Source organism: Mobula birostris, chromosome 7 (assembly GCF_030028105.1).
Source record: "Mobula birostris isolate sMobBir1 chromosome 7, sMobBir1.hap1, whole genome shotgun sequence".
Classification (NCBI taxonomy): domain Eukaryota; kingdom Metazoa; phylum Chordata; class Chondrichthyes; order Myliobatiformes; family Myliobatidae; genus Mobula; species Mobula birostris.
Genome location: NC_092376.1, coordinates 142545469 through 142670925, shown reverse-complemented (window position 1 = coordinate 142670925; position 125457 = coordinate 142545469). Strand labels below are relative to the sequence as shown.

The following is a 125457-nucleotide window of genomic DNA, read 5'->3' as shown; positions in this document are numbered from 1 at the left end:
TTGTCCAACATAAATTGAGATTGCCTGTGTTATTGCCTTAGGCATTTCCAGGCTCTCTCTACATAAAAACATTCCAGATTCTATCTAGCCCTTTCCCTGCCCCTACCTGCTTGCAAGGTAAGTACACAAAGACTCCATTTCCACTCTGGATTTAACTAGTTCATGCCATATTTCAACATCCCCCATCAACCTTTTATGAGAAATCCAAAAATTACATGCCTCAATTCAATTCAGAGTCAATGGAGATATATTGCTAAGCCTAAATAAAATGCTATCTTATGTCTTTGTTAATGAATTTGGCAGCAGCAACACAGATAAAAAATTTTAAAAAAAACCTTGTACAAATTTGTCCAAATATGCTTGTACAGTAAAACTTTCAGATGATTAAAAGGTAATAGTGAAAGAACATCTACCTGACATATTTTCCTCTCTCCAGAGATATTCTTTATTTGCTGAGCATCTTTAGTATTTTCTATTTTTATTTGTGTGTGTTTTCTTAGTGCTTCAGTTTGTTTACTATTTTGCTTTTGAATTACATAGAACATAGAACAGTACAGCGCAGTACAGGCCCTTCAGCCCACAATGTAGTGCTGATCCTTACACCCTGCCTCCCATATAACCGCCCCACCTTAAATTCCTCCATATACCTGTCTAGTAGTCTCTTAAATTTCACTAGTGCATCTGCCTCCACCACTGACTTGAGCAGTGCATTCCACGCACCAACCACTCTCTGAGTAAAAAACCTTCCTCTAATATCCCCCTTGAACTTCCCACCCCTTACCTTAAAGCCATATGCTCTTGTATTGAGCAGTGGTGCCCTGGAGAAGAGGCGCTGGCTGTCCACTCTATGGATTCCTCTTAATATCTTGTATACCTCTATCATGTCTCCTCTCGTTCTCCTTCTCTCCAGAGAGTAAAGCCCTAGCTCCCTTAATCTCTGATCATAATCCATACTCTCTAAACCAGGCAGCATCCTGGTAAATCTCCTCTGTACCCTTTCCAATGCTTCCACATCCCTCCTATTGTGAGGCCACCAGAACTGGACACAATACACCGTGTGGCCTAACCAGAGTTTTATAGAGCTGCAGACACAAGGAAATCTGCAGATGCTGGCAATTCAAGCAACACGCACAAAAAATGCTGGTGAACACAGCAGGTCAGGCAGCATCTATAGGAAGAGGTACAGTCAACGTTTCAGGCCAGGACTCTTCGTCAGGATTAACTGAAAGAAGAGATGCCCCCTCTGACATTCAAATCTCTTACTATCTCTTCTTTCAGTTAGTCTGACGAAGGGTCCCGGCCCGAAACGTCGACTGTATCTCTTCCTATAGATGCTGCCTGGTCTGCTGCGTTCACCAGCACTTTTTTATAGAGCTGCATCATTACCCCGTGACTCTTAAACTCTATCCCTTGACTTATGAAAGCTAACACCCCATAAGCTGTCTTAACTACCCTATCTACCTGTGAGGCAACTTTCAGGGATCTGTGTACATGTATCCCCAGATCCCTCTGCTCCTCCACACTACCAAGTATCCTGCCATTTACTTTGTACACTGTCTTGGAGTTTGTCCTTCCAAAGTGTACCACCTCACACTTCTCCAGGTTGAACTCCATCTGCCACTTCTCAGCCCACTTCTGCATCTTATCAATGTCACTCTGCAATCTGTGACAATCCTCTACACTATCCACAACACCATTAACCTTTGTGTCGTCTGAAAACTTGTCAACCCACCCTTCTACCCCCACATCCAGGTCGTTAATAAAAATCACGAAAAGTAGAGGTCCCATAACAGATCTTTGTGGAACACTACTAGTCACAACCCTCCAATCCGAATGTACTCCCTCCACCATGACCCTCTGCTTTCTGCAGGCAAGCCAATTCTTAATCCACCTGGCCAAACTTCCCTGGATCCCATGCCTTCTGACTTTCTGAATAAGCCTACCGTGTGGAACCTTGTCAAATACCTTACTAAAACCTATGTAGATCACATCCACTGCACTACCCTCATCTATATGGCTGGTCACCTCCTCAAAGAACGCTATCAGGCTTGTTAGACACGATCTGCCCTTCACAAAGCCATTCTGACTGTCCCTAATCAGACCATGATTCTCTAAATGTCCAAAGATCCTATCTCTAAGAATCTTTTCCAACAGCTTTCCCACCACAGACATAAGGCTCACTGGTCTATAATTATCCAGACTATCCCTACTACCTTTTTTGAACAAGGGGACAACATTCGCCTCTCTCCAATCCTCCGGTACCATTCCCGTGGACAACAAGGACATGAAGATCCTAGCCAGAGTCTCAGCAATCTCTTCTCTCGCCTCGTGGAGCAGCCTGGAGAATATTCCATCAAGCCCCGGGGACTTATCCATCCTAATGTATTTTAACAACTCCAACACCTCCTCTCTCTTAATATCAATGTGCTCCAGAACACCAACCTCACTCATATTGTCCTCACCGTCATCAAGCTCCCTCTCATTTGTGAATACCGAAGAGAAGTATTCATTGAGGACCTTGCTCACTTCCACCGCCTCCAGGCACAACTTCCCACCTTTATCTCTAATAGGTCCTATCTTCACTCCTGTCATCCTTTTGTTCTTCACATAATTGAAGAATGCCTTGGGGTTTTCCTTTACCCTACTCGCCAAGGCCTTCTCATATCCCCTTCTTGCTCTTCTCAGCCCCTTCTTAAGCTCCTTTCTTGCTTCCCTATATTCCTCAATAGACCCATCTGATCTTTGCTTCCTAAACCTCAGGTATGCTGCCTTCTTCCACCTGACTAGATTTTCCACCTCACTTGTCACCCATGGTTCCTTCACCCTACCATTCTTTATCTTCCTCACCGGGACAAATTTATCCCTTACATCCCGCAAGAGATCTCTAAACATCGACCACATGTCCATAGTACATTTCCCTGCAAAAACATTCACACCCGCAAGTTCTAGCCTTATAGCCTCATAATTTGCCCTTCCCCAATTAAAATTTTTTCTGTCCTCTCTGATTCTATCCTTTTCCATGATAATGTTAAAGGCCAGGGAGCAGAGGTCACTGTCCCCCAGATGCTCACCCACTGAGAGATCTGTGACCTGACCCGGTTCATTACCTAGTACTAGATCTAATATGGCATTCCCCCTCGTCGGCCTATCGACATACTGTGACAGGAATCTGTCCTGGACACACTTAACAAACTCTGCCCCGTCTAAACCCTTGGAACGAATCAGGTGCCAATCAATATTAGGGAAGTTAAAGTCAACCATCATAACAACCCTGTTATTTTTGCACCTTTCCAAAATCTGCCTCTCAATCTGCTCCTCGGTATCTCTGCTGCTACCAGGGGGCCTATAGAATACTCCCAATAGAGTAACTGTTCCCTTCCTGTTCCTGACTTCCACCCATACTGACTCAAAAGAGGATCCTGCTACATTACCCACCCTTTCTGTAGCTGTAATAGTATCCCTGACCAGTAATGCCACCCCTCCTCCCCTTTTTCCTCCCTCTCTATCCCTTTTAGAGCACTGAAATCCAGGAATATTGAGAATTTATTCCTGCCCTGGTGCCAGCCAAGTCTCTGTAATGGCACGACATCATAATTCCATGTATGTATCCAAGCTCGCAGTTCATCACCTTTGTTCCTGATGCTTCTTGCATTTAAGTACACGCACTTTAGCCCTTCTACCTTACTACCTTTACACCCCTTATTCTGCTTCTCTTTCCTCAAAGCCTCTTTATATTTTAGATCTGGCTTTACACCATGCACTATACTTGCAGTTCTCGCATGACCTTTATCCTCCTCCACCTCACTATCTGCTCTGACATTATGGTTCCCCTCCTCCTGCAAATCTAGTTTAAACCTCCCGGAGCAGCAGTAGCAAACCTTCCCGCAAGGATGTTAGTCCCCCTCCAGTTCAGGTGCAACCTGTCTCGTCGGACAGGTCCCACCTTCCCTGGAACAAGGCCCACTTGTCCAGAACTATTACAAATAAGCTATTACAAAGCTGTATAGCTTACATTATTGATGTTAAACTATTGGTTTATGTTTTCCTGGTTTAATTTTGTTTTTCTCAACAGATATTGTTGGATTACCAAATTTCAGATCTGTTGCCCAATTTATATATCCCAGAAAAATGACAAGATTATCTTCAAGAGATAAGAATCTTTACCTTTGTCATGATACTTTTTGTTTAGATTTTGGTGCGTGCTATCAGGACCTGATAAAATGTTTAAAAACACAAACACGAGGAAATCTGCAGATGCTGGAATTTCAAGCAACACACATAAAAGTTGCTGGTGAACGCAGCAGGCCAGGCAGCATCTCTAGGAAGAGGTACAGTCGACGTTTCAGGCCGAGACCCTTTGTCGGGACTAACTGAAGGAAGAGTGAGTAAGGGATTTGAAAGTGGGAGGGGGAGGGCGAGATCCAAAATGATAGGAGAAGACAGGAGGGGGAGGGATGGAGCCAAGAGCTAGACAGGTGATTGGCAAAAGGGATACGAGAGGATCATGGGACAGGAGGTCTGGGAAGAAAGACAAGGGGGAGGGGGGAAAAACCCAGAGGATGGGCAAGGAGTATAGTGAGAGTGACAGAGGGAGAAAAAGGAGAGAGAGAGAGAAAAAAAAATGTGTGTATATAAATAAATAACGGATGGGGTACGAGGGGGAGGGGGGCATTAATGGAAGTTAGAGAAGTCAATGTTCATGCCATCAGGTTGGAGGCTACCCAGACGGAATATAAGGTGTTGTTCCTCCAACTTGAGTGTGGCCCAGATGGAATTGGAATTCCATCCGTTATTTATTTATATACACACATTCTTTTTTTCTCCCTCTCTCCTTTTTCTCCCTCTGTCGCTCTCACTATACCCCTTGCCCATCCTCTGGGTTTTTCCTCCCTCCCCTTTTTCTTTCTCCCGGGGCCTCCTGTCCCATGATCCTCTCATATCCCTTTTGCCAATCACATGTCCAGCTCTTGGCTCCATCCCTCCCCCTCCTGTCTTCTCCTATCATTTTGGATCTCCCCCTCCCCCTCCCCCTCCCCCTCCCCCCTTTCAAATCTCTTACTAACTCTTCTTTCAGTTAGTCCTGACGAAGGATTTCGGCCCGAAACATCGACTGTACCTCTTCCTATAGATGCTGCCTGGCCCGCTGCGTTCACCAGCAACTTTTATGTGTGTTGCTGATAAAATGTTTATCTCCCAGATTACAACCAGTGTCTTATGATTGTGAATACAAAAATAGGAAATGAATGTAAATGGATGTGTAGTTGAAGAGATTGTATAAGTAGAAAGATTTAGTTTTAGTTTGGGACAAAGTCAGTGGGAAATGGGCTGCCACTAAAATCCAAGTAAGAAGGAGGTTGCTATTGGCATTAGTGATGTTGCCTGCAATTCGGATGCAAAAGGTATAGTTTTAATAAAAGATATTGGAAGGCAGAGGAAGCAAGGGCTGAGGAAAACAACATTAATCCCTTCATTTAATGGGAGAAGTAAATAAAGTGGTTAAGAAGGCAATTAGGTAATTGACTGTAATTGGCTGAAGCATTACTAAAATGTGCCAAAAGGGAATGTGCAATAAAGAGTCTGTGGGCTACTGTTAGATTGCTTTGCCCATTTTTTTAGCTCATCCTATGATTTATGAGGTGTCGATAAGCTAGATGTTGGGCAGAGGTGCTTGGTTGGAGAGCAAGAGGTAGTTTGGGAGGTGGAGAGATCATTCTTCCACTTAGGCCAGCTTTTTGTGTACTTCTGATGAAAGAACCAGCCGAAACGCTCCTTCTCCATTCTGAATAAGCCAGGGAATCAAGACTCAGTGGGAATATTATATTTTTCAAAGCGGCTTGGAGGACAAAATTGAACTGTTTCTTCTGTCCACTTGGTAATCATTTGCTGTGAGAAAGCTCTTAACAGGGTGCCTGTTTTGAGTTTGATGTCAGAGGACCAAACAAAGTGGCCCCGCGTTGGAGATGACTGAGAATAATTAGAACCTTTATTGAAGATGTTGGTCTGAGATTGGTTCACTTAGGCTGCCAATGGACCAGGAGGATTTTGTGGTGACAGCATCCTTCATGTGCTCTGAAAAGTCTGCTGTGGATAATCCATATCTCCACGTGGATTCAAGAGGGAAAATATCATTGCTGCATGGTAGACCTTGAACTTCAGGTCAGTTTTGAGGGGCTGATCTTTAAATATTTGTTTCCTCAGATGGCCGAACGCTGAGGTAGTGCATTGAAGTCTAAAAGATTCCTCCCAAGATAATGGAAGTGATTCATATATTTCAGTGTCTCCTCATGACCTTTATTGGTAATGGAGTTGGTAATAGCACGTGTTTAACTTTAGAGACAACTCTCTCATTGATTTCAGTGAGCAAATCAAATCAACATGCAAATGTCCTACAGAGATTGCAGTTTGATGACCATGGTTCTGGAGATGGTCAGAATATAGGGTGAACAGTTTCCCAATTGTCATGCAAGTTAGGCATGAACTTCTTGGAGGTCATGTGCAGTATTGTGGCAGAAAAGAATAGGATTGTGGTAGTGACATAGCTTTACTTGACACTATTCAAATTAGATTGGTCAAGATGGCTTCTATCCTAGGTAGTGTTAATCTAAGCATGTTTGAGTGTTTTCTAAAATTTGTCATCTCAGTTCCTATTTTTCTTTGTAAATTTTCCAGATCACTTTCAGACCAAGATATTATGCCAAAAGAATGTGTTAATATGGGTATAGTGAAAGTGTCTGTTACTTTTGTTATATTTTTACTGTTGAGCTCTGTTTGGCAGAATTTCTTAAGCTTATTGAAGTAAATTCTGTTGAAAGTCTTCCCATTATCACACTGTGATCTATTTCCTTTGCTTGTTGATATCCCAGTTACTTATATGTTCCATATTCATCCATCAGTTGTATTGTACCCTGCTGCTCTGTTTTGTTTTCTGTTAACTCTGTTGCACCTTTCTTTATGTTTAATGTTCTGTCCAAAGTTGTTGTTGTTGTTGTTCTTATTGTTTATTTTTTCTCAGCCCAAGCTGGTAAAACCTGAGGTATGGGCACAGCTAAACATGCTCATTTGCCAATTGCTAGGAACCTTCCAGCTATTCCATTTCTCTTTTTTTCTTTTGATTTGTATTTGCACAGTTTGTTGTCTTCTGCACATTGGCTGTCCAGCCTGTTGTTGTGGTCTTTCATTCATTCTATTATAGTTATTGGATTTATTGAGTAAGGAAATGAATCTCAGGGTGTTTATCATGATATATATGTACTTTGATAATAACTTTGCTTTGAACTTTGAGTCACGTGTTCCAAGATTTACATCTGAGAACAAAGAAGGACAGGCAATACAGGATGATGTGCAGGTATACATGGATGGGGACCTGTAGATGGCAGTATTGCCATACACCTACTCACTGACATTTATTGAGGTTTCAGATTTCGAAAGTCCCATTCAAGTCCCAGGTGTAATATCTGCATTTTGTAGATATGACACCCTGGAGCCACAGTGTATCAGAGGTAATGTACATTTAAGGGTAGACCAGTGGAGCTAATGTACACTTAAGGGGAGTGGATGGGGCTCAATTAATGTTGGCTACTTTGCCTTTGATAATGTTGAGTTGCTTGGGTGTGGTTAGAACTGCACTCATCTAGGGAAATGGAGGGATTGCAATGCCAGGACATAAGCCATTTACTGCACAATACCCAGTTTCTAACCTAGTCCAATGGCCACCCAATCTTTTGTCAATTGAATTTCTAGCCACTGATGACATCCAGAGGTATTGATTGTGGGAAAATTGGTGATGGTATTGCAGTTAGGTGTAATTGACAGGTAGTTCAACATAAGACCATAAGATATAGGAGCAGATTTAGGCCATTCCACCCATTGAGTTTGCTTTACCATTCCACCATGGCAAGTTTATTGTCCCTCTCAATCTCATTCTCATGCCTTCTCACTGTAACCTTTGATTCCCTGACTGTTCAAGAACCTATCAACTTCTGCTTTAAATGTACCCAATGACTCAGCCTCTACAACCATCTGTGGAAAGGAAATCCACAGATTCACTACCCTCTGGTGAAAGAAATTCTTCCTTATCTCAGTTCCAAATGTTCTAATTCATTCTTGTGAATTAAGTGAATACAGGCCCAAAGCCATCAAATGCTCCTCACATGTTCACCCTTTCATTCCCGGTTCATTCTCATGAAACTCCTCTGGACCCTCTCCAATGCCAACTCACCTTGGCTTGCATAAGGGGTCCAAAACTGCTCGCGATACTCAAGTGCAATCTGAACAATGCCCTATAAAGCCTCACCAATATATCCTTGCTCTTATATTCTAGTCCTCTCAAAATGAATGCTAACATTGCATTTGCCTTCCTTATCACTGACTCAACCTGCAAGTTAACGTTCAGGAAATTCTGCACAAGGACTCCTAAGTAATTTTGCACCTATGATTTTTGAATTTTCTCCCTGTTTAGAAAATAGTCTATGCTTTTATTCCTTCTACTGAAATGTGTGACCATGTATTTCCCGACACTGTGTTCCACCTGACACATCTTTGCCATTTTTTTTTCAATCTAAGTCCTCTGGTGACTCCCTGTTTCCTCAACACTTTTTGCCCCTCCACCTATCTTTGTATTGTCAACAAACTTGGCCATAAAACCATCAATTCCATCATCCAAATCATTGGCATATAACGTAAAAAGAAGTGGTTCCAACACAAACCCCTATGGAACACCACTGATCGCAGGCTGCCAACCAGCAGAGGCCCCCTTAATACCTACTCTTTGCCTCCTGCCAGTCAGCCAATCTTCTATCCAGAGCAACACACATAGAATGTTGGGGGAACTCAGACTGTGAGACAGCATCTGTGGAAATGGATAAACAGTCAATGTTTAGGGCTGAGACCTTTCTTCAGGACTGGAAAGGAAGGAGTACAAAGCTGAAATAAGAAGGAAGGGGAGGATAAGAAGGATGAGTTATAAGGTGATAGCTGAAGCCAGGTGAGTAAGGGGGAGGGGGGTGATGGTGTAAGAAGCTGGGAGGTGATAGGGTGAAAAGGTAACGGGCTGGGGAAAAAGGAATCTAATAGGAGAGAAACATCATCTGTTTATTCATTCCTGGCCCGCCGAGTTCCTTCAGCATTTTGTGTGTGTATTGCTCTGGATTTCCAGCATCTGCAGACTCTTTTGTGTTTATAATCTTCTGTCCATACTAGTATCCTGTTAAGCAGCCTCATGTGTGCTACCTTGTCAAAAGCCATCTGAAAATAAAAGTATTCAACAACCACGGACACTCCTTTGTCTATCCTGTCATTTTCTCAAAGAGTTCCAACAGATTTGTCAGGCAAGATTAAAGAAATTAAAGAATTTGGCCTACTTTGTCATGTGTTTCCAAGTACCCCAAAACTTCATCCTTAATTATAAACTCCAACATTTCCCTAACTACTGAAGTCAAGCTAACTGGCCTATAATTTCCTTTCTTCAGCCACCCTCCCTTCTTAAAGAGTGGAGTAATATTTAAAATTTCCAATCCTCTGGAATTGTTCCAGCACCTCGTGATTTTTTTTAATGATCATTGCTAGTGCTTCCACAGTCTCTTCAGCTACCACTTTCAGAACCCAGGGGTGTAGTCCATCTGGTCCTGGTGACTTAACTAACTTCAGACCTTTCAGCTTCCCAAGTACCTTCTTCTTAGTAATAGCAACTACATTCACTTCTGCCCCCTGACACTCTTAAATTTCTGGCATACTGCTATTGTCTTCCACAGTGAAGAATGGTGCAAAATACTTATTAAGTTTGTCTGCCGTTTCTTAGTACTCCATTATTACCTGTCCAGCCTCATTTTCCAGAGGTCAGATATCTACTCTTGCCTCTCTTTTATTCTTTATATATCTTAAAAAAAACTTTTGGCAACCTCTTTTAAATTATTGGCTACCTTACCTTCATATTTCATTTATTCTCTCTTTATGGCTTTGTAGTTGCCTTCTTTTGGTTTCTAAAAGCTTTCCAATTCTCTACCTTCCCACTAATTTTTGATCTATTTTATGCCCTCATTTTTGCTTTTATGCTGTCTTTGATAACCCTTGTCAGCCACAGTTGCCTCATCCTCCCCTTAGAATAGTTCTTCGTCTTAGTGATGTACTGTATCTATCCTGTGCCTTCTGAAATGCTCCCAGAAACTCCAGCCACTGCTCTTCCGTCATTATCCCTGCTAGTGTCTATTGTGCTTTGTAACTTCAAAACATGAAACTAATTCAAAGGGAGACGTGGGAATCCAAGAATGACGGTCTAACGCTGAGTTTGCTTTAAGCGAGACATGCACACTATCACATGATGGCATATACAATTCAATTATCTTTACATATAATCCATAATGACCTATTTAAATGAAGAAAAATGCTTAACCAAACTTTTATATATATACATACATACACAAGATTACTCAAATATTAAATACACAACATTCCTCCCTGATTAACTATAAACAACTCCTAGAGAATGCATCTCAACGATTTAGAATACAATACAACTTCTATGTACAGACATCCACAGCATAGTCAATTTTAAATTGTCCCATTCAAGCATAAAGGTTTAATCACTATTGTGGGATAAAGTGTTTTTCTAGCAAGGGGGATCACTCGGCTTAGCAGGTGGGACTTGTGGCTGTGAAACAATCTCAGGTTCTGGGGCCTCCTCTGTGGTAGTTGTAGGAGTTGACTCTGAGACTGCAGGAAGTGGTTTTGATAGCAGTGGCCAGCTTTCTTCTCTAACAATTGACTGTGCTCCTCAGTGATGTGTTTTCAGTAGATAATATCAGATGCAATCTACACTGTAGAAGACTCGTCCAATTCTGTCCTTACCGAGTTTTCGAGTACCCACTTTTGGTCATGTCTGTTGTCCCTCGCCAGGACTGCTTGTCCAGGAGTGAAACATTGAACTTCCTTGTTTGAGGAGCCCTCAATTTGTCTCAGCTGTTTGTCCTGCATACATAGATTGGGTTTGAGAACGCCCAAGCGTGAGCACAAGGGAGGACCAAGGAACAGTATAGCTGGGAGTTGTTGGTTGAGGAGCATGTTGCATTACAATAAGTAAGGAGGAAATTGGTGAGCTTCTGGTTCAGTGTTAGTGTAGTGTGCTCTGTGGACATTGCTTGCAGTGCATTCTTGAGACACTGGACAAACCTTTCTGTGAAGCCATGTGTATCTGGGTGAGATGGTGCAGATCTAATATGTCTTATTCCATTCATTTCCAGGAATGACTGAAACTGTTCCCCCACAACCTGTGGTCCATTGTCACTGACTAAGTCCTTGAAAAGAATCCTCTCAACATATCAACAGTGTGTGAGGCTGCAGTGGAGGCTATTGGGAACACTTCTGGCCACTTTGTAGCTGCATCCACTACAACCAAGAAATTTGTGCCCATGACTGGTCTGGCAAATTCCACGTGAATCCTCGGCCAGGGCAATGCAGGCCATTGCCAGGGATGGAGTAATGCTGCTTTGGCATCTTCTGGGCATGTTGGCATCCTGAACAGTGCATGGCAAGCTGCTCGATCTGCTGGTCCATTCCAGGCCACCAAAGCTTCAAGCCAATGCTTTCATTTTGAGCACACCTAGGTGACCAGCATGTAGCTCCTCCAACTCTTTAGCTTTCAGCTTGGATGGTACAACAATTTTTAATTCCCACATAAGGCAACCCCTGTCAAGGGCAAGTTCATCATGGCACTGCTATAAATGGGGAAACTGGAGTTTTTGCCGCAAACTTCAGCTATTTTGGGTGACAATGTAGACCTGAGACAGTGAGGGGTCTTGTCTGGTTTCCCTTTGGGTCATCTCTGCCATAGCAGGGAGATTTTCTATTTGCATTAGGGAGAATGCATCAAGAGGAGTGTCCTCTTCTGTAAATTTTTCAGGCAATACTTTTTCCATGGGTAAGCAGGACAATTCGTCACCATCTCCATGATTAGTCATCCTCTTGAATTTGATCTTGTAATTGTGTCCTCCATGAAACAGCCCATCTCTGCATTTGTGGTGTTGCTGTTAGTGGAACACTCTTCTATGGATTGAGAATAGACACTAGTGGTTGATGATCAGTAAGAGGGTAAGCTCTCTCCCACACAAGTCCTGGTTGAAACATTTTACATCCCAAACCAGACTCAAGGCCTTTCTGTCAATCTGTACATAATTTTTTTTCTCTGCAGCAGTAAAGGAATGTGGTGAAAAAGAACTATGGGGTGTTCAATTCCATCACTCATAGCATGTGATATAACTGCACCTATACCATAAGGTGGGCCGTCGCAGGCATGTTTCACTGGACGATGTGGATCATAATGTACGAATACAGTTTACCTTTTTGAAAGCCACCTCCTACTACTTTGTCCATTTCCATTTTCTCTTGATCTGCAGTAATGACTTCAAGGGGTGGAGCACAGTAACCAAGTTTGGCAGGATCCTGATATGGTAGTAAATGTGACAAGTCATTTAGCCTTGGGGTATCCACCACTGCTACCTCAGCAGGCTTATGTAATACTTATGTGTCAATCCTATGACTGCAGTAAAAAATGCTTGGTTTAAAGAATTCACTCCTGTCACATCGTCCACTGAACCCATAATCTTCTAACCTTTTTAACACTGTCTTGAGGGTTTGGAGATGTTCCTTGTCATCCTTACCAATAATGATATCATCCAGGTAACATTGAGTGCCTGGGAAGCCTTGCAGCACCTGGCCCATAACTTTCTGCCAGAATGCAGGTGCAGATGCTCCAAAAATAGGCCTATTATAATGATAAAGCATTTTGTGACTGAGAAACACTTTGGACTCTTCTTCTATCTGCATCAGTAAGTAGGCCTCAGCCAAGTCCACTATACTGAAGTGTTTTCCTCTAGAAAGGTTTGCAAAGATATCTTCTATCCTGGGCAGAGGGTACTGATCTACTTTCAGTATTGGGCTGATGGTAACTTTAGAACTACCACAAATCCTGACAGACCCATTCTTCTTGGCTACTGAGACCCATGGTGTTCCCCATGGGTTTCACTCAACCATGGAAAGAATTCCTTTAGCCTCTATGAGAGCTAGCTCACTGACTACTTTATCATGGATGGTATAAGGAACCGGACGGGCTTTGCAAAACTTGGTTGTGGCATTTTCATTTAATGCTATTTTACCCTTGATATGTTTGAGTTCCAATGACATTCTTGAACATTGCTGTAGCATCATCCAGGATCTTTCTTAATTCACTTTCATATGGCTTCATTGCAAGAGATGTATCATGCAAATAGTTGATGGATCTCTAATCAAGTTGTAGCTTCTCAGTCACTTGTGTCCCCACAATGCTGGTCCTCTTGTTTTTACCACATACAAGACCAATATGTCTAGTAGGTTGTTGTATTTCACTGGTATGGATATCATTCCCTCAGTAGTTATCTTTTCCCCAGTATAAGTCCTTAGTTGGATATCTGCAGGCTTTAGTTCAGTATCTCTGAAATGCTATTCAAATTCATTTTGTGGAATGACTGAAACAGCCGAACCAGTGTCCAATTCCATTTTAATTGATTTGCCATTCTCTTCTGGTGTAAGCCATATTGCTTGTCTCTGGTTAGTTCTCACACTATCAATTATAAGGTTATACAATCCAGTGTCACTCTCATCACTATCAGATTTTTCATCAGCAGCATGCAGAGTAGTTTAGTGCTCTTTCTGAAACTGCAACAACCTTTCCCTTTTTCCTCTTGCCTGTACAATCCATTTATTTTTGTCTACCTGACAGTTCTTTGTATGTGTCCTACTCCATTGCATTTTCTGCAAGTTTCACCTTTAAACCAGCATTTGTTTGATGTATGTGAGCCCCCGCCATAACATTAATACAATTTGTTCAGCCAGGCCAGCTTCTGCCAAATCATCCTATTCTTACCCACACTGGCACACGACACGGGCAGAAATTCTGAAATTACTACCCTGGAGGTCCTGCTTTTCAGCTTTCTACCTAATTCCCTATATTCTCTTTTCAGGACCTCCTCCCTTTTCCTACCTACAGTATATTGCTGGTACCAATATGTACTGCGACTTCCAACTGCTCCCTCTGTCCCTTTAGAATGCAGTGGACCTAATCTGAAACATCCCTGATCCCAGCACCTAGGAGGTAATATACCATCTGGGTGGCTCTTTCACATCCACAGAATCTCTTGTCTGCTTTTCTAACTATGGAATTCCTATTACTACTGCACGCCTCTTTCCCCCCTCCCTTCTGAGCCACCGAGCCAAACACAGTGACAGAGACCTGACCAGTGTGGCTTTCCTCTGCTAGGGCACCACTCCTCCTACTTCCTTTTCCATCCTCGCCACCCCCCCCCCCCCCCAACAGTCACTCAGTCGCCTGCGTCCTGTCCCCGTCAGAATAATTTCAAACAGAAACATGTTTGTGTTTGAAATTTTTGTGGCATGGATGTCAGTTGACAGTTATCACCCTTTGCCTGAATGTTGTCAAGGTCTTACTTGATGCAGGCAAGGAATGCTTCTTTGCTGAACAGTGGCAAATGGAAGTAAACAATGACATTTCTCACTTCTGAATTATGCTAATCCCAAGCAATTGAGGTGCTTGGATTCAGAATGCCGCTCTGAGGAAGCCCTGCAGTGAAGTCCATTGAAATAGTTATGTCTTGATAAAACATTTTGCTGAGGGAACTTGTGCAGCCTGGGACTAAATTGAAGGTAGAACCTCAAAATAAAATTCTCTGGATTGTTATCAAAGCATTGAGTAAATTCTCGCAGGATTTAGAGGAACAGGGAGTTGAATGTGTGGCTCAAAGAAGATGGCAAGTATAACTTGCTATTAAAAAAAAAGAATGGAGGGAGAAAACGGAGCTACAGATTGAATACACATTTTTCTGCATTGTTATTGTTTTTCCTCATTCTACCTCAATGCACTGTGTGGTGACTTGAGTATAAGCAATACTTGAGGCAAGCTTAAAACTGTATCTCAATAGAATTGTTTTATTATTGTACCATGTACGAATTCAAAATCCAGTAAGGCCTCTCATGGTAGGTTAATTCAAAAGATAAGGGTGCATGTGATCCAGGATGGATTGCAAGATTGGATTCAGAACTGGCTTGCCCATTGAAGACAGAGTCGGGGTAGAAAGCTGTTATTCTGTCAGGGGGTCTGTGCTAGTGGTCTTCCACAAAGATAGGTGCCAGGACATCTGTTGTTTTTGTTACATATCAATGATTTAGATGAAAAATGAGATGGATGGAGTATGTGAACAATACTAAAGTTGGTGAAGTGTAAAGGACTATCAGAGAATACAGCAGGATATAGAGTAGTTACAGATGTGGGCAGAGAATTGGCAGATAGAGATTAATCTGGGCTAAAGTGAGATCAAATGAAAGGCGAAAGTGTACAGTAGCACTGAGGCATCTAGCAGTCCAGTTCACTGAAAATGGCTATCCATCCGAGTGTATAAGATGGCAAAGAAGGCACGTGGCATGCATGCCTTTATTGGTAAGGGCAGTAAGTATGAGTAAGGAAGTCTTGCTGTTCATTCATATATAAAACTTAGTCAGATCTCATTTAGAGTTTTGCAAGCATTTCTAGTTGTCCCATAGTAGGAAGGATATGGAGGTCATGGGAGAGGGTGCAGAAGAAGTTTACGAGGACACTCCCTAGATTAGAGGGTATGAGCTCCAAGGAAGGTTGGATAAGCTATGATTGTTCTCCCTGGCGAATCAAAGGCTAAAGGAGACCTGATACAAGATTTTAAAGTTAAGAGAGGCATTGATAGGGTAGACAATGAAAACCTTTTCCTTAGGGTAGAAATGTCAAACACTGGACATCATGCTTTTAAGGTTTTGTGGGGTTGGGTGAATTTAACAACAACGTAAGGGCAAGTTTTGTATACAGAGAATGGTAAGCGCCTGCTATAGGTCACCAGAGTAGTAGTGGAACCAGCAGTCTGGAGGAGTTTAGGAAGCTTTTAGGGATATGGATGATACACAGGGAGGAGGACATTTAGTACAAATTGGCATTAAGATCGGCACAACATCATGGACCAAACAGCCCGTCTAGGGCTGGATTTTTCTGTTCTACACCCTAAGTCCACAGATGACTTTTTTTTTTGTCAGCAGGTCTGTGGTGGCAGAGTTCTTGGTGTGTGGATTGATTGTAGAAAGATTTTAGATAGAACTGGTTTAAAAAAAGATAGCTTAATGTTTGACAGAGCATGAAAAGTAGCCTCCTCATGGAAAAAATATTCACAAAAATAATGCAGTTTCTTGTGCAGTATGAATCTGAAATGTGGGTGTTGGCCACATGAAAGAAAATTGTAATAGCAATGTCAGTTTTGCCTACAGCCTAGTGTCATGAGTTCAGCAAGCAATTCTTGTACTACCAAGGAAGGATCTGGATAACTATCTTGGAAAACGTCTAAGGAGGTGTTTTCTACATACACCGCAAGCACAAGCATCTGAGGAAGAATCAAAAGTTTATAGTACCTTTTCAGTGGTAGATGAAAGTTTTCAGTATGGTAGTGTCGATACGACCGGTGTTAAATAAATTTCTGGAAAGATATTGGTTGATTGTGGATCATTTGTTGATTTGAGATCACAACAGATATGAGGAGTTGTTCAGTGTAATACTTCAGGGAAGCTTTATGGATGAGCTTTGGAGAGGATCTTCAGATTCTGATTGAAGTATCAGATATTGTAATATGTTTTGATTGATCAAGATATATTAATGATCTGGAGAAGTCCTTCTTAGTGCTTTCTGCTCAAGCACCAGTATGGAGATGGCTAGCTCTTCCATCTTATACTAAGAATTTTTCAAGAGAAATCAGACTATTTCCTCCAAAAGAGGTCAGAAGTGCTACCGTTTGGATCATATATCTGCATTCCACTGAAGTCCTGTTTGTCCAACCATGATCTCTCTGCAAAATTAGTTTCTGATTTTGAGCCGCATACTTTGTCAGATTTTTCTGCTCGAACAGAATTTGACCTACCACTCCCCAACTCATCTAACAGCCAAATCAGGAGACTAAAAAACTTATCCCCACATCATTATCACAGAATCAAGTATATCTAGGGTGGACATTTTGTAGGTATCAAAACATTCTTACGCTTGAGAAAATTGTAGACATTAAGAAAATAGGTGGATCAATATAATTTATGCTGTTGACCAGGTAGTCATAATTAAATGTTTAATTGATGATGTGAAGTATTATATAGGTAGACTTCAGTTTACAACAGGATTCTATTCCCGAGAAATGTTTGTGCTTGGCCTGTTTGTAATTAAGAAATGAATAAAAATGTGAAGGGGGGAGGATCACCGAAACAACTGTGACACAAGCATAATCAGGCAGAAAGAACAGCTGCCAGCCGGCCTTGCTGATTCAGTGAGTGAGGGAGTGAGACTGCTCAATGCTCCCTCTGCTGCTCGGCTCAACCCACTCTCTGATTGTTGTGGCTCGGAGGTGGGGTGGGTGTGGGACAAGAAGGCACATGGGAAACCCTGCTCACACCCAGCTCTTCAGCAGCCAGCAAATCCATCTGCACTCATTCTGCCCGTCTCCCAAAAGCTCGTATGTATGCACAGTGTGTCCACGTCAGACATTCGTTACCTTGTGACTACTAGTGTTTAGATTTGTTAACATCACGTTGTTATTTTTCTAGGGACAAAATATGTAAAGTATGTTGAATCTACTATCTATTGTGAAATCTTGATAGTTTGGCAGTAGACCCACCAGATAATGTTTACTGTGTTCCCTTTCAACCTACTAGCAAACCAGTTCCCACACTGTCTTCAAACCGATTAGCTCCTCAGGTTTTTAAATTTTGCAGACTTTTAGAAAATTGACTATATTACATCTTTTTGAAAAAAGTGAATTTAATACTAGTGAATAATGTGTTGCATTATTGATAGAATAACATTCTAATGTAGAAAATCTGTCAATCTAGCATCACCATATCCACAGTATATTGGATTATCAGTTTTATTCTATATTGAATGTTAAACTATGTGCACTATATACTTTGTCTTTTGATATACAGTGTATAGTTTAATTAGAGACTGCAATTAGTTGAATGCTGTCATTTAATGACATTTAGTTTGAATTAATGTTAACTTGTTAATAAATAATAATGTAGAAGAACCTATGGGCAATTCCTACTTTATGTGGTTGAATGGTAAGCATGCCTTATGAAGACATTGAGGTCATTATATGTTAATTGTTGTATCAGTTTGGAAGCTATAGAGTTGACAGCTAATAAAAACAGAAAATCTTGGCCAGTTCAGGCAGCATCTGTGGGGAGAGAAATGGAGTTAACATTTCAGATCAATGGCCTTTCATCAAGATGAACATATTCCATTAGTTTAATGATTCTAAGTCATCATTGTAAATCCATGCCCAGTTTACTCAGTGTTTGACATATAAAATCAGATCTGACAAACTGACAGACATTCAGTTTGTCAGGTCTTTGCTGTCAATTCCATTCAGAGCCTTACACTCACATCGTCAGATTTTCTGGATCAATGAATATGCCCATTAGTTTGACATTATATTTACTGAAAACATTTGAGTGAAATGTTACTATGACTGGTTAGATAGAAAAGGCTGCATTCCAGGTTCTTCAGAAAAATCAATGTTTGTCATATTTGCTTGTACGCATGAAAGTATCAGAATGGTACGAGACAATTGTTGCAGGGTAATCAAGTTGCATTATCTCATAATCTCACAACCTTGTTAGGAAAACCCAGCAGAGCAACATAGCAATCTGGCATAGTCTTATCTGTAAATACGTAATAAATACTGCAAAATAGGAACTGGATCAATTAGGATGTTGAACTGTATTTTTTAAAAAATGTTTATTTTGTCCAGGGTAGATTTTGGGTCATGTAATAACTGATACTGTGATTGTTATTGAAACCCCGCTGGTTTCTTTGGCTATATAAGTCCAAGGAAGACGCACTCTGATCCTGCCAAACCCGTGAGGTTGAGATGGCTCTCCCACCCAAACACTGGTTTGTCTGGATGCTGTGTAATTTGTTACCCTGTTACAACTCAGTGCCAAGAAACAACAGACAGCACACTACATACGATTAAAGGAATTATATTTTTGAATCTTAACTAAAGGGTTATTAAGGAAAGAACAGAAAAAAACAAAGGGCCCATTATAATTAAGCAATCAAATGTGCACGAGTTGGAGCTCAATTCACCGAACAATGATCTTGTCGCTTGGCTTCATCGAATCACGATCTCCCTACCTGGTCGCATCATGCGACCGGTTCTCTCCAGTGTCTTCTCTCTTCATCTCCTGCTGAACGAATGACCCCACTCACATTCCAAAACACTCGTTATCTCTAACCATAACCCAAACACTGCTTCTACAGAAAGACCATTACATTAGCAGTGAAACCTTTTCCAGGGTGTTACACTATAAAATTCCATATATTTAATTAATATTAATTGAATTCGCACCGCTGTCTGTAAGGATTTTCTACTCTCTCACTGTGACAGCGTGGGTTTTCTTCAGGTGCTCCAGTTTCCTCACACATTCTAAAGATGCACGGGCTAGGGTCAGTAAGTTCTGTGCATGCTTTTTCCCCCTAACATTTTTATTAAATTCCATATACACAAATACAAAATTCATAAGGATACTTATTATAAATCAAAATAAGGTAGCACAAAATGCACTATATATAAATCACACTGATACAATCACAGTATCCCATATTCATGATCAATCAAATAAAATAAATTGAATTATGAAATACAATAATATGGTTAAATATATATTTTTAAAAAATCTACACCAAGAAAAAGCTGGTCGGTAAAAGAAAACAAAAGGAAAAAAAAAGTACTTTACCATATAGTGTTTTATTATAATAGCCCAGATCTATATTTTAATAACAATAACAATTCAAAGATTTTCAAAAATAGCTCAGAAAGGGTCCCCATAACATTTGAAAATCTTGGTTAGAATCAGAAATCAAGCAACGAATCTTCTCTAAATTTAAACGTGACGTAACATTGCATAACCATTGAGCATGTGTGTGTGGTGGGAGGGGGGACCTCCTTCCATTTAAGCAAGATCGCCCTCCTAGCCATAAGAGAAATAAAAGCCAGTACCCGCAAATGAGAAGGCTCCAAAATTATAGCTCTTTCCTCAACAATACCAAATAAGGCAGTTAAAGGATTGGGCTTAAAATTAACTTTAAAAAGTACAGAAAAAGTTTGGAATACATCTTTCCAATACTTTTCAAGGCTTGAACATGACCAAAACATATGAATTAATGAAGTCTCTCCATTATTACATCTGTCACAATAAGGAGATATATCCGCAAAAAAAAATGAGAGAGCTTGTCTTCAGACGTATTAGCCCTATGTACCACTTTAAATTGTAGGAGGGAATGACAAGGACATAATGATGAAGAATTAACCGTTTTGAAAATAGCCCTCCAGGTCTCATCAGATAATGAAGTGTGTAAATCCTTTTCCCAATCTTTTTTAATTTTGTCTAAAGGAGCCATTCTCAGTCCCAACAACAGACCATAAATATAAGATATTGAGCCATTATCAAAAGGTTTCAAATTAAAAATTGCATCTATTATGTTCTCATCTGGGCTGGTAAGAAATATATGTAGTTTAGATCTTAAAAAATCTCTAATCTGTAGATATTGAAAAAAGTAGGTATTTCATAGGTTATATTTCACAGAGAGCTGCTCAGAAGAAGAAAGAGGCCCTCCAACAAACGGATCCTGAAATCGTTTAATGCCTAATCTATCCCATTCTCTAAAAAACAGAGCGGTCGTAGATGGTTTAAAAAAAAATTAGAAAAAATAGGACTACAAAGGGAAAATCTCAATAAACTGAAATGTTTTCTAACCTGTAGCCAGATCCTCAAAGTGTGTTTAACCATCAAACTGTCAGTTAATTTACTTAAAGATAAAGGAAGAGGTTCCAAGAAGAGAAATAATAGCAAATTTCGTAACAGAGTTGGCTTCCAAAAAGACCCATATTGAACAATCCTCACGATTAATATAATATAACCAGAATGTAAGATTTCGTATGTTAATTGCCCAATAATATAACCTAAAATTGCGTAGAGCAAGGCCTCCATTCTTTTTAATTTTGCGAAGGTGGGCTTTATTTATTTGGGGTTTTCTGTTCTTCCATATATAGGAAGAAAGAATCAAATCTAAAGAATCAAAAAAAGAACTAGAAATAAAAACAGGTACGGCTTGAAAAAGGTATATAAATTTAGGTAAAATATTCATTTTAATAGAATTAATTCAACCAATCAATGTTAAAGAGAGAGGCAACCAATTAGAAAGTGTCTTTTTCACATAATTCATTAAGGTCAGAAAATTTTCTTTGAATAGATCTTTATAATTCTTAGTGATTGCTACACCCAAATATGTAAATTGTTTTCTTACAATTTTAAAAGGAAGGGTATTATCCGTTGGTATCAAATTATTTAAAGGAAACAATTAACTCTTATGTAAATTCAATTTATATCCTGAAAACTGACTAAAATTAGTCAGTAAAAGAAACATAGAGGGTAAAGAAGTTGTAATGTTCGATATAAAAAGCAATAGATCATCAGCATAAAGCAAAACTTTATGAATAGTACCTTTCCTTAAGATACCGGTGATATCTTTAGACTCTCGAAAGGCAATTGCTGAAGGTTCTAATACCAAATCAAAAAGCAAAGGGCTCAACGGACATCCTTGTCTGGTTCCACGTTGGAGTTTAATTGGTTTAGAATTCTGACAGTTAGTAAGGACCCGAGTGGAGAGAGATAAGTAAAGTAATTTAATCCAAAAAATAAAATTGGGCCCACAGTTAAATTTTTCTAAGGTTTTAAATAGGCAATTCCATTCAACCCAGTCAAAAACCTTCTCTGCATCTAGAGAAATCACACATTCCGATATTTCCTTGGATGGAGAATGCATAACATTTAACAATCGCCGTATATTAAAATGGGAATATCGGTTTTTAATAAATCCTGTCTGATCATCAGATATTATAGAAGGTATAATATTCTCGAGTCTACGGGCCAAAACTTTAGATCGGATTTTAGCATCAACATTGAGTAAAGAAATTGGTCTATATGAAGAGCATTCAGTGGGATTCTTATTCTTTTGAAGAATAAGCGAAATGGAAGTTTCATGAAAAGACTGTGGCAACCTACCCACCTTGAAGGAATCAGTAAGGGTAGAACATAAATAAGGTATAAGCAATGAAGAAAAAGCCTTATAAAACTCTCCAGAGAATCCGTCAGGTCCTGGAGATTTCCCAGAATGCAATGAACGCATAGCCTCAGTGATTTCCTCCTGAGAAATAGGTTGATCCAACTGCTTTCGATTATCAACTGAAAGTCCAGGAATATTTAATTGGTCTAAAAAATTGTTCATTGCAATATTATCTTTAACAAAATCAGAACTATACAGTTTAGAATAAAATTCTCTAAAAGTGTCATTTATTTCAAAATGGTCAGTTGTCAAATCACCATTGGTTTTGCATATTTCTTTAATTTGCCATTTAGCTATAAAGGTCTTCCATTTTTTTCTCCATGTGTATAGAATTGGCTTCTATCTTTTAAAAGTTGGCTTTCAATTGGATTCGTTATAAGAAGATCATATTTAGTTTTAATTTCAATACCTCTTTTGTATAGTTCAGGGTCTGGTGCCGAAGCATATTTCTGGTCTAATTGATTAACTAAGTCAGTTCTCTTTTTATTAGCTTTTTCCTTAATATATGCAATATAGGAGGTAATTTGTCCTCTAATCTATGTCTTAAAAGCGTCCCAAATGACAAAACTAGAAGTCTCTTCCAATGCATTTTCTTCAAAAAAAAAGAGTAATTTGATTCTCCAGAAATTTTAGAAAGTTCTTATCAGATAACAAAGTTAAGTTAAAATGCCAGGATCTGTTCCTGGTTTCACTCATCTGTTCATATGAGTGAAACCAGGAAGATTTAAAGATAGAAATACAGGAGAATGGTCGGATACAGCTATTTCTTTATATTCAATGGATCAAACTAATGGAATCAATAAAAAAAATCAATCCTGGTATAGGAATGATGGACATGAGAGAAGAATGAATACTCCTTTTCTGCCAGGTGAAAAAAATGACGGACATCAAGAATATCACATTTTGTTAGAAAGGATTGAATAAATAAAACTGATTTATTAGGTGTGGCTGATTTAAGAGAAGAATGATCTAATACTGGGTCTAGACAACAATTAAAATCTACCATCACTAAAGAATAAAGACTCAAATCTGCGGGAATGAAAAGAAATACTCAAAAAATCCTGGGTCATCACATTGGGGGCGTACACATTAGCAAATACAATCAATTTATTATTTAGTTTCCCTGACACTATGACAAATCGCCCATTAGGGTCAGAGACAACTTTACGTTGAACAAAAGAAGTTGTATTGTCTATAAAAATCGAGACCCCTCGAGATTTTGCTCTGAATGAAGAATGAAACTGTAAACCCCTCCACCGATTAAAAAGGCATACGTTGTTACAACTATGTACATACGTTTCTTGTAGAAAAATAATGGGGATAATGGGGGCTTTTAATCTTTTAATATAAGCAAAAATCTTATTCTGTTTTACAAGATGATTTAACCCTTTCACATTAAAACTAAGTAAATTAATATTTTGATCCATTTTAAATACTAATTAACAGAATAGTTAAAAGATCTGACCATAAATTATTAGAACCAAAGAATGAACCATAAAATAAGGTACTCGACCCAAACTCTTATTTTTAACTGCGTCATTTCTTCTTCTTCCCTGGTGATTCTGGGTGGCCACTCCCACAGCATCATTTTTTGTACATACCTGGAGGCATTAAACTTAGTAATTTTTTTTTGCTACTGTATGAAGATATTTCATCTCTTTTCCTAACTATACCATTTGGTGAATGTTAATTTTTTTTAATATATATATAATTTTTTTGCATTATATCTTTTCCGTTTTAGTCGGTGTACTTCTTGATTTGTTCACTTTTCTACTGTTTTTCAACTTTAGTTATCTTTTTTATATATACACTTTTTATTGAGCGTTTATCAGAAGTCATGGGGGTAGATTTAGTGCTTGCTTCTATCTGGCTAGTCTATTTTAGATTTAGCTTTGGGGTAATGGGGCGGGATGGGGGGCTTCACTTTTTAGTTTTTTTTCTTCTTGGGCTACTCATATATTATTGAAGTATTTTTCACATCTTCTTTCTTGTTATCTCCTGTTTACTCTGTTCCCTTTCTGGGTTCGTGGGTTGAATCTATTGTCAATCCTCCCTTTATTTGAGGGTTGACTTTAGAGGTTATGGATTCTACTATTAATTTTGTCCCTTGGAATACTAACGGTCTTAATCATCCAATTAAGAGGAAAAAAACATTCAAAGTATTCCAGAGACATATATTTTATTTGTACAAGAGACCAATGTGCGGAGGGGGGACAGATTACGTTTTTTTTTAGTTCTGGAAGGATGAACAATTCCACTCAAATTCTAATGCCAAAGTTAGAGGGGTTTCTATTTTCATAGATCCCTCAATTATATTTGCGCAACAGGATATTATCTGTGATCGGAATGTTAGATTTTTACTGGTTAGTGGTTTACTTTTTAATAAAAAGGTAGTTCTGATTAACGTTTATGCTTCTAACTCGGACGGTCCGGAATTTTATAAATCGTTATTTAATACGTTTCCAAATTTGAATGAGTTTACATTAATTTGGGGCAGAGATCTTAATACTTGTTTATCCCCACTATTGGACCGTTCGGCCCCTATACAGACTGCACCCAATAAATCCACAACCTTGATTAATTCATTTCTCTTAGATTCGGGGTCGATGGACATTTGGTGGTTTTTACATCCCCAGGAAAAAGACTTCTCTCTTTTTTCACATGTTTGTCACTCTTACTCAAGAATTGATTATTTTCTTTATTGACTCTTGTTTTATTTCTTCAGTAGTTAAATGTGAATATGACTCTATAACCATTTCGGACCATGCTCCACTTAAGCTTTCTATTAAATTACATAACAATAACAATAGACAATGGTGTTTTAATTCACTGTTGCTTCAGGACTTGGACTTTGTTAACTTCATGAATGAACAAATTGATCGTTTCTTTTACAATTAACAGTACAAAGGATATATCTATGAACATCCTTTGGGATACCTTCAAAGTTTATATTCCTGGCCAGATTATTTCATACTCTGCTGCTTTGAGGAAAAGGTTGAAGAAGGAAGAGCTTGCTCTTGTGGACAAGATTAAGGAAATTGATAAGAAATATGCTACAGCTCCTTCTGAGAAGCTGTATAAACAAAGAACTGAACTTCAAATGGAACACAGTTTATTACTTTCATCCTCTATTGCAAATCAACTAATGAAGACAAAGTCAATTTTATATACATAGTGACAAAGTTGGTAAACTGTTGGCTAATCAGTTGAAGACTAACTCCATTAAACTTCAAATTAATCAGATTCATAATCAAAAAGATCAACTGACGTTTGATCAAGCTGAGATCAATCAATCCTTCTTTGATTTTTATTCCTCTTTATATCAATCAGAATCCTCACGAGATTCTAAACATAGGTGTGAATTTTTAGATAACCTAGACTTCCCTAAGATATCACATAATATATGCTCTATGTTAGAAACATCCTTTACTACTGATGAGATTAAGAATGTTATTTTTTCTATGAACTCGAGGAAAGCTCCTGGCCCCGATGGGTTTACCGTGGAATTTAAAAAATTTTTTGCATCCTCATTAGTCCCCTGGTTATCCAGGATTCTGGAGGCCTCACTAAAACTTGGTAAACTACCAGAATCCTTCTATAGAGCATCAATTTCTTTAATATTAAAGAAGGATAAAGACCCCGCTCAATGCGCATCTTATAGACCAATATCCTTGTTAAATGTTGACTCCAAGATTTTTACTAAATTATTAGCAAATACACCAGAAAAAGCTCTTCCTTATATTATTTCAGAAGATCAAATGGGTTTTATTAAGAATCGCTATTGCTTTTATAGTATTCGTACACTTTTAAGTATTGTCTATACCCCATCACAAACCGATCCTGAATGCGTCATTTCCCTAGATGCTGAAAAAGCCTTTGACAGGGTTGAATGGCCCTACTTATTTAAGGTGCTTGAAAAGCTTAACTTCAGCCAGAAATTTATATCCTGGATTAAATTGTTATACCATTCTCCTATGGTGTCAGTTCGTACTAATACTTAAAACTCACCTTTTTTTCCCTTTATTTCGAGGTACCAGACAAGGGTGTCCTCTTAGCCCTTTATTATTTGATATAGCATTGGAACCACTAGCAATTGCTGTTCGAGAATCTCCTAACATTATTGGCTCGTGGGTTAAAGTCTCATAAAGTATCACTTTACGCTGATGATGTACTCTTATATATTTCCAATCCTTAAAAATCTATCCCAGCAGCTCTAGGTTTATTAGCCCATTTTAGTCTTTTTATAGGATACAAATTAAATCTTCATAGGAGTGAACTTTTCCCTATTAATAAGCAAGTTCCCTTATATCAGAACCTGCCGTTTAGATTGGTTAATAATCACTTTTCATATCTTGGGATTAAAATTACCTGTAAACATAAGAATCTATTTAAGGCTAATTATTTACCCTTAATTGACCATATCACACAACTTTCCTTTAAGTGGTCTCCACTTTATTTAACTTTAACTGGTTGTATTAATGCTGTTAAGATGTTTATTCTGCCAAAATTTATATTTATGTTTCAAGCATTACCAATTTTTGTTCCAAAATCATTTTTTTAATAAAGTAGACTCTAAAATTTCTTCACTTATTTGGCAAAATAAAAACCTGAAGTTGGGTAAAATACATCTACAGAAAGCTAAGAGAGATGGAGGCTTGGCATTACCTAACTTCAGATTTTATTACTGGGCAATCAATATTCGACACATGAAATTTTCATTACTTGACCAAGATAATCTATCCATTCCTAAATGGGTAGTATTGGAATTACAATCTGTCCAAGGCTATGCACTTGGTTCTACATTAGGATCTTCTCTTCCTTCCGATTTGAAACGGTATAAGCAGGTTTGCAACCTGATAGTTAAACATACCTTACATATCTGGTTTCAATTCTGAAAATTTTTTGATCTTAATCAATTTGTGCTCGTGATTCCTATTATTGGCAATATATTTTTTCTCCCCTCCTCTATGGACCGTGCCTTTCAAATTTGGAAGATTAATGGTATATCACAGTTTTCTGACTTGTTTTCAGATGGCTCCCTTATGTCTTTTGAACAGTTATCTAATAAATACAATTTACCAAGAACACATTTTTTTAGATATTTGCAAGTTAGAAATTTCCTAAATACCATACTCTCTTCCTTTCTGGCGTTACCCCCCGTGAACATTTTAGACGCTATCATTGACCTTAACCCGTTTCAGAAAGGTGTAACAGCTATTATTTATAATATTATCATGAAATTTAGGAAAGCTCCATTCGACAAGATTAGGACTGACTGGGAAAGGGAATTGGGTCATACTATCCCGGCTAAGGACTGGGCCTATATTTTACAACTTGTTAATACTTCCTCTATCTGTTCCAAACACTCTTTAATTCAAATTAAAGTTGTCCATAGAGCACATATCTCTAAAGATAAATTAGCTCGCTATTACTCTCATATTAACCTGCTTTGTGATAGATGTCACGGGGAGATAGCTTCCTTGACCCACATGTTTTGGTCTTGTCCTACTCTGGAAACTTTTTGGAAAGACATTTTTAATATTATCTCAAAGGTTTTGAATAGTGATATTTCTCCCCATCCTATTACTGCTATCTTTGGATTACCTAAAACTTATGGTAATTTACCCCCCTCAGCTTGTAGAATGATTGCATTTCTTGCTTTAATGGTGAAAAGATGTATTTTACAACATTGGAAGGAGATTAACGCTCCAACTACGTTTTCTTGGTTCTCTCAAACGGTACAGTGTTTAAATTTGGAAAAAATCAGAAGTAAACTTTATGATACTTCAGTTAAATTTGAACAGACTTGGAGATCATTTATTCAATATTTTCATTTAATGTAACTGTTTTTTTCTCTCTGACCATATATATATTCCCTTCATGGACCTTATCTGTTATTAGTGGAGGTTGGGTTTGAGGATGCGATTGTTTAATTGTTTTAAGTCTACAATACACCTAGTTAGCCCATTTCTTTGCTTTGTTAGGTTAGTTGCACGGTAGGTGTTTTTTCTAGGTTTTTTTCATTCTATTAGGTATATATGAAATAGTAGCATACAATTATATTACCTTGTCATTCTACAATCAACATACGTTGTATTTTTTTTGTATTAATATTACTTTTATATTTGTATCCTAACAATGTATTGGTTGCTGTATGTTTTATGTTTTGTGTCCTAATTTAATAAGCAGATTTAAAAAGAAAGAAAATAAGGTACTCAGACAGAAAATTTGGATGGTAGCCGAACCCAGCTTCCCCTCCCAAAGCCAAAAAGCCGGCCAAAGGACACTCAGCATGCTAAACCCTAAAGACAACTCTCCCAAAGAAATCCTGCTGGCAAAACTCCAATCATTCAAGGTTATTATGTTCCTACCAAGAGAAAACAGACAAAAAAAATTTAGATCAGAAATCCAAAACATAAGAGGATTCATTTTAACAATTTCAAAAACCTCAAGAAAAAGAATAAAGTAATAAAAAATATCAAAAAGCAAGATATATAAACAGTCAAAATGTAAGTTTATTAAAACCTTATTCTATCCAACATTAAAAAGATAGTTGGTCTTGTAAGAGATATAATGCAATTAATCTGCTGCTTTCAAAAACTACTGTGCGTGTTCAACTGATCCCAGCCATTTCTGCACACCATTTTTCTGAACGATTATAAGAGATGTGGGGAAGCGAAGGGAGGGCTTAAACTCTTCATTATAAAGCAGCGACATAACCTCTTTATACATGGCATGTTCAGTCATAACCTCCGGTGTATAATCTTCCATGAACCTGATCATCTTTCCATTGTAATTGATCATTCCTACTCGACGGGTATGATGGATTAAAAGCTCCTTAGTATGAAATTCATGAAAACATAAAATAACCCACCTTGGTCGCTCCCCCAACTTTGGTTTCGGGCCAGTGACCAGTGGGCGTGGTCCAACATAGGCACAGACGGCAATAAATCAGGGAATAGCTGCTTCAGAAAGCTTGTAAAGAACTCTGTGGGGTGGGCACCTTCAATTGATTCTTCAAGACCCAGATATGTAGATTGTTCCTTCTGTTTCTGCTTTCCAGGTTGGTAATCTTCTTTGTTAATTTTTAATTAGATAATGATAATTTCTTGCAGAGCTTACTCATGTCTTCTAAGTCCGCTTCCAGTATCGACAAAGTTTCTTTATTCTCCTTAATTCACTTATCATGTTCGATTAGAGTTTGTTGAATAGTGTCCAACTTACCGTTAAGGTGTTGAAATTCCTCAGAAAGTTCTGTTCTTTGCTTTTTAAGGAAATCTCCAATTGATTCCGAAGTGGTTGGAGAATCATCGTCTTTTTCTTTTGCAGAGGCTTTAATCTTTCTCATAGACATAATAGAGCAATATTTTTGTTTAGATTTAGATTAGAGATTGAAATTTATAATAAGGTTTCAAAAAACTGGTAGGAAACAAAAAGATAGATAAGGTAGGAGCAAGTTCAAAAAGATGTTACCCCATCGGCTGCCAGCAAGGCTCTGCCAGTGCATGCTATGTTGGTGTCAGAACCATGGTGATGTTTGTGCGTTGTCCCCAGCACATTTTTGGACTGTGTTGGTTGTTAATGAAACATCATGCAAAATCCATGCCTCAGGTCTCTGCATAACCAGGCTCCAACCTGATGGTTATAAACATTGATTTCTCTAACATAATAATTTTTCCCTTCCCTCCTTTTCTTCTTCTCATCTGCCCATCACCTCCCTCTGGTTCCACTCCTCCTTCTTGTCCTCTCCTATCTAATTCCTTTTTTCTCAGCCCTTTCACTCATCCATTTCGTCCTCCAACCCACTTTCCCTCTCACCTGCTGTAGTCTCGCCCATCACCAGCCAGCTTGTATTCCATCACCTGCTCCCACCTTCTGACTCTCGTTTCTGCCTCCTCCCTTTCCATTCCTAATGAAGCCTCTCAGCCTGAGATGTTCACTATTCATTCCCCTCCGTTGATGCTGTCTGACTTGCTGAGTTCCTCCAGCACTTTGTGTGTGTTGCTCAATAATTTAGCCACCATGCTGTTAATTTGACTAAGTTTGATCCAGAATTCTGGTCCATTCTGAAAGTTACCAGGTCTTTCGGGGCTTCAGTGAAAACTCCTGGTTCCATATCCGTCATGCACATGTGTACTAGCCATTCAGTAATTGTGCACATGCTGTTGGCATTAGTGGTGAGGAGCTACACATCCGCATCTAATATCATCTGGCATTGGCTGATGAACTGTATAGGTGCACTCAAGGTCAGAGTTACCACTTCTTAGAAGGCTGCAAGGATCAAGGGGTCTTCAAGCTGAAATGTTAATGCTTGATTCTCTTTCCACAGTTGCAGATGTCAGAACATCTTCCAAGAGGGTGAACCCTTGTACGGTGTCAGGCCCTGATGGTGTACTTGGTAGGGTTCTGAAAATATGTGCCAACCAACTGGTGGGAGCGTGCAAGGACATCTTCAATCTCTCACTGCTGCAGTCGGAGGTTCCCACCTGTTTCAAAAGGGTAACAGTCACACCAAGAAGAGCAGGGTAAGCTGCCTCAATTACTATTGCACAGTGGTGCTCACATTTACTGCAATAAAGTGCTTTGAGAGGAAGGTCAGGGCTAGGATAAGCTCCTGCCTAAGCAGGGACTCGGATCTGTTACAATTTGCCTATCGCCACAATAGGTCTACAGGCAATGCCATCTCACTGGTTCTCCACTTGGCCTTCTAATCAACTAGCTCCAAACCTGGGCCTCTGTACCTCCCCCTGCAACTGGATTCTTGACTTCCTCACCGAAAAACCACAGTCTCTGAGGATCAGAAATGACATCTCCTCCTCGCTGACAGTCAACACAGGCACACCTCAAGGATGTGTGCTTAGCTCACTGCTCTACTCTCTCTACACCCTGACTTTTGGGCTCAGCACAACTTAAACACCATCTATAAATTTGCCGATGGCACAACAGAGTTTCGGATGGTGATGAGGAAGTGCAGAGGAGCAAAGTAGATCAACTAGTTGAGTGATGTCACAACAACAACCCTGCATGTAATGTCAGTAAGCTCAAAGAATTGATTGTGGTATTCAGGGAAGGGAAGTCGAAGGAACACACAACAATCCTCATTGAGGGATCAGGACTAGAAAGGGTGAGTAGTTTCAAGCTCCTGGTTGTCAAGATCTCTTGAAGATCTATCCTGGGCTCAACATATTGATGCAATTATAAAGGAGGTGTGACAGGGAACAGATTTCTGAATCGACAATGAACTCATGAACACTACCTCAGTATTTCTTTCCTCTCCTTTTGCACTTATTTAATATATATACGGTAGCATGCAAAAATTTGGGCACCCCGGTCAAAATTTCTGTTACTGTGAATAGCTAAGCAAGTGAAAGATGACCTGATTTCCAAAAGGCATAAAGTTAAAGATGACACTGTGGTCGCGTTGATATGCAATGAGTGAAAGCAACACACTGAGTTGAGCAGGGTCTGGTTGAACTGTTTACTGTTTCAATCCGCGTGCGCTTAAGTGCCCGCTCCCAGCATCCCCCGCTCTTTGCGGGGCAGAAGTGACGTCGGCTTCCGGGCCGACGTCTGCCCCACACTCAGAGCCCTCTCAGTTGCCGCTGGCTGCGGACTCGCCCGCGACTGCTGGAGCCGGTTCGCTTGCCGTGTGGGCGAGCTGCCACGTGGCTCTCCACCCCTCCCAGAACTGGCGATAGGGGGTGCAGAGTCCATAGCCTGCACACTGTCAGTTCCTTAGGTGGCCAACCTCAACGTTGTGGGGGTGGCACCGCAACCGGGCGTTCAAGGTCTAGATGTGCCGGTTTGAGACGGTCAATGGTAAAAGTCTCTTCACGACTGCCGACGTCGAGAACGCAGGTCGTCCCATTATGGCGCACCACCTTGTAGGGTCCTTCGTATGGTCGCTGCAGGGTTGGTCTGTTCAGGCCTCGGCAAATGAAAACATATTTGCTCCGTTGTTGGTCCTTGGGCACGAAAGAGGGTGTTGTTCTGTGATAGGATGTTGGGACTGGGGCAAGTGTTCCAAGCCGCTCCCGGAGTTTAGTTAGGACCACTGTAGATGTGTCCTCCTGGCCACGGGGTGCTGGCACAAACTCACCGGGAACTGTGAGCAGAGCACCGTAAACAAGTTTGTCTGATGATGTGGCCAGGTCCTCCTTGGGTGCCGTGTGGATGCCAAGCAGCACTCAGGGGAGTTCGTCAAGCCAATCTGGCCCTCGGAGGCATGCCATCAGGGCTGACTTCAAGTGCCTGTGGAAACGTTCCACCAGGCCGTTGGACTGCGGGTGGTAAGCAGTCGTTCGGTGGAGCTGGGTTCCGAGTAGTCCTTCCAGCGCAGACCACAAAGCCGATGGAAACTGCGCACCCCTGTCTGAAGTGACGTGGGCTGGGAGTCTGGACCGTGCCACCCAGGTGGTAATCAGGGCTCTGGTGCATGTCTCCGTGGCTGTGTCAGCGAGTGGGATAGCTTCCAGCCACCTCATGAACCTGTCCACTATGGTAAATAGGTATCCCGCTCCTCCCAAAACCAGCAGTGGGCCAACGATGTCCACGTGGACATGTTCAAACCTCCTATGTGTTGGCTGGAAGGGTTGCAGTGGGGCCCTCACGTGCCACTGGATTTTGGAGGTTTGACAGCGCGTGCATGTCCTGACCCAGTGCCCGACTTGCTTGCGTAGGCCGTGCCACACAAACCTGTCTGTGATCAGCCGGATGTTTGCCTGGATAGAAGGATGTGCTAAACCGTGCAAGGCGTTGAAAACGCAGCGCCTCCAAGCAGTCGGGACAATGGGCCGAGGTTGCCCAGTGGACACATCACAAAGGAGCTCATTACCTTCGGGCCCAATGGGTATGTCTTCAAGGCAGAGTCCTGAGACTGCGGTTCGTTGCTCCGGCATCTCGCTGTCCAGTTGTTGCGCCTTAGCTAACGCCACATAATCCACCCCCAGAGACAGAGAGTGCACTGATTGGACGGAGGTTCGTGACAGCGCGTCAGCCACCACGTTGTTCTTCCTGGAGATGTGCTTGATCGTGGTGGTAAACTCCGAGATGTACGACAGGTGGTGTTGCTGGCGGCCCGACCATGGGTCTGACACTTTGGCAAACACGAAAGTGAGGGGCTTGTGGTCTGTGAAGACCGTGAACTTCCTCCCTGCCAGGAAATACCTGAAGTGCCGGATGGCAAGGTACAGGGCTAGCAGCTCCCTGTTGAAAGCACTGTACTTAAGTTCCGGGGGTCGTAGGTGCCGGCTGAAAAAAGCTAGCAGCTTCCACTGGCCTTCGATGAGCTGCTCGAGCACGCTGCCAACTGCCGCTTCGGAGGCATCCACAGTGAGGGCATCGACCCGGGGGTGGACCAGGAGCGTGGCGTTCGCTAGCATGTTATTCGCTTGTTCAAAAGCCGCCGTCGCCTCCTCTGTCCAGGTGACCTCTTTCACCTTGCCAGACATCAAACCGAAAAGGGGCCGCATGATCCGGGCCGCTGAGGGCAAGAAACGGTGATAAAAGTTAACCATCCCAACAAATTCCTGCAATCCTTTAACAGTGCTGGGTCTGGTGAATTGGCGGATGGCTTCAACTTTTGCCGGCAGGGGCACAGCTCCATGGCGATTGATCCGGTGTCCCAAGGAGTCGATGGCGGGTAGGCCGAACTGGCACTTGGCGGGGTTGATAGCCAGGCCGTAGTTGCTTAGGCCATGGTAGAGCAGGCGTAAATGTGCTGGATGTTCCTGGTGGGAGCGGCTGGCGATAAGTATGTCATCCAGGTAGATGAACAGAAAGTCCAGATCTCGCCCTACTGCGTCCATTAGGCGCTGGAACGTCTGCACCGTGTTTTTGAGCCCAAACAGCATCCTGAGGAACTCGAACAGGCCAAAGGGGGTAATGAGGGCCGTCTTGGGTACATCGTCCAGGGTGGACTGGGATGATACCCTAAGACCAGGTCAATCTTCGAAAAGATGCGCGCCCCGCCCAGGCCGTAAGGTACAGGACAGTGATCAGACGTGGTGACGTCGTTCAGCCTCCTATAGTTGCTGCACGGTCTCCACCCTCCCGCGGACTTGGGCACCATATGGAGTGGGGAGGCCCACAGGCTGTCGGAACGCCGCACGATCCCCGTCTCCTCCATCTTCTTGAATTCCTCTTTCGCAAGGCGGAGCTTGTCGGGCGGTAGCCTGCGGGCCCAGGCAGGAAGGGGAGGTCCCTGTGTGGGGATGTGGTGCATCACGCCGTGCTTGGGGTCTGTTGAGGAAAACTGCGGCGTGATGATAGATGGGAACTCCGATAACACTCTAGCGGACTGGTTGTCGGAATAAGTGACGGAGTCCAGGTGTGGGGCCGGTAACCTGGCCTCACCAAGGGAGAAAGTCTGGAACATCTTCACATCGACCAATCATCGTCCCTCCAAATCCACGAGCAGGCAGTGCGTGCGGAGGAGGTCCGCACCCAGCAATGGCTGTGATACTGCGGCCAGCGTAAATGTTCATGTAAAGCGGCTGGAACCGAACTGCAAGGGGTTGGTTCTTGTGCTGTAGGTGCCGATGGTGCTGCTGTTGACTGCCGTAAGTTCCGGTCCTGTTCTTCTAGTTCGGGTATCGTGGCTCGAGGGGGGTAGGACACTGATTTCCGCCCCCGTGTCCACCAGGAATCTATGACTGGAGTGCTTGTCCCAAATGTAGAGGAGGCCATCACGGTGATCAGCCGCCGTAGACATCAGTGACGGCTGGTCCTGGCGTTTCCCTGGAACGAGCGTGGCGGTCGGCAGCGGTGGGCCCCGGAACCCCACCTTCGATGATAAAAACACCAAGACTCAGAAGTGGTGCCGTCCCTTGGTGTGGGTGTTACGTGCTCCGCTGCTGGGGTGTGGGAGGGCTGGGCTTTCGGCCGTGCCACAGCACTAATTTCGATGGTGGTTCCGCCAATTTGTTTGGCGCGCCAAAGTACATCAGCTTGGGCAGCCACCCTGCGCGGGTCGCTGAAGTCTTCATCTGCTAGCAGGAGACGGATGTCTTCTGGCATTTTGCTCCAAGAAGATCTGTTCAAGAAGCAGGCAAGGCTTATGGCCATCTGCCAGTGCTAGCATGTCGCTCATCAGGGCTGATGGTGCTTAGTTGTCCAGGCCGTCCATATGCAGTAACCGTGCGGCCAATTTGCGGTGGGAGAGGCCAAATGTGTGGATTAACAGGGCCTTGAGTGCCTCGTACCTGGCTGTTGCCAGGGGCTGACGCAGAAAGTCGAAAACTTTCAAACCAGACCGGGGGTTGAGTAGTCCAGAAAGTTGGCAGTTTAAGGGAAACTGCATTCTGCAGAGCCGAGTCACTCATGCTGGGTCCGAATGCCGTTGGACCGTCAGGGTCACCAATGTGGTCGCGCTGTTACACATCGAGTGAAAGCAGCACACTGAGTTGAGCAGGGTCTGGTTGAACTGTTTACTGTTTCAATCCGTGCACGCTTAAGTGCCCGCTCCCAGCATCCCCCGCTCTTTGCAGGGCGGAAGTGATGTTGGCTTCCAGGCCAAGGTCTGCCCCGTGAAATTCAGAGCCCTCTTGGTTTCCGCTGGCTGTGGACTTGCCTGTGACTGCTGGAGCCGGTTCACTTGCTGCATGGACAAGCCGCCACAACACATTTCTTTAATATTTTAAGCAAGATTACTTTTTTATTTCCATCTTTTACAGTTTCAAAATAACAAAAAAGGAAAAGGGCCTGAAGCAAAAGTTTGGGCATCCTGCATGGTCAGTACTTAGTAACACCCCCTTTGGTAAGTATCACAGCCTGTAAATGCTTTCTGTAGCCAGCTAAGAGTCTTTCAATTCTTGTTTGGGGGATTTTCACCCATTCTTCCTTGCAAAAAGGCTTCTAGTTCTGTGAGATTCTTGGGCCGTCTTGCATGCACTGCCCTTTTGAGGTCTATCCACAGATTTTCGATGATGTTTAGGGCGGGGGACTGTGAGGGCCATGGCAAAACCTTCAGCTTGCACCTCTTGAGGTAGTCCATTGTGGATTTTGAGGTGCATTTACGATCATTATCCTGTTATGGAAGCCATCCTCTTTTCATCTTCAGCCTTTTTTACAGATGGTGTGATGTTTGCTTCCAGAATTTGTTGGTATTTAATTGAATTCATTCTTCCCTCTACCAGTGAAATGTTCCCTGTGCCACTGGCTGCAACACAAGCCCAAAGCATGATCGATCCACCCCCATGCTTAACAGTTGGAGAGGTGTTCTTTTCATGAAATTCTGCACCCTTTTTTCTCCAAACATACAGTACCTTTGCTCATTGCGGCCAAGAAGTTCTATTTTAACTTCATCAGTCCACAGGACTTGTTTCCAAAATGCATCAGGCTTGTTTAGATGTTCCTTTGCAAACTTCTGACGCTGAATTTTGTAGTGAGGATGCAGGAAAGGTTTTCTTCTGATGACTCTTCCATGAAGGTCATATTTGTGCAGGTGTCGCTGCACAGTAGAACAGTGCACCACCACTCCAGAGTCTGCTAAATCTTCCTGAAGGCCTTTTGCAGTCAAACAGGGGTTCTGATTTGCCTTTCTAGCAATCCTACGAGCAGTTCTCTCGGAAAGTTTTCTTGGACTTCCAGACCTCAACTTGACCTCCACCGTTCCTGTTAAATGCCATTTCTTAATTACATTATGAACTGAGGAAACGGCTACCTGAAAACACTTTGCTATCTTCTTTTCCAATATTTTTATTAATTTTCAAAATTATAAACATAACAACAGTATTAATGAACAGAGATAGGGATTACATTATTAATAATTAACATTACAAATATAGCATTGGTAATAATACAGATACATAAAGTTTCCCAAACTCTAAATATAATTAACATGGTAAAGGGATAAATGAGAAAAAATCTAAAAAAAACCCCGAATTAGAAAAGAAAAAAAAAGACGTATTAATTAAACTAAGCGATAATAACCCAAACTAAATAAAACTAAAAACAGAACTATAGAAAAAAAAGACAGGCTAACATACTACATTGGATAGAATCATTAATGTCGTTAACTCCACTCCTCTATCCGTGTATTTTAAGTTAAAAAAGGCTTTGAAAAGGTCAAACTACATCATATGGAAATGTTGAATAAATGGTCTCCAAGTTTCTTCAAACTTAATCATAGGGTCGGAGGTGCCACTTCTAATTTTCTCTAAACTTAAACAAGATATAGTTTGAGAAAACCATTGAAATGTAGTAGGGGGATTGACCTCTTTCCAGTTCAATAAGATAAATTTTCTAGCCATTAATGTTAAAGAAACAATCATCCGACAGGCTGAAGGAGATAAGTAATTATCTTCCATCATTGGTAACCCAAAAAGTGCAGTAACAGGGTGCGGTTGTAAATTAATACGCAAAACAGTAGAAATAATATCAAAGATATCTTTCCAATATTTATGCAAGAAAGGACAAGACCAAAACATATGAGTCAAGGAAGCCACTTCAGAATGGAATGCTTTGCTATCTTTTCATAGCCTTCTCCTGCTTTGTGGGCATTGTTTATTTTAATTTTCAGAGTGCTAGGCAGCTGTTTAGTGGAGCCCATAGCAGCTGATTGTTGGGACAAGGTTTGAGGGGTCAGGGTATTTATAAAGCTTTGAAATTTGCATCACCTGGCCTTTCATAATGATGATTGTGAACAAGCCATAGTCCTAACAAGCCAAATAAGGTCTGAGACCTTGGTAAAAGTTATCCGAGAGCTCAAATCTCTTGGGGTGCCCATACTTTTGCATGGTACTCCTTTCCTTTTTTCAATCTAAAATTGTACATAATAAAAATAATACACTACTTTTCCTTAAAATGTTGAAAAGAATGTTTCATCTTTAACTTTATGACTTTTGGAGATCAGTTCATTTTCTGCTCACTTAACTATTCACAGTAACAGAAATTTTGACCAGGGGTGCCCAAACTTTTGCATGCCACTATGTGTGTGTGTATGTATGTATATATACACGTACACACACAATTCCATGAAAAAGTATTCAGCTACCAACCCTCTGTTCACATAAATGAGTATTACAACCAGAGATTTTGATCAATTTAACTGAGAATTTTTATTCATGAATTACATGCTCCTTTTTCACAGCAGAGCCTGAAAACAGGGAAAGTTGTGAAGTATGAAAATCTAAAACTTCAAAACCTGAAATGTCAGCAGTTCGAAAGTATTCATCCCCCTTTGTTCAGTACCTGGCTGAATCACCTCTCACAACTATTACAGCCAGTAGGCTTTTTGGATTATTCTCTATTCGCTTTGCTCAACATGATGGAGCAAGATTTGCCCATTCCTCCTTGTGGCAGGTTAGTTGGGGAGCATTGGTGGACATCAATCTTGAGGTCTTGCCAGAGGTGCTTAATCAGGTTAAGATCAGGATTCTGACTGAGCCACTAAAGGATATCAATTTTCTTCATTTGAAGCCACCTCATGGTTGCTCTGGCGGTGTGCTTTGGGCCATTGTCCTGCTGAACTTCCTTCTCAGTTTGAGCTTCCTGGCAGAAGGTAGCAGGTTTTTATCCAGGAACTCTCTGTATTTAGCAGCATTCATCTTCCCATCTACCCTGACTAGATTTCCAGTCCCTGCTGCAGAAAGGGATCCCATAGCATGATGCTACCTCCACCATACTTTACAGTAGGGATGGTGTTACCTGACTGATGCGCACTATTAAATTTATGCCACATTTACCACTTGGTGTTGAGGCCAAAAAGTTCCACTTTAGTCTCATACAACCACAAGAGCTTCTTCCACATCTTTACAGTATCTGCTAAGTGATGCTTTGCAAAGTTTTATGAGCAAGGATAGGCTTTTTTTTTTTAGCCAGAGCTTCTTCCTTGCCACTCCTCCATTTTGTACAAGGCCTTAGAGATTGTGGAGCCATGAACTTCATCTCCAATTGCAGCCATTGAATTCTGCTGCTCATTCAGAGTGACTGTTGGCATCATATAACCGCTCATAGGTAAAAGTGCCATTCTCCTCTGGCGACCTAAGTAGTGTGTCTGTGGCTTCACAGTGGCCTGCACTGAGCTCAGCGGTGTGTTCAGTACCTTTGAGATGGTCTTATACCCTTCTCCAGGTTAGTGCTTTTCTATTATTATTTCCCTGACATGAATACTCTTTTGTCTTCAGTTTTGTTTGATCTGTTGAAGATCTACCATTCTGTCGCACCTTACAGAGAGAGGGTGTAATTATTCTTATGAATTCATTAAAATCAGGTGATCTTCCAATTTCTACATCAACAAATTGGGTGAGTTGGTAAGGTAACATACAGTATTGCACTTGAGGAAAGTTAGCATAGTGATTACAAAGGGGATGAATAGTTTTTCAGCCTCACGACTTTGGTTTTTAATTTTTAGTAAATTGTTGACAGGGTTTTGGAGTTTTTCTTTTGATTTGACATGATGCACAATGTTTAGTGGACTAGCTCAAAAAATCCTACTTCGATATATTTAATTTTAGAAAATGAGACAGTTAAAAATGAAAATAGTTATGGGGCTAAATATTTTTTTGAGGCACTATATATAGAACCATAGAACAGTACAGCACAAATAACAGGCCATTTGGCCCTTCTAGTCCATGTCAAAACATTATTCCGCTAGTCCTATTGACCAGCATCCAGCCCACAACCCTCCAGACCTCTGCCATCCATGTACCTATCCAATTTATTCTTAAAACTTAAGAGTGAGCCCTCATTTACCATGTTAGACGGCAGCTCATTCCACACTCCCACCACTCTCTGAGTGAAGAAGTTCCCCCTAATGTTCCTCCTAAACCTTTCCCCTTTCACCCTAAAGCCATGTCCTCTCGTATTTATCTCTCCTAATCTAAGTGTAAAGAGCGTATTCACATTTACTCTGTCTATACCCCTCATAATTTTGTAAACCTCTATCAAATCTCCCTTCATTCTTCTACGCTCCAAGGAATGAAGTCCTAACCTGTTCAATCTTTCCCTGTAACTCAACTCCTGAAGACCCGGCAACATCCTAGTAAATCTTCTTTGCACTCTTCCAATCTTACTGATATCCTTCCTATAGTTAGGTGACCAGAACTGTACACAATACTCCAAATTTGGCCTCAGCAATGTCTTACACAACATCCCAACTCCTCTACTCAATACTTTGATTCATGAATGCTGGGATGCCAAAAGCCTTCTTTACAACCCTGTCTACTTGTGACGCCACTTTCAGGGAATTCTGTATCTGAGCTCCCAGATCTCTTTGTTCCTCTGCACTCCTCAGTGCCCTACCATTTCCTACCTTGATTTGTCCTTCCAAAATGCAGTAATTTGTAATCCACATCCCGGCTGCTGTTTGGAGGCCTGCATACAACTGCCATTAGGGCCCTTCTACCCTTGCCATTTATTAACTCAACCCATAGAGACTCTACACCTTTGGATCCTATGTCATCCCTTTCTAATGATTTAATATTATTTCTTATACACAGGGCCACACCACCCCCTCTGCCTACTAACCTATCTTTCTGATACACCGTATGTCCTTGGACGTTCAGCTCCCAATGGCAGCCATTCTTTAGCCAAGTTTCAGAGATGGCCACAGCGTCATATCTGCCAATCTGTAGCTGAATTTCAAGATCGTCCATTTTATTTCTTATGTTGCGTGCATTCAAATACAACACTTTCAGTCCAGTATTTGTTGCTTTCTGTTTTAACTGCACCATGCCTCTATTGCCCTGTAACTCATCCCACTGGCTGTAATTATGCCTCATCTCTTGCCTGTCTTTTCTATCATCTCTCTTGCACGCTATCTTTGATTTATTTCTGTTTTCCCCTTCCTCAGCCCTATCACTCTGGTTCCCACCCCCCTGTCAAATTAGTTTAAACCCCCCCCTAACAGCTCTATTAAACCTGCCTGCTAGGATATTGGACCCCTTTGGGTTCAGGTGTAACCTGTCCTTTTTGTACAGGTCGTACCTCCCCCAGAAAAGACCCCAATGATCCAAGAACCCGAAGCCCTTCCCCCTTCACCAGTCTCTTCACCACACATTATTATGTCTGATCATGCTATTCTTGCGCTCGTTAGCATGTGGCACAGGCAGCAATCCTGAAATTACTACCTTGTCATTGGTACCAAAGTGTTCACCCTCTCCCTTCAGAATAGTCTGCACCTGATCCAAGATATCCCATACCCTGACACCTGGGAGATAACATACCATGCAGGTATCTCCATCAGGCTGATAGAACCTCCTGTCTGTTCCCTTCACTATGGGACTACTGCATCCTTCATCATCTTCTCTCCCTTCTGCACCATAGAACCAGATTCGGTGCCAGAGACCTGATCGCTGTGGTCATCCTCTGTCAGGTCACCCCCCTCAACAGCATCCAAAACAAGATAACAATTACTGAGGGGGATAGCCACAGGGTACTCCCTACTATCTGAAGGTACTGTACTTCTGGGAGGTAAGTTTTGTTGATAAAAAGAAACAACATATACAAGGTATTTACATGAGTAAAAACAATTTAAAATTCCAACCTTCTGTTTAGGTTCCAAATCTCAGATATCAATAAAAACCAAATTCCTGTTTAGTTAGAATCAGTGATATTCATTAGGATAACCTTTGTTACTCCGATTTCTCTAACTAATTAGATCTGGTGTTATTCCCTATTTAAAGGTTTACAGACTAACTTTTCCTTTTTTTTTAGAAAAACTAATTGAATTCCTTATTCTTAAGTCTCATGGTTAACTTCAGTTTCAGTTCAAGTCAGAATGTCTTCAAATTCAAAAATTATATGTCTATACAGCTTAACTCATTTCATGACAATTCTCCAACATCACAACTTTTAAACAAAGTAATTCTCATTCAGTAACTTAGCAAAATCTTTGTAAAAATAATCAGCTCTTGCAGAAAATCAAATTCAGATCCTTCAAATGAAAATAAACTTATACATCCAACTGTTTTAAGTCCTCTATATCATGAAACATTTTGTTCCCACGCCAGTTCTTCACCTTGGATGGCTCGCCATCTTGTTTGTTCTGTTGGATTAAATAGTTATCATTCACAGAAAGTCGATTCACAACACACAAAAAAATCCCTGACCTGTATACAACAGGATTACAATTTGTAAGATTTTATACACATTCTATTTTCTATTTCGAAATAACTCAATATCACATTGTCATTTCCAAACATTTCTCAGTTACACTACTGAACGTGTTTCGCACACAAATTGATACACTCAGAACAGTAAAAGTTTTAACTCAACAAATCCCTTGGTGTGATTTAACAAGATTAATTACCGGTTACACAGTAGAGATTTTGGACGCTTGTCTCTGCCGATATTGTATCATTACAGCTGCTGCTTGAACAGTTGTAGCTTCTATAGCTCTTTTATTGCTATCGTCTCTCCTCCAGGGGTTTCACCTTGAGGTTTTCAAGCAAGCAGGGTAGAGGTACTCACTACTAATTCCAGTTTTAACAGTTTATATCTTTAGTCTCTAATAGTTTGCCGTGTTTCTCTCGCTTTCCTGCACTGTCAGCCACGCCTCATTCTCGCATAGTTTTTTTTATCCAAGTTCTCTTTTTTAAAAAATTCGGTAAACCTCATTTTCATCCCTCCGCAAGTGGAGCTTTCTGACATTACATCTTTCAGGTTTAATTAACCTGGGTTACAGATGGGTTACATCTGAACCCAAGGGGAACCACATCCAGATTTGCTAGAGCTGTTCGGGAGGGTGTAAACTAATTTGGCAGGGTGATGGGAGCTAGAGTGATAGGCTGAGAATGGGGTAGTTAGTTTGCAAACAGAGGCAGTGTGTAGTGAGACTGCTAGCAAGGCTGATGACAGCAAAATTGCAGTCAACAGGATGAAATGCAATGTAAAAGGGGAAAATTTGAAAAGGGTGATGAATACAGGACTCATAAAAGTTGCTGGTGAACGCAGCAGGCCAGGCAGCATCTATAGGAAGAGGTGCAGTCGATGTTTCAGGCCGAGACCCTTCGTCAGGAAGGGTCTCGGCCTGAAACGTCGACTGCACCTCTTCCTATAGATGCTGCCTGGCCTGCTGCATTCACCAGCAACTTTTATGTGTGTTGCTTGAATTTCCAGCATGTGCAGAATTCCTGTTGTTTGCATGAATACAGGACTGAAGGTTTTATATTTGAATGCACGTGGTATATGGAATAAGGTGGATGAACTTGTAGTAGTTATTGAATTTAATTGAATTTTTTACACATCCTTTACATACATGAGGAGTAAAAATCTTAATGTTATGTCTCCGTCTAAATGTCCAATGTGCAATTTATAATAATTTATAATAAATAGTATGTACAACAGGACAGTCAATATAACATGGAAATACATTTGTGTCAGCATGAATTAATCAGTCTGATGGCCTGGTGAAAGAAGCTGTCCCAGAGTCTGTTGATCCTGGCTTTTATGCTGCAGTACCATTTCCCGGATGGTAGCAGCTGGAACAGTTTGTGGTTGGGTGGCTCTGGTCCCCAGTGATCCTTCGGGCCCTTTTTAAACACCTGTCTCTGTAAATGTCCTGAAAAGTGGGAAGTTCACATCTACAGATGCGCTGGGCTGTCCGCACCACTCTCTGCAGAGTCCTGTGCTTGAGGGAAGTACAGTTCCTATACCAGGCAGTGATGCAGCCAGTCAGGATGCTCTCAATTGGTATGTATGATTTTGTGGGCATCATTGAATCATAGCTGGAAAAAAATTATAGCTGGGAGTTTACCAACTAAGGATACACATTGTATCGAAAGTACAGGCAGGTAGGCAGAGGGGGTGAAAGAGCTCTGTTGGTAAACATGAAATGAAACCATTAAAAGGAAGTGACATAGGATTGGAAGACGTAGAATCATTGTGGTTAGAGTAAAGAAACTGCAAGATTAACAAGATACCGAGTTACATGCGGACCTCTGAACAGTAATAAAGATGTGGTCTACAAATTACAACAGGATTTAGAAAGTACATGTCAAAGGGGCAATGTTACAATGATCATGGGGGGTTTCAATTTGCTGGTAGATTGAGAAAATCAGGTTGGTGCTGGATCCCAACAGAGAAAATTTGTAGAATACCTACAAACTTGTTTTTTAGAGCAGCTCGTGGTTGAGCCCACTGGGGGATGAGCTTTTCTAAATTGGGTGTTGTGCAATGAACTGAAATTGATTAGAGAACTTAAGGTAAAGGAACACCTGGAGGCAGTGATCATAATATAATAAAATTCACCCTGCAATTTGAGAAGGAGAATCTAAAGTCAGATGTATCAGTATTACAGTGGAACAAAGGGAATTACAGAGGCATGAGAGAGAAGCTGGCCAAAATTGTTTGGAAGGGAACACTAGCAGAGATGACAGCAGAGCAACAATGGCGGGAGTTTCTGGGAGCAATTCGAAAGGCAAGTATAGATACATCCCAAAGACAATGAAGTAATCAAAAGGTAAGATGATAGAACCATGGCTGACAATAGAAGTCAAAGCCAACATAAAAGCTAAAGAGAAGGCATACAATAGAGCAAAAATTAGTAGGAAGTTAGTTGATTGGGAGGCTTTTAAAAACCAACCGAAGGCAACTAAAAAATGTCGTCAAGAAGGAAAAGATGGAATACGAATGTAAGCTATCCAGTAGTATTACAGATATTGGACTGCTGGAAATGATACTGCAGAGGTAGTAATGGGTGATAAGGAAATGGTGGATGAACTGAATAAGTATTTTGCATCAGTCTTCATGCCGGAAGACTTTAGGAAGAGAAATTATAGGCCAGTTAGTCTGACCTCAGTGGTTGGGAAGATGTTGTTAAGGATGTGGTTTCGAAGTACTTGGAGGCACATGATAAAATAAGCTGAAATCAGCATGGTTTCCTTAAGGGAAAATCTTGCCTGACAAATATGTTGGAATTCTTTGAAGAAATAACAAGCAGGGTAGACAAAGGGAGTCAGAGGATATTACGTACTTAGATTTTTAAAAGGCCTTTGACAAGGTGCCACATGTGAGGCTGCCTAACAAGAGCCAATGTTATTGCAGGAAAGATTCCAATATGGATAAAACATTGGCTGGTTGGCAGGAGGCAAAAAGTGGGAATAAAGGGAGCCTTTCCTGATTGGCTGCCAGTGACTCGTGGTGTTCCACATTGGGTTGTGTTGTGACCATTTCTTTTTATGGTATATATCAATGATTTGGATGCCAGAATTGATGGCTTTGTGGCCAAGTTTGTGAACGATGCGAAGATAGGTGGAGTTAGTTTTGAGGGAGTTGATGCTAGAGTAAGATTTAAGACGGATTAGAAGAATAAGCAAAGAAGTGGCAGATAGAATACAGTGTCAGGAAGTGTACAGTCATGTACTTTGATAGAAGAAATAAAAGAGTAGACTATTTTCTAAATGGGGAGAAAACTCAAAAATCAGCAGTGCAAAGGGACTTCAGTTTCCTTGTGTAGGATTTGCCTAAAGGTTAACTGTAAGTTGAGTTGGTGGTGATGAAGGCAAATGTTATGTTAGCATTCATTTTGAGATGAATTGAATATAAAAGCAAGGATGTAATTTTGAGGCTTTATAAGGAACTGGTGAGGCCCCACTTAGAGTACTGTGAGTAGTCTTAGGCCCTTATCTAAGAAAGAATGTGCTGATATTGGAAAGATTTCAAATGATTTTCGTGAAATTGATTCCAGGATCAATTGAGGAGTGTTTGATGGTTCTGAGCATGTACTCAAAGGAATTCAGAAGAATGAGGGGGGATCTCATTGGAACCTACCAAATGTTGACAGGTCTCAATAGAGTGGATATGGAGAGGATGTTCCTGTGGTAGGGGAGTCTAAGACCAGAGAATGCAGCCTCAGAATAGAGAGATGTCCTTTTAGAATGGAGATGAGGAGGAACTTCTTTAGCCAGAGAGTGGTGAATCTGTGCAATTTGTTGCCACAGGCAGTTGTTGAGGTCAAGTCATTGTGTATATTTCAGGCAGAGGGTGATAGATTCTTGATTAGTCAGGGCAAGAAGGGATACGGGAAGAAGGCAGGAGATTGGGGCTGAGAGGAAAATTGGATCAGCCATGATGAAGTGGCAGTGCAGACTCAATGAGCCAAATGGCATAATTCTGCTCCTCTGTCTTATGATCCTATGATCTAAGAGTGTGTATTGTAATGATATGAGTATTATGGATAAAGGTGATTAACTTAGATCATGGATCAGTACATGGATCTATGATGTTATGGCCCTTACAGAAACTTGGTTGAGAGAGTGACCGGGATGGATGCTTAACATCACAGGGTTTCGATGTTTTAGAGGGGATAGAGAGGGACTTAAAAATGAGGGGAGAGTTGCACTATTAATGAGGGGAAATATCACAGCTACGCTCAGAGGGGGCATTATGGAGGGCTCCTCCACTCATTCTATATGGGTAGAACTCAAAAATAGAGTTGATGGAATTGTACTACAGCCCCCCTGTAGCCACTGCGACATTGAGAAATAGATATGCAGGCTGATTAAGAAAAGGTGTGAAAAGAATAGAGTTGTTGTAATGGGGGGATTTTGACTTTTCTGATATAAACTGGGACCTTCTGAGTGCAAGAGGTTTAGATGGGGCAGAATTTGTTAGGAGTATCTACGGGGATTTCTTAAATCAGTATGTAAATAGTCCAACAAGAGGAAGGGGTGTACTGGATCTGGATGTTGGGTTAGAAGCCCAGCTAGGTGACCGACCTTTCAGTGGGTGAGCACTTACATAACAGTGACTACAACTCCTGAAGTTTTACGATAGCTATAGAACTTAAAGGAGAATGTTGAATTGGAGCTGGGCAAATTACTAGAGTATTAGGCAGGAATCAGGAAGAATTAATTGGGAATGGCAGTTTTAGGGCAAGTCCACATCTGACATGTGGAGAGTGTTTAAAGGCGAAATACACACTGGACAGGTATTGTATGTTTCAGTACAAAGGAAGGATATGGGTGGCAAAGTAAGAGAACCTAGGATGTCAAGAGAGTTGATGAATTTAGTCAGGAAGGAGAAGGAAAAGTATTAGATTATGAGGACACTCAATCCTCGTTTATTGTCATTTAGAAATGCATGCATTAAAAAATGATACAATGTTCCTCCAGAACGATATCACAAAAAAAGGACAAACCAAGACTAAAACTGACAAAACCACATAATTATAACATATATTTACAGCAGTGCAAAGCAAAACTATAATTTGATAAAGAGCAGACCATGGACACGGTAAAAAAAAAGTCTCAAAGTCCCGATTGACTCATCACCTCATGCAGGCGGCAGAAGGGAGAAACTTTCCCTGCTGTGAACCTCCAAGTGCTGACAACTTGCCGATGCATTGGAAGCACCCAACCACAGCCGACTCTGAGCCCGTCCGAAAGCTTTGAGCCTCTGACCAGCCCCTCCGACACAGCCTCTCTGAGCACCATCCTCTGCCAAGCGCTTCGATCCCGCCCCAGCCGCCGAGCAACAAGCAAAGCCGAGGACTTGGGGCGTTCCCCTCCAGAGATTCTGGATCACACAGTAGCAGCAGCAGCGAAGCAAGCATTCCAGAAGTTTCTCGAGATGCTCCTTCGTGCTCTCACGTCCATCTCCATCAAATCAGGATTGTGCATGGCACCCTACTTGACAGATAACAGACATCGCCACCGGAGTGGCCGCTGCGAGCTGCGTCGCGTCGCCATCTTCTCCTCCCGACTATGCAAACTATAGGAGGGGTTAGAATCAAATAGAGCCCTTGAGGATCATAATGAAGCCTGAAGGGAATTACAAAAGCCAGGAGGGGCCATGAAAAATTCTTGGCAAGTAGGCTTAAAGAGAATCTCAAGGCATTCTTACATCCAATGCAACTAGAGCAAGAGGGTAGCTAAGGAGAGAGTAAGACCACTCAGGGATAAAAGGGGGAACATTTGTTTGGATGTGGAGAATATGGGTGAGGGCCTCAATGCATCAATATTTACCAAGGAGAAGGATGTGGAGGAAAGAGAGATCAGTGTAAAGTGTAGTGATATGCTGGGACATTTGGAGGTAAAGGAAGAGGTAGTGTTAGGTCTCTTAAAGAGCATTAAGTTGGGTAAGACCATTACGCTGGTCTGCCGGCTGGGCATTTGGTTAAACATTCCGGCAGAGTGCATGGATGTCCCATGTCCACATTGTAGGCATTTGAACATGGAGTGGAGACTTAGACTCCAACCATGAGATCTGATTTCATCACATCCCTGTCCCTAAACCCTAACGTGACCCCTAACTCTTAACTCCTAACTTCCCTCTTTATCCCCAAAACTGTTCTGTTTAATATCTCAGTAGTAATATAGTATGGTCAGGTCACTCGTCTGAGTGCTACTGGAACCATGTATCCCAGTACTACCTGTCACATGGTCAGGTGGTCAGCGACTAAGCCGGCTGCCCCACGAGGCTTGCCTGCTGAGGAGGGTGGCTAGACACCCTGCAGGACGAAAAACAAGACCTGTCAAAGGGCGGATGAACCCTCTTGTAGGGTCAAGGGCCATCTAGCAAACACGTGCCGTGAAGCGCGGAAAGGGCATCCCTTGCATCGAAGCTTGGTCTGGCTATTCACTGCAACAAAACTTCCCCCAGCTGTCTTGGACCCCACCATGCCGCTGGATCCGGGAGGGGATGTCGAGAGGGGGGTCTGGACCTGTGCAACCCCCAACTCACCTAAAATCCACTCACGTACACACTTTTCCTTTCTGAGGAGTGGGGTATCATCAAACCCCACTAACTGACTGAAAGAAACCATCATCATCCTATGCGATGGATAGCCAGAGAGAGTAATATAGTAAATATATTGTTTGATTAAGCATTCTTGTTCATTTAAATTATTCATTATGGGTTATATAAGTAAAAATAAGTGAATTGCAAACATTATGACACTACTGCGTGATACGTGCACGCCTCATTTAAAGTAAAACAAAATTAAATACACGTTTTCCTTATGTAGATAGTATTTTATATATATTGTTACGTACCCCGTAACTGGGTTGCCAAACCAGCAGAAATGGACCACTTAGTTGGAGTCTGGATTACTGGAACTAAGAAAGTTTTATTAAAGAAATAAGTAACACCGTACTCTAAACGTAAGGATATAAATGCAACAGGTTAGCAATGAATAAACATACATGTAGACGGAACTATGATAATAGGATCAATCAAGCTCTATCGCAGTCTAGGGGTAAAATGATCAGTCACAAGTGACACAGAGTTCAGTTCAGTTTCAGTTCGCAGTAATCGCTGTCGTGCCGTTGGGAAGAGAGAGAGAGAGAGAGAGAGAGAGAGAGAGCGCGAATGAATATGCAAATCGGATTCCAAACAGACCTTCGATATTCCTCGCAGTTAGCTTTCAGGCGAGCCCTTTGTAATGTCTTCTGAGGTCACCGACTGTGACCCCTCTGTTCCAGATACGATCGTTCTTCTGCGGTGAACCCGGCACCCAGGCAAGGGCGGACACACACACCAGGTTCCCGCCCGACCGTAACTTTCTACCCTGTGCGTCTATGGCTGGTCCCACCACCAGACCTCCAAAACTCCTACCAACTTGTGGGGGCACACCGCTTCCAGGGTCTCGTTACCTCGTGGTGTCGTGGTGTGTCTTGTCTTAGCGAACCTGTTCCTTTTATCCCCCTGCTGGGGTATCGCCTGTCCATCAAACTTCAAACAGTTCGGGTTCAAAGCAACCGGTCTCTGACAATACTCGGAACTGTGTCTCCTTTCAGTAATCTCACTCGTCTCTCTCTTATTAGCATTTTAAATGTTCCCCCGTTGTTATCTTATCGGCATCAATCTTCTGATAATTTGGTCTGTTGTCACAATATTCAGAAGGAAAGGGGGAAGAGGAGAGCGGTAGTGATAGGGAATTCAATAGTTAGTGAACAGATAGGAGATTCTGTGAATTTGAAAGAGAGATCCAGATAATATGTGATCTCCCAGGTGCCAGAGTCAGTGATGTCTCAGATTTGGTTTCAGGGCAAGGGTGAGCAGCCAAAAGTCATGGTACCAATAACATAGATAGGAAAAGGGATGAGGTCCTGAAGAGGAAATATAGTGAGCTAAGTAAGAAACTGAATAGCAGGACCTCAAGGGTAGTAATCTTTGGATTGCTGCCTAGGCCATGCATCAGTGAGGGTAAGAATAGAATGATGAGGTAGATGAATGTGTGACTGAAGAATTGGTGCAGGGGACAGGGACTTGAATTTGTGGAACTTCAGGATCTCTTTTGGGGAAGGTATGATGTGTACAAAAGGGACAGATTACACTTGAACTCGAGGGGTATTAATATTCTAGTGGGCAGGCTTGCAATGCTGCTGAGGAGAAGTTTAACTAGTTTGACAAGGGGATAGGAATAAGAGTGATAGGTCAAAGGATGGAGCAGTCAGTATATAGATAGATGCAATGTGTAGAGAGACCAAGAGGAAGGGTAGGCAATGGCTATGGCATAATTGCAGTCAGTTCGATGGGATAAAATGTGTCTTTTTAAAGCCAGAGGTATCAGGAACAAGGATGAAGAACTCAGATCATGGATCAATCAACACAAAGAACTATGATGTTATAAGTCATTACAGAGACTTGGCTGTCAGAAGAGCAGGAATGGCTGCTGGTTTTTCTGGGGTTTAGATATTTCAAAAGGGACAGGGAGGGTGTAAGAGGTGGGGAGTGCTATTGCTAATTAGGGATTGCAAAGCAGCTGCAGAAAGGGTGGAGATCTTGGAGGGATCATTTACTGGGTCTGCATGGGTGCAAGTCAGTAACAGGGAGCAATCACTCTAATGTGAGTATTCTATAGGCCCCCAATAGCATCAGGGACAATGAGGAGCAGTTTGGGTGACAGATTCTGGAAAGGTGCAAAAATAACAGGGTTGTTGTCAAGTATCAACTTCCCTGATATTTATTGGCACACCCTTCATGCAAAATGCTTAGGTGGGGCAGAGTTAGTTTGGTGTATCCAGGAAGGATTCCTGACACAGTATGTAAGCAGGCTGACTAGAGGAGAGGCTATACTGGATCCAATATGAGGCAATGAAGGTAGTCAGGTGACGGTTCTCTCAGTGGAGACAGTGACCGCAGCTCCCAGACCTTGACCATAAACTTGGAGAGGAAAAGTAGTTGGAGGAGAGGAAATTTTGATGCTATTAGGCAGGAACTTGGGAGCATAAATCGGGAACGATGTACTTGGGGAAATTCAGAATGGAAATATCGATGTTGTTTAGGGAGACTTACATGGGGTTCCGAAGAGGTTTGTCCCATTGAGGTTCGGAAAGAATGTGAAGGAACCATGGTTAACAAGGGATGTAGAGAGGAAGAAAGAAGCATACTGGTGGTTTAGGAAGCAAGGATTAGACAGGGCTCTGGAGAGACTCTACCATATCCGCATCCACCACTGTTGCCGGCAGCCCATTCCATGCACTCACCACTCTGTGTGTAAAAAATATTTACCCCTGACATCTCCTCTGTGTCTACTTCCAAGCACCTTAAAACTGTGCTCTCTTCTGCTACCTATTTCAGCCCTGGGAAAAAGCCTCTGACTATCCACATGATCAATGCCTCTCATCATCTTATACAACTCTATCAGGTCACCTCTCATCCTCCATCACTCCAAGGACAAAAGGCTGAGTTCACTCAACCTATTTTCATAAGGCATGCTCCCCAATCCAGGCAACATCCTTGTAAATCTCCTCTGTACCTCTGTACCCTTTCTATGGTTTCCACATCCTTCCTGTAGTGAGGTGAACAGAACTGAGCATAGTCCTCCAAATGGGGTCTGACCAGGGTCCTATATAGCTGCAACGTTACCTCTTGGCTCCTAAACTCAATCCCACGATTGATGAAGGCCATTGCACTGTTTGCTTTCTTAACCACAGAGTCAACCTGCGCAGCAGCTTTGAGTGTCCTATGGACTCGGACCCCAAGATCCCTCTGATCCTCCACACTGCCAGGAGTCTTACCACTAATACTATATTCTGCCATCATATTTGACCTACCAAAATGAACAATTTCACACTTATCTGGGTTGAACTCCATCTGCCACTTCTCAGCCCAGTTTTGCATCTTATCGGTGTCCCACTGTAACCTCTGACAGCCCTCCACAGTATACACAACACCTTCAACCTTTGTGTCATCAGCAAACTTACTAACCCATCCCTCCACTTCCTCATCCAGGTCTTTTATAATCACCATGAAGAGCAAGGGTCCCAGAACAGATCCCTGAGGCACACCACTGGACACCAACCTCCATGCAGAATATGACCCATCTACAACCACTCTTTGCCTACCGTGGGCAAGCCAGTTCTGGATCCACAAAGCAATGTTCCCTTGGATCCATGCCTTTTTACTTTCTCAATAAGCCTTGCATGGGGTACCTTATCAAATGCCTTGCTGAAATCCATATACACTACATCTACTGCTCTACGTTCATCAATGTGTTTCGTCACATCCTCAAAACATTCAATCAGGCTCGTAAGGCATGACCTGCCTTTGACAAAGCCATGCTGACTATTCCTAATCATATTATGCCTCTCCAAATATTCATAAATCCTGCCTCTCAGGATCTTCTCCATCTACTTACCAACCACTGAAGTAAGATTCACTGGTCTATAATTTCCTGGGCTGTCTCTACTCCCTTTCTTGAATAATGGAATAACATATGCAACCCTCCAATCCTCTGGAACCTCTCCTGTCCCCATTGATGATGCAAAGATTATCGCCAGAGGCTCAGCAATCTCTTTCCTCGCTTCCCAAAGTAGCCTAGGGTATATCTTGTCTGGTCCCGGTGACTTATCTAACTTGATGCTTTCCAAATGCTCCAGCACATCCTCTTTCTTAATATCTACATGCTCAAACTTTTCAATCTGCTGTAAGTCATCCCTACAATTACCAAGAGCCTTTTCTGTAGTAAATACTGAAGCAAAGTACAGTATTCTTTAAGTACCTCTGCTATCTCTTCCGGTTCCATACACACTTTTCCACTGTCATACTTGATTGGTCCTATTCTCTCACGTATTATCCTCTTGCTCTTCACATGCTTGTAGAATGCCTTGGAGTTTTCCTTAATCCTGTCCACCAAGGCCTTCTCATGATCCCTTCTGGCACTCCTAATTTCTTTCTTAAACTCCTTCCTGCTAGCCTTATAATCTTCTAGATCTTTATCTTTTGTAAGCTCTTCTTTTCTTCTTGACTAGATTTATAACAGACTTTGTACACCCAGGTTCCTGTACCCTACCATCCTTTCCCTGTCTCATTGGAACGTATCTATGCAGAACCCCATGCAAATATCCCCTCAACATTTGCCACATTTCTTCCGTACATTTCCCTGAGGACATCTGTTCCCAATTTATGCTTCCAAGTTCCTGCCTGATAGCCTCATATTTCCCCTTATTCCAGTTAAACACTTTCCTAACTTGTCTGTTCCTATCCCTCTCCAAAGCTATGGTAAAGGAGATAGAACTGCAATCACAATTGTCTTTGTGTCTTTAATGAGTATTTTGCTTCAGTATTCACTGGAGAGAGGGACTTGATGAATGTGAGCACAGTGTAAATCAGACTGGTATGCTGGAACATGTCAACTTTAAGATAAAGGATGTGCTGGAACCTTGATGAACATTATAATGATTTTCCAAACATCCTAATGCTGGACAGGATATACCCCAGGTTACTCCCAGCAGCTAGGGAATAGATTGATGCATCTTTGGTTGTGACCTTTGCATCTTCACTGGCCAGGAGTGGTACCAGAAGACTGAAGAATGGCAAATGTTATTCCATTGTTCAAGAAAGGTATGAGGGATAATCCTGGGATTTATGTACCAGTAAGTTTACATGAGTAATGGGCAAAAAATGGAGAGGATTCTTAAAGACAGGACTTATGAGAATTTAGGGAGGCATAGTTTGATTGGGGATAGTCAGTATGGCTTTGTGAGAGGCAGATAATAGAGTTATAGAAAAGTACAGCACAGTATTCTAGAGTTATGTGAATATAGTAGTAAATATTAATTCAAGCAAGAACCAGTCCAATTCTTCAATGTAATTTGCAAACAGTACAATAAATTGAAGTTAAAAGTGACCTTTGTAAGTAAACAGTACTGTTTATGGTGCACAGGCCGGTCAACAGACTAAGAGATATGGTTCGTCATATGGTGACCATGAGGTGTTTGCATAAGCATCAGCCTAACATTAACACAATAGGGTCGAGTTAATTGGCCTGCATCAATCCAGGTAACTATGGTTTTAAATCATTTACACTATTGTAAACATGTTCAAGGAAGCTTGTAGACCAGACTGATACTATCACTTAGCACATCAGATAGCAGATCTATCAATAGTTGGCCATCTAGCTCTCCATCCTCAGACATTTTTAGAATATCTGTGTTAATTAGTTTCTTCCAACAAAGGTGTTTGAATCTTCAGAGGTGTCTTATTAATTACAATGTGCTTCCACTGTAAATGTGTACCTCAAAGGAACCATTTGTCAACCCAGAGTATTGAAGTAAACCATGCCATAGTAACTATTGAAGTTGTATCGAATCATCTTCCTGTTATATACTTTTGAATATGTGTGACTCTAACAGGAAGCTCTGCAAGAAAATGTCTGTTTGTTGTGATAAATACTTCCATAACCACAATTTCTCCAGTGACTTAGATTACAGTCACAACTCTAGATAGACCACACTTGGGGCATTGTGTTCAGTTTAGGTCACCTCACTATAGGAAGGATGTGGAAGCACTAGAGAGGGTGCAGAGGAGATTAACCAGGATGCTGCCTGGATTATGAGGATAGGCAAAGCGAGCTATTGCTTTATTTATTGGAGCAAAAAAAGATGAGAGGTGACTTGATATATGTACAACATGATGGGGACATAGATAGGTTGGACAGTCAGTGACCTTTTCCCAGGGTGGAAATGGCTCATATGAGAGGACATAATTGTAAGGTGATTAAGTGCAAGTATGGGGGAGAGGGCTGTCAGTGGAAGTTTTTTCCACACAGACAGTGGTGTGTGTGTGTAACGTGCTGCCATTGGTGGTGGCAGAGGCAGGTACATTAGGGACAGTAAAGAAACATTTAGATAGGCACATGATGATTTAAAAAAATGGAGGAGCATGTAGGAGGAAAGGGTTAGACTGATCTTGGAATAGGTTAAAAGGTCAGCACAACATTGTGGGCCGAAGGGCCTGTACCATTCTATGTTCGGTGTTATGACCAAAATAAAAGACACACATATATACACAATCGTTTTAAACTGGCTTTCATATTTTATTTAAATATAAGTAAATGTGACAGCAAACGAAAAGCAGAAACATTTCATTTTGCGTCTTTACTCAACTTAAACTTTCAATTAATCCCTTTAGACTTAAAAAAGATATATAATTAATAAAATACATTTTCACTGATCACTTCAGGTATCTCCGACATGGCAAACTGATTCTTTGAAAAATTCATAGTCTAAAAAGGCATAATATAGAAGAAATATAAATCAAGTTTTACAATTGATTTTCTTGGTATTTAATATTGCACTTTTGTTTGTATCCATTCCATCAGTTTATGTAAACAGTTTCTTCAATCAAGATAGCTACCTGATGATACATTTAGCAGATGAATAAAACACACAGGAAGAGGCACTTAACATTGTAACCCAGCCATACACAGCATCATTTGATTTGTATCAAATATGCAACAGGCATATATTCTCCTTCACTGCAGACACCCTGATTAGATAGTTTAATTATAAGCATCATTTCACAATGAATGGTAGCCAAAAGAGAATACGAAAGGTTGGTCAGAACTTCAGACTTGAAATGGGTGAGGTATTCAGTTCCTCATTCAACAGTGACAGATTTGGCCAGGTTTCGAGGAAAGTCAACCTGAAATAAATAATTCAATGTACTTAATAATCACCTACTTTAATAGCATTTTCTTTCCTACCCAAGAAGAAATTAAGGCGAACAGTAAAAGGCTGATGAACTCTGAAGTCCTTATCATCTCCAGCTACTTGGAGGAGTAACAGACAGGTGTTATTTCTTAGTTCTGGTGATGTTCCTGCCCATGCCCAGCTCAGGCCACTCTAACAATTAGGATATTTCACCATGGAGGAGGCCTTAAAAAGATGTGCCTCAAAAGGTGACATCCATCGTCCAGGACCCTCACCAACGAGGACATGCCTTCTTCTCTTTACTACTTTCAGGGAGAAGTTACAGGAGCCTGAAGATGCACGCTCAACAGTTTAGGAACAGCTTCTTCCCCTCCGCCATCAGATTTTTGGGTGGTCCATGAACACTACCTCACTATTCCTCTTTTGCATTTTTTTATTTTTTATTGTAATTAACAGTAATTTTTAATATCTTGTACAGCTGCCACAAAACAAATTTCAAGACATACAGTACGTCAGTGATAATAAAAATAAATCTGATTCAATGCATGGGAATTCCTAATTATTAGCTTGGCTTCCCATGAATAGAGGGTAAAAGTGAAGAGGAGGTTTCATCATTTTGAATTGTCCTAGGGATATTCAATGAAGTTTCTTCATTTTTGAACTGCTCTAGGGATATCCAATGACTTTTCACCATTTTGAACTGCCCTAGGGATATCCAATAACATTTCAACATTTTGAACTGCCCTAGGGATATCCAATGACGTTTCTTCATTTTGAACTGTCCTAGGGATATCCAATGACGTTTCTTTCACTACAGCCTGCTGGTCATGAACTGTTAAAGATTCAGAAACTAAGCCAACTCAACCAACTAACGCAAAACCTGCACTTGCTTTATTTTCTCTTGGGCCATCGTAAACCTACTTGAGGAATTCAAATAGACATTCTTCTTCAGAAGCAATTTGAGAGTGACTAGTACTAGTCTCCTTACCACCAAACTCTATACAAGTACAAACAATGGACTATTTAATGAGACAAGTATCAAGCAGAACCTGTTTATTATTCAATTTAAGCTTTTAAATTTTGTATTTTAAATTAGTATTTTGAAAAAATACACATTTAAAATATTTGGATCCTTTCATTTGAATAATATAACCATGCTATATAGGTAGTACATCTTAAGAAGTAAAAGTAACTCACATCATATCCTCGAAGAACAGCCAAATGGAATGAAAGAAGTTGAAGAGGAACTACAGTTAAAATTCCCTGTAAACAGTCGACTAAATGTGGAATTTCAATAGTTCTGTATGCACATTTCTTACTCTCCTCATCATTCTTTGTGCAGAGTACTATTGGACGGCCCTAAAAAAAAGGAAGCACATGTCAGAACCGCTCAACAAATTCACGGTGACACAAACAAAAAAAATGCAGTTAATTAATTCAATCTAAAGACACAGTAGCTATTAAAATGCACAAAGTACATTACACAACACTCTTTGTCCGTGCATTTCAGACAAAATAATTTTAAACACCAAGTAATGCAAGGGTGATATTCATTTCTCAGGGACAGTTGATGTGCAAACAAGATCCAAATTTAAAATTAGCCGTACAAGTTCAATTGCTACTTCAGCAGCTGTAATTTCAAAAGCTGTTTCCATTTAAATGATTTGAATAAAAGTATCATCTTACTATACAGTCTGAGAGTGTGACTTTGGTAGCTGCATCTCTAATTCTCCATCCTACTTCCTCTCTGCTTTCTCTGTCCCTGCCCTTGGCCTCCTACAATAATTCAATCAGGCTAAACACAAGCTTGACAAATACTTTTTAATGTACTTAAAAGGTTCAAAAAAGTGACCATCGCAAGGGGTTACTTTTGTATGCACTTCCAAGGGGATAAACAAATACTCCTGTTTACAACAAATACAGCTGAAATCTGCAGCCGCAGGCACTGCAGTAAGTTACATTGTGTCAAGCTATTTTGAAGAAATTGCGATCTTCAGAACCAGCAAACTCGAAACTCTGACCACCCAGAGAGCGAGTGCAGGAGCTGAAGGAGCAAGCTGTTTCCCATCCTACCAGTTCTCGTCTCAGTACTACGGAAACTCCAGCCTGATGGGATTGCTGGACAGATAGGAGAGATAATTGACCATGCTGAGGGTCCTGCCTATGCAGCATTCTTGATAAATATCTCTGATGGGTGAAAGAGAGATCCCGATGATCCTCTCAGCAGTCCTTGCAATCCTTCATATAGACTAGCAGTCAGATGTCTTGCATTCCCATACCGGGCATTGATACAGCTGCTCAGGAGCAGTTATAATGGGTGACTTCAATCTACATGTAGGTTGGGTGAACCAAATTGGTAAAGGTGCTGAGGAAGAGGATTTCTTGGAATGTATGCGGGATGGTTTTTTGAACCAACATGTCGAGGAACCAACTAGAGAGCAGGCTATTCTGGACCGGGTTTTGAGCAATCAGGAAGGGTTAATTAGCAATCTTGTCATGAGAGGCCCCTTGGGTAAGAGTGACCATAATATGGTGGAATTCTTCATTAAGATGGGGAGTGACATAGTTAATTCAGAAACAAAAGTTCTGAACTTAAAGAGGGGTAACTTTGAAGGTATGAGACGTGAATTAGCTAAGATAGACTGGCAAATGACACTTAAAGGATTGACGGTGGATATGCAATGGCAAGCATTTAAAGATTGCATGGATGAACTACAACAATTGTTCATCCCAGTTTGGCAAAAGGATAAATCAAGGAAGGTAGTGCACCCGTGGCTGACAAGAGAAATTAGGGATAGTATCAATTCCAAAGAAGAAGCATACAAATTAGCCAGAAAAAGTGGCTCACCTGAGGACTGGGAGAAATTCAGAGTTCAGCAGAGGAGGACAAAGGGCTTAATTAGGAAGGGGAAAAAAGATTATGAGAGAAAACTGGCAGGGAACATAAAAACTGACTGTAAAAGCTTTTATAGATATGTAAAAAGGAAAAGACTGGTAAAGACAAATGTAGGCCCCCTACAGACAGAAACAGGTGAATTGATTATGGGGAGCAAGGACATGGCAGACCAATTGAATAATTACTTTGGTTCTGTCTTCACTAAGGAGGACATAAACAATCTTCCAGAAATAGTAGGGGACAGAGGGTCCAGTGAGATGGAGGAACTGAGCGAAATACATGTTAGTAGGGAAGTGGTGTTAGGTAAATTGAAGGAATTAAAGGCAGATAAATCCCCAGGGCCAGATGGTCTGCATCCGAGAGTGCTTAAGGAAGTAGCCCAAGAAATAGTGGATGCATTAGTGATAAATTTTCAAAACTCGTTAGATTCTGGACTAGTTCCTGAGGAATGGAGGGTGGCTAATGTAACCCCACTTTTTAAAAAAGAAGGGAGAAAGAAACCGGGGAATTATAGACCGGTTAGCCTAACATCGGTGGTGGGGAAACTGCTGGAGTCAGTTATCAAAGATGTGATAACAGCACATTTGGAAAGCGGTGAAATCATCGGACAAAGTCAGCATGGATTTGTGAAAGGAAAATCATGTCTGACGAATCTCATAGAATTTTTTGAGGATTTAACTAGTAGAGTGGATAGGGGAGAACCAGTGGATGTGGTATATTTGGATTTTCAAAAGGCTTTTGACAAGGTCCCACACAGGAGATTAGTGTGCAAACTTAAAGCACACGGTATTGGGGGTAAGGTATTGATGTGGATAGAGAATTGGTTAGCAGACAGGAAGCAAAGAGTGGGAAGAAACGGGAACTTTTCAGAATGGCAGGCAGTGACTAGTGGGGTACCGCAAGGCTCAGTGCTGGGACCCCAGTTGTTTACAATATATATTAATGACTTGGATGAGGGAATTAAACGCAGCATCTCCAAGTTTGTGGATGACACGAAGCTGGGTGGCAGTGTTAGCTGTGAGGAGGATGCTAAGAGGATGCAGAGTGACTTGGATAGGTTGGGTGAGTGGGCAAATTCATGGCAGATGCAATTTAATGTGGATAAATGTGAAGTTATCCACTTTGGTGGCAAAAACAGGAAACAGATTATTATCTGAATGGTGGCCGATTAGGAAAAGGGGAGGTGCAACGAGACCTGGGTGTCATTATACACCAGTCATTGAAAGTGGGCATGCAGGTACAGCAGGCGGTGAAAAAGGCGAATGGTATGCTGGCATTTATAGCGAGAGAATTCAAGTACAGGAGCAGGGAGGTACTACTGCAGTTGTACAAGGCCTTGATGAGACCACACCTGGAGTATTGTGTGCAGTTTTGGTCCCCTAATCTGAGGAAAGACATCCTTGCCATAGAGGGAGTACAGAGAAGGTTCACCAGATTGATTCCTGGGATGGCAGGACTTTCATATGAAGAAAGACTGGATGAACTGGGCTTGTACTCGTTGGAATTTAGAAGATTGAGGGGGAATCTGATTGAAATGTATAAAATCCTAAAGGGATTGGACAGGCTAGATGCAGGAAGATTGTTCCCGATGTTGGGGAAGTCCAGAACGAGGGGTCACAGTTTGAGGATAAAGAGGAAGCCTTTTAGGACCGAGATTAGGAAAAACTTCTTCACACAGAGAGTGGTGAATCTGTGGAATTCTCTGCCACAGGAAATAGTTGAGGCCAGTTCATTGGCTATATTTAAGAGGGAGTTAGATATGGCCCTTGTGGCTAAAGGATCAGGGGGTATGGAGAGAAGGCTGGGGCAGGGTTCTGAGTTGGATGATCAGCCATGATCATAATAAATGGCGGTGCAGGCTCGAAGGGCCAAATGGCCTACTCCTGCATCTATTTTCTATGTTTCATGATGGTGCTCCTGTAAAAATCGATTAGACAGAAGGATGGGGGAAACCTCAATTGCCTCAATCTGTTCAGGAAGTGGAGACACTACCGTGCTTTCTCTACCATGGAGAGAGGTGGTGTTGAGGGACCAAATGAGATCATTAGTTATGTGCACTCCCAGAAACTTGGTGCTCCTAACTCTCTCCACAAAGCAGCCATGAATATGCAGTGAGGAATGGTTTATTAGAATTAACTCCTGCCTGAGTAAGGATCTGGACCTGCTGCCACAGCTGGTTTACAGCAAATGCAATCACACTGGCTTCGAAGCACCTAGACAACAGCAATAGCTACATCAGGCTATTGTTTATTGATTACAGCTCAGCAATCAACCTCAGTACTAATCTACAAGCTTCAAAACCTGGGCCTCAATACCTCCCTCTGCAACTGGACCCTCAGCTTCCTTACAGGGGACCACACTCAGTGTGGATCAGAAACAACAACTCCTCCTTGCTTACAGTCAACTTTAAGGATGTGTGCTTAGTCAGCTGCCCTACTCTCTCTCTACATTCGTGACTGTGGGGCTCGGCACAGCTGAAACACCATCTATAAATTGGCTGATCACACCACTGCTGTGGACAGTATCTCCGATGCTGATGAGGAGTGAGACAGATGAGCTGATGGAGTGGTGTCCCAGCAACAACCTTGCATTCAACAGCAGTAAGATCAAAGAATTCATTGTGGACTTCAGGTCAGGACACACTTGGAGCAGTGAGCAGCGTCAAGCTCCTGGGTGTCAACATCTAAAGATCTTTGTTGGGCCTGAAAAGTGCGCACCAGTAGGAGTTTGAGGAGACTTGGTCTGTCACCAAAGACTTACAAATTTCTACAGATGTACAGTGGAAAGTATTGTTACTGGTTGCATCACAGTCAGGTATGAGGACTTCAATAGGCAGGATAGAAAGTGGCTGCAGAGAGTTGTAAACTCAGCCGGATCCATCATGGACACAATTCTGCCCACCACCCAGAGCATCTTAACAAGAGGAGGGTGGCATTTGCCATTGAGGACCCTCATTATCTGGAGCATGTTCTCTTCTTGTTACTGTTATCAGGAGGTGGTACAGGAGTCTGAGACCCACACTTAACATTTTAAGAACAGCTTCTTCCCCTCTGCCATCAGATTTGTGAACAATCCACAAACACAACTTTGTTATTCCTATTTTGCATTAATTATTTTTGTAACTTATAGTAATTTTTCTGTCTTACACTGCAGTGTTGCAGCAAAAAAATCACTACGTATCAGTGATAATATACCTGATTCTGATTGTTACAGATTTCTGGATTCTGCATTGATACAGATTATTTAATGATTCTACTCTTACCTTTAAAATCCTTTCTTGACCTAACTCTTGTTCCTTTACATCCCAATCCCATTTTGCCTTGTATCATCATCAATTGGTATTCAACATCTTCTATCCACCATTTTGTCACAGATCTTTACTTTGTTCTTTCATTGTCTATAACTGACCTCTCTCATTCTAAGGTATTGCCCAATTATTTTTTTAGCTCTTTCAATTATTTACGATGGAGTTAATTTGATCAGAAAGTTTGAATACAACTCCTCCTGTTGCAGTTGAAGAGGGTAACATACAAGAACGAATGCAATGCAATATCAGGTGAACTCTGAAAGAAAGTAACAATAACTTTACCTGTCGTGCAGCGACCTGTTGCATAGCATTCTGACACTTGGTGTAGCATGAATCCCTCATAATAATCATTATAACAGGCATCAGCTTGTCAACTAAAGCTAAAGGACCATGTTTTAACTCTCCTGCCAAGATCCCTTCAGAATGCATGTAAGTGATTTCTTTGACTTTCTATTGACAGAACAAAAAGAGATAATTACCATTCAGAGCAATCAATATTTTATATAAAGCTATAACTCAAACTAGAAAAGGAAAAAAAAAGAGAATCATCCCCCTCCCCACACACAATCAAGTACCAATAAATTATTCACAGCTATTTTCATCATCTACATTCAAGTCTGCAAACAGATATACAAAGCTTGCATACATTTAGAGGAGCATTACCTTGTGCAACCCAATAGATAATAATAAATAATTTGTCAGATTAAATTTAAGGTGAAGTATTATGAAGTCATTTGCTTTGAATAAAGCTTAAGAAGTATTTTCTTAATGTTAAGTGATTTGGTAATTAGGATCTAAGTGTTCTGTCTACAAATCACTTTTGCTTATAGTTATCAAAAACCAAGTACTTAGATAAATACCATCTGAAGGGAGATGGAATATAAAAAGTAAGGAAGTGATGTACAATCTAAATTTTGGAAAACAAAAATGCAGACGTCATCTGGACACCTCAATTTTAAGAGTCATTTAATTTTATTAAGTTCATTATGACATTACCAGAATTGAAATTATGAGAGCACATTGTATGACTGTGGCTTATATCCCTAGTGTTGACAAAAATGAGAAATCATTTAATCACATATGATGAAAACAATAGGGGTTTGCAAGTCTTTTCAAGTGGATGACTTTGGTGATAGATTATTGACATGAAACATTAACTCCATTTTTGCTGAATAATCCAAATATTTCATTGGGATAGCTCTCTATAGGACTCCCTTGTACATTCAACCCTCCCCACCGATCTCCCTCCTGGCACTTATCCCTGCAAGCATGACAAGTGGTACAAACACCCCTGCACCTCTTTGCTCACCACCTGGGCACCAAACAGTCCTTCCAGGTGAGGCGATGCTTCACCTGCGAGTCTGTTGGGGTCATCTGTTGTTCTTGGTGCTCCTGGTGCGGCCTCCTCTACATGGGTGAGATCAGGTGCAGATTCGGGCACAACGTCATTGAGTACCATCACGGTCTGTCGCAGGAAAACAGGATGTCCTGCAGGCTACCCATTTCAATCTAACTTCCCATTCCCATTCTGACATATCTGCCTATGGTCTCCACAATGAGGCCAGGTTCAGGTTGGAGGAGCAACATCTCATATTCTGTTTGGTAGACTCCAACCTGATGGCAGGAACATCGATTTGTCTAACTCTGCGAAAGATATCCCCTCCACCCTTCTCCCGCTGTCTATTTTTCATTCTGGTTACCCTCCCACCCTTTCCCTTTTCCTCACCTACCTAACACTTCCTGTGGTCTCACTCCTTCTTCCCTTTTTCCACGGCTAACTGTCCTTTCCTATTAGATTCCTGCTTCGGCCCTTTATCTCTTCCACCTGTCACCTACCAGCTTTTCACATCATCCACTTTCCTCCACCCTGTCACTTTCCCCTTCCCTTGGTCTCATCTATCGCTTGCCAGCCGGTAACCCCCTCCACCCATCCACCCACCTCACCTCCTTATTTTGGCTTTCGCCTCCTTCTTTTCCAGTTTTTTTGAAGGATCTTGTCCAAAACTTAAATGTTTATTCCCCTTCATAGATGTTGCCTGACTTACTAAGTTCCTCTAGCATTTTGTGTCTGTTGCCCAAGTACTTGCATTTTTTTTAACTTCAGCATGTAACAGCCTTTGATTATTTTTCCCACAAGAAGGGATTTTACAGGGGTTCTACTTACTAAAGCTCCTTCAAGGCAGGTAGCATAATGATACCCACGGCCCATGACTAGGAGTGATTTGTGCTGGAACAACTCTCGGGCCAATTGCTCAATTTTTTCATCCAAGGACAAAACCTCTTTGATCAAGTCTATGAGAAGCAAGATGAAAATTTTTAAAAAGTCAGTAAATGAGGCAGTTGTGAGGCTAATAAATACTCCTGAACTGATGTTATTATCATCTAAAATTTCAGTGATATGCAATCAAAGCATGTAAATACTCAATAAGAAAATAAACATTTTGTTTTCCAGTACAATCATGTTTACCACTATTTTCCCCAAGTTCTATTTTGCATCTTTCCTGGACTAGACCTAATCACAATGGCCTATTCTTCCTGTATAATCATGTAAATTAATCTGCTTCAAACATTTATTATTTGAATGGAGAACTATGCCATGCTTCAGCAATTATCAGTATGTAGAAGGAAATTCCTCCAAACTTTCTAATTGATTGACGATCCCTCACTACCAAATTCCCCAGGTGAATTCAGACAGGAAACTTTCTCTTACTGGGCAACATGGAATTAGGAGTCAATGTTTAAAAGCAAGTGCTTGCTCACTTAAAACAGAGGTTTGGAGATTTTTGCCCCTCTGTGAATGTCACAAGTCATTAGAACTTTCCTTCAGAAGTGTAGAGGAAACAGATTGCCAGTGCAATTCCTTATGTTTGATAAGCTGAAGAGTGAAAGATATGAATGGTTATGATGCCAAATGAGAGAATGCAAGGGCTTGCTTATTGCAACTAGTCCATCTACAGGAGATGTAAATAAAGGGAGATGAATGATGACAGAGGAAAGGAACAATGCTGGGACCACAAGATGAAAAGTACTGTAATTGCTGCAAGTTTAAAATAAAAGATAATGCGGGAAATGCCCAGCAAGTCTGGCAGAATTCGGGAGAGAAGATTTAAACTCAGTTGAAGTAAGGCATTTGGAAAAGGGAACCCTTAATTATAAATCTGCATAGTCACAGAGGCATAAGATACAAAATATTGAACCCTCCTATGTCTTTGTTCCCACCGTTTAGGACTGAATCCTACCCAGATTTGATGCGGAGCTGATGGGCAGGAGACCACCACCTGGAGTCAAAAGGATTAATCCTCAACTCTAAAGTTAGGGAGTATGTGGTTAAGAGATGATTACTGATGGTTAGAAGAACAAGAAGAAAATCAAGAGTTCCTCCCTGGACTGGGTAGAAATAAACAAGCCTTACAGTGATTCGAAAGAACACGCTAACATTTACAAGATGAACCTAGTTAATCTTATATATTTCTCAACAAAAATTTAATAAATGATTGCCTGGTTAAATTTCAATTATTGTTTGATAGACAATAATAAGCACCTGGTAAGGATTGAAGGCTGGCAATAATGTCCTTTCTCCTTTCCTGCATTGAGATGCGATCTTCACACATCATGAGGCCAAACATAATTAAGGAAACAAACTGGCTTGTATAGGCCTGAAAATAAGTTGATAAAAGGAGGTTTACCATGATATATTTAAGAAATATTTAAAAGATCTGAAAAACATAGTGCTGGTATAGGGATTATCAAGCATTGCTCATTTTAAAGTAAGGTATATTTTATCAGTCCACTCTGCACATATTCCTCACAATGCCACTTGCACGGCTAGCAAATTCACTTCAATTTCTAGCTCAAAGTAACCAACTTGAAATCTAATTTGAACAATACAAATAGTTCAACAAATAGTTCACACATGTGAGCCATATTGTAAAATTTACATTATATTCATTTGAAAATGGAATAAATTGTGAGAGATTTTTCAAAAGGGAAGCGAGAAGGTTGGCCAGTGCTAGTGAATGTAAAATAGACATCTTGACCGAGGGATTCTTTGATTTCCAAGCTTCATGTACTTTCTTTCTTTGAAATAACTGATTCCAAACAAAAGCGCTTTTAGAGGAGAGTTCAGCTTGAACTCCAGCAGAGGGCAAATCAAGTAGAGACCCAAATAGAGAAATGGAAGGTTAGTAAAAGACAACTAATATTTTGCTGTCTGAACTTCAGAGTTGAACGATCCTAAGCTCGTATTCTACTTGCTTACTTTTCATATACACTGTATATCATCTGTATACAAAGAAAATATATTTAATACGAAGAAAACCATTTGAGTTATTCCATCGCATAGCATGATTTCATCTGGGGATCACAGTAAATCTCTGATAACCCATCATGCTCTGGATATTTGTGGTGCCAGACTGTCATTTTGACTACCTCGTTAATTCTGATTAATCCTCTGACATACACTTTATGTGTTAACTCTGTAGTGTAATAATTTTTCCAATGAACGATTTTGAAAAGAATGTATGAAACATTGCCCTAGTAAGCCATATGGTCAAAATGGGGATTTCTGAACAACTGGACAACGGAGGGTATGCACTACTCTCCTGGTTCATTCTTGCTTCAAATTTCATTGAGAATGCCACTACATCTCTTCCAAAGCAAATCATTTAAATCCCTTTTCTCTCCCAATTAGGCAGGAACTAAAGACCTGCTTCTTTCAATAGCTAAACTAAAATTCGACTGAACAGAGGTTAGGCTGGATATTTTTTGGTGAAAGAATTCCTTTCATTGAAAATAAAAGTGAAAAGGAGAGATGCCAGATCTTTTGATGTCAAAGTAGGCATTCTATTTCGTCCGAGTGCACGGTCATCCAAACTGTAAAGATATTACTTACAGTTTTCACCAGATGAACCAGTAGACTTTCCAGATGAACAATATAAAGGGCTAATAATGACTTTAATAACTATAGAATCTTTAGGTTTTCTGCCAAAGTCACAGAGATTATGATATCCCTGGGGAAATATGCTCTTGATGTAAATAGGTACAGTGGGTACAAATTGCTGGGAGAGGGTCATTATATATGGTGAAAAATTGTGAAATTCCTATCAGTTGAAGACCACACGATTGAAATCATCTCTCCAAAGTAAGGACATACAAGACATCACAAAATGTCACATCATTGGAATCGAGCCCCAGACTTGAAACATTAACTTTTTCCACTATCCATTGATGCTGCCCAACCTGCCGAGTATTTCCAGCTCACACGTTGCACTATTAATTTGCATCAGTATTCACGGTTGAGAACATCATATACTGAACATCACCAGTAATAGTGAAACACTGACAAAACACAAAAGTTTATTTGAAGAAAGTAATGTAGTAAATAAGACAAAATTTCAGATGGTTCCTATCCCTAGGCTTTAAAAAGAAATGATGTCTTCTGATTTTCTCTCAATTAGAGAGTAGTTTGTCTAGATGGGAAAATTCCATGTGTCTCCTTACTATTGAGATGAATTAAGAATTTCTCTTACCAGCCCAGCTGAATATTTATAACGTTTTCAGTTTTTATTACTTAGTTGCATAGCGTTGTTTCAGTGGTATTCACAGAATAAAAATAACATTGATCGCTGAAGAAAAGTCACAAACCTTTGTGCTTGCTACTCCAATTTCAGGTCCGGCATTAATATGTATACCGCAATCTGTTTCTCGAGAGATCGAGCTTCCAACTGTGTTTGTAATGCCAACAGTCAAGGCACCACGATTTTTGCAGTATCGCAGAGCCATGAGAGAATCTGCCGTTTCACCTGTTAAAACAGAAATAGATTTGGGCATGATGTAAACTGATATTTTGGCAGGATACAAAATTATATTATTTCATACAATTATCTTCTTTCATCTGAACTTGGCAATTAAAATTATTACAGACTAAGTTATTTTCCAATAACACGTATATCTGCTGAAGTGGCAGAAGGGTAATCTGCTCATAACTACACATAGATATATGTTATTACAAGAAATTTAAAAAATTATAAAATCTAGTTTTAATACCTACCTGACTGGCTAATGAAAAAACAGACATCATCTCTGAAAACAGGCGTACTTCTGTCCAAGAAATCACTGGCAAGTTCAACCATCACCGGTAGTTCTGTTAGTTCTTCCAATGCTTGACGTGTCTAAATCAATCAAAAACTAAGATGCAGTGATCCATCTACACTGGTTACGTAATAAAATGTACACCTACTGGTGTACACAACTCAAGGTAAATTTTTTTCAAGCTTCCTAGGATTATTCACTCACAAGCAGATGTGAGTTAAAACATTGAATGTGATTTCGTTTTATTTTTGTGTTGTTTTTTGAGAGATACATCACCTACTGTCCCATAAGCCTCTGCATCCAGCACATAATTCTCCATAAATTCCGCCATCTCCAAAGGGATCCCACCACCAAGCACATCATTCCCTCCCCACTCACTTTCTGCTTTCCTCAGGGATCACTCCCTAAGCGACTCCCTTGTCCACTTGTCCCGCCCCACCGATCTCCCTCCTGGCACTCATCCTTGCAAGCAGAACAAGTGCCACACCTGCCCCTACACCTCCTCCCTCACTACCATTCAGGGTCCAACCAGTCTTTCCAGGTGAGGTGACACTTCACCTGTGAGTCTGTTGGGGTCATATACTGTATTCGGTACTCCCCACGTGGCATACTATACATCAGTGACACCCAATGTAGATCGGGAAACTGCTTCATCGAGCACCATGGAACTGTCCGCCATGGAAACCAGGATTTCCTGGTGGCCACCTATTTCAATCCTATCTCCCATTCCCATTCCGACATGTCAATCCATGGCCCCCTCTGCTGGCATGATAAGGCCACACTTAGATTGGAGGAGCAACACTTTATATTCTGTCTGGATTGCCTCCAACCTAATGGCATGAACATCGATTTCTCAAATGACCAGTAATTACCCCTCCTCTGCTCCTTCACCATTCTCCATTCATTTCCCTTTCACACCTTCTCTTCTTATCTGCCCATCACCTCTGGTGCTCCTCCCCTTTCCCTTTCTTCCATGGTCTTCTACCGTCTGCTATCAGATTCCCACTTTCCCATTCCTTTACCTCTTCCATCAATCAACTTCCCACCTCTTTACTTCACACCCTCCCCCTCTCCCGGTTACACCTTGATTAGTTTGTTCATCTTTTCAGTGAATCAGAGGTAGTTTTGTTGGTACTTTTAGAGTGAAGAGTGACATCTGTAGTTCTGGTATCAGAAGTACAATCAGGAACAATTAATGAGAAAGGAAGCATCCAATAGCCAATTGCAGTATTTTTATTTGCCCCTCCTAAATTCTCTCAAAATTTCCCAGAATTTCTCTGAAAACCCTCAGATAATCTCGGACGCCACTGATTGTGCCTCACCAGGGCTCTCGGCATTTATATTCTAAAGTCTCAAAAAGAATGATGAGGTCCACAGATATTCACATAGGCAAGAAGCATTCCTTCATGCCATGCATTCATGTACAAGCCTTCCTGAAAACTGCAACAGGTTGGCCAAAACATTCATTCAAGAGGTGACACAATTTCTTCAGCAAGTTAAGTTTTTCAGAACATTAGTTATTTTCAGTGAGAAATGAATGAATGGTAATAGAAAAATAGTGTCTGAAAAAAGGTACAAAATCGTTTTCTGCAACATTAATCCTGGTTAAAACAAAACTAAACATTGTGCACAAACCGAATCTAAACAGGATTTCTGGATGATTATTACAGCAATAACATATACAGTAACCCAGTTCCTAAATGCAACGGTACTTTGTGTTCCAGTGCATTTCTAGAGGTAGCTTGAAATGCAGTGACATAAATAGCGTGCAATATTTGCTTTGATGTCACTGGTAATGTTTTATACTGCACTTATTGTACCTGGGAGCACAGCAAACTTCAAAAACTGATGTAGGATTTAACTGGAATGCAAAAGCAGGCTTGCCATTGGTTAAAAGCCTCCACCTTACCTCTGCTACTGCCAGAGAGTCTGAGGTCTCCAAGAAAGTTCTCCTTTAAAGTATTCATCTTAATTATTACTACCCCTTCTTTCCCTGAAATCTTCAGTTTATTTCCACAAAAGTGATCATGTCCCCAACAAACCCCACAGTCACCACTTCCTCCCCCAGATGAATTCCCCAACAACCTCTTTCTATCTGAGAAAACAAAACCCTATTTATTACCTTCAATGACCTACCCCGCGATCTTATTGACCCCTCCCATAGCCTCCCAATCTCAGTGGCTGATCTCTGTACTGCCTGAATGCCAGTATGAAACTTTTCTGATCTAAAGTCTGTCCACTTCCCAAAATTATCTCTCTAGATCCTCTTCTCTTCATCCTTCTGAATTATTTTGCTTAAACCCACTCCAACACCAGATGGGCTTTCCTGCACTCTTCCACTGCAAGCTTCAGGCTCTTCTGTGGTTGCAAAGTTTTCTCTGAATCCAGGTGTACAATGCCTTAGGCCTCTCTTGTGATGAAATGGAGCAATCAGAGCGCCTTGCATGGTTGGACAGGCCTCTTCATGCAGTGCTGGTTTATCCCCTTTGTATGTTTTTAGTCTACTGTGCCGAAAGACTCAGGCAAGGTAATGAAAGGAAACTGAACAAAAGAAACGAGATGTTCAAACTTACTGCCACAGCAGCATGGTAACTAGTGCCACAACCAATCATCAGTAAACGCCTGCACCGCTTTATTTCTTTGATGTGGTCTCTCAGTCCACCTAGCATTACTGCAACAAATAAGAACACTTCATGTAATGGCTCGTTATTTAAAGCATATTCAAAATACTAGCAATTTGTTAGCTGATGAATAACATTATTCATCATATTGAAACTAAATTTTGTGCCATAAATATAATTCTATTTTATTACCTGTGCTATTTGTAAAATTTACTCTTCCTCGCATAGTATTAACTATAGATTCTGGCTGTTCAAAAATCTCTTTCTGCATGAATGCTTTGAAGTTACCTGCAAGAAAAAAAACATTACGTCCCTAATTATTGTAAGTTCAACTAGAAATGATTACATTAACATATCTTTTCATTTTTATCTAGTGTTCAACCATACTGAATTTATACAGCGGTTAAAACAAAATTAACGGGACACCCTCTAACCAATTGGGGATGAGGGAGTAATTAAAAAGAAATGGGGAAAATTAGGTAAAGAATTTAACTGTTCTCCAGGACACAGTACAAAGAAGAGATCAGATGGGGTAAATGGAAAAATTTGATGTTAGTAAATAATTTCCATTATTCGGAATGATTTGTGCTAATTATGTATGAAACTAAGGAGCCTGAAGACGCTCTTCTTGGAATTGTTATTTCATTGACAATCTTATAGAGTAATGAAAATAACTGAATGATCACTCTGTGAAAAACTGACACAAACACAATCGGAGGGATGCTAAACACCAGCCATTTTTGTAACTAGTTTCCTGCTAAATTCCACCAAAGAGGAGTGCATTTGGCCTGTTGAGTTCTTTCTGTCTTATAGAGTAACCCTATTCCCTCACTCTTTTTCCTGTAAAAGAGTAAACCAGCATATTCGGAATAATAAAATGAATTTGAAACCAAAGTATAGAGAAGCAGGGGTATTCTGGTGGGAGGAATCCATGTGGTCATAAGGTTGAATGCACCAGAGATCAGAAATGAATGCAGTTTTGCAGTTTTGCAGTTTGCTGTAGCTGCAAAGCAGCAGTTCTATTATGTGTGTTCCTCTTCTATGCAAAGATAGCTTGAAACTGCATTCAAGAAAAAAAACCTATGATAAGGTTTAAGTGGTAACAGTCTATAAAGCCAGGTCAAGTTTGGTTACTTGGCTCTGCGTCTTCCTGCTGTAATAGTGTCAATTGGCTGGATAGGACTGAAGAGGTCAAAAAATCTTTCCCATCATTTCATACTGAACCGACTGGCAATTCTGTTAGAGCTCGGGTGATCAGGGATATTTATAAATAATTGTAATACATTTAATTACTTAAGCAACTTAAGTTTGAAAGGTAGATCCATTTGCCCAATTATTAAGACATTATTAGTTACCAAACTAAAAGGGAAAAGCAAAGCCCTTGGCTAAGCCTGTTTGGTCTCTCAGTTCAGTATGATCAGGAACCCATGGCGTCAGTGCCGAGTCCAAGAGCCTTGTTTAGACATCAGGAGTAATTCCTTCTCCTTGAAGTAAATGGAGTCACTGCATCTGCAGCAACAGGAAAATCATCAGCAACCACCTGTGAGGTAGTTTAGGAGATCTATGCTCATGTACACTCTGGGGAAAATCACATGAAAAATAACCAGCATTTTTAAGATAAACCTGATTACTCAAAAACAAGAATTAGGACAAACGCATGAGAGAAACTGGGGAGGGAAGGTAGCAATTAAAGGTGGTATAGAGTTTCCATGAACTGGACTAACATTATTAATTAAGTTTATGATTTGAAAACTATACCCAAGCGAATACCTTTGAATTCTATTGTATGGCAGATGGCTAAAGTATATTCCAGCAATTTATACATAGTTCAGCATTACAACCTGAAAGCTGGTTTAAGAAATTCTAGTTAAGTACATTTATTAAACTGCTGTGAGATGACACAAATCTTCAACTCTTTTGGAGAGTGTATATAATCTAGTGTATCTTACTGTAATAAATATACAATCATGGATCCATTTGATTTTTTTGTGTTTTTTTAAACTGTTTCTGCAGACACCACATACCTTTCATTATTTGTTGCAATTCCATCTGCAGAGTATGTATGGTTCTGGATGCCAAATCACCCACTGATCTTTTAGCACGGTGAATGGAGAGAGCACCATCCACCACTGCAGCAATGTCATCATCTTCCAGAAATATCACTCGTTTCGTGTGCTCAATGATTGCACTGTTGACGAATTCATGAATAATTAAGCCATTGTTTAAGTATTTAATGTATATATTTATATATATATGTATATTTCAGCAAGCTAACACAACTTAAATAGATAATAACAGGATCCAGGTGCATGCTTTCAAACACACTGAAGGCCACTTCCCACACTTTGTAACTGCATAAGTTATACTCATTTGACATCTTTGACACAGGCAAAGCATGAAAAGTTGAGAAACTGAAAGTGCTATAAGTCAGAAATAAAAGCAGAAAATGTTTGAAAATTCTGACTCCAGCATCAATATTTTAAAGTCTATGTCATCCCATATTTTGATTATTTCCTATTAATTCCTAACAATATAGTTCAGGCGGTCAAAACATAGTCTAAAAAAAGATAATAATGGAAATATTATTATTTCCTGTATGTTTTACAGCATTATTTATCAAGTCAATGATGGATAAATATTTCCTGCATTTAAAATCTGCTGAGACATCATTTTAGATTTTCTTTAGCAATACTGTAATAATGTTGCACTTTTCATATTGATGTTTTAATATTGTAAAGCACTCTGAGCTGTTACATCACATTAAAGTCACTAAGTAAATCCAAGTGGTTGATCACTTAAGAAATAAACAGAGAACAAATACACCTCATCACAATCTCAGGATGCTCCACAAGACATGTCAGCCATTTAACCATTCTAAAAGCAGAGTTACTATAATGCCCTTAGATGCAGCAGTGACTCAGCATAAGGAAAACAACTATGCCTAACTGTAATTAATTAATTAATCCATTTGATCACCTGACTGAAATAACATTAGTTGGCATATTTTTAAAAAAGTGTCACAAAATTTTTAATGTCTCTGAAACCAAGTCTAACGCCTTGGTCTCTGAAACCAAGTTTAATATAGTTATAGAGCAATACAGCACAGATATGGGCCTTTCGATGAGACCCCTGCAGCATACCACTAGTCACCAACTTCCATTCCAAGAAACAATCTTCACCCACAACCCTCTGCTTCCAAGCTCTCGGCCAATTTTGAATCCACCTAGCTAGCTCTGCCTGGATTCCCTGGGACCAAACCTTCCAGACCAGCCTATCATGCAGGACCTTGTCAAAGGCCTTGCTAAAGTCACTATAGACAACATCCATTGCTATATTCTCATTTACTTTTTAGGTTAGTTGTTCAAAAAACTCTATGGTTTGCCAAGGATGGCTTTCAAGGCACAAACACATGTAGTCTTCTCCTAATCAAATTTTGTCTACCCAATTGCTGGTAGATCCTGAACGTCAGAATGTCCTCCCGTAACTTTCCCACTACTGACGTCAGTCTGACCAGCCTGCAGCTTCCTGGTTTGTCCTTGCTAACCCTTTTAAGCAACTGTAAAATAATAACCACTTTCCAGTGTGGCAACTTCACAGACATCCCACCTCTCCTGGAAGTTCCAGGAGTCACCCGCATATCGATAGTGGCTCCCTGACGCCCAGAAATTATATACAATATCCCGGAAGTAGATTTTTATGAGAGGGAGATCCAGCATCCTGATTGGTCTCCCTTCATGCTAAGCGTGGTCCCCAACCACTGGGCCGCAAGGAAATGATATGAGTCAGCTGCACCTTTCCTCATTCCCTGTCATGCACTGTTGAATTTTAACGCACGCGAGGTCATCAGTGACCTTAATGTGCTCTAAGGCTGTAAATACCTCCTCCCAGGTAATATGAATGTCCTACAAAACACCTTCACTTGTTTCTCTTAACTCTGAAACAACCATGACTTTCTCCTCAGTACACAGAGGAATTTAACATTATGGCCCTATTAAAGATGGGACATTTAAATTTTTGTGAATACTTTATATTTGCCTTAAAACTCCAGCTTATACACTGAGACTACAACAAAAGTACTATGGTGAAAAGAGTAATACATGAGAAGTGACAGTGTACCTCAACCTACGTCACTCTAAATAGAAGGATTCCCCTGAATCTGCAGGGATCTCCCAGACTGTAGAGTTAAAGGCCAAGTGTTTACATGGCCTTTCAAATTGTGCAGCCACAGTAAATACTGCACTATAAAAAATATACTTGTTTTGAGTGGCCAATTATTTCTCTCAAGTGGAAAACTCTGACCCTATTTCACATGGTAATACTCAAAATAACCACTGAATCAGGTTTCAGTCCCATTTGCAAAATGTCTGATGTGCATCACAACTGAAATTGACAGGTCAAATTTCATGAAAATGCAAGTTTATTGCAAATCAAACAAATTTTGCATTTCCTTTGAAAATATCATTTTTGAAAATTACATAATTATTAAAAACTGATGTCCTGCAAATCATTTTCTAGGTGTTTCAATAGGTACATTTAATGTCAGAGAAATGTATACAATATACATCCTGAAATTTTTGGTTGAAAGAGGATGAATGTCAAGGCAGTACAGTGGTTATTGGGACGCTTTGGGACCAGTACATTTTGGCCCCAATTAGATGAAGTTTAATCAAAATAGTTCAAAAGGTATAAAAAAGAAAAACTGAGTAACAAATTATGTATTTCAATAAAATACAAAATAATTTAGAACATTGCCAATACTACAGCAGTACTATAAAACTTCTTTACTTTGTAATAGTTATTGATGGAATAATTCAAAGCATCACATTCTTTTGACTGTAAATGAACAAAATCAGCACAGACACCCAGTGCAGATAATAGACTGCATTCATTCAATACTGTCAACAAATGCATCCTCCAAATCATCATTTTCATTGTAACATTCCAGATGATTGTCAATACCTTCAAATTCTTCATAGTTTCTAACATGAAATAGTGAAATAGTTTCATTTTCATTCTTGGATGTTTCTGGCATCTCCAAGCCTGAATGCTTGAAAGTGCAGTTCTGAATGGTCTTACCAACTATCAATGACAAAAAAAAAAAAAAATCGCTGCTTTTTGAACACACATGCGACTGACACTAGTTTTAAAAAATTGTTTAGCAACAGTCTCCTGCCCTAATTAAGCAGTATAGTGTCCCAAGGAAAGGAAAGGAATCTTGGCTATTTTTTTTTTGATTAGTCTCTGTTCTTTAAGAGTTGTCGCAAATAAGTGGTGCCCCAATTAACTGTTGGCTCATTTAACCACAATCCTCGGTATATGGTAACATATATGTCCTTTGATAATAAATTCACTTTGAACTTTGAATTACACTTACCTGGCATCAGATGCAAAGTAAAATTCAATGTTTTTGTCCTCTTCGAGGTGATTACGATCTTCATGCTCCAATTGGTGTGCTTTGGATATAGGGTTATTTTTGGTGTTTTCTATAATGGAAAAAAATGTACCAGGTAATTTAGCTGTGTTTTTACTGAAAATAAACAGAAGGTGAAAAGATGAGAAACTCCTTCATAAGACAGGTTAGAAATGGAAGAAAACTTTGTGTGTCAAAGTTTCTAAAGAGATCCATGAATTCATTTGAGAAAGATCAGCATGGTCTTCCAGATGAAATGTTAGGCAGAAACTCTGCCAACTCTTTTGGGTGGACCTAAAAAGGCCCAAAAATTTGATTTGGAAAAAATAGCCGGGAGGATCTCGGCCAACATTTATCCCTCACAAATTTGAATAGTTCAATTGGTCATTTGCTATTGTTTGAATTTTCAGACCTCACTATGTGAAATCTGAGTGCCACATTTCCATATATTACAATAACAGATAATCTTGGTGAGAAAAAGGAAGAGACTGGCTGCAAAGCAATTTGTGAATCCATTTAAAAGGTGCCACAGGAAAGCTTTCTTCATGTTAATTCCAAGTACAAATTCCTGGAGGTTATTTAAACAAAGTTAAAGAGGAAGTTTACAGGTTTACATACATAAGAAATTTTTCCTCATACTGGGATGAAGTTTAAAATTTAACGACAGCAGCTTTATTTTCACAGTACATTTACAATGAACAAGAAGAAAATCAAATTTGAAGATACAACCAAAATTTATTTGAGCTTAGCTTGAACCCAGATTGATTCTCCTTTTGGTTTACATAATTCATTTAAAAAAGCAGATTAGCAGTACAATTCTAAACAAATAACTGTCTTAATTATGCATTAATAGCCAACTTACGTGTTTGGTACAGAATTGGAATCTGGTCAGTGGAGTGATTATTCTTGCTGCGAATACCAATCAGCAGAGGGCTCCCTCGCCTAAGGGGGAATTGAAAAGAAAATACTGAATTTGAATGAAAATATTTGAAGTAATTGTACAAATGAAACTATAAAGGTATAACCAACTGTGTTGGTTCATAGAGTCAAAAACATTATTAAATTTAAGTGGTATAACCTCCAGATTACCTCATTTTATTCATTTTCATATCTTATTAGTTTTTTTTAATATTCTAGTGATAAAATGATTTTTGAAAATTATCTCTACCTTTATTTTTGGGACACCATAATTAAAACAATAGAATTAGGAGTTAAAATGCAGTATATACATGGACGGGGCATTATTAACTAAGAGAAACATTTGGAATAGATGGTCAAAGTATTAGTGCTGGGGCCTCATGTTTATATGTAACTTGGATGAAAGAACTTGAGTATATAACAGCAAGGTTTTGACGCAGCTTTACAGAGTGCTGGTGAGATCACACTGGAGTGCTGCAGTGTTTTGCTTTCCATATTTAAGGAAGGATATATTTGCATTGGAGACAGTACAAATAAAAGCACAGAAGATCAACTCCCATGAGGGAGAGAGATTAATATTAGAAGAGAGATTGAGTAGGTTAGGCATATATTGATTGGTGTATAGAAGATGACAGGTAGTCATATGAAACATTAGATTCTGAGGCAACAGCATGGATGCTGGGAGAGGAAGCATCTAGATGTCAAGGACATTCATTTCATATAGAGTTCAGGAGCAATTTCTTCTGAGTTGTGAATCTTTGGAATTTTGAATATGAGAGAGCTGTGGAGCATGTGATTGAATATATTCAAGGCAAAAATTAGCAAGACTTTTATCTACAAAGGAATCAATAGCTATGGGACAGAGAATGAAAGTCATGTTGAGGCCGAGAATGGATCAGTCATGACCACATTTAATGGTGATGCAGGCTCCAGGGCTGACCTGTCTCTTCTTACTTGTGTTTGTATATTCAAGACTGATTTTAACCTCACCAGTTCCATTGAGCCAATATCACTTTGCCACCTTCCCAGCAGCCTTTTAGATGTTTAGCGTTTGAATGCACTGTTTTGCACAGGAGAGCAAATTCCTGAATGACAGTGGGTGCCTGCCTTTAGTATCAGTTTTATCAGGATCTGCTTGTAATTTTTAATCCTATGCCTGCTACTGCAAAGTCACTGTGGTTTTCCAGCTAAACCCAGAAAAAAAATGGAGGGGATGCATGCACATGTGCAAAGCCCTGCGTGAATATTTTGGGCTTTACCGAGATTTCTCTTTCTATCTACAACTTTGTAAATCACTGAACTTTCTAATTATTCTATTTCCTTGAGACTATCCTCTTGCAACTTGACAGCATCTTTGTAATCCCAAAATATGCTCTCATTTCTTAGTCTGCTATTTAAATTTACAGAATCACAGAGACGTTACAGTATGGAAAGATGTTCTTGGCATACTAAGTCCATGTTGGCTCAATGCAAGAGCAATCCTGATTGCCTCAATCATTTGTTCTCTCTCCCTCTGGAGTCTTGCTTACTCCAGAACTATGCATCCAGTACTCTTTTGAATTTTCCACCACATTTTGTCATTGTGGATTGGAGGATGTAGTCACTGTCAAGTAACTAATCATGATTACATGAGGTAGTTAATTGCCCCAAGGTGTCTGGATGCTTCTTGCTAAAAGATAGAAGTGGTACTTTTCTAAATTAATGCTCGGCCAAGTATTGTGGAATTTGGTCTACGACCCACCTGTTATTGTTGCTGCACTGGGTGTGTGGAGGAATGGAAGGGGAGATATTGCTGATTCTCCACACTCAGGAGGTGGGCAGATGAGTATAGGAAGACCACAGTGGTGAACACAACAACAACAACTTCTTGCTCAATGTCAGCAGGACCGAGGAGCTGATTATTGACTTCAGGAGGAGGAAACTGGAAGTCCATGAGCCCGTCCTCATCGGGGGATCAGAGATGGAGAGGATCAACAAATTTAAGTTCCTCGGTGTTATCATTTCAGAGGACCGGTCTTGGGCCCAGCACGTATGTACAATTATTAAGAAAGCACGGCAGTACCTCTACTTCCTTAGGAGATTGCAAAGATTCAGCATGACGTTTATAACTTTGACAAACTTCTGTAGATATGTGGTGGAGAGTATATTGACTGGATGCATTACAGACTAGTATGGAAACACTAATGCCCCAAATGGAAACCCCTACAAAAAGTAGTAGATACGGCCCAGCCAATCACAGAAAAAACCCTCCCCAGCAATGAGCACATCCACACAGAGCGCTGTTTGTCATCAGGGACCCCCACCACACAGGTCATGCTCTCTTCTCACTGCTGCCATCAAGGAGAAGGTACAGGAACCTCAGGACTCACACCGCCAGGTTCAGCTACAATTATTGTCAATTATTGTTCAGGCTCCTGAACAAGAGGTGATAATTTTACTCAACTTCACTTGCCCCATCACTGAACTGTTCCCACAACCTATGGACTCACTTTCAAGGTTCTCTTCATCTCATGTTCTTGATATTTATTGTTTACTTATTTATGATTATTATTTCATTCTTTTTGTAATTACACAGTTTGTTGTATTTTGTACACTGGTTGAACACCCAAGTTGGTGCCTCTTTCATTGATTCTATTATGGTTATTATTCTATTATGGGTTTATTGAGTATGCCTGCAAGAAAATAAATCTCAGTGTTGTATATGGTGACATGTATGTACTATGGTAATAAACTTACTTTGAATCTGAATTTTGAACGGGCCACAATTTATTAAATGTGATGTCAAAAAGAAAATGTTTTAATTTAATTAATATACTGAAAATGCACTAGATCACACACAAAAACAAAGAAATAATTAAACTTAAATAAAACTGTGTTATAACAATCACCAACCTGCCCCATCCATCAAGTTAGAAAACACCAAATGATCCCATACCATGGGTGAAAAAATATGGGGGAATCCCAGGACAGTTGGCCTGTATCGTTACACTCCACATGTAGTTCAGCAATGAAATAGAATGATGGTAATGCTAACAACTCTAGAAGAATGACAAGTGTACTGCTTTTAATAACAGAAAGAAAAAAAGTTGAGAGTTTATCAATGCTGGCATCTGGAGCAAAAGATAAACTGTTGAAAAAAACTCAGCAATCCAACCAGTATCTGAAGAGGCAAAGAAATGGGAGATGTTTCAGGTTGATCACCCTGAATCAGGACAGAAAGAAAATCTCTGCCTTATACAGGAACTTTGCACGAGGGATGCTGTTCATTATCAAAACAGTTCGGAGAAAATAGAGTTTCATACATCAATTTTGACTCTGGCTATGCATTTCACTTTCAGAGTTTATGATAAGCAAGCACTTATATTCAAAGATCATTTATTTTTCTACTGATTGACAGTCCTGATGCAACAGGAATTGGATATCCATTTTAATAATCTGAAATCATAGGCATGAAATAAACAATAGTTGTTATGAAATTAAGAGACAGTCTAATTAAAAGTAAAAGGGTGCTCAATGAGTTATAGAAATTATACTAGATACCAACCTTGCAGCAACAGCTTCACCTGGGAAATGTCTACTCTTGAAAACGAGTGCAAATGCTCCCTCCTGCAAGGACAAAAATATTGAAAGTTCTATTGCACTTCATCTGTTTGACAGCAAACAAATAAATCGATAGTGAGGAAATGAACTTTCTCGGTACAATTATGCATAATATTCTGGATTGTTCAGTGGCTTGGCATTTACAAGCACTGTGAGGATTCTTCACAGTAGTTCCCAAACCTGCAACCTTTACCACAAAAAGAGGACAAGAGCACCAGAGGTATGGAAACATTGTCATCTCCCACCCTTTGTCAACCATGCCATTCCTTTGTAAATATTGAATAAGAATATGTACTACCTAAAAGCAGTATGGATATTCTTTACTGTACAGACTGAGGCAATTTAAGTGCAATTGAGGACCTACCTAACTTCTGCCCTTTCTTGTAATGTCACATTCCCTTTATGCACAGTAAAGTTAATAAATGTAACTTTATTTCAACACATACTGTATACATGTTTTTGAATTGATATTTAATTGAAATATCTGACAGTGGATTCTATCATGAAATATTTCAAATAGAACATTTTGCTTTCATGAGAAAGGTCTACTGTTCCAAAGTCTAGCAAATATTCACACAATTCTGTTGGAAAAAGCTGAAAAAAGTATATGAACCATAATACAATGAATATATAAAATGAATGAGATTACTATGAATATATAAATAACATCAAATTGTTATTTACCATGTACTGCAAATAAAAAAAATCAATTGTAGCTCACCAGTTGTTGAACAACTTTTTCCACCAAAGCAGAGAATCCAATATCTTTACCTTCTCGGTTGTCATATAGATACTTCGTTAGTTTAGGAATCACCTCTGTATCCGTCTCAGATTCAAACGTATAATTTTTGCTCTCCTGTATTGATAGAGCACACAGTGAATGTACTGGGACACATTATAGTGATGGTTAATTTTTGATTAGCTTGCTGGTATTCTACTTACCAGGAATTGCCTTAGATCTTTGTAGTTTGTGATAATTCCATTATGAACTACCAGAAATTCTAAAATAAAGAAGTAGATTCCTGTTAAATCTACAAGTTAAACTTTAAAGTACATACCAACTTAAAATTAGTTATGATACCATTGACCAGTGAACTATATGAATAGTGTGGCACATATCATCAACTACATTCCTTGCCCAATGTATCATCAACCGCATTCCATGCCCAATGATTGCACCACTGTGTTCCTTAGAAGCTAGGGATTTCTCCCTTCACCTTCCTTTAGATTAATTCTTTGTCCTGAATTTTCAAATTGAATCATTGAAGAGTATTCCACTAATCAGTCAGATTCAATTTTAGGTCAGTTACATATTTAAGATGGGCAAGGTTAATGGGCTATTTTTGGTCCTGTTTGTAGAATAAATCACACTGTATATTCGTTGCTGTTTTTAAAGTACACTTTACTCCCTTACTGAAATGAACACCTATAAAGCAGCATTACTGACGAGTAGTATACACACAGTATCTGCCAAAACCATTAACAGAAAGCCAATTACCAATACAGGTGTGTGGATTTCCAGTAAGCTACATTTGGCAGGTAATTAACATACATGAAATTGCTGTTCCAGAGAAGCCAATGATACAATTCCTTTGTTAAACCAGTATCCATTAATATATTTAATATTCAATAAAGCTTTCCAATAAGTATTAAAAAGTGTGTGACCAAATGGAATGTAGACAAAAATCAATACAAATATTGCCAAGTAGAACAACAACATCTGATGGACATACAGCAACTTGCAGTGAGGCATAATTATCCTCCACTGAACAGCCTGTTCTCACAAGTTATCCAATATGGGCTGCTCTGCCACTGGCCTCTTTAAAACAGCACATCATGTTCATCTTTCCAGGATTTAAGCTTTTTCTATTAGTACATAATTTGTTCATTAACCCTCGAACTGAAATTCAAATTATCCATAAATAGACATTTAGATATTAAAGCAACATACACAAAATGCTGGTGAACACAGCAGGCTAGGCAGCATCTATAGGAAGAAGTACAGTTGACGTTTTGGGCTGAGACCCTTCATCAGGACTCAATATTTAGATATTAATGATGTTTTAGCAGTTAAGAGTGAACTACACTGGGAGGAGAGGAAAGATGCAGAAAATCGTTAGTGAGGTAAGTCAGCAGCTTTAAATTCCTGGGGCTTGAACATCAGATGACCTGTTCTGGGCTATGCACAAACTGCAGATGCATTCACAAGGAAAGCACGTCAGCATCTTCATTTTCTTAGGAGATTATGAAGGTTCAGTCTGTCACCAAACAGTAACAAACTTCTTCCGATGTATTGTTGTAAGTGTCCCAAATGGTTTCTCTCTTCCCTCCCCCCACCTTTCAAATCTACTCCAGCATTTTTTCTCCAGTCCTGCCAAAGGGTCTCGGCCCCAAACATCGACTGTGTTCTTTTCCACAGATGCTACCCGGCCTGCTGAATTCCTCCAGCATTTTTGTGTGTTGCTAACAACTCTCAGCATTTTGCATGACCTTATTGAACAGCAAGTTGACTTCAGGAAAACAATTTCTATATGCTAGCAGCAAGTGTAGAGTCCTGCTCCAGCAGCAAATTCTGGCAGATAGTATTAGAAAAGATTGACATGGCAGATGATGTGAAGCTGACAGACCTGGAAAGCCTAGTCTGTGGATAACAGGTGGGACCGAAAAGAGTTTCACAGCTTTATAATTAACTCACAGAGGATCCTTGAATACATCTGAAGATTTTTTGGACTTTAAAGGATTCATGGGGTAAGGGAGTCAGTCAAAAGTAGACTTGAAGCAGAAGATAAACCATGATTTTATTGAATGGTGGAACAGAATTGTGGAGAAATATTGCCACAAGCAACAAACCCTATGTATTCACAACAACCACCACCACTTAAAAGGACGAGGACAGCAGGCAAACAGAGCATCAACATCACCTCCAAGTTACATTCTACCCCAAACAAAATATATTGTCAATCTTTTATTGGGTCACATAGCTACCTTCCTCTCAGTCCCACCTCATTCCCCACTTCTAAACATCCTGATAGTACCTTTCCTCCACAGGTTCAAATAAACTCATAATCACTTTCAAATTAAAGTATGACTGAAACAAGCTAGGTTTCATTTGTGGCTGTAGCTTTCTCCATTTTATTTCCCAAAATCTACAAAGAGAGGGCATATAATATAAGAAAAAAAAAGTGGGATATTAGAGGAGTGGGAAGCTTTTAAAACACATCAGGAGGCAACTAAAAAACCATAAGGAGAGAAAAGTTGAAATATGAAAGGACGTTAGCCAACAATATAAAAGAAGATCCCAATAGTTTTTTTTTCAAATATATGAAGAGTAAAAGAGAGGAGAGAGTGTATATTGGGCCACTGGAAAAAGACACTAGAGAGATAGCAATGGGGGACAAATAAATGGTGGACAAACTTAATAAGTATTTTGCATCAGTCTTCACTGTGGAAGACATTAACGGTATGCTAGAAATTTGAGAGTGCCAGGGACCATACACTCAGAATGGGTGCAGTTGCTATTATTAAGAGGAAGGTGCTTGGGAAGCTGAGAGGTCTGAAGTTGGGTGTGTTGCCTGTACCAGATAGGCTACACCCCAGGGTTCTGAAAGAGGTAGCTGAAGAGATTGTGGAGCCATAGTACTGGTCTTTCAAGGATCACTGTTTTCTAGAATGGTTCCAGAGGACTGAAAACTTGCAAATGTCACTCAACTCTTTAAGAAAGGGGGAGGCAGATCAAAGGAAATTATAAGCCAGTTAGCCTTACTTCAGTGGTTGGGAAGATGTTGGAGTCTATTATTAAGGATGAGGTGTCAGGTTACTTGAAGGCACATGATAAAATAGTTTCTTAAAGGGAAAATTTTGCCCCTGACAAATCTGTAGGAATTCTTTGAGGAAGTAACAGTTAATTTAGACAAAGGAGAGTTAGTGGATGTTGTTTATGTGGATTTTCAGAAGGCCTTTGACAAGATGCGGTTGCTTAACAAGATAAGAGCTCATGGTATTACAGGAAAGATACTAGCATGGATAGAGTATTGGCTGACTGTAAGGAGGCAAAGAGTGAAAATAAAGAGGGCCTTTTCCAGATGGCTACCTGTAACTAGTGGTGTTTCAAAGGTCTGTGTTGAGACTGCTGCTTTTCACGTTATATGTCAATGACTTGGATGTCAGTTTTGATGGGTTTGTAGCCAAGTTTGTGGATGATACAAAGATAGTTAGAGAGACAGGTAGTGTTGTGGAAGCAGGGAGTCTGCAGAAGGACTAGAGAGATTAGGAGAATGGGCAAAGAAGTGGCAAATGAAATATAGTGCAGGGAGGTGTATGCTCATGCATTTTGGTAGAAGAATTAAAGGCAGAGACGATGTTTTAAATAGAGAGAAAATTCAAAAAATCAGAAATGCAAAGGGACTTGGAAGTCCTCATGCAGGATTCCTTAAAGGTTAACTTGCAGGTTAAGTGGATGGTAAGGAAGGCTAATGCATTGTTAGCATTCATTTCAAGAGGACTAGAATACAAAACCAAGGGTGTGATGTTGAGGCTTTATAAGACACTTGTCGGACCACACCCAGAGTATTGTGAGCAGATTTGGGCTTCTAATTTAAAAAAGGTTGTGCAGGTATTAGATAGGATCCAGAAAAGGTTCATGAGAATGATTCCAAGAATGAAAGGGTTAATGTATGAGAGGTGTTTGATGGCCCTGGGCCTATTCTCACTGGAGTTTAGAAGAATGAGTGATGAATCTCATTGAAATCTGTCGAACATTGCAAGGCCTAGATAGAGTGGATGTGGAGAGGACGTCTCCAATAGTGGGAGAGTCTAGGACCAGAAGGTACAGCCTCGGAATAGAGGGACATCCATTTAGAACAGAGAGGAGGGGGAATTTCATTTCCCAGAGAGTAGTAATTCTGTGGAATTCATTGCCACAGATGGCGGTGGAGGCCAAATCATTGGGTATATTTAAAGTGGAGATTGATACATTCTTGATCCATTAAGGCATCAAAGGCTACGGGGAGAAGACAGGAGAATAGAGTTCAGAGTGATAGTAAAACAGCTATGATGGAATGATGGAACAGACTCATGGCCAAATGGCCTAATTCTGCTCCTATGTCATATGGTCTTATAAATATATTCAGCACATATACTATTCAATTGCAAGACGCACTATGTAGGTTCTATTTTAAATGGTTAACAGTGAGCTCACTGATGTGGCATCCCACTGAATTTTTAAAAAAATATTTAAACCATGTTTCAAATATAAATTATCTGTACATCATTTTCCACGTTTTGAAACACATACCATTGTTTTTATCAGAGCGATGAGGATGACTGTTCACTTCATTTGGAACTCCATGTGTTGCCCAGCGAGTGTGAGCAATGCCCAAGTGGATTTCAAATTCCTTGTTAAAACCCAAGTTCTTTTGCTCTAAAAACAATAATTATTGGACACAAGTGAAGTGTTGAAGAATTAATATTCATCACAGCAGATTAACAAGAAAATGTTTCAAAACAGAACTCATAACATTTCGCAGAAAAATCTGGAATGAAGAAAAACAAATTACGTCATTAACTCCAGGAAGGCCACCTTTATGTTTGAATTAAGTCTACCACTCATCTCCATTCTGAAAGACCTTTCTACCTACCACAGGACCCAGGATGACAAGTTCAAGATCTACCTGTACTCAGGAGAATATTTCCAGACAGAAGTTGTAATGGGTAATCATTATGGGTTATTGGGGTAAAAAAAAAAAAGGCCAAAATCAAATCTCATGCAATGATTACTTCTCAGAGTGGAATGAGTTCTTCTGAAGAACTTTAGCTCCTACATTTAGAAATGCTCTTCCTATGAATGTAATTAAGATAGTTTTTCTAAAACAATTCCCTCAAAATAAAGGGGGTTGGATTTTGTAATAAAAAATTAAAAGCAACTATGGCCAGTTTAAAGAAAGCTTGCAAGAAAAATCTGAAGATCTTTAGACTTCTTTCTTCCAATCTGATGGTACATTATATGTAGGTAATTTACAACATTTGGGTATTATGCAAGCTGAAGAAATAATTGATTTTTCTGTGCACGGCAATGCTGGATATGAAAAATTACTATTATAAACAAGAGAAAATTAAAAAGATTGAGGGGCAGTTTCTGCCTAATAATTGCGATTAAATATTTTAGAGTTTACAAAATACACTGATGAGAGCAGTGCAGATGATGTAGCCTACGTAGATTTTAACACCTTTGATAAGGAAAGCCTGTCTAAGAGATTAGAGCCCATTGGTCCCAAGGTGAGATGGAAAACCGTTGGCAAAATTTGCTTTGCATTAAGAGAGAGAAGTAATGCACTCAAAATGCTGGAGAAACTCAGCAGGCCAGGCAGCATCTATGGAAAACAGTAAGCAGATGATATTTCGGGACAAGACACTTCATCGGGAGTCCTCAAAATGTTGACTGTTTACTCCTCCAGCATCTTGTGTGTATTATTTTGATTTCCAGCATCTGCAGATTTTCTCTTGTAGGTAATGGGGGGGGGGGGGGGTTGTTTTTGTGATTGGATGCCTGTTTAAAGGCCTAAGGAGAGAGTGGAACAATTTAGAAGGGACTGGAGGCAACTTTTTCCACATAAAGGCTGACACATATGAATGAACTGCCAGAAGAAGTGATAGAGGTGGGTACAATCACAGCTCTCAAAAGGCATTTAGACAGCACATGGATAGGAAAGGTTTAGAAGGATGTGGGCCAAGTACGGGTGAATGGGACTAGCTCAGCAAGACTCTAGTCGAGAGGAAAGAGTTGGGCCAAAGGACCTGCTCTTGGTGCTGAATAGATCCAGGACTCGACAATTAAACTATGCATCTTCCAAACAATAAAGTGACAACTAAAAGCTATTGGTCACTTACCAGTAATTTTTTCAGCTAGGTCCTTCACTTTGCCTCTGTTTCTGAAGAGACTGATTTGTCCACCAATGTGTTGCTCGCTGCCATTGCCTTCATCAATTGCTAGCCCTGATATTTAAAAACAGTTGTTATTCAAAGATGAAAGTAGATTCCATCAATTTCTGCAGATGAAACTACAGTACATGGAGTGTTAGCGCGAGACCCGGAGCAAAGAATTTTCAGCCTGTGAAATTCTATCATGTAGGCTACTGCAATGGTTGCCAAAATTTATATTGGTGCCTCCTTAAGTAAGAACATTTAAGAGATTACAAACTTGTTTAAGATTAACATCTTCAAGACAGTCCCTAACTTATATGATGTATTCATCTTCAAATGCATTATTTTGTATCAATTGTCAGAAGATACAAGTGATGTGCTCCACAGCATATCCACCCCTGTCTCCCCTCAATCAAACATATATTTTGAGAATGGTGGAGGCTGAGACAACAAGGACAATCTTGTTAAGTTAGGTTAGTAGGACTTGCAGAAAATGATCTGATCCAACAGGTATGATGTACTTGCAACACGTAAGGATATGCATAAAGTCAGTCAGAGGGATAACCAAAATGCTGATCAAAGGTTGCCAGGGGTAGGTAGGAATGAGTGTACAAATCGGATCAGAGAGCATCGATTCTACTAAAGGTTGGAGCCGATTTGTGGGCCAGTCCTGCTATGAATTTGTATGCATATAACTAGTGCCTTGGAGGAATCGCACAAGAGCCTATGGATCAAATCACCACAATTAGTGGGGGGAATGTAGGCAGCACAGACTTTGCAAACACAATTAAGAGGAAAGAAAGAAATCCAGGCTTTGTTGAGAGTTGTATTTACACTCCCTACTAATCATGAAGTAGTGGAATATATAACTATAGCAATGAGACAAAAGAGAATGCGTTAAATTTTTTTTTCAGTTTCACTTCAGTTAGGATAAACAATCTTGCCTCTGTCAAAAACAAAATGAATCACTTTCCTTTCCAGATACATTTTTGCAACAATATGTTCAAACTGAATTATTATTTTAATTTAATTTAACTAAAGGGATAGATCATATAAGATTCAGTATTTTGTTAGATATAGTTAGCAGCCTATCAGTGCTTCTACATAACAATCGGAATATGATTAAAGCTCTACATTGTGTTTTAAGGAAGAAACATAAAACAATGATGGTTCTCCGGAATTTATGTACACCCCTAATTAACAATCATTCAAAGAACTCTCAGTCTGTGAAATATGGGAAGTTACACATACCACTCTTTCAGATACATAGCTGAATCTCTCAGTCACAGCCAATGGCAATGCAGTTCTAGCCATGTTCTGAGCCTAGTTTTGGCTGCAGCGGTTTGTCAGGATGAATCTCCGTTACAACCTTTGTGTTAGGTATGAAGTACTGATGAATTTTGGACCATGTATCTACACTATCAGTAACGACCATCTAGAGCTATTGCCTGGATCGTTGTCCATCGTTCACCAGTTGCTCTAGTTTTCATCCATTCCTTTGCTGCCTCAACACTTGACCATTTCAGTATTCTGACTGGCATTCCTCCTTCTATTGTAAGTGGATTTGTCATCCACTGCCTTTATCTCGCACTGTTCATCTACCACTCAAGTTTTGCTACTCGAACCAATAATAGAAAGCATCAAACATTTGTAAAATTGCAGTAACTAACAATCATCCTGTCGGTAGTTGATTACCTATTTAAATAATGCCAATGGACATCTGCTGAATGCATGATTCTACTGAAATCTGCTGAAAACAGTAGATTTTGAATTTTGTAGCCATTATCTTCAGGTGAAAAAAATGAGAAATTTAAAAATAGTGGCCAATGTATCAATAGGGCTGTAATTAAAATTTATTTGTTCAAAAAAGTTGCAGTACTGACTCATTGGAAAGCACCAAAGTGTCAGCCTAGATTATACACTCAGAGTCTTTGAGCAGACCCAGAACCTATGACCTCTGACTGCAAAGTGACAGTATTACTTCTTAGGCAAGATTGTCAAATAAATCAAGTAAATCCATTTCAACTGCTTACAATTCTGAAATGTGAAAGTTCTGTTCAATGATTATTCCTGCTCTTGCTAATTTACATTGGCTCCCTATTCCACTTATCACCCAAAACAAAATCATCATCCTGTTCTTCAAAATCCCTGCACAGTGTCTTAACAGATATCTTTATCAACCGCTCAAGCTTTGTAACCCTTACGGTATGTTTTGATCCCGACTTTTTGGGCAATTGGCTTTTTATATTCACATTTGTGGTGGAGCCATTACCAATCTCAGTCATAAATCTTTCCAACTTTCTCAAAACTTCCACTCAGCAATTTTATAACATATTGAAAACCTATTTCTCTGGTATAACTTTCAGTCACCAGTCCCTGTCTCCAAGATTGCTCAATGTTATTCTATTTCAAATTGGGCATTTTTACATCAGCAGCATTATACAAATTCAAATTACCAGTCTCAGATTGAATTAGATGATTCAGCCTACACTCATGATTTTAATGGATTTTTTTTCTTTCAGTTCCCGAAAGTACTGTGCATATACAGTCGGTCTATATTCTTCATTAGGACTGTGCATAAGCCTAGATTTCTTTTTTCAGGAGCACTCTAATTGGCCTATTCATCAGTACACTAGCCCATCTAGCTGAATTTTAACAGTATTTTGAAAGAGTAGTATTCTTTCACAACCATTTTCATCTTCCAAAGAGGGTTAGGAGGTATCAATCAATCTATATATTCAAGAGAGAAGAAGTTGGTAGAATTTTGAATATCAATAGAGGAATATGGGAGTTAGTCCTGGAAAGTGGCAGCACCGTCTCAATGGAACTGGCACAAGGGGTCAAACACTCTAAGCCAAACTCTATTTCTTGTGTTCCTTTTTCCAGTGAGGCAAGGAGTCAATATTAAATAAAATTAGTTTCATGGAACATTAGTTAGCTGAAACCTGCCTGTTTCCAACCCTGTTTGTTCATGTTGGGCAGGAGATTAAGTCTGGCTGATCAGTGTTTGAAGCAATGATATAATTGGTATGGATAAGAGAGGTTAGGATGAAATAGTCCAGAGATGTGGTTAATGGCAGTCAGGGAAGTAATGGTCTGGCTCACAGGAAACTTGGAATTATCAGGCAGCTATCATTTATCTGTAGCTCAATTAATGGCCAATTTTAGTGATGGTTTGGACATTACAGCAGAAAGCAGGCATCTAAAAGGAGTTAGATTAGAATAAGATAGAGATCGGGGACTAACATGTTTTAGAGAGAAAGCTGTGGGTACGTTGGGAAAAATGCTATGTGAAGAAACAAAGTGATAGGGTTGGAAGTAAGTGAAAAGGAAGTGGCATTGGAAGATAGGCCTGCATTCAGTAAGCGTTCCATGGCTCCAATGTTATGATTAGGGTCCAATTTTATGTACTCTTATTTCTAATGCCTCATTTCAGAGTATTCAAATTCCCTTGATGTCTTGAATGTCTAATTATTTTATTTCTCATTGGGTTGAATAGTAGCAATTTTTATCTTACCTTCATGAGATTGCAACATTGAATGGGGAAGTCCCAAAGTTTCCTGCTGCACTTTGTAGATACAGTAACTCTAAGTTCTGACACTGGATCTGCAGCAAGTACAGCAGTCCCTCTCTCCATTCATTCAGATTTTTAATGAAAAGGGGGACCTTGACACAAAACAGGATCCATTTGTGTCCTTTTGTTTTTGTTTTTGAAAATAACAATCACTTTCAGTTTGATGAGCAACCATAGGGAAGTTGGTCTGGGCGTTTCAGTGTGCTGTTCACTGCTGGGGTTTTCATCAATGTCAGTCGTGTAATTAACAATGTCGCATATTACTCAGACAAACATACAACCTTTGGAAACTTGTGCTCTGCTAAGTATCTCGATAAAATAGAATAGACACAAAATTTTAAGTACATTTTATAAATTTACCTGCTGAATCATAGCCTCTGTATTCAAGTCTCTGCAAACCTTTGATCAAGATCTCCAAGATCGTCTTCTGTGTTTGAGGGACCCGGTAGTTCAAATATGCAAAGATTCCTGGAAAATTAAATTTTGATAAATAAACTGAAGATTTCATTGAACACACAAACAATATTCAGTTAAACCACAGTTCACCAAGTAAAAAATATCGAAGTACATATATGTCACCATTAACGTAGAACCCTGAGATTAATTTCCTTGCGGGCATGCACAATAGATCCAAGAAACACAAAAGATTCAGTGAAAGACCACACCCAACGGGGTGGTCAAACAACCAATATGCAAAGGACAAGAAACTGTGTAAATATGAAATAAATAAATAAATAAGCAATAAATATCAAGAACATGAGATTAAGAGTCCTTGAAATTGAGTCCACAGGTTGTGGGAATAGTTCAGTGATAGGCCGAGTGAAGTTGGGTGAAGTTATCCCCTTTGGTTCAGGAGACTGGAGGCTGAAGGGTAATAATTGTTCCTAAACCTGGTGGTGTGGGTCCTGAGGTTCCTGTACCCTCTTCCTGTTGGCAGCAGTGAAAAGTGATTATGGCCTGGGCGGTCGGGGTCCTTGATGATGGATGCTGTTTTCCTGCAACAATGTTTCATGTAGATGTGCTCAGTGGTGGGGAGGGTTTACCCGTGGGTCACATCCGTTACTTTTTGTATACTTTTCCATTCAAGGGCATTGGTGTTTCCATACTAGGCCATATTGCAATCAGTCAATATACTCTCCACTGCACATCTCTAGAAGTTTGTCAAAGTTTTAGATGTCATGCTGAATCCTCACAAACTTTATGCTGGGCCCAGGACAGATCCTCTGAAATGATAACACTAAAGAATTTAAAGTTGCTGAGCCTCTTCACTCTGATTTCCCCGACGAGGACTGGCTCATGGTTCTCATTTCCTCCTCCTGAAGTCAATAATCAGTTTTTTGATCTTGCTGACATTTAGCAAGAGGCTGTTGTTGTGGCACCGCTCAGCCAGATTGTCAATCTCCCTCCTTTTGCTGATTTATCACCACCTTTTGATTGGCCTGTTGCAGTGGTGTCGTCAGCAAACTTGGATATGGCATTGTCGCTGTGCTTAGCCTCGCAGTCATAACTGTAAAGTGAGTAGAGCAAGGGGCAAAGCACACAGCCTTGTGGTGCACCTGTGCTGATGGAGATGGTAGAAGAGATGTCGTTGCCAATCTGAACTGACTGGGGTCCACAAATGAGGAAATTGAGGATGCTCAAGGAGGTATTGAGGTCAAGGCCTTGAAGCTTATTGATTAGTTTTGAGAGGATGATAGTGTTGAATGCTGAGCTGCAGTTGATGTAGAACATCCTGATTTAAGCACCTTTATTTTCCAGATGTTCCCAGGTTGAGTGAAGAGCTGAAGAAATAGCATCTGCTGTGAACCTGTTGTGTCGGTCAGCGAATTGGAGTGGATCCAAGTCACTTCTCAGAAAGGAGTTGGTATGTTTCATCACCAACCTCTCAAAGTATTTCATCACAGTGGATGTAAGGGCCAATAGTCATTGAGGCAGATTACCACATCCTTCTTAGGCATCAGTGCATTTGAAGCTTGCTTGAAGCATTAGGTATTTCATACTGCCAAAGCAAGAGGTTAAAGATATTGGTGAACACTCCAGGCAGTTGATTTATACAGGTCTTCAGTACTTGGCCAGGTACCTCACCTGGTACAGGTGCTTTCTGTGAGTTCACCCTGCTGAAGTAGGCTCTCATGTTGGCCTCAGAGACTGAAATCCCAGGGTCATTGGGAGCTGTGGAAGTTCGTAAATGTTCTTCCACGTTTTAATGGTCAAAGTCAGCATAGAAGGCATTGAGCTCATCTGGGAGCGAAGCCTTGCTGTCACCTATGTCATTTGGTTTTACTTTGTAAGAGCTAACCTGCCACAGCTGTTGAGCATCCCCCAGTGACTCAAGTTTGGTCCAGAATTGCCACTTTGCACATGAAATGTGATATCAAGAAACAAATAAGATCAAGTTTTGAAAGATAGTTTTGATTTCCAACTTTTGAAGTAAATCAAACTTCAAGAAGAATCATACCATTTTAAAGAACAGAAAGTGGTTAGTCTTTTTGTTCTTGTTGAATACTCATAGAAATCAAAGTTGATCCTCCATTCTTCCAGGCCATTCCTAGCAGAGATTTTACATGGAATACAAAATATGGGATAAGCATACTTTCCCATCACTGTTTTGAACTACACTTTGGTAGAATAGTGTTCAATATACCGCTACACTTAAGTTTTTTAAACCATAGAACTTATAATTGTTGTGGACGTATAAATCTGTGTAAACAATCCATAATAAAAAGAGTCAGATGACTAGATGTTAAGCTAAAACTAATGAGAAAATAACAAAACAAAGTGGTAAAAGTAAATTGGGACTATTTGTATGAGGAAAAAGTAACAGAATAGGAGAGCAAGCACAAAGATTTAACTATAAGAAGGTCTACCCAAAGTTGATACCATAAAATGAATTTCATGGTCTGTGATTTGTTCATCTAGGTCTGGAGCCTTACCATTAACTGAGGGGTCTGTAGACCCCATGTTGGGAACCCCTGATCTAGGTCCATCCAAAGCAAGACCAAAGCTGCCTTCCAGTGCTACAAGGGCTTGTTTTATTGCAGTAATCTGTCCACTGGCCTTGCTGGCACAAATGAAATTAGCACTGTATGCTGCTGAATACTATTTCATATGTTTGAGTGCATTCATGCAGCTGAATGTCAAACACACGAAGAATCCCAAAAAATTGCAGCAGTGTGCAAAAGAGCCTAATTAGCTTTTTCTTCATGTAAAATATTGCACTGCTGAATAGAATATCTAGTACATCTCTTTAAAATTGCACCATTGAAACCTCAGAGATAAACAGAACTATGGGTGTGGAATTTGAACCAAAAACAGAAATGCTGGAAGAATTCAGCCAGTGATGCCTTCTACTCGCTGATTAGAAATGTTGACTGGTTTCTCTTTCCCCAGGTGCAGCTTGATTGGCCAAATTCCTCCAGAATTTGTTTTTGCTTCAGTTATTCTACAGCTGGATTAGTAAATACATTATTAATTCTGCTGACTCATGGATACTATGATAATTAAATCAGTTTGTTTCAATATACTCCCATTACAGAGCCAAGACTAAGATATAAACACACCCAGAAAATGCATTACATCTGAGAGAATATATATCAGGATTAATGAATGTAAACGTAAAAATACTGGCTGAGACTCTATTGAAGAAATTCTGAACTAGAACATTTTTTTGATTGAGGAAGATAGCCAAACCATCCTCATTCTTCAATTAAATGATAAACTCCCAAAGAACTTATTAAGCTATAAAACATAAAGTCATTATTAATCACTTGACAGCAATAACATATTTCAGCTCTATCTGATTAATAACTGGTGATACATTTTTTCCAGGTAGAACTTAGTTTGAGAGCTTGCAATGATCAAATTAAGTAAAATAGCAAATGGTCAGTATTAACTTTTTACATAAAATCACCACAAAAAAAGCAGCATTCTGAAGTTATTTTCGTATTTGTGATCAAATACTTCTTTTAGTATTTGGAGAAATTATTCCTATTCCTATTCCTCTCATAATGTTCCCTTTATTCTTTGGCTGGTTTAAATTTCATTTTCAAGTGCATTCTCATTTGCTCCTGCACATGCATGCTCACCAGTCACTAGAGAACATTTCTCTGAAACAGAATGTCTCAAAATTAGCTGCCAAAGTCGAAACTAACATTTCCTGGACTAAAGTCAAACAAATTGTGCTTCCACTATATTGAACGTTTCCCATGCAGCAGATGCTCAGTTCTAGTAGTGGTATTGTTGTCTTCCAAATAGAATACTGTTCTCCAAAATAATTTTTAAATTCAGACAACAACCCCCTTATATACAAAACTGTCGAAGCTTACTGGCAGCATACCAGTACACAGATTAGGAACAAAATGGCCTTTGGAAAAATGAGTTATGAGTCAACCGAAACATGCAAAGAAGTTCATCCTTGGTCATTACAGCACTATATAGTAGTGGCGTCACATTCTACTTCCACTTCCAACAGTCAGTGGAGCAGAATTTCAAAAGCAAATGAGAATCCATAGGAATTGCGAGCCATATCTGTTCCATCACATTGTCCCCACAACTCTGATTATATCCCACAGCACAGCAACAATGGCAACTGTCTCTAGGTGTTTGCCTCTCAGTTAAGAAGCGATCTGTAATATTGATAGGAAGTAACGACAAAAAAGGATTTATTCTAATTAAGTTCATCAGTGTTACATAAAATATAGTTAAAATATAATCAAAAACTGCTCAAACTATTCTGCAAGGTTACAGTTTATGGAAGAAAGGTATTTTAAAATCTTGTTCGTAAAAAGAGGCTTATATTTTCCTCAATTAGTAACAATAGAGATTTTAGATCTGAATCATTCTATTTCACTAGGATTTTATTTAATGGACATATGATTGCCAAAACTTTTGGCAGAGAACCTTGAAAATTTTAATCTGTTCAAAAACATTTGGTTAACTCAGATAAGTAAAGTTGAAGTAATCTTTAATTCTAATGAATAAGTTAAATTAAATGCGTAAGAGAGAGAAAGAGAGAGAAATCGGAAACGATATAAAAGCATGCTAAATCAACATATTATTTATTTGGTTAACTTCAACAACTTAAGTCAAATGAAAAACATAGAGTTATATATCCAAATTTATCAATGACAATTAAGACAAATGAAAGGGAAACATAGATGAATAGGTGAAATTGCAGCTGATAGATATTAAAATTAACTACTTTCCACCTAATAACACCTTTCTGTCTATAATAAAGTAAACCACGCCACAGTACTTTACAGGGTGATTGCTGACAAAATTTAATATTGCACATGAGAAAATGAAAAGAGAGAGATCAGGGACTGCAGGTGGGAATTGGAAAGGACGAGGTGAGGGACTACAGGTGGGAATTGGAAACAGAGAGGTGAGGGACTGCAGGTGGGAATTGGAAACAGAGGTGAGGGACTGCAGGTGGGAATTGGAAACAGAGAGGTGAGGGATTGCAGGTATGAATTGGAAACAGAGCTGAGGGACTGCATGTGGGAATTGGAAACAGAGAGGTGAGGGACTGCAGGTGGGGATTGGAAATGGAGAGGTGAGGGACAGCAGGTATGAATTGGAAATGGAGAGGTGAGGGACTGCAGGTGGGGATTGGAAATGGAGAGGTGAGGGACTGCAGGTGGGGATTGGAAATGGAGAGGTGAGGGACTGCAAGTGGGGATTGGAAATGGAGAGGTGAGGGACTGCAGGTGGGGATTGGAAATGGAGAGGTGAGGGACAACAGGTATGAATTGGAAATGGAGAGGTGAGGGACTGCAGGTGGGGATTGGAAATGGAGAGGTGAGGGACAGCAGGTATGAATTGGAAATGGAGAAGTGAGGGACTGCAGGTGGGATTGGAAATGGAGAGGTGAGGGACTGCAAGTGGGGATTGGAAATGGAGAGGTGAGGGACTGCAGGTGGGGATTGGAAATGGAGAGGTGAGGGACAACAGGTATGAATTGGAAATGGAGAGGTGAGGGACTGCAGGTGGGGATTGGAAACAGAGAGGTGAGGGACTGCAGGTGGGAATTGGAAACAGAGAGGTGAGGGATTGCAGGTATGAATTGGAAACAGAGCTGAGGGACTGCATGTGGGAATTGGAAACAGAGAGGTGAGGGACTGCAGGTGGGGATTGGAAATGGAGAGGTGAGGGACAGCAGGTATGAATTGGAAATGGAGAGGTGAGGGACTGCAGGTGGGGATTGGAAATGGAGAGGTGAGGGACTGCAGGTGGGGATTGGAAATGGAGAGGTGAGGGACTGCAAGTGGGGATTGGAAATGGAGAGGTGAGGGACTGCAAGTGGGGATTGGAAATGGAGAGGTGAGGGACTGCAGGTGGGGATTGGAAATGGAGAGGTGAGGGACAACAGGTATGAATTGGAAATGGAGAGGTGAGGGACTGCAGGTGGGGATTGGAAATGGAGAGGTGAGGGACTGCAGGTGGGGATTGGAAATGGAGAGGTGAGGGACAGCAGGTATAAATTGGAAATGGAGAGGTGAGGGACTGCAGGTATGAATTGGAAATGGAGAAGTGAGGGACTGCAGGTGGGATTGGAAATGGAGAGGTGAGGGACTGCAAGTGGGGATTGGAAATGGAGAGGTGAGGGACTGCAGGTGGGGATTGGAAATGGAGAGGTGAGGGACAACAGGTATGAATTGGAAATGGAGAGGTGAGGGACTGCAGGTGGGGATTGGAAATGGAGAGGTGAGGGACTGCAGGTGGGGATTGGAAATGGAGAGGTGAGGGACAGCAGGTATAAATTGGAAATGGAGAGGTGCGGGACTGCAGGTATGAATTGGAAATGGAGAAGTGAGGGACTGCAGGTGGGATTGGAAATGGAGAGGTGAGGGACTGCAAGTGGGGATTGGAAATGGAGAGGTGAGGGACTGCAGGTGGGGATTGGAAATGGAGAGGTGAGGGACAGCAGGTATGAATTGGAAATGGAGAGGTGAGGGACTGCAGGTGGGGATTGGAAATGGAGAGGTGAGGGACTGCAGGTGGGGATTGGAAATGGAGAGGTGAGGGACTGCAAGTGGGGATTGGAAATGGAGAGGTGAGGGACTGCAGGTGGGGATTGGAAATGGAGAGGTGAGGGACAACAGGTATGAATTGGAAATGGAGAGGTGAGGGACTGCAGGTATAAATTGGAAATGGAGAGGTGAGGGACTGCAGGTATGAATTGGAAATGGAGAAGTGAGGGACTGCAGGTGGGATTGGAAATGGAGAGGTGAGGGACTGCAGGTATAAATTGGAAATGGAGAGGTGAGGGACTGCAGGTATGAATTGGAAATGGAGAAGTGAGGGACTGCAGGTATGAATTGGAAATGGAGAGGTGAGGGACAGCAGGTATAAATTGGAAATGGAGAGGTGAGGGACTGCAGGTGGGGATTGGAAATGGAGAGGTGAGGGACTGCAGGTGGGGATTGGAAATGGAGAGGTGAGGGACTGCAGGTGGGGATTGGAAACAGAGAGGTGAGAGACTGCAGGTGGGGATTGGAAATGGAGAGGTGAGGAACTAAAGTTGGGGAATTGTAAACAGAAAGTTGAGTGAGTGCAAGTGTGAACTGGAAAGAAAGAAGAGAGGGACTGCTGGTGGGAACTGGAATCAGTGAGGTGAGGGAATGCAAGTGGGAATTGGAAAGGACAAGGTGAGGGACTGCAGGGAGTAATTGGAAATAGAGAGGTAAGGGGCCGCAGGTGGGAATTGGAAACAGATATGGGAGGGACAGGTATGTGGGAATTGGAAACCGAGAGATGAGGAATGGCAGGTGGGTACTGGAATCAGTTAGGTGAGGGACTGCAGGTGGGAATTGAAAGCAGGAGGGTTTGGGACTGAAGATGGGAATTGGAAACAGAGAGGTGAGAGACTACAGTTGAGAATTGGAAACAGAGAGGTGAGGGACTTCAGGTGGAATTCTAATCAGAGAGGTGAGGGACTGTAGGTGGGAATTGGAAACAGAGAGGTGAGGGACTGCAGGTGGGAATTGGAAACAGCGAGGTGAGGGACTGCATGTGGGAATTGGAAACAGAGAGGTGAGGGACTGCAGGTGGGGATTGGAAATGGAGAGGTGAGGGACTGCAGGTGGGGATTGGAAATGGAGAGGTGAGGGACTGCAGGTATAAATTGGAAATGGAGAGGTGAGGGACTGCAGGTACGGATTGGAAATGGAGAGGTGAGGGACTGCAGGTATGAATTGGAAATGGAGAAGTGAGGGACTGCAGGTGGGATTGGAAATGGAGAGGTGAGGGACAGCAGGTATGAATTGGAAATGGAGAGGTGAGGGACTGCAGATGCGGATTGGAAATGGAGAGGTGAGGGACTACAGGTATGAATTGGAAATGGAGAGGTGAGGGACTGCTGGTGGGGATTGGAAACAGAGAGGTGAGGGACAGCAGGTGGGAATTGGAAACAGAGAGGTGAGGGACTGCAGGTGCAGATTGGAAATGGAGAGGTGAGAGACTGCAGGTGAGGATTGGAAATGGAGAGGTGAGGAACTAAAGTTGGGGAATTGTAAACAGAAAGTTGAGTGAGTGCAGGTGTGAACTGGAAAGAAAGAAGAGAGGGACTGCTGGTGGGAACTGGAATCAGTGAGGTGAGGGAATGCAAGTGGGAATTGGAAAGGACAAGGTGAGGGACTGCAGGGAGTAATTGGAAATAGAGAGGTAAGGGGCCGCAGGTGGGAATTGGAAACAGATATGGGAGGGACAGGTATGTGGGAATTGGAAACCGAGAGATGAGGAATGGCAGGTGGGTACTGGAATCAGTTAGGTGAGGGACTGCAGGTGGGAATTGAAAGCAGGAGGGTTTGGGACTGAAGATGGGAATTGGAAACAGAGAGGTGAGAGACTACAGTTGAGAATTGGAAACAGAGAGGTGAGGGACTTCAGGTGGAATTCTAATCAGAGAGGTGAGGGACTGTAGGTGGGAATTGGAAACAGAGAGGTGAGGGACTGCAGGTGGGAATTGGAAACAGCGAGGTGAGGGACTGCATGTGGGAATTGGAAATGGAGAGGTGAGGGACTGCAGGTGGGAATTGGAAACAGAGAGGTGAGAGACTGCAGGTGGGAATTGGAAATGGAGAGGTGAGAGACTGCAGGTAGGAATTGGAAACAGAGAGGTGAGGGACTGCAGGTGGGAATTGGAAACAGAGAGGTGAGGGACTGCAGGTGGGAATTGGAAACAGAGAGGTGAGGGACTGCAGGTGGGAATTGGAAACAGAGGTGAGGGACTGTAGGTGGGAACTGGAATCAGTAAAGTGAGGGACTGCGGGTGGGAATTGGATTCAGAGCGATGAGGGTCTGGAAGTGGAAATTGGAAATACTAATGGTAAAATGTGATGAAAGTGTTTGAAATCAAAAATTAGAACTTTAAAATTTTGCATTTGCTGGAATGCACATCTGTGAAAACAAGCATGATGTCATTAAGGAGTAGGTTGAACTTAAAGAATTGACAGTTTTTTTTGGATGAGGTCAGGTTATGGAAAGTGTTGCACTGTTGCCTCTCCGGATTAAGAATGAAGTCAATTTAGAGGAAACGAAACCATGGACAAGAGACTTTCTCCAACAGTTAGAAGTCTGGGACTGAGACTGACAATAGTGTTTATACTGGAATCTAGATAAAGAATAGTCAGAACCGTGCAAGACTAATTAAGGGCTTTAATAGGAAACTGTACTTAACACAAATCTAGTGGATCTCCAAATGATTGTGAGAATTTCAAATTTCTAATATTAAGATTTATAAGTGTAAGAAAGGAATATAAATTCAAATTTGGTAAGGCATACTTAATATGCTGTTGAATCGCGTCTTAACTGAACGATTCATCAAACATGAGGAGCAGGATAGCCAACTCCAGCGCAGTAACCAGACCCCGCAATTCCATTACTTTATTAATATATAAAAACTGAATTCTGATGCTCTCTGAAATATACAGAAAATAATAACGATAGACACGAGGATGGCCGACGGTTATGACAATTTGAAGTCAGGTTTTCAATTAAGGAGAATACATTATACAAAATATTTTACTAAACATCTCCGAAATTGAAGGCTTTGTAGAAGAGCAACGTTTATTAGGAGCCTGGCTTCAGCAGAGGTGGTCCATTAATCCTGCGCAAGATCTAAATGTTTAGTTTACACAAGTGATTTTCTTATCATTTTGATCAACATTTATTTTTCAACAAATATCAACAAAACAGATTACTTGTAGTTTTCTGCGTCGCTTTCACCAAAATCTTTCTGTACGCAAGCAAATAGGACTTTAAACTACAGTAACATTAAATACAGATTTCCATATTTCAAAAGTTCATAATTGTCCCCATAACTACGTAAGATACAACAGTTATACCTTTGTATTGTTTAGAAATATTTTATAGTTAATTAATGAAACTTCTTCCAAAAAAAAGTTATTTTCTGGCTGACAAGTTCTTTTCTGGGTTGTCTCATCTGTGTCAACAGATTAGCCAAGATAATATACTGTAAATTTACTAAACCGATCAGAATTATCAGACCCAATGGAAATTTGCTTGCTGCTATCGCACCAAAACACGATACACGATACACGATACGGCGAATAAAATTACTTATACATTATGAGAAACTACGCAGTAATGCACCCATAGGACTACATAGCCAAAACGCAAGATTATGTGAAAGGAAAAGTAAACAATGACGAAAGAAATCAAGTTCTGGGTTCGTGGTGGTGGTGGTGGTTGGGAAGAAGGGATGGTTGGGTGGGAAGGGTAGTTGGTGAGGAAGGTAGAGCAGAGTGTGAGAGACCTCCGTTCACGATGCATTGTAAAAATCCCCAGCATTTTAAAACTGGCTTTCCGCCTTGCTTACCACACATCGTACTAGAAACAACTCCAAGACTAAAGAAACTCTCCCCAGCGACTACGAGACTTTCTCCAGGACAGCCTGCTCAACTATTCTTACTCCTCCTCTCTGTCCTACTTAAACAGCGCGCATCCCGAAACTTCAACGCCCTTGTCTCCGATTGGCGCGCGATGCTTGACGATTTTGACAAGAGCAATACCACAGGACTGGGTGCGGTAGTTTGACAGGTTGGGGGTGCCTTGGTCATCCGGGACACTGAAGAGCGAAGTTACGCAAATTAATATTGTAACTATACGTCAGTTCTGATTGATGAAGATGCCTTTCATTAATTATTTTACACTCAAATCCGGAATTATAGTTCAACTGGATTACAAAGCAAGGAAATAAATTATTTGGAATAATACACCAGAGTGTTCCCGGTAAAACTTATAAATGTACAGTTAATATAAAGGTTTTCAAACTGTTTCAGATTTCTATCTGATGAATGTCTATATAAACTTCTGGAATATTAAATTCCCTTGGGATTTTTTTGGAGGAAAAGAGACGGGAGAGTTTTGGTGGCACAAGAGGTTGCCGATGTCCCCAGGGAGTTTTTTTTTCCCACATCACTAAATAAAGATTTTTTCATCCTGGTCTCTAACTGCATAATTCTCAGCTCTGTTCAGGATGCTTCTACCTTCTTCCAAAGTCCATGGTAGATTACCATGGTAGATATATCATTCCAACCCATTCTTCAGTCACATTATTGCAACACAGCTTGACTATCCTTTCTCCTCTATCAGTCCTTTCCCTCCTGTGTCTGCAGATCTTCTGATATCTTTCTCCATTTTAATAATTCGCTTCTCAGCAGAAACCAGACCTTTCCTCCATGCCACCACACTGTCCACTTGACTGAACATGTCCCTAAATCAAACAACTTTTCATTTGACAACACTCACTTCCTCTAATGGGAATTAGCTTGGATCCTTCAATTGTGTGGCATTAATATATTTTAAAGTTACTCAGTTTTCTGGGAACTGCATGTTGTCAGTTAGGCCAATATTTATTGTTCAATCCTGACACCCCTTGAGAAAATGGTGGAGCTACAGTACCCTCTTGAAATATTGCAGTCCTCCTTGTGAAGGTGGCCTCCATGCTGCTATTGGATTTGGAATTCAAGATTTTGACTCAGCGATGATGGAGAACTAGCAAAATATTTCAAATCAAAGTACAGTATTATAGATCACAGGTAGGGGAACCCGCAGATGGTAGTGTTCCTATGTGCTGGCTGTCCTGGTCTTTCTTGGTGGTAGTAGATTTGGGAGGTAGTGTCAGAAGAGCCTGAGTAAATAACTGCAGTGCATCTGGTTAATCCTGCACACTGCAGTCACCCTCTGTAACTGGGGTGTTGGCTCATCTCATGGTCATTGCCCTCAGCCATTTCTAGATTTCACAAGGAGCGAAACTAATTTGCTGGACAGCGGCTTCTATTGAAGGCAATCCCTGAGATCATTCACCAGTTTGCTATTTCTGGTTGAACATTCTTTGCTCTGCTCTTACTCAGATCCCCTCCTTTACCTAGGGCAATGATATATTTACCTCTGCTATTTCCTTGTTTTGAATTGAAATGCAAAATTTTGTAGATAATTTACTTACTTCACTGTCCTTTAGCCTATCTCCAACTCTTTCCTCCCCTTCTATTTATCTATCCCCATTTCTCAGAAAAACGCAAGTAATGAATATAAAGTGTAAACTCAGCAATTCCCTCTTTCTTTCTTTGTCCATCCATGTATTTATTTATGTATTTGTTTGTTTGTGTGTTTGTTTTTTCTGGTCAGTTAGTTATTTATTTAGAGACATAGAGTGGTACAGCCCTTCTGGCCCAGTGAGCCGCACTGCCAAGCAGCTCATCTATTTAACATTAGTCTAATCACAGGACAATTTACAAGGACGAAATAACCTACAAACCGGTATGCCTACAGACTGTGGGAGGAAACTGGAGCACCCAGACAATACCAACGTGGTCACGGAGAGAATGTCAACTTTCTTAAAGAATGGCACTGGATTTGAACTCCAAACTCCAACACCCTAGGTTAGAATAGTGTCACGCTAACCACTATGCTACCATGGCATCTGTGCACCTGCCTTTTCACTCTACTCTATATGCCTACAATTTTTCTCTCTGTCTTATGGTGCTACCTCCCATTTATGTGCCTCTTGTTTGTAATCACCTTTCATTACATGTGTCTGCTCATTCGTATATCACTTCTCTCTTTCTCCTGGAATATATTTCCGTGGTTCTCACCAACACCCAGCACCTCCACTGTACGTGGTCTACCCACACTATCCCCTTTCCACTGTAAGCACAAAGGACACAATATTTGCACTTTTATCTTCATCCCACTACCCACAACCCTAGATATAGTCGAAATTTCCAATTCAAGAAATTGACGATAGAAACTCAAGCACAACAGGGTGGAGCATTTCAACTCGGGAATTAGACTCAAATGTTTCATTAAACTTACTTCGTAATTTATTGTGAAATTTGTCAATAAATTCCTTCCCTGTATGCATCATTATTAAACAATGAAAAAGCAAACCACATTTATTTTTAGCCTTTTTTTCATATTTTGAATTGTACTGAATTTACCAGAAAGAGTAACTGTAGGTAAACATTTCTGAATAATATTAGTTTGCAAATTTCAATGGCATGAGTGCACCACCTGTAAAATTCTTAAATGAACAGTTTGCCAAACCTGGTTTCAAATTATTTTTATTAGTTCTGTTAATCATGATCAACATCTGCCTGCCCGCTCCTCCATACTGATCACCTTCTCATATGATCTGTGTCAACGCAGGTGACGTAGCACTGCTCTTCAGCGTTCAGCATCCAATGTCCTTTCCAAGTGAAATGTTGAATTCAACAGACAAACTGCAGATTAGGTGACTGCTTCAAAGGTGGTGATGGATCAGAATATTGAAGGTAGGTTGAAAATCTGGTTGAAAGGTGCCATAACAACAGCCTCTCGCTCACCATCAATCATCCAAAGAGCTATTATTGACGACAGGAGGACGGTCCATGCCCTATTCTTGCTGTTGGAAAACAGATATAGGAGTCTTCGGTCCCACACAACTAGGTTCAGGAACAGTTTTTACCCTTCAACCAACAGGATCCTGAACTCTCACCTCAACTCTGAAATGATTCCACAGTCTACGGACTCACCTTCAAGGGCACTACAACTCAAGCTCTCAATATGTACTTGTTAGTTCCTTTGCTTGCTTGCTTGCTTGTTTGTTTATTTATTTATTTATTTATAATGTATTTGCACGATTTATCTTCTTTTGAACATTGGCTGTTTGTCGGTATCTGTGTACAGTTTTTCATTAATTCAATTGCATTTCTTCAATCTACTGTGAATGCCTGCAAGGAAATGAATCTCAGGGTAGTATATGGTGACATACAGTATACATACTTTGACAGGAAATTTACCTTGAACTTTACCTGGTAAGCCTCTATGCAGATTGCAAGCTGGAAATGGTTGGTGTTTTCAGTTGCCTGTCACTCAATTCCTACTGGTATCTTGGCCCTCAGCCTCCTAAATAATTCCACTGATGCTTAATGTACAGTACGCTTAAAGAAAACATCTTGAATTTCATCAGTATATAACATGGCCTCTCAAATTCAGTATTCATTTGTAACTTTCAGAAAACCATTCTGCTAGTCCTAGTTTTACTTCCTTCAGACTAGATTTTTGTTTTTTTATATGTTCCATTGCAACCTGATATCATTTGATCTCTTCTGCCTCCACCTTTCCTCCCCTCCTCCCCTTATCTACTGCTGTATTACTTCACATACCACACAGTCCATTCAGTTTATTGTGTCTGAGATTATCAAGGCAGCAAAACAACTCATTTCACACCACAGATAATAAACTTGGTTCTGATTCTGAAAGAGCTACCCAGCCTAATCCCAGATCCAACCCTCAGTCAGTAGACTTTTAGAAAACAGCTCTTCAGGTATACATCCAAACATGCTTCAAATGTGATAAAGGTCTGTAACCCAACACTCCCCCCACTCCACTCCAAACCTCAAGCAGTGACCCCCTGATCTCTGCCAGGATCCTCTTATCCTCCTCAATAGCTCCACAAATCACCTTAAATCTTTGAACCAGGGGTTCCCATCTGTTATGTGAAACAAGTCCACCATCTCCAAGCATGTCACAATTTCATATGAGCCTCAACTACGGCTCCACCCAGCTTCCTCTGTTCCAGAGGGAATAACTCCATTTTACATCGTCTTTAGGATTAAGGAAATCATAATGGTACAGAAGGCCATTTGGCCTTTTGACTTAATCGTTCCATTCCCTTCTTCTTTCTCCAAAGACCTGTAATTTTTTTCCCTGCATTTGCCTATCCATTTCCTTTTTAAAAGCCTTTACTAACTCAGTTTTCATCATGGGTACAAATATTGCGTTACAGCAGTCTTTGTCTTTTATTTGTCCTTCTGTGCCTTTTACCAATCTCTCCAATAATGAACTTGTACAACTCAGACAAATGCCCTTTCAGTCGATTTTGCTCCGAGGAGAATAACACCAGCCACTGCAGGCTAACCTTCCAGCAGAAATGATCAGAATCAGAATCAGGTTTATTATGACCGGCGTGTGATGTGAACACCTGGAGAATAAAGACGCATACGTAAGGCTCCTTTTCATTGACTACAGCTCTGCCTTTAACACCACCATTCCAAATAAACTGATTCCTAAGCTCCGGAACCTGGGCCTTAGCACTCAGATCTGCAAATGGATCTTCAACTTCCTCACAGACAGGACCCAGGCTGTAAAAATAGGGGACAAGCTCTCCTCTACAATCACTCTGAGCACCAGTGCCCCACAAGGCTGTGTACTCAGCCCCCTGCTGTACTCACTGTACACCAATGATTGTGTAGCCAAGTTTCCATTGACCAATTTATAAGTTTGCTGATGACATAACAATTGTAGGCCGTATCTCGGGTGATGATGAGTTTGAGTACAGAGAGGAAATTAAGAACCTGGTGGCATGGTGAGAAGACAATAACCTATCCCTCAATGTCAGCAAGACGAAGGAATTGGTTGTTGACTTCAGAAGGAGTAGCGGACTGCACGACCCAATTTACATCAGTGGTGCGCAAGTGGAATAAGTCAAAAGCTTTAAGTTCCTCGGGGTCAATATCACAAATGACCTGACTTGGTCCAACTAAGCAGAGTTCAATGCCAAGAAGGCCCACCAACGCCTTTACTTCCTGAGAAAACTAAAGAAATTTGGCCTGTCCCCTAAAACCCTCACTACTTTTTATAGATGCACCGTAGAAAGCATTCTTCTAGGGTGCATCACAACCTGGTATGAAAGTTGTCCTGTCCAAGACCGAAAGAAGCTGCAGAAGATCGTGAACATGGCACAGCACATCAGACAAACCGATCTTCCATCCGTGGACTCACTTTACACTGCACGCTGTCGGAGCAGTGCTGCCAGGATAATCAAGGAAACGACCCACCCAGCCAACAGACTTTTCGACTCTCTTCCCTCCGGGAGAAGGTTCAGGAGCTTGAAGACTTGTACGGCCAGATTTGGGAACAGCTTCTTTCCAACTGTGATAAGACTGTTGAACGGATCCTGACCCGGATCTGGGCCGTACCCTCCAAATATCCAGACCTGCATCTCGGTTTTTTTGCGCTACCTTACTTCCCATTTTTCTATTTTCCATTTATGATTTTTAATTTAAATTTTTAATATTTACTAATTTTAACTATTTTTAATATACTTAATATTTGTAACCTAGGGAGTGTGAAGCACAGAATCAAATATCACTGTGATGATTGTACGTTCTAGTACCAACTGTTTGGCGACAATAAAGTATAAAGTATAATTACCCTGGAACTATTCTTATAAATGCCTTTTGTACCCTCTTAAGGATCATTCCATTCTCCCTAAAAGTGTCACAATCGGAACTAGATGCAACATTTCAGTTGAGGGAAAACTGATTCTTTATAAAAGGGAAAAATTCCTTGTTTTTAACTATAGCTATTATTGAAGCCCAGGATCCCATAAGCTCTAATCAGACCTTCAGATAAGCCCTGCCATGTTAAGGATTTGAGCAGACTGCTGTGATCCTGCACATCTTTTAGCGCTGTGCCATTTAACCTAACTTGTTTCTCCTCATTCTTTTCTGCAAAGTATCACTGCACACCAATTGATTTTTATCTGCCTTCTGTTTGCTCATTCTGCCAGCCTAACTTCCTGGTATATTAATTTGCTATCTTCCTGATTGTTCACACAGCTCCAGGTTTGATGTCAACTTCAAAATTTTTATATTTATCCTATACTCCTATATGAAAATCACTAAAATATAAAATGAGGAAGCAGTAATTCTCGCAGTGACCCCCCTTCAAAGAAGATATATGTCTACCATTAAATATTGATTTTGCCTTGATATTGCTAACCAGCCTTTTACATAGGACTTTATCACATCTGTCTGCATTTCCCTTATCAATCTTTTGTTGTCTCTTCAAAAAATTCCATCAAATTTTTCAAACATGACTTGCAATTATCTAATTCACACTGGTCTCTTTAATTAATTTAAATTTCTTTAATTGGCTCTCAATTCTTTCACTGATTATTGTTTCTGAAATCTTCCTTCTACCATGATTGAATTGGTCAGTCTGCAGTTGGGGAGATCATAAAGAGTATGTCTAATAATTTAGCAAATTGTTTGAATTAACCAACCAAATGGGATGAATCTGAGTGGGAAAATATGAGAGACCAGAATCAGAAGGAATTTGGAGGAGTGTGGCCCACAGAGTTGGAAGAGATTACAGAGAAAAGAAGGATACTTAGTGCAAGGCAGAGAATTTAAATTTGAATCATTCCAGAAATCAGCAGAAAGGTGATGGATGGTCAGGACACAAAGCAGGAAAGGATGTAGGCAGAGCAGTATTTATTGAAGGACGGGTCACAGAAGTTGTAAGCTGGCCAGTAGAGAGTACAAAATGGTAAATTTTGAGGTAACAAAAGTCATGCTCATCAAGGAAAATAATTCATCATTGAAGAATTGAGGAATATTGGGGGCTGGTTCAGATGAGGAATTGAGCCTAGCATAGATCAGCCATGATCACATTGAGTGGCAGGGCAGGCTTGAGGGACCTGCTGACTTCCCCCTGTTCCTTTCTTTGAATATTCAGCAGCGAGAGTTGAGGCAGACAATGATGCAAAGGTGGATTTCGGCAATCTTTAAAGGTGAGATTATGGGATTTGAATCACAGCACGGAGTTGAATAAGATACTTGTATTTACTTGCACTTTGTGATAGTGTTATGATAACAGGAATAGTATAGCCATATGTTGTGCACAAGTTGTCTCACCACAACCAAACAAAGCCTTAATTGTCGGGCTGACCAGATGTTGGTGCTTCTGTTCATGATTAAGGGTTTGTGCTTGATACACAGCATCTGAACAGGAACCAAGGGGTGCTTCTGTATGCCTAACATACCAGTATTGCTCAAAGAATCAGTATCTCTATCGTCAGATTTTTCTTGGATTTCAGGAAACTGTTTCAAATTGTATGAATAACAGGCAACATTTTCATTTGTTGCAACTGAGATGTGACTTGTTTATTGGTTTAGGCATGTTTTCAGACTTTTTGAAATAATCAAAGTAGATATATCTTGAAAAGCTCTTTCAAATATCTTAAATCAGAAATATTTTGTATTTCTACTTTTTACACAATTCCTAATGAGAACTGAGGCTGTACACTTAGTCAATGCAGAGAAGAGTTTAATATAAATAAACACACATGAAAAATACCCCGTGCCAAAGCTCCTTTTCTAAAAGCAATCATTAAGACACAAAAGGACCAATAAATAAATATTCCAAATGTGCTCACTTGTAGCTTCATTCAAAGCCAAGCTTAAAATATACCAGTTTACCGCCTTCCATAAAATATGTACTGTAAATCATAAACTCAAAAAATTTGCATTTTTGATACTAATCTCTCATTAAAATAGTTGCGGTGGATATTGGATATTCAGAAAATGATTGGAATCTGTTCACCTTTGCTAAATTAAATATATTGAATAATTATATCCTGCTGTAATGACCATTTCTGTTGTCACACTTTATTAATAGTTTTCTGCCAACTTTAATGCTTATTTCCATTACTTTAAATAGATATGCATCTGCTGACATCTTAACAAGGTTTTCTTAGACCCACCTGCCATTTAACTCATTATTATAAAGCTTAACCTCAAGAAATCCCTCTGGCTTACCTTAAGAATATTTAATCACATTTGAATATCTTAACATTACATTCATATTTTAACTCTCAATTATAATAGATGAATTGCAGCACTTTGTTTAATGCTTCCCATGTATCATTAAATAAAATTATATTTAAACATTCGCCAATTATTCATTTATGTAAAACTGAACAGGTTGCATCTAGACACTTGTGAGTAGGAGTCATCATGGTTTCATGAACCAGAAATAGTGTTTGACAAACGTGCTACAAATTGTTTGAGAATGTATCTAGTAGGATGAAGAAAGGGTAGTAGTGGACATTATGTTTTTGTATTTCCATTGTAAAGTCTCCTGGTATTGAGGATAACATAATAATTTGAAGATTGGTTACTGATGGAAACTCCTCCATCCTCATCAAAAAGGCGCAATAGCGCCTTTATTTCCTGCAGAGCATCAAGGAAGCTCACCTCTGTCCCAGGATACTGATGGACTTTTATCGCTGTACCATTGAGAACATACTTACCAACTGCATCTCAATGTGGTGTGGCAATTGTCCCATATTGGACCGCAAAGCACTCCAGCATGTGGTGAAGAATGCCCAGCAGATTATCGGCACCCAGTTGCCCACCATTGAGAACATCTACCATAAACTGCCTGGGCAGGGCAAAAAGCATTATCAAGAATGCACCTCACCCTAACCATAGACTTTTTACTCTCCTCCCATCCGGTAGGCGCTACAGGAGTCTCCGCTCCTGCACCAGCAGGCGCAGGAAGAGCTTCTTCCCTGAGGCTGTGACCCTGCTGAACCTCACATCACAGCACTAAGCAGTATTGCACCCATATTGTACTGTCTCAGTACTTTTATATTTGTGTGCTGTAGCACTTACTTTTTATTCGCAGTTATTTTGTAAATAATACTATTCTTTGCATTTCTGGTTAGATGCTAACTGCATTTCATTGGCTTTGTATCTGTACTCGGCACAATAACAATAAAGTTGGATCTAATCTAATCTAACTGATTAGTATTAGTCAGGTGTTGGGGGTCACAGACGAGAGATGGGCCAGTTCAACTCGCTGCTTTGTGGGTTTTACTCGACTCTGTGCTGGACTGAGGCCTTCTGAATCAGCTTTGGTGAACTTCTGATGCCTGGTGTTATGAACATTACTTCTGAATGCTGTTTGCTTGCTTCATTGTTAGCACAATTTGTTTTTTCTCCCCTCTCTCACTGGATGCTGGTCGGTCTTCTTTTGTTTTTAATGGTTTCTATTGTTACATGGCTGTCGGTAAAGAGATGTACCTCATGGTTGTATAAAGTACACATACTTTGAATTTTGTGATTTTCAATTAATCTGTATAATCTCTATCTACAACATTCAATGGATTTCAACAATATTCTTTGGCAAAATGAATAAAAATAGCTTTGACACTCAAATGACTATTGTTCAATCTTTCATCACTGGAGTTAGAACAAAACAAATTTTAATTTTTAAAGATTTCCAGGAATATCCAATCAGATTGCAGCCCTAAAAAAAAACTGAGCCTTTAAAAGATATAAAAAGCAAAAAAGAAACCAACCTGAATTTATTTAGATAACTAAAGAATTGTGCATCAATGTAATTAATTTCATTGTGAAATACATCTGATTTTTCTCCTTACCTTTTTTTTAGATTATGAAGACACGTAGTCCACTTTTGTTGTCATTTAGTAATGCATGCATTAAGAAGTGATACAATATTTCCTCCGGTGTGATATCACAAAACACAGGACAGACCAAGACTGAAAAAACTGACAAAATCACATAATTATGACATATAGTTACAACAGTGCACAATACCATAACTTGATGAAGAAGTCCATGAGCACAGTAAAGTTTAGTTTCTCAAATGTCCCACATCTCACGCAGATGGGAGAAGGAAGAAAAACTCTCCCTGCCATGCCGACCACAACCCGACTCTGAGTCATCCGAAAACTTTGAGCTCTGATCAGCTCTCCAACACCGAGTACTGAGTGCCATCTCTGTCCTAACGATTTGACCTCCTTCTCGGTTGCCAAAATCAGGCAAGGCTGAGAATTTTGAGGCCTACCCTCCGAAAGATTCCTGACCACTCAGTAATGACATCAGCGAACGGGCGTTTCAGAAATTTCTCCAGATGTTCCTCTGTGCTTTCATGTCCATTCTCCATCAAATCAGAATTGTCCACGGCCCCTATTTAACAGATACGATATCATTTTTCACTGGAGGGCTGCGCACACGCAGGCGCGTCGCCATCTTCTCCTCCCGCTCTCCATCATGAGCACTAGTATTTAACTACTTTATTTTCTAATTGATGGAAAATAATTTAGTAATTTCTTTACCAACATTATGTTGAATGAAATTTTCCTTCTAAAGTTGAATGGACCACACCCGGGTACACCGCTTTGACAGGCAGACTAAATCAGGTGAGGCTAGCCGGTGGCCTCATACCCCAGTGAAATAGGGACATGCCTGTCCTAGCACCTGATGTCAGCTCCAGTGGATTGGACAGATGAGATCTACAGTGAGATCCAACAGCCAGGGAGGTGGTACTGCAATGTTCCATGGAGAGCGAAGGGCATGACAAGGCACAGAAGGCGTCATAGTCATCCACTGCAACCAAGGAAGGCCCTGGTTCATGACGCTTGTTTGTACCACTGGACCTGGACTTCTGATGTCGAGAGAGTGGAACTGTTCAGCTGCAACGGCTTTTCCACTTTAAAAACTCTCCTGCATAGGTTTCCTGTTAATGTTGGGCAGGACAGGCAACTGCTATCCTGAGATTCATTTTCTTGTGCAGTAAATACGGGAAAAACAACAGAAAGACCATGCCCAACAGGATGGACAAACAATCGATTTGCAAAGGACAACAGACTGTGCAAATACAAAAAGAATAAATAAATAAGCAATAACTATCAAGAACATGAGAAGATCATTTGTCAAAAGTGAGTCCATTGGTTGTGGGAACAGTTCAGTCTGGGGCAAGTGAAGTTGAGTGAAGGTTCAACTTTGGTTCAAGACCCTGGTGGCTGAGGGGTAGTAGCTGTTTCTGAACCTGATGCTGTGGTCTTAAGGCTCCCTTACCTTCTTCTTGAGGCCACAGTGAGATGAAAGCACAGCTTGAGTGGTAGGGGTTCCTTGATGTAATGTCTGCTTCTTTCCTGCTACAGTGCTCCATCTAGACATGCTCAATTGTGGGAAAGGCTTTACCTGTGATGGAATAGGCCATATCCACTACACTTTGGAGGCTTTTCCTCTCAAGGTGACATAGAGAATGTGCAAACTCCACACATAACCAGAGAGAAAGAAGCTGTTCCTAAAACATTGAGCGTGTGTCTTCAGGCTCCTGTACCTCCTCCCTAATGGCACCAATGAGAAGAGGGCATTTCCTGGGCATCAGGGATCCTTAATGATAGATGCTGCCTTTTTGAGGTAACACCTTTTGAAGATGTACTCAATGCTGGTGAGGCTAGTGCTCATGATGGCGTTGATAGGGTTTGCATTTCCCTGCAGCTTTGCAGAGGCTCCTTCAGAGAAGACGGTGATGCAACTAATTAGAATGCTCTCCATGGTATACCTGCAGAGACTTGCTGGAGTCTTTGGTGACATGCCAAATAGCCTCAAACTCATAATGAAATACATTTGCTGATGTGCCTTCTTTGTAGTTGTGTCAATATTTTGGGCCTAGGATAGGCCTTCTGAGATGTTGACATCCAGGAACTTGAAGCTGCTCACCCTTTCCACTGTTGATACCTCGATGAGGACTGGTGCGTGTTCCCTCGACTTCTCCTTCTTAAATTCCACAATAAATCCCATGGCCTTATTGATGCTGAGTGCAAAGTTGTTGTTGTGCCACCACATGATCAGCTGAACTATCTCGCTCTTGTACGCCTCCTCATCACCATCTGAAATTCTGCCAACAGCAGTCGTGTCATCGGCAAATTCATAGATGGTGTTTGAGCTGTGGTCATGGGTGCAGACAGAGTAGAGCAGTGGGCTAAGCACACATCCCTGAGGTGCACCAGTGTTGATTGTCAGCACGGAGGAGATGTTATTTCCGATCCTCACGGTCTGCGGTCTCCCGGTGAGGAAGTCAAGGATCCAGTTGCAGAGGGAGGTACAAAGACCCAGGTTTGGAGCCTGTTGATTAGGAATGAGGGTATGATTGTGTTGACCACTGAGCTGTAATCAATAAACAGCAGACTGATATAGGTACTGTTGTTGTCCAGATGGTCCATGGCCCAGTGGAGAGCTAGTGAGATTGTATCTGCTGTAGAGCTATTGAGGAGGTAGGTGAATTGCAGCGGGTCCTGGTCCTTGCTTAGGCGAGGGTTGATTCTCGGCATCATCAACCTGTCAAAGCACTTCAGCACAGAAAATGTCATTGCAACTGGTGAATATTCATTGAAGAAGCTCACCTTGCTCTTCTTGGGCACTGGTATGGCAGACGCCCTTTTGAAGTAGGTGGGAACCTCCAAGTGTGGCAGTGAGAGACTGAAGATGTCCTTACACACTCCTGCCAGTTGGTTAGCTCGTTTTCGGTGCCAACCCGCACCCTCCCCCCCACTACACTATTGGGACCTGACACCTTGAGAAGGCTACCCTCTCGAAAGATGTTCTGACATCATCCTCTGAGGCAGAGGTCACAGGGTCACCAGATGCTGCAGGGATTTGCACAGGTCTAGTTTTACTCTCCTTATCAAAGTGTGCATAAAAGTCATTGAGCTCACTTGGAAGGAAAGCATCACAGTGTTTACGATCACAAACACGAGGAATTCTGCAGGTGCTGGAAATTCAAGCAACACAACTCAAAGTTGCTGGTGAACGCAGCAGGCCAGGCAGCATCTCTAAGAAGAGGTACAGTTGACGTTTCGGGCCAAGACCCTTCCTGACGAAAGGTCTCAGCCGGAAACGTCGACTGTACCTCTTCCTAGAGATGCTGCCTGGCCTGCTGCGTCACCATCAACTTTGATGTGTGTTACAGTGTTTATGATGTTAGGTTTTGGCTTGTAGAAAGCACTGGCCGTCAAACCCTGCCAGAGCTGACGAGCATCCGATTCCAACTCTAACTTCATTTGGAATTGTTCTTCACTCTTAAAATAGCCTTCCTTAGTTATGCCTAGACTTCATGTATAGTTCTGGATTACTGGTGTTGAATGCAACAGATATAGCCCTCAGCAATCTGTGAATAATGGTAAGATTAAGTAATAGCAGCTGGCTGAAAAACATGACAAAAAAATCATGCATCTGTAAATTACATGTAGAGTGTAAAAGAAAACAAAGAGCAAAGATAATTACGATGAGGAGTTCATAATGTTGTTGGGATAGTTAGAATATGTATTAGTATATTCCAGAGATCAACCTGAGTATTGTACTGTGCAGCAAAACAGGATTACTTATTGAACTCATAGACAACACATCACTAGATATTAGCATGATTACATTTTACATTCAGCTTGATGGAAGGAAGAATGGACCCAAGATCAACATTTAAACTTAAATACAGATAATAGGAGGGTGTGAAAGCAAGGAAAGAAACAAATGAACTGGGAAATTAAGTTAAAGGACCAGTCAATCAAGAGGCACTGGCAGACACTTAAAGATATTAATCCAAACAGAATGGATATATATCAAGGAAAAAGAAAAAAATAAAAGAACAGTGCCTATAGTCTATAGCAACACACATCAAAGTTGCTGGTGAACGCAACAGGCCAGGCAGCATCTCTAGGAAGAGGTGCAGTCGACGCTTCAGGCTGAGACCCTTCATCAGGACTAACTGAAAGAAGAGATAGTAAGAGATTTGAAAGTGGGAGGGGGAGGGATGGAGCCAAGAGCTGGACAGGTGATTGGCAAAAGGGATATGAGAGGATCATGGGACAGGAGGCCCAGGGAGAAAGAAAAGGGGAAGGGGGAAGCCCAGAGGATGGGCAATAACGGATGGGGTACGAGGGGGAGGTGGGGCCATAGCGGAAGTTAGAGAAGTCGATGTTCATGCCATCAGGTTGGAGGCTACCGAGACGGAATATAAGGTGTTGTTCCTCCAACCTGAGTGTGGCTTCATCTTGACAGTAGAGGAGGCCATGGATAGACATATCAGAATGGGAATGAGACGTGGAAATAAATGTGTGGCCACTGGGAGATCCTGCTTTCTCTGGCGGACAGAGCGTAGGTGTTCAGAGAAACGGTCTCCCAGTCTGTGTCGGGTCTCGCCAATTATATAGGAGGCCACATTGGGAGCACCAGACGCAGTATATCACCCCAGCCGACTCACAGGTGAAGTGTCGCCTCACCTGGAAGGACTGTCTGAGGCCCTGAATGGTGGTGAGGGAGGAAGTGTAAGGGCATGTGTAGCACTTGTTCCGCTTACAAGGACAAGTGCCAGGAGGGAGATCGGTGGGGAGGGATGGGGCAGACAAATGGACAAGGGAGTCACATAGGGAGCGATCCCTGCGGAAAGCAGAAAGTGGGGGGAGGGGAAGCTGTGCTTAGTGGTGGGATCCCATTGGAGGTGGCAGAAGTTACAGAGAATAATATGTTGCACCCGGAGGCTGGTGGGGTGGTAGGTGAGGACAAGGGGAACTCTATTCCTAGTGGGGTAGCAGGAGGATGGGGTGAGAGCTGATGTGTGTGAAATGGGAGAGATGCGTTTGAGAGCAGAGTTGATGGTGGAGGAAAGGAAGCCCCTTTCTTTAAAAAAGGAGGAGATCTCCTTTGTCCTGGAATGAAAAGCCTCATCCTGAGAGCAGATGCAGCGGAGACGGAGGAATTGTGAGAAGGGATGACATTTTTGCAAGAGACAGGGTGAGAAGAGGAATAGTCCAGATAGCTGTGAGAGTCCGTTGGCTTATAGTAGACATCAGTAGATAAGCTGTCTCCAGAGATAAAAACAGAAAGATCTAGAAAGGGGAGGGAGGTGAGAAGCGTGAGAAGTGTCATGAACATAGGTAGGATGGGATTGAACAAGGGGGGATAAAGCCGTGTCGAGGTATGCAGAAACGAGTTCAGTGGGGCAGGAGCAAGCTGAGACAATATGTCTACCTGGACAGGCAGGTTTGTGGATCTTGGGTAGGAGGTAGAAACGGGAAGTGCGGGGTGTGGGAACTATAAGGTAGGTAGCAGTGGATGGGAGATCCCCTGAGTGGATAAAGCTGGTGATAGTGTGGGAGACAATGGCCTGGTGCTCCTTAATGGGGTCATGATCAAGGGGTAAATAAGAGGTGGTATCCACGAGTTGTCGCTGTGCCTCGGTAAGGTAAAGGTCAGTACGCCAGACTACAACAGTCTGTAATTATGGTCTATAGTTAGTTTAAAGAGTAAAATAAAGCATATGATTGTGCACAAGTATAATGGGTAGTAAGATTGGATAATGTGTATAATACTGGTTTCCTATTTAAGTCAAGATTGGGGCAGCTCAGCCTGATACTTGGAAAGGGTGGACTGTCTTATAGAGAAAGGCTGGATAGGCTAAGTTTGTGACCAAACAAGAGAAAAGTTGAAAATGCTAGAAATCTAAGCAACATACACAAAATGCTGGAGGAACTCAGCAGGCCAGGCAACCATCGGCAGGACTGAGAAAAAAAAGCTGAGGAGTAGATTTAAAAGGTGCGGGGAGGGGAAAGAGAAACACTAGGTAATATGTAAAACCTGGAGAAAAGGATGAAGTAAAGAGTTTTTTTTTCTCCAGTCCTGCCAAAGGGTTTTGGCCCAAAACGTCAGCTGTACTTTTTTTCCATAGATGCTGCCTGGCCTGCTGAGTTCCTCCAGCATTTTGTGTGTGTTGCTTAGGTTTATATCTGTAGAGGTTGGGAAAGGTGACTTAATCTGAGAGGAACACACATCAAAGTTGCTGGTGAACGCAGCAGGCCAGGCAGCATCTCTAGGAAGAGGTACAGTCGACGTTTCAGGCCGAGACCCTTCGTCAGGACCAGCAACGTTGATGTGTGTTGCTTGAATTTCCAGCATCTGCAGAATTCCTCTTGTTTGCATTTAATCTGAGAGGTCTTGATACAGTAGGTTTGTAGAAAGTGTTTCCTCTTATGGGCTCATCTTAAACTAGGATTCGTTGAGAATAAGGTACTGCCCATTCTGTAGAGAATATTTTTTGGGAAATAGGCACTGAACAAAGTCAGAGAACTAAGGACAGAGGATCTAGTATAAAAGTTAGAGAACAAGTGGCAAGGCTATCAGATTGTTCACAAAGGTACTCAAAGAATCATTTACCAAAAAATTTTGCGTCAGTCATATTTTCTTCTTCCCATTCTGTGAATGACATTAAGGGTTTGCCTTTTAAAATGCTGAACTGCACTTGCTTCCTGGCTATAGTAGCAGGGTTACAGTGAGTGGCACTTAACTTTCCGGGAAGAAATAAGCCAATTTTTATTCCTGTCCTATTCCAGTTTGTGGTTTGCTGCTGATGAGTGGTACAGTGCTACAGCCAGTAGAGCTGCTACCTTATCACTCCAGTGATCCAGATTCAATCCTGACCTCTAGTTATGTGTGCAGTTTGCACATCATCTGTGTCACCATTTGGATCTTCTGTGCAAGCCACAATTTGCTCTCACATCCAAAAGTGTGAAGTAGGTGGTCCATTGTCCGCAGTAAATTGCCCCTATTGAATAGAGAACAGAGAACAGTATAGTCCAGTATGGACTCTTCCACCCACTCACTATGTGTGTCAATCTATTTTAACCCACTCCATGATCAATCTAACCTTTCCCTCCTACACAACCCATAACACCCCAGTTTTCTTATATCCATGTGTCTATCTAAAACTCTTTTAAATGTCCCTTTTGTAACAGCCTCTCCCTCCATCCTTGGCTGTGCATTCCAGGCACCCACCACATTCTGTGTAAAAACTCTAACTCTGAAATCTCCCTTAAACTTTCCTCCACTCACCTTAAATGGATGTCCTCTGGATTTAGCCAGTATCGCCTTGGTGAAGAGGTGCGGGCTGCCCACCCTATCTATGCTTCTCATGATCTTACACTGTAAACCTCTGTCAAGTCACCTCTCATCCTTCGTCACCCCAAAGAGAAGAGCCCAAGCTCAATCAGTCTTTCCTCATAAGATGTGTTCTCTCAGCAATAGACTGCAATCAGTAAGAATAGGCAGCAGCACTCTCAAAATTGGCAGCAACTCCACAAAGTTGCATCCTCAGCTCCCTGCTCTGCTGTCTGTACACTCATAACTGCGTGGCCAAATTCTGCTCTAAGTTTGTCCACAAATTTGTGGACCATGTCATCACGGTATGTGCTGTATCTCAAATAATGAGCTGGACTACAAAGTAGATAAAGAGCTTAGTGATATGCTACTATGACGTAACCTTTCCTTAAAGTCAGCAAAGCAAAAGAGATGGTCATTGACTTCAGGAAGATGGGGTAGTGCACATGTACCTATCTTCGTCAATGGTGCTGGGGTTGAGAGTATTGAGAGCTTCAAATTCCTAGCAGCAAACATTACCAATAGCCTGTCCTCGTCCAACCATGTAGATGCCAAGACCAAGAAACCTCACTGATGCCTCTACTTCCTCAGGAGGCTAAAAAGAAAATCGGGATGTCTCCATCCACTCTTACCAGTTTTTATCAATGCACCATAGAAGGCATCCTACTCCGATGCATTGCTGTTTGTTAAAGTAACAGCTGTGCTCATGACCACAGAGTTACTGTGTCCAGTTCTGGTCGCCTCACTATAGGAAGGATGTGGAAGCATTGGAAAGGGTACAGAGGAGATTTACCAGGATGCTGCCTGGTTTAGAAAGTATGCATTATGATCAGAGATTAAAGGAGCTAGGGCTTTAGTCTTTGGAGAGAAGGAGGATGAGAGGAGACATGATAGAGGTGTACAAGATAATAAGAGGAATAGATAGAGTGGATAGCCAGCGCCTCTTCCCCAGGGCACCAATACAAGAGGACAGGGCTTTAAGGTAAGGGGTGGGAAGCTCAAGGGGGATATTAGAGGAATATTTTTTACTCAGAGAGTGGTTGGTGCGTGGAATGCACTGCCTGAGTCAGTGGTGGAGGCAGATACACTAGTGAAGTTTAAGATACTACTAGACAGGTATACGGAGGAATTTAAAGGTGGGGGCTTATATGGGAGGCAGGGTTTGAGGGTCGGCACAACATTGTGGGCTGAAGGGCCTGTACTGTGCTGTACTATTCCATGTTCTATGTTCTATCAAACCCTACAGAGTTGTGGACACAGCTCAGCACATCATGGAAACCAGTCTCTTCTCCATGGATGCTATTTTCACTTTTCATAGCCTCAGTAGAACAGCCAGCACCTCAGACACCTTGATAAATCTAATCCTTGATACTTGACATAGTCTTTTCTCCTCTCTACCATTGGACAGAAGATGCAAAATCCTGAAAGCATGCACCACCAGCCGCAATAACAGATTCTATACGACTATTAATGATTCCCTAGTATGATAAGACAAACCCTTGCTCTCACAATCTACCTCATTATGATCCTCTAGCTTATCGTCCACCTGCACTGCACTTTCTAGCTGTTGCACTCTATTATGCAGTCTGTTATTATTTTACCTTGCACTGCTTTAATGCATGAGGGAATGATTTAATCTAGATGAAGAATATCCAAGACAAGCTTTCCATTGTACCTGTAATAATCCAGGCAGCATTCTGGTAAATCTCCTCTCAACCTCTCCAAAGCTTCAACATCCTTTCTATAATGAAGCAAACAGAACTGGACCCAAGATGCTAAATGTGGTCAAACCAGAGTTTGATAGAGTTGCAACATTACCTTGTGGCTCTGGAATTCGAACCCCTCACCAATAATGCACACCATGTGCATTCTTAATTTGGCAATCAACTTTGGAGGATCTATGAACTTGGACCCCAAGGTCTCACTGGTTCCTATTAAAACTATTAATTTACTCTTTCTTCTTCACTCTTTAAACTTCTTCCTTTTATGCATTTATCCAAATCTTACTTTAGTAATATTTAACCTGCTTCAACCATTCCCTTCAGGCAGTTTATTCCTGAGCAAAACAACTTTTGTTATTTAAAAAAACTGCCTCCCATGTAATCTCAAAGTCCATATTTTAATTGTACATAGCTTAAAGCCTTTTTTAAATCATTAGAACCATTATTTAGACTTAATAATGAATGCTTCCTGATAAAAAAGGAATATTATTCAAAGGCATTTATACCAAACAGGTATGACATTAGTATTGCAAAAGTTAGCAAAGCAAAATTTAATTTGATGAAAATAACACAATAACCGCTTATTCCAAAATGAAAAGTAATTAATTACACATGTTGAGTTTCTGGTGCAACATGGGTATGCCAAAAATTTAAATAGCTGCACTTGAATTTTGGGTTGAGATTATGTCCATGAAATATTAGTCACTTCAATGACTTTCAAAAAGGTATAGTACAAAGTTCAAAATAAATTTATTATCAAAAAAATATATATACATGTATATCATCATATACAACCCTGCAGTGCATTTACTTGCAGGCATTCACAGTAAGTGTAAGAAACACAATAGAATCAATGAAAGACCACGGCCAACAGACGGAGAAAAAAACAATGTGCAAAAGACAACAAACTGTGCCAGTACAAAAAGAAGATAATAATAAATAAGCAATAAATATCAAGAACATGAGATAAAGAGTCCTTGAAAGTGAGTCCATGGGTTGTGGGAACAGTTCAGTGACAGGGCGAGTGAAGTTGGGTGAAGTTCTCCCCTCTGGTTTTAGAGTGTGATGGTTGAGGGGTGATAACCATTCCTGAACCTGGTGGTGTGATCCTGAGGCTCCTGTACCTTCTTCCTGATGGTAGCAGCAAAAAGAGAGCATGACCTAGGTGGTGGGGGTTCTTGATGATTTTGATACTTTTTGGCAACAACACTCTGTGTAGATGTTCTCACTGGTGGGGAGGACTTTACATGTGATAGACTGGGCCGTATCTATTTCTTTTTGTAAGCTTTTCTATTCAAGGTTATTGGTGTTTCCCTAGCAGGCCATAATGCACCAGTCCATATACTCTCCACCATACATCTATAAAAGTTTGATGAAGTTTTAATGACATTCCAAATCTTCGCAAATATCTAATAAAGCAGAGGTGCTGCTGTGCTTTCTTCATAGAGGCACTTATACGCCGCACCCAGGGCAGATCCTCTTAAATGAGAGCAGAGGAATTTAAAGTTGCTGGCCATCTCTACCTCTGATCCCCTGATGAGGTCTGGCTTTTGAACCACCATTTTCCACATCTGAAGTTGATAACCAGCTCCTTGGTCTTGCCGACATTGAGAGAGGGGTTGTTGTTGTGGCACTGCTCAGCCAGATTTTCAATCTCCCTTCCTTACGCTGGTTTGTCAGCGTCTTTAATTCGGCCTATGAGAGTGGTGTCATCAGCAAACTTAAATATGGCAGTGGAGCCTCACAGTCATAAGTATAAAACAAGTAGAGCAGCGGATAAGATTTGCTGTAAGTCCCAGGTCATGCCAGAGGTGAGGGAGCAGGTTTACATGTAAGGTGGGGAAACAGGCATTCTAAAAGGGGGAGGGTAAACAGCTGGAAATCGTGGCACATATTGTTATCAACTACATAAGTAGGAAAAGGGAGGAGGTCCCGAAGAGAGAATATAGGGAATTAAACAGAAATCTGAAAAGTAGGAACTCCAGGGTAGAAGTCTCTGGATTGCTGCCAGTGCCATGTGTCAGCAAGGGTAAGAATATGATGATCTTGCAGGTGAATGGGTGAGGAATTGTTGGAAGGGTCAGTGTTGCAGATTCCTGGATTGTTGGGATCTCTTCTGGGGAAGGTACTACCAGTACAAAAAGGACGGGTTACACTTGAACATGAGGTGGACCACTATCCTTGTGGACAAGTTTGCGGTGGGTATGTTAAGCTAATTTGGCACAGGGGTTGGAACTGGAGTGATAGGGCTGATGATGGGGCAGATGGTATACAACTAGATGCAGTGTGTTTTAAGACTGCGAGGATGGGCAGGCAGGTGATGGGGCAAAACTGCAGTCAGTGGGATGAGTTAAAGTGGCACTACATTATATCAAAAGGGCAGGCAGGCAATGGGGTTGAGGTGACATAGGATTGGGATATGTAGAATCCTTGTGGGTAGAGTTAAGAAATTGCAGGGGTAAAAAGACCCCCAAACAGTAGTAAAGATGTGGAGAGAATATAAGGAATTAGGTAGAAAGCTGAAAAGCAGGTCTTCCAGGATAGTAATTTTTACTGTGTGCCAGTCTAGGTAAGAACAAGATGATTTGGCATGTGAATGTGTGGCTGGGGAATTGGTGCAGGGGGCAAGGCTTCAGATTTCTGGATCACTGGGATCTCTTCTGGGGAAGGTACGACTTGTACAAAAAGGATAGATTACATCTGAACCCGTGGGGGACCAATATCCTTGTGGACAGGTTTGCTAGAGCTGTTGGGGAGTGTTTAAATTGATTTGGCAGGGGAATGGGATCTGGAGTGATAGGGTTGAGAATGGATCAGTTAGCATACAAGTAGATGCAGTGTGTGGTCAAACTGTGAGGACGGACAGGCAGATGATGGGGCACAGTTGCAGCCAGTGGGACAAGCTGAAGTGTAACATGGGAGCAAAATCGAAAAGGGTGATGAATACAGGACTGAAGGTGTTATATTTAAATGCACAATGTGAATGTAGTATATGGAATAAGGTAGATGATCTTGTTAGAGATTGGCCGGTATGAAGTGGGCATTACTGGGTTGTGGCTGAAAGAATATCATAGTTGGGAGTATAACACCCAAGGATACATATTGTATCAAAATGGCAGGGAGGTAGGCAGAGGGGGCAGGGTGGCTCTGTTGGTAAAATATAAAATCAATTCCTTAGAAAGAGGTGACATAGGATTGGAAGGTGCAGAATCTTTGTGGGTAGAGTTAAGAAACTGCAAGGGTAAAACAACACTGATAGGGGTTATGCACAGGCCTCCAAACACTATTGAGGATGTGGGCTAAAAATTACAATGGGAGAGAGAAAAGGCATGTAAAAAGAACAAACTTGCAATAATCAGAGAGGATTCCAATATGCAGGTAGATTGGGAAAATTAGATTGGCGCTGGATCCCAAGAGAGGGAATTTGTAGAATGCCTACAAGACGGCTTTTTAGAGCAGCTTGTTGTTGAGCCCAGTAGGGGAAAGGCAGTTCTGAATTGGGTGTTGTGCAACGAACCAGATTTGATGAGGGAGCTTAAAGCAAAGGAACCCTTTGGAGGCCGTGAACATAATATGGTAGAACTTCCTACAGTTTGAGAAAGAGAAGACAAAATCAGATGTATTAGTATTACAATGGAGGAAACAGAAGTACAAAGGCATGAGACAGAAGCAGGCCAAAGATGATCAGAAGGGGACACTATCAGGGATGACAACTGGTGTTTATGAGAGAAATTCAGTAGACATAAGAAAGATGCATCCCAAAGATGAAGAAATATTCTAAAGAGAGCATGAGGCAATCATGACTGACAAGGAAAGTCGAAGACAGCATTAAAGCAAAAGAGCGGGCATATACAGTACTGTGCAAAAGTCTTAGGCACATATACAATATGTATAGCTAGGGTGCCTAAGACTTTTGCACAGTACTGTAGTAATTATATGCATTGCACTGTAATGCTGCTGGGAAAAAAAAATACATTTCACGTTATATACGAGTAATGATAAACGATTCTGATATGGATCCCTATTGCGAACAGTGAGGGAAGGGCGCAGAGAATGGGGAATCATGGTTGGGAAAAGGGGAAAGGACAGGGAAGCACCAGAGACCTTCTGTAATGATCAATAAACCAACTGTTAGGAATCAAGTCACCTTGCCTGATGAGTCAGGCTGGGTGTGTCACCCCCTGCCCCACCACTCCTTCTCTCCCAGCTGTCCCACACCCCTCTCACAGCACTAGACCCTCACCATTCCCAACATCCTTTGCTCTGACAGGTTTACAAACTCATCTTCCGCTCCATGTTGACAAATACCTTACTGCGCAAAAGAC

The 125457-nt window shown here is 40.8% G+C and overlaps 1 protein-coding gene across 1 annotated transcript; it reads right to left on the bottom strand.

The window, feature by feature from the left end:
• Nucleotides 1-55412: 55412 nt before the first annotated feature.
• On the bottom strand, nucleotides 55413-102281 carry LOC140200840 (glutamine--fructose-6-phosphate aminotransferase [isomerizing] 2-like). The gene is made up of 19 exons (XM_072264471.1): nucleotides 102218-102281; nucleotides 91738-91845; nucleotides 87771-87875; nucleotides 86179-86304; nucleotides 81828-81886; nucleotides 81607-81741; nucleotides 80830-80891; nucleotides 77230-77309; nucleotides 76332-76440; nucleotides 72982-73145; nucleotides 71150-71245; nucleotides 70910-71007; nucleotides 68296-68416; nucleotides 67890-68047; nucleotides 65788-65902; nucleotides 64411-64538; nucleotides 62529-62696; nucleotides 57241-57402; nucleotides 55413-56035 (listed from the first exon to the last, which is right to left on the bottom strand). Exons 1-19 carry the CDS (start codon nucleotides 102222-102224, stop codon nucleotides 55991-55993), a joined length of 2046 nt encoding a protein of 681 aa, XP_072120572.1. The 5' UTR covers nucleotides 102225-102281; the 3' UTR covers nucleotides 55413-55990.
• Between the last annotated feature and the right edge of the window lie 23176 nt (nucleotides 102282-125457).

Excerpts from the sequence above, each read along its gene's own strand:
- LOC140200840 (XM_072264471.1), bottom strand. Across the intron at positions 71,008-71,149 it reads AAATTTTACAAATAGCACAG|TAATGCTAGGTGGACTGAGA; the intron begins GTAATAAAATAG and ends TATTTGTTGCAG. Across the intron at positions 62,697-64,410 it reads CCTGCCTTGAAGGAGCTTTA|AAAGTCAAAGAAATCACTTA; the intron begins GTAAGTAGAACC and ends TTCTGTCAATAG.